The following is a 144,179-nucleotide window of genomic DNA, read 5'->3' as shown; positions in this document are numbered from 1 at the left end:
AATAATAAGAAGAAGCCGTCAATCGGTATGATAATTAACAAATTTCACGAAACCTCATAGTCCTTCGTGAATGCTCGTGTAACATCGGAGATTAGGACATTGTCTTGTCTCTTATAAAAGAGATTGCATAGTAGTAATCCTACTTCCTACTAATATTACAAACGCGAAAGTTTGTGTGTATGGATCTGGCTGATTTCCGTGAGGTATGAATGGATGTTTGTTACTCTTTCACGTAAAAATTACTGAACGGATTTGGATAAAATTTGGCACACAGATAGAATAAGTACTGGAATAACATAGGTAACTTTATATCGGGGGAAAACATAAAATATCTCGGGAAGGCGGGTGAAACCACAGGACGGAAGTAGTAAATAAAATAGTAAAAATAAATTTAAACAAATATTATTCATTTTATTAAAAACGAGTATATCCGCCATTCGTATTAATCACAGTTTGTAGTCGCTGTCGCATTGATCCAACAAGGCGAGAGCATATGTCGGTTCCCTGAAGCTCTCCCAGACTCTTCGGCAATGTTCTACGACAGCTGCTTTGGTTCTATCGTTATTATTTATCCACCGCTGCACCATCAAACACCATAGATTTTCGATAGGGTATATCCGCCGCTTTTGCAGGCCAAGGAATCACCACCACTTCCCGGTGCCGATGGAACCACTTATCACATGTCACGTCATTACATTAACCGTCACTTAAAATAACGGCCGAATAATATTACAAGCATTTTAATTCTAAGATTGCAAGATATTGCAAGAAAATATGTGACAATGACAGACTTTGCCAATTCAGTAGAAGATATCATATCTAATTTAAATCTTGTAATGACTAATTAGGCTATAAAAAAGTTTTTATGTTGATACGACTCTAGACGTAGTCCAAAGATGTTACACTATTTTGAACCAAGTTATCATACTATGTTAGTTTAATTTTATTTGCAGTTGTCTGTTTTGTGCTTTAGATTCAAAAGGTACTAAGAGTTTACAACTTGATAAAGGAATGAATTTGAAAACTGACGAAGGTTTTCTTACTCTGACTGTACATTGTATAGTCCTTTGAATTAAATTCAAATTACATTACATTAGGTTCTTTTTTCGTCATCTAATTTAAAAAGATTTAGGAAAATATAATTTTTATATTTTTCTGGAGCATTGTAATTTTTAGTCGATTTTAAAAAATGTTTTAAAAATACAATCCAAGTCCTTCTATTCTTTTGATAACGAGGTTTGGAGCGTATTCAATCATGCTGGCTGGTATCAGATTTTTGTCAGTCTGGCACATTTTCTTAGTTGGGTTTTGTGCAAACCCGGTTGGGTAGGTACCTCCTACTCATCAGATATTCTACCGTCTATCAGCAATGTGTAGTATTGTTGTGTTCCGGTTTAAAAGGTCACTGTAAATACGGGCACAAGGTATGTACATAATATCTTAGTTACCAAGGGGGCGCATTGGCGATATAAGACCACCAGCTATGCCATTTGTCTGTACGCCTGCCCAAATCATAAAGAGTTATCTCGCCAAGAGTTATCCAGTCTGCCCAACTGGGCTGGAAAATGGACTACACTATGGTAAGTTGTCTCCACAACTTTGACAGCATAAACATTGGCCCTGTAAGAAATATTAACAATCCCTTACAACGCATTGACGCTTCTAACAATGTCTATGAGAGATTGTGATCGAGATGATAGTGATTGGGCTTAAATTCTGACTGAGTTTCGTACTCCTCGAGCAATGTTGTTTTGGCTTATTGTAACCATAAAAAAAATCTAAGATATTTAGTATCATCGAAGCTTAGTTATTGATTATAATCATGCTGTGGTTATTATTCAAAAAATATCTCTTTACAAAAAAAAATATTGTATTTTTTAAATATTTAATTCACATTCAATCACAATCAAGATTGATCGGAGACTTAATTGATTTCACAAAACAAATATTATAATCGCTGACTTGGATTTGTCTTGCAAAACCATTTAATGTAAAGTTAGCAATTGGGTAATATGATCAGACCATATTGATTTCACCTTTTATACACTCGAAAACAATGTTAATATACTTCAGCAATAAATAAGATTTAAGGATAATTTAATTAGAATTTACGTGTCGGAAGTATTTGATTTGAACCACACATTTAGAGAAGAGAAGATACCACAAACCTGACCAAGCGTGGTCGAAGTTAGCGCTAACTAAACGCACTACTACTTTGTGAATTGGGTCAAAGATACAAAAATGTCAAATTGTGCTATTATATACTGTAAAAACTCATTTATGGTATTAAATCAATAGAGTTAAAACCTACCATCGATAAGTAATTTTGTTGTTAAAACAGCTACTATTCATTTTAAAATTCATTTATTATGATTTTCTAGTTTTTATGGTTTGGGCTACCTGATATAACATAACATAATCAGCCTGTAAATTTCCCACTGCTGGGCTAAGGCCTCCTCTCCCGTTGAGGAGAAGGTATGGAGCATATTCCACCACGCTGCTCTAATGCGGGTTGGTGGAATACACATGTGGCAGAATTTCGTTGAAATTAGACACATGCAGGTTTCCTCACGATGTTTTCCTTCACCGCCGAGCACGAGATGAATTATAAACAAATTAAGCACATGTAAATTCAGTGGTGCCTGCCTGGGTTTGAACCCGAAATCATCGGTTAACATGCACGCGTTCTAACCACTGGGCCATCTCGGCTCGGCTAGCTGAAGTTACATGCTTATTACCGCCCATATACATTGGCGCTGTAAGAAATTAACCATTCCTTAGTTGGCTAATTCATCACCGACCTTAGTAATGAAGATGTCATGTCCCTTGTGCCTGTAGTCACAATGGCTCTCTCACCTTTCAAACCGGTACATACCGTCGTCGTCGTCGTAGGTGTAAAAAAGATGACACGCTCCGTATCGCTGCGGTATCTACCCTACTCTAATTCTGTGGTTTGACCAATACAAAAATAAATATTTCTTGAGTCAGACTATATCGGAATTCATTTTTAGAAAATATTTACAAAACAGTATAATATAACTTCCTCAAGTCAAAAGTTAAATTATAATTATGTTAATACAGCCATTAATTAATAAAATATATATTTTAACATGTTCTCCTAAACTGTCTCCTATATAACTTTTTTGTTGCCTTTTCTGATTATCTTACGACCATTATACTTTCGGTTCTTCCAAGTAGCCTGGCTTCCGGTGTTCTCAATGCGAGAAGTGACGAGAACAATTATTATACTCTTTCGATATTGATTCGGGTTCTACTCGTATTTTCGGAGTACACGAGCATAGCCATTCGAAATATTTACCATTCAACTCGTCACGACTGCTGACGTCAACATACGCGAAGATAAAATTAGCCTGCCTTCTAACCCCATCCTAATAAATTCATTTTAACAAATTTTATTCATATTTTTTAAAGTTACAATGTACATTTATAAACAGCATATAAATACACACACGTATACATAAAACACACATATACGAACTCTCTACGTATTTCAAAACGCCATTCGATTTTCAAATATCATTACATTAACTTTCAAATACGGAGGAATGTTTTTAGCCCTGAAATTTATCGAATTTTCTGGAGGCTAAGTCTCTTCATATCTCTCAATTTGTCTAATTCTTAATTTAAAAACATCCTATCTCGGTCAATAGACGACTGCACTCAATGTTTATAAGATATATTTTAATATAGGAACGGACGAACGCACCAATCCCACGTCTCGGTGCGGAATTTCAGAATAAACTTGCTTTTCTGTTACGTTTTTTTCTTCAGATAGCAATAACACCGTGATTGGATTACGCGCATAAACATTTTTTTCGATACAAATATGGCATTCGTACGTGGCTCATGAAGAAATATCGAAGTATTACAGCATATGGAAGCCTCGGAAGGACAAGCGTGTGTCGAATTTAATTTTCCGATGATAATATCGAATCGAATATTTTTACTGGTAAATAGAACATTCGATTTATATTAAGTAAAGTAAAAGTAATAAAAAGCCTCAATTAACAGCTAGTTTATACAAATTAAGAAGAAAAATACTCTCTGAGTTTCATTCGTCAGTTCTCCTCGGGTCTGGGTTTTTCTTTTCCGAACCAGTGGTATTGTTGTGTGACAATGAGTAAGTATATCGATTCTGTATTGGGTAAAAGAATTTGATTTGATTAATAGAAAAATCATTCATCTAATCAACGATAAGGAACTTCTACAGAAGTGAAAAACTCAAGTTAAAAGAGTAGTTTTTAACATACCATTTGGGTTTTTACCCAAGGTATCATATCCAACATCATAGTCAATCAAAATCAAAATATTCTTTATTCAATTGGGCTCGCGAAAGCACCTTTGAATGGTTATTTTCCAGCGTTAATTAAATTCAAAACGAAACCCGGAAAGGAGATTCCACTGAGAAGAATCAGTAGTTAATCTTTTCACCGTTTTATTACAGAGTACGTCAGTAAACAATTACATTTTTATATGTTCTTTACTCAATACAAGAATAATGGTATAATCTTGTATTGAATAATATGCCTTATTGATCAATGTTTTTGAGACGACTTTAAAAATTTTTTAATACGTCATGTAATATATTCTTAAAATAATAAAATCAATACAGTATAATATATACAATCCTATTATAGAAACGAATACAGTGCAGACGGAAGGAAAAATTAACTTTGCGGAGTAGGTGTTACTAGTTTACCTTTCCTCTCCGTGTCTATACAATGATTGTCACCGTTTCCTTTAAAAAGGAGCCGAGGTGGCCCAGTGGTTAGAACGCGTGCATCTTAACCGATGATTTCGGGTTCAAACCCAGGCAGACACCACTGAATATTCATGTGCTTAATTTGTGTTTATAATTCATCTCGTGCTCGGCGGTGAAGGAAAACATCGTGAGGAAACCTGCATGTGTCTAATTTCAACGAAATTCTGCCACATGTGTATTCCACCAACCCGCATTGGAGCAGCGTGGTGGAATATGCTGCATACCTTCTCCTCAACGGGAGAGGAGGCCTTAGCCCAGCAGTGGGAAATTTACAGGCTGATTATGTTTATTATGTTATCCTTTAAAAAGTGAATATTATTGTGAATATACGTAATATAGTTGTAAGCATACTGTGAAGCAACTGTAAGTATACCGACTTTATTGAAAACATCCCGTTTCGAGCTCCCAGATTATAAACTGACCGGACAGCTCTTTTCGCAACATTTTCAATACTCGTAGCGTTACACCAAAGCAAAATGGCATAAGCTGTACTACTATGAAAGTAACCAAAGTATACTCATCGAGCAGAATCAATCAATTAGTTGTCTAACTTTTCTTAACGCCTATGTTGCGGAGCTGAGTTTTCCTGTCGTTAGTAGAAAACAAAACATCAAAACATACTCGAATAGTGTTAACTGTGTCGATAACATTGATGAATAAAACAAATCCAACAAAACTAAGCTATTGATAACATTAACAATGAGGTGATAAGGATCTTATCATTTCGTAAAAGAACCGTAGTTTTACCTACTTTCAAGCATCATCATTACATAATATAAAACAAAGTCGCTTCCCGCTGTATGTATGCTTTGATCTTTAAAATTACACAACCGATTTAGATACGGTTTTTTTTAATAAATAGATTGATTCGAGGCTAAGGTTTTTATGTATAAAACATGCACAATATAGTAGAGAAACACTGATTATTTTATAGGGTTCTAATGTGGTGTCGTAAATAAACAAAATTGTTTTTCGCTTACATTGCAGACGCTGGCTGAACCCTACGAGATAGATCAAAATAATTTACTGTAATGTATTGTACACCTTATAAAATTCTTCAAAAAATTACATGATGGTATATGTCTACCTCTTAGGGATAAACCACAATAAACAATTTTTATCCTTTACTTTTTACGATAAATAATGGCTTATTTTCGAAAATATTTTAACCAATACACCATTAATCCTTATCCAATTAAGTATCTTAAATACATTGTGCATTTAATATAGATTAATGTGGCCGTTTACAGCATTTAATGTAAATTAATGTTTTCGAAGATATTGCAGATTTAAAACGCAGGGACATAGCGGTTTGTATTGCCTAATGACTTAAAACCTGTGAACGTTGTACGACATTCTGTAGTATATTTAGTATCAGCATAGCACCCGTGCGAAACCGGGGCGAGTCGCTCGTATTTGATAACTAATAAAATACGCACTTCAAAATTAAAAATTAATACATTCAGCAAGTTCCAGTAGATCTTGTATGAAATAACATCATCTATTTAGTACCTACGTGTAGTAGTAGTATTTTTATTTTTAAAGTCGAGTGTGTTATTATATTATTTGGTCTAGGTATTATATTAGTTTAGTCCACGATCGAAAAATTCTTAGAAGCAGCCCGAAGCATGGAAGTTGGAATTTTGAAAGTCGTATTGGATTTGTCATCCCATCGGATTTTGAGGGTAAGGGATTAAAATTGCATCTGTGTGTATGTTCTGCGTATTTGGTTAGTCTCCCTTGAGATTGGCCGCCATAGCCGAAATCATTCAGGTATGACTTCCTTTTATGTGATGTAGCCGATACTACGATGTTTTTAGGAATGGCATTGGATTCCAAACTTCAGTGGAGTCCTCATTTATCGTCCCTGACAGGAAGATTCAACTCATTAGAAAAGTTAGACAACTAAATGATATTGATACCGCTCGTTTAGTATATTTTAATTATTTTCATAGTATTGTGTCATATGGCATATTACTTTGGGGTAACGTTATTTAACTTAACGTAATTTTACAAAAGAGAGCGGTCTGGTCTATTTATAATCTTTGAGCTAGAGACTCCCTTCAGGATGTTTTTTGTTGCGTCACACTTGATATTTAACATTGATTACTTTGATAGAATCAGTGATAATCATTGTATGTGCAGGAGACGTAAGAATAAGCTTTCGATTCCGCAAAGTCATAAATCCTTCTTGGGGCAAGATATCCGTTTCTATAATAAAATTGCGAAAATATTTTTAACATTTCCGATTTATAAATTCAAATCATTTGTAAAAATACATTCATAAAAAAGCATATTATTCAAAACAGTATTATATAGATGAAAGAAAGGCGTGGAGCTAATACTTGTTGACTTCTAGGCAGGATATACATATATAATTGTATTTGGCTAACTTTGTATTTTAAATATTGAAAAAGAATAACTACTGAGTTTGTTACTGGTTCTTCTCGGTAGAATCTACATTCCAAACCGGTGGTAGCTTAATACAGCACTTAATATAGTCTGTAAAATGACGATTCAAAAATGCTTGTAAAAGCCTACTTGATTAAAGTATTTTGATTTCGATTTTTTGATTTTTATTAATTACCATAACGTCAATATAATTTTATTATAAAAAATCAAACTTTATACAAGATTTACAGATAAAAAAGCGTGGATTTAGTATTTGTTGATTTCTAGGCAGGATGTATAAGATTAAAATGGTACTATTGAGTTTATTGATGCATCTTCTGGGTTGAGTCTACATTCCGAACAGATGGTACCTTTATAAATGTAAATGTAAATTCAACACAGTAACATGACGATTCCAAAGTGCCTTGATTTCGTAACTTTCGAATACAATAAGATCAAAAATATATCAACAGTATTATATTTTGTGTAATTATAAATTCAAATGTCATTTCAATGAATAATTACAAACAAACTTTTCGAATAATTCGAATAAAAAAAATTATACACATACTTAATTGGTTTTGCTATTAATTTGCAACATTTTGATCACATTGTAAAGTCGTTATTCCTGAACATTAACTGTATTGATTCGAAATGTGGCATTGTTAATTACTTTTCCAATGACAGTACATCGAAAATAATTACTCTGATTAATTATACATAAAAAATACTCATCGTAATCATAATGTATGTATTTTTTGACATATACATATATAATGTATTACAAACAAAAAAACTATTAATAAATAAGGTATATCATACTCTACCAGAATATTCACTTGATAAAAAAGGGTATCAATATCGGTCTATTCTGATGAATTTATTTTTATAAAATATTAAACTGACTTTAAAAACAAATTAATAGAAAAAAAAAACATTAAAACAAAAACTTAAAATATACTCTATGCCGTTGATCGTTGAAGAGTTCAATCGTCTGGAGTCAGTTCTGGTTTAATCTTGTTCATGTCATGTTAATCATGATAATGTATTATCGTAGGTAGGGTTTAATAATCACTACGAAAAACCAATTTGAATAAAAAAGAAAAAGTAAGAGTTGCGACCTTGAAACCAGACCTCATTCACGTATTTTCCTCTGATACAAGCGAACGCGATTTAAAAAGGTGAAATCTTTTCAAAAGTACAGAATCGCTCCTAGTTTAAAGTCTCAGCTCAGTGCACGTACAAAACGTAATCACGAACTCCACAAACACTATTGCGCTCAAACTGTAGAAAAACTACAGACACTTCATATTAACTCCGCGAAAGCGTTATTTAATTTTGTTCGCTACCTTTTAATTTAGAAACTTAATTTAATTTGTATACATTGTTTACGACTATTGTAGACCTCGAAATACCCATTTACTGTGTTTGTTATTTCCTAGTGAACCTAGTTGATGCTTTGTTCAGGTAGCGTATCGTGTTAGTTTTTTTTTTATAAAAGGCTAACTTTGTTTTGATTTCAAATCTATTTTTTAAATATCTTTCCTATTTTTTGATTTGATATGTCTTTCATTTTATTTTCCTTACTATTCTTTGCGTTTCATGCACGGTTAAAAAGTAATCGAAATAATTAACAAACCTTTGTAAATTGGTGGAAAATAATGACTACTGTATTTCTTGCGGGTTTTTCTTGGTAGAATCTACATTCCAAACATGAAATAGGAATTTCCAATTTAAAAGTGATTTTATGAGCCTACTCGAATAAAGAATATTTTAATCGACGTTCAATCAATCAAACTTAAAGTATTTTAAGCTTAAAATTAATTTAGAGGTCATGTATGCATAATTTCTGAGTTTGCATTTATTTTAATTACAATAAGAAACTAATAAACTAAGTAATTTATATTTATTTAATTAACTGAAAAGTTGGCAAAGAACGGAAATATTATTCCAACGGTACTATCTAATAAAATAGATCCAATTTTAGCTATTTCCATTGCGATAGAAGCGGTATGCTGTCGACCGGGACAGATTTATAGCTCTAACAAGCCCTGAACAAAAGGCGATACTCCCTACGTGTGGCATTTACGCCAGAACTGAACATTACTGCCACGGCTATAATAGTCATTTGTATATTAATGAAACCTTCATCATTCTCGACATTATCTTATTATGAATTTTCTCTATTAATAGACGTTGTAGTTTCACTATAATTTTGTTAGATTATCGATGGTAATCGTGACGCATTTATTAATAAATTAACAGACTAAATAAATATTTATCTTTATTTTTCTTGATCTAATAAAGAAATTAATTTTTGAATATACTTTAATGTAAATTTGCTGCATTTTTTTTTTGTTATAGGGGGCATGAGGCTCACCAGATGGAAAGTGATTACCACCGCCCATAGACATCTGCAACACAGGGGGACATGCAGGTGCGTTGCCGGCCTTTAAGGAATGAGTACGCTCTTTTCTAGAAGGTTCCCAAGTCGTATCGTTTCGGAAAAACCGCCGGCGAAAGTTGGTTCCACAGGCAGAAGATGTCTTAAAAATCGCGCTGTTGTGGATTTTCAGAGATCTAGGTGGTGCGGGTGATTTTTGGAATTTTGAGGAGATGTCCGAAGGTGAAATTCAGCAGCCAGGATTAATCCAAATACAACTATTAGATTCAGATCTGGTAAATATGTTCTTAGAACCAACTACAATAACAGATTCCACAGCTACTTGTATAGACAACATAAAGGCAACTTATATTCCACCAAATAAAATTATTATTAATAAATTAAGTTCAGATCATTGTGGACAACTAGCTTTATTTAACTTTGACATTTAAAGAAATAAGCAAGTCTGATAAGATGATGTTTGTTCCGACGACTAATCGTATTGAGAAACTTAGAATTTAGCTTAGCAATATATGGTCAATCTCGAACACCTATTTTACAATGAGAATCCCAATTATTAAATTAATTAGAAACAAGGTCAATGTGATATTCACTTCGAAAGCAGTTAATACATTACCTTTTTAAAATTCAATGATTTGTTGGCTATATAATATTAGACAATAAATGTACAAGATTTATAATAAAAAGACGTACATTCACAGCTCCAATTTTGCCAAGTATATTGGTAAATATTCAAAATTATTTACATAGGTGTGCTATTTGGCAAAATGATTAACTATTAAAAATAAATTAATAATGCACATGACAAAATAAAAATGACTTGGAAAATTATTAATTGTGAAAATGGTAGAGTCGGCAGTCGCAGCTCCGAATATACTCGACGTTGAATTTGAACGATAATAATAAACTCGTAAATAATGAACGGAGATTTTCCACAGTCTTTGAAAAAAAAATTAATATTCCAGTTTTGACAACTGTCAACTCATATTGACAACTGTCAAAACTGATACGCAATTTTCGTTCGTTCGTAGTTCGTATTGCACAAGAACTAACGTACGAAACAGTTTCTTACATATTTCTTATCCAGCGGTTGCCGAGTCATAGATCAAAGAAAATGTATGTAAATGAAAAATGCCATCGCATTATCTTGCAACAATATTTAATAATCGTCTCCAACGTGATATATTTCCTGACCCGATGTAATATAATAAAGTCGGTCCAATATTTGAATCTAGTAGTTCTTCAGATATCAACGAATATAGGCCAATTTCAATTCTACCTTCTCTAAAATCATGCGATTTTGTTTTTTCAAATCAATTATTAGCATACTTTAAGAGGTATAATATAAGGAAGAAATGGCTTATAAGCCATAAGACCGCCTTTTGCTTGGCCAATTTTCTTTTAAAGAAAATATATTTTGTATCTTTATGTATATTTGGTGTGCAATAAAGAGTTAAATAAATAAATAAATATAATCTGCTTCATAGAAAACAACATTAGAATATGTAATCCTATACATTAAAAAGATGATTAAAGTCTAAAGTTGAAAGGCAGGTTATAATGTATTTTAGGTAGGCAGACTAACTGTCAGTCCAGTGCCCATATTCATCATTCCTTATACCACTAATGTACCACATTTGAGCTAAGATGTTTTGTCTCTGTAGTTAGAGTCACTCTTCAAATCTGCATACAACAATATTAAATAAAGGACTGGTTGCTAAGCTGCAGACAAACTTACTCTAAGCCCTTTCACTAGGTAAAATGATTACTTCTTCTCTCAAATATCATTCTTTAAATTATAAAATCAGAATTATATTCCAGATCTCTACTTAATAATATTATTTATCAATCGCCTGCAAGTAAGTTCGCTCTTAAATATTTCATATATTTATCTCAAAAGCAATAAATAGTTTTATGCGCCAAGTTTCGGAGATCGCAATATTTCTTCACGGACGACGTGTTAATTCAACCGGCAATAGGAAATATTGGGTTCAAATATAATAATACGGTTTCATTTGATATTGCATTAGTTTTTATGTATTAGGGACAAGTTATGTTCGTAAGTTCTACATTAAACATCCAAAATGTGAAATCATTTAACGATTTTGTTCACTTCGAGTATGATTCTTGTTGCTTTCGTTTTATATGTATACAATATATAATATATAATAGTTAAATCATTAGATATTAATAGTATCCATCCATTCATCCGGCAACAAATCGGTTCATCATTTATACGATTACCTGTTACCAATTTTATACTCTAAGCCGTTGATATGTTTATATAAAGCGATTTAAAATATGCCTATGAAAACATTATTATAAAAATATTAATTTTCCATTATTAATATAGTAGTTGCAATAAATTTTATAATCTATCTTCAATAATAAAATATTATAAAGAACGATTTTTTTTTTTTTTTCACGTTATATCGTACTTACAAATTTAAATTGTGATGTCTATCGAGTTGAAGTTAGAGATAAAATATTCGCTCCGAACTATAACTTATACCAGATATACGAAAACTTTGTATTGAGGTAGTTTTCTAGATCTCAAATATGTGTACAGAAAATTCCGACATAGTATACATTGACTTGTATATAAATCACAGTGACATCAACCAAAGTTTAAGTTTAAAAGTTTCGTCTATCCAACGTTTATTGCTCATCACGATGTCAAATGCCATAGAATTGGCAACGGTAAAACTTCCCAGTATTTATTTGTAAGTTTAAACAAATTTCTATTCATTAGTTAAAATATATTTATTTTATTTTATTGCTGGAAAGGAGTATCTGCTGAGATTCTTTCTGGTTTCGTATTGGTTAAAATTACATTCCAAGCGGTGATGGTTTTATATGGTATTTTTTAATGATCTTTTACGAAGTCTACTCGACTTAATTAAATTTTGATATTCAATTAAACAACTAGCGGAACAAACGTGATTAAACTTACTATACTTGGAAGAAACCTTTAATTGGTCTATAGAGATTTTTACTTCAAGAAATCCACATTACGTCCTATCAATTTTCAAGTTCAACTTTTAAAAGGGTTATCTTAATTACGCCGAGACAAATTCGATATGGTACTTTAGGGTTATAGGTTTAGACGTGGTCTAGACACAAGTGTCTCGCTGGATAATTTAAAGTAAAGTAACAGGCCGCTACTGGATACAGCCCTCCTTGGACAAGATGACCTAGTTACGACGTGAGTCTCTTAACATTATATATATATATTATTATGTATGTCGAATTCTGCTGAGTTGCATATCGTCTTAGTTTATAAATTTTTCTGCCATGACTTCCTTAAGTGCCGAGTACGAATTATGAACACAGATTAAGCACATCTATATTCAGTGGTGCTTGACTGAGCTTGAGCTGCAGTCTTTGTTCAATTCATTCAAAAAACTGAGTATTACGTAATTTTGTTTTTACTTAAACCTTCTTCTAAACGCGCCGCATCTTCTGGTATACGATTCATTAATATTTATAATTAATAAAAAAAATACTAAGATATATTTTTAATGAAGCATTACAAAAAAATCGTATCCTTCTTTATTAGCCCAGATTAAAAAATTATATTAAATATATACATTTTATGATATGTCTTTGAATAATTATAATATTCCTATATCATTTCTTAGTAATATAAGATTACTTACTAGACTTAACTAAATATAAATGGGAAGTTGCGTACAATTTAATACCCTGAAACATTTATTCATAATTTCGCATGAACACCGCTCTCAAAGCCTGTTTCATTTTACATTTTCGGAATAGAAATGAATTGTCTACAAAAGTTAGAATTTCAGTTAGTCGGTATTCAATCACATTCCTGAACAAACTAAGATAGCTGAATGAATGGTTACAATCCAATGAATAGAATGGGCAACTGTGGGTCTTTCATTAAATCATTTTTAACAAGTTTTCATTTACGAAAAGGGATTTAAGATTACAACTGCGGATTCGGATTTCAATTAAATATACATCAATTCTAACTAAAATATGGTAGGTTTTCCTATAAAACGTTGCGAATATATTCCTCTTGCTTTTATTTTGATTTTAGAAAAATCCCATACGTTTTATCAACGAGTTCGTAAAACAGTGAGTTTTGTTTTAAATTCGACCACTTGTAACTTGGCTTCGGTATTTTAACGTGAGATATTTAGCTTTAAATTCAATAAAAAAATGCCAGTAAATCAATAATACCAAATCTGATATATTTGTTAGCAACGTAATCCTTTTATAAACTATCTGCTGTCCAAACTAGCTCCACACGAAATAAGTTACGTTTTTGCCGGCTAACCTGCTCGCTTCGCTGAGCGTAAAATATTACATGATAATTATCAAGTAAATTTTACTGGTTTTAGTTTCCAGATCTCATAGACAAAAACTTCCATAGTGGTCTTTAATAAAATAAATGATACTTAGTTAAAAAAATAATTTGCATATATAACGTATGTAGGTTGAGGCGTACCTATGAGATTAACGTCTTTTCATCACTACGGGATATACTTAAATTCTAAAAGTGTAATATACATATTAAATAAAACTATGATAGAGCTTTGTGCAAGTCCGTCTGGAAAGGTACCACTCACCAATCAGATATTATACCACTAAACAGTAATACTTAGTATCGTTTTGTCAAGGGAGGTAACATTGCATTGTAAGGAATGAATAATATTTTTCAAAGTAACCAATGTCTAGGTGGTAGCCGCTTACCATCAAATGCCTCAATTAACCGTCAGTCTACGTATATTATAAAAAAAAAACAATAATGGATACTTTGCCCCAAAATCTTTCAATTAAGAACGGACAACAATTACTGTATTTGCATCAAAATATGTCTTAATTCAGTTTGTTATATATTTCGTTCGACGTAATTTCGTTGTATAGTATAAAAGTATGAACGTACGAAAACAATACTGATTGCTATTTAATTTTATTATTCATTTATAAAATATTATTTTATTTCTTTATTTATATACAGCGAACGTATCGTTTAAAATATTTTCCATAACCTAATTAAGTTGGAATATATTTTAATATAATAATTCTTAGTAAATTCTGAAAATAACTGAGAAATGTAAACATATTTTTAGATTACATACATTAGCAGTCTGTAAATTTCCCACTGCTGAGCTAAGGCCTCCTCTCACTTTGAGGAGAAGGTTTGAAGCATATTCCACCACGGTTCTGCAATGCGGGTTGGTGGAATACATATGTGGCAGAATATCGTTGAAATTAGAAACATGCAGGTTTCCTTACGATGTTTTCCTTCACCGCCGAACACGAGATGAATTATAAACACAAAATAATCAAATGAAAATTCAGTGGTGCTTGCCTGGATTTTAACCCGCAATCATCGGTTAAGATGCACGCGTTCTAACCACTGGGCCATCTCGCCTCATTAGAGTTAATTATTTTAATTAAAGTAATATAAGTATGTTTTTTTGAACCTACGCTGTCGTCGTACTTAATTAACCTTCAAACCGTAACACAACAAACAAAATATTGCTACTTAAAATGTTTATCACTAGTCAATATAAGAATATTTTAAAATATGAAAGAAAATTCAAGTATTTTAAAAAGCGTTCCGTTTCATAGTTATTTTTTGTGTGGTTTATTTGTCTGAGTATGCTGCGATGCACAGAGATCGTAAATTCTAGTTAAGGCGACGTTCTTGTCACATCGTTTCTTTTAAACTACGAAATGTTACTTAAATGACTTCGCTTCAGCGACGTTTGTTTGAATATAAAACAAAGCGGTATTTTTATATATAAAATAGTATGGTATTATATTAAAGTAAGCTGTTATGAGCAGTTACAATTTGTCAGGTAAATATGAAGGTTACAATTTTGGTATAAATATTATATTGAAAACCTTTTTACTTTTTAAAATATTCAAGTAACTCAGTACTTAACGTGGTTGTAAAACTTTGTGTTAGCTCGTCTGGGTAAATACTATTGACGTGAGTAAATAGTACTTACTTTATAATATATATTCTACCTCGAAGTAGGAATACTTTGTATTGTTGTATTCCGGTTGTTGTTTTAGTGTAACTACAGGAATACAATAATGACAATGTCTATGAGTGGTGATCCACTCGCCATTAGGTGGACTGCCACCCAACTATTTAATAAAAAAACTATCTTAAGAATTAATCAACTTTCATTCTCTTGCAGTCTTTGTAAATTGAAATATATATTAGTGTAAATGTTGATAGTTAAATTCGTCTCACGTATTTAGTTGTAAATAAATTTATTTTAATCCTTAGTACGTGCGGTATTTACCTATAATTAGCTTATCATTCTTTTTCAGTTGTTTGTAGGTTTGAAACTGTTATAGATTTCTACAAATGCTATAATTTGTTGAGCCTAATAAATGAAAAAAAAATATCAGTAAGTAACACGCTGAAAAAGTAACATCTAGCTAAGGCGTCCATTCTACTCAAGGAATCTTAGAGGTGTTGCATACTATTGAAACATACTATTGCTTGTGCAACCTAATACGTTGCTTGACACTTAATATTATGGCTGATTTTGATTGGATGACGCTGAGCATGGCATAAATTAAAACACAAATAACATACATGAATATTCAATGATGCTGTACATAAAACAGTAATCATCTTACAGTTGACAATCTAAAAATATCTAATTTGTTAAGGCAATACTATAATGTTTATCTGTAAAAAGATACTGCGGTGAGTTTCGCCATAAAACATGAGCGAGATGCGTCAAAACATGACATGCGACATTGAATTTCATAGGATACACTTATCGAATTGGTGTATCACCGTTAGTAGAGTGTCCACATTTCACGAGTCAATTCATACAGAATCGCACTACTGTATTTGATGAATTCACACACATAGGCATGCATTTCGGTTGACCTCATACTGTGTGTATTAACGCACACATGTCCATTAAGTATATGTGTGCATTTTCATAATTATATTAACATATACGATTCATAGCCTCACTTCGTAACATGCCATCTAACAGATAGGTAATCAAATTAAGGAAGACGGATTATAATTATGCAAGATCCTCGCGTTAACATTGTTTACGCTTACATATATAAAACAAATCTTTAAGGCAAGGAAGGATGGGGATACCCTCGTATTATTACTACTGGAGTTCATTGAACTAACTGACTCATTGTTCTAGTGTCTAGTTCATAAAGGTGCAGCTCCCAAATACCTGAAGTAATTCCACTGTCGGGTCGGGTAAAGCAATTAAGTTTATCTATCACGAATTTTTCAGGAGCAGCCCGAAGCTGTCTGCTGTGCCTTGGAAAGCCCAGCGTCTGAACATTTTCTAGTCGTAACAGACTGACAGCCAGTAATTACCGTCATGGCAATATGCTGATGAAGTAGTAATTTTAGTGGATGAAGAAAATAAAGATAACTACTTGTGGGAGATAATAATTTTTAATCAAGTTCCGATCTTATAATACGGTTGTGCTATTGACTCAAAAGGACAAGTTGCTATAAAAAAGGCTCGACAGATGTCAACAGATCAGAAGTGGTTCAGTGTTGAACACGGCACAATCGGTGCTCTGAACTGTTTTTTGGTGATTATACCAGGTGAGCGTATCTTTGTACTTATTCTGTAATTAAACTCAATCATTCTATATATTATATCGAATTCAATGTAGTTAGTGTTTAAGAATAAGTATAATTTATTGTTATCGTTTTAAATATACATTGTTTACTTATAAATTAGTTTTACTATTTATTTTGTCACCCCTTCTCCGACATACTTACCACCAAGTGGCCTAAGTCCTGTCCTCCCTCTCCTCAACAATCCCCCCTACCTTAAACAAATTATATAGGTAACGGAATTAACTTTAGTTACCTATTTGCTTATTTTTTGGCAAGAACAACTTCAATGAAAATGTTTCAACAGCGTGTCTCAGTGGTCAAAAGTCTGCGTGTTTATCAATTTTAGATTTCTGTATTGACTTCACCAAATAAGTTCCCCAATGTTACATCCAAATGTATTTTTTATTTAAATCTCATCTCGTAAAGAATAATATCGCAAAAAACCTGCGTTTATCGCATGGCATTCAGAATCCAAGATATTCGATATTAGTTTTTTCTTATATTGTAACTAAAAAAAAAAAAGTTAAGACATTTTTTTAAACTTTTCCATTATTATGAAACAATAATATTGATATAGATAATTAAAGTATAAACGTGTCATTAAAAAAAACAACCAGACAAATTATTCTTTTTATATTACCCAAAATTGGTCAAGAAAGTTTTGCTACGAGACGGAAAGGATAAGGCATCCTCTATAATCTATATTTTATCATCGGTGGTGCGACCATATGACACTATGCAGAATCTGGGTCTTAGGCTTAGGTTGAAGACAGATTCTTTACTTACGACGTGATATCCCACAAATATATATTCAACCGTTTTGTTTCAAAAGCACTCATTAATAACTTCCTAATCCCGTTCATAGCGAGTGTGCCATTAGTCACAGCCCCGATGGTGATTTGTCTTGTGATGTTGAGAACATGAGACACAATTTCACAACCAATGAAATACATTGCAGTAATTACATGGAAAATTACTATTTAATTAAGAAAAATATATCGTCTCATATCTGGCTTTTACTATTAAAATTAATGAAGATTTACAAATGTCCCACTGTTGGGCTAAGGCTTACTCTCCTCTTTGAGGAGATGGTTTGTAGGTTGATTTTTGTCTCCAATTGATTAATAGATTGGTGGATACACATGTAGACACAAGCAGGTTTGCTCACGATTTTCCTTCAACGCCGAGCACGAGATGTCTTTAACTGTAACTTTTGTCAGTTAACAGGTTATATATATAACCTACAAACCATCTCCTATAATAATAATAATTATATATATAAATATAATTATTTATTTACATATATCATAGTAAAATTATAAATACTGTTATATTATAATGTAACGGTCTAACCTAACCTAGCCGAAATATCATAAATTCTCGAAATTTTTGACGTTTTAATTTGAGTTAAATCACCGTTCACAATATTTCAGCAGTTTACAATTTCGCGAGATAGATTAAAATCTAACGGTATTTACAATTCTATGGTGATATATATAATACCTGTTGTTATATATACACGACATTGAAGAGGTGTGAGATGATCCTGAGCATGCGTACAATAGATTTTACAGAGCACACTTACGAAAAAAAAAAAAATTATTAATATAAACAAAAAGAACGTAAATAGGAAAATATAATAACAATCAAGAAAATTTTACAAAAACATTGAATGATTTACAATTCAAACCGATATTTCAATTGTAAATAATTTAATATTTGTCATTACATTGTCTAGAATTTGTGAGAGTTCAAGATAAATGGCAAGAGTCTGTCACGAAGGATAATTCTGTTCAAGTGCGGTTTAATGTTCATAACGAGTATAGAATTAGTTGCAAAAACTTGGAAGATCCTAGACGGATCTGGAAATAAAATCAAACTAAACTTTATTCAAGTAGGCTTTTACAAGCACTTTTGAATCGTCATTTAACAAACTATATTAAGTAAAGCTACCACCGCTTCGAAATGTAGATTCTACCGAGAATAACCGGCAAGAAAGTCAGTAGTTACTCTTTTTCAACTTCTAAAAAACAGTCATGTTAGTTAAATACAATTATATATGTATGTTATATATCCTGCCTGGAAGTCAACAAGCATTAACTCTACGCTTTTTTATCATCTATATAATCTTGTATCGAATAATATGCCTTCTTTACCAATGTATTTTTTACAAATGATTTGAATTTATGAAACGGCAAAGTTAAAAATGTCTGCGGAATTTTATTATAAAAACGAATACCTTGCCCCAACAATGAAACTTGGCGTTATAAGCTTATCCTTACTTCTTGTGCACATACAATGATTACCATAAAGACATATTAACTAGTGATCGTGGGCAATATCTAGAGAAGCTGAGCTGCAGTGAGCTTGCAAGTGCTTAATTTATGCTTAGAATTACATGCACATTAACAAGATGGTAGAGCTTTGTGCATTTTCGAGTAGATACTACCCACTTATAATACATTCTACCACCAAACGGTAATACATAGTGCAGTTGTGTTTCAGCTTAAGGTTGATCACCAGTTTAATTACAGGCACAGGAGACTTAAAAGCTTAACACCGTAACGAAGGGTTAATATTTCTTACAGCGCCAATGCTCATTAACGGTGTAATAAAATATTAATCATTCCTTACATCACACCAATGCGCCCCCTTGGGAACTAAGACGATATGACTCTTGTGCCTGTTACACTGGCTCACTCACACTTCACACTGGAACACAACTATACTAATAATTGGTGTATGGTTGTAGAATATCTGATGCGTGAGTGGTACCTACCCAGACGGGCTTGCACAAAGCCCCACAGGAAATAATCATACGTTGTGTCACAAAGTTACATTTCAATAAGTTATTAAAATTTATAGTAAAAATAATATCAGATTGGACTGTCGGACGTAAAAGTATGTACGTCTTCCGCGAAGTCCTTCTTTGTATACAAGTTCATACGACTTCAATTTCCAATACGCTTTGCATTCGCTCTGACTATCAATAAAGCGAATTTTGCAAGAGAGCCGTTTGATTTCAGAAAACAATTTCTTAAATTCTTGTCTCGTAGATAGTATCGTGGTATGCTTGTATATGTTTTGCTTTCTGTATAAATATTATTTATGTTTATGCAGAACATATAACAAAAATGTATTCAATCTACTGGTTTTACAATAAGAACCGATGTTCTATGAGAAACATCCTTATTCTTCCTTTTCTTACTCGAAGGCGTAAATACAACAAATCAAAGCAGACGAAATTGAATGTGTTTTCCCAGTGAATCTATGTTCGCTCGAATACTTTTATTTGCATACTTTTTCATCTATACTAATACCATAAATAGATAACATTTGTTTGTTTGTATGTAGGAGATAATCTAATTAAATAAAAGTTCACCGGTAAAAAGCAAAATCAAAATATACTTTTTTCAAGTAGGCTCTTACGAGGACATTTGATTCGTAGTTTTATATTATAGTTTAGAATGTAGATTCTACTGAGAAGAATCCGCAAGAAGCAGCATATAATGCTATAGGTATAGAGTATCAATTATATTCATATTCATATACTATATAGATATATGTATGTATATATGATTTATTTTTAAATATCTATAATCTGCTTTATATTCTATTTATTAGTATTTTTTGTATTTATGTATTTGCTATATTTATTGAGTTGTACTCGTTATTATTTCATAATGTAAGTTTTTACTGCACCACCATATTGCCGTCTTCCATACACATTATCCTTCTAACCCAAAGGTTGTCTGGAAGAAATGGCTTATAAGCCATAAGACCGCCTTTTGCTTGGCCAATTTTCTTTTAAAACTTTTTCTTTTAAAGAAAATATATTTTGTATCTTTATGTATATTTGGTGTGCAATAAAGAGTTAAATAAATAAATAAATATATTTATAGCGTATCTACCAGCCGAGCCATCACTGATCGAAACAAACCGGAAAAAAATACCTCATAAACCAGAATATATCTAGAAGATATTACTGATCCCAAATTATGTACAACCAAATAATCTTTCCATCCGAATTCGGTGGGCCGTTGACTGGTTCACGCTATGGAATATGAAGCCTGGTGGTTTGACTAGTTTCAGTGACACGTTTGTTTTTTTGTTACTTGTAGTATTGTAGGCTTTTCATTTCATACAATAAAGCTGATCAAACAAAGGCATAAATGTCGCACAGATACAATAACATGCAAAAGTGCTTCTGCCACTCTCGTAATCCTTTTGGACAGCAAATCTAACGCGATAAGAAAAAGTGCAGGCGTGACATCAACGGATTTACTTGCTTTCCGAAGCACGGGATTGTTAACAATAATTACCAGACTGTGCTACTGAGAAATTTGTGACATAGACTTGGAGTTCGAACCCAGGGCCTCGGGTTCTGCGGCCTTATTACGAGCTAGGCTCACGCTATATATTTTCTCGTCAGTATGTTCAGTAAAGTTTTTACTACCATTTAAGCGCTTCAGCATTTCTTCCTTGACACTGACAATATATTCTAAATGACACAAACTATTTCAAAATAATTGGTATGTTAAATAAATAGAGTTAAATTGAACGCAGCTTAAAATATGTAAATACGGAAATCCCTACTATAATGTAGTCGAGAACAACACTAAATCAGCTCCTAAAAGGATCTGTGGATTTACTATTTGACAATACAAAGACCTCTAGACAAGAGAAATAATGCGTTGGTCTCGAGTGATCCAATGACTTATAGCGATGTCGCCTGAATATCTAGACTTTGTTGACTTTGCTTAAAATAATCATTATAAGTTCAATTTTAACTTTAATTCGCATATTAATTTTATTGATTCATTAATGGATATGACGGTCTGTCAGTGAAAAGAGTGTCTTGTTACTGGCACTCTAGCGGAACATTGTGTCTGTGGTAGCGAAACGGCCATTTTGTTTAAGGATATCGCGTTGTCACCTGCGCGCTACGTCAATAGCACTTCGATATTAGTATTTATTTATTAAAGGATTGATTAGATATGGTAGTTTAAGTGAATGTAGTTCTGTTAAATAACTATTCAATTCAAAAATAGTCAATTGTAAAATTTAAGCAAATCGTTAAAGAGTGTTTGTGTGCTAAAGAATATTACAACAACACTAATTACTTTTTAATTGATTGCACATCTTGGGAATGAGATGATCGCCTCAAGGCTGTTTTCAACAAATATATATTTATTGTTATACTATGAAAACATTAGTTGTGAAAAATTACATTTAAAAATAAATGTCAAACCGGTGGTAGATTTTTGACTATCAATAAGCAAGTGTAGCACTTCTATAATTAATAAAGATATTTGACTTTGACTTTGAGAATTCAAAACTGCTTGTAAAATTCTACTTGAATAAAGTATACTTTGATGTTTGTTAATAACTATTACTGGAACATTGTAATACTCTGTTTTGTTTTTTTGTTTTCTTTAATAATTGCCACATCTACAATAACCGTGATAGAAACTACAATGAGGCCCCCATATTAGTAAGTTAGCGAGTAGACTCTGACCTGCGGCATTCGCGGTCAATAACATTGTATGTTAACTGATGTGCATACGATGTGGCTGGTATATTATAGTTACTATCACATAATTTCTTACGGAATTTTACTTTGGGGTAATGGAGCCGATATAAATACGATCTTTGTTCTGCAGAAAAGGGCTATTCGCACAATTTATATCTTGGACCCTAAAGACCCTTCACTAGGAAGTAAATTTAAGGAAAAAAGTATTGACTGTCGCTTCTCAATACATACTTTATAATGTTACGTATGCTCGTAAAAAAATAATGAATTTTATAGATATTTTGATGTGCACACTATTTTTACAAGGTACAAACAAAAGTGGTATTAATGTTACCAGACTACACAGGGTTGGTAATTCTTTTGTTGAGCAATGTATACTTTTATAACACTTTCATAACAGGATCCCAGAAAATATTCTATTGTATCATACAACATTAACGAATTCATGGATGACAAATTGGGAATGAACCGATCCGCTCGAGGCCGTTTAAGAAAAAATATATATTTTAAATACGATATATAGGTATGTTAAAAAAAAATATCCCACTGGGTTTCACAAAATTGTTTTATCGACTAAATGTAAATTTCATCATATACATTACAACTTACTTTACTGTAATTAGTTTTCAGAATTTATGTAATTCGATTAAGCGTTTTTATTTTTATTATTTAAATGTTATTAAAAGTAGAAAAGTAAACTTAAATAGATAACAACTGGAACATTCTTGAAAATCGTTGGTTTAATCCCAGAGTGGTTCACCGAGGTTTTATGCACTCGATTAACATAAAGTTAAAGTTAAATTAAAAAAGTATTCGTAAATGTCCCACTCCTAGTCTAAGACCACCCTTTGATGAGAAGTTTTGGAGTTAATTCTACCACATCCCTCTGATGTCGGTTTTTGGATAGACACAGGCAATTTTCTTCACGACGCTTTTCTTCGCCGCCAACACGAAATCAATTAGAAACCCAGGTCCATGGAAATTCAGTAATGTTTACACGGGGTTGAGTCTACAATCATCGGTTAAGAATACGCGTTTTCACCAATGGCCATCAGCTCGACTTTATTACAATTAACAAGTATTATTATCCATTATTTTCATTCAAATCTATAATCTGAGCAGGCGGTAGCCTTACATTACAATTAATCTTGTAAAATGATAATTCAAAAATGGTTGTAAGAGCCTACTTGAATCAAGTCCATTTTTATTTTACATAAGCTTTGAAGAACTCGTCGAGCTGAGTAATATTAACAAGTTGTAACAAGTACTTAAATTGCTCGATAAAAAATAATCGCAAACAAAATCCCATCTTTTACCTCGGACCCTAAGCACTTAGAGAGGCCATAAAACTGCGCAGCTGTTACAGATTTATATCCCACCAGACCACCATTCACCTTGTTTATGTGATACTACATGTTTCTTGCGGCTTCACCTGTTCTGGCTCTACCTTTAGTCCCAATATTCTTATTTATAGTCACACTTCATCTCGGAAGTTTAGTTTTTAATATAAGTCAAGTGACAGATTATGAAACAACCTTGAGAATAAAACGATCACCACCTGGATGTTGCACTATGTTATTGGCGAAATGCATATTAACGGGGATATCTGAAGTTTAGTGATAGTTCAATGTTATTTCAATGCAAATTAAAGATCATTATCTATTAACCACTACTAACTATCTATAAACTATCTATAAACCAAACTCCAAGCAATTATTACCTACTTGCTGTCTGTATTACATGTACAAATAGCATGAAAATTACCATCGGATAAAACAAATGGGAACAGCTAATAGGATCTTTATGTAGGGTCGTCTGAGTTTCCCTCTCATTAGTGATTCTACTATGATAAATATTCCAAAGTGTTTAAGTGCACAGTGGTTGATATATCACCAACATATCCATTAAGTTATATATATACTAAAATGTTAAATTGTTGTACTAATATTCGACCTTGAAAAAATATTCTCATAGCACATGAACGTATGTATTAATCCACGTAGATTGGAATTATTATCAAGTAGTGGTTAATTAGTTTCTAAATTGAATTAACGCATTTCATATTCGAATCTGAGACTAAACAGACCAATGGAAGAATAAAGACGAGGAGAAATTACAGCAACGTATTCACCAAAAGTAAAATACTCCTTAAATTTTGTAATTCGAATCAGTCTTATTTGAGACATCGAAAGATGAAAGAACTCATAAAATAGAATCGCGTGAAGCTTGCGGTGCGATCAGTGATTTGCGAAAGGCTGGCAGGATAGCGGTGCAGAAAATACTTGGCAATATGTCGTGTTGCATTATTATATTTGGATATTTGCCCGGGTCCTTGAGCGTGAAGCTGTAAGTTTAACGATAATCATGATTATCGAAAAGAATGATTGCTCAGTATATCATTGTACGTATCTGTAAAACAAAAATATTAGGACGAAATCAAATTATCGAATAAATTTGACAAACGTAATCTGCACCAGAAATAAAAAGTTACACTTAATTATTGAATGTCAAAAAATCTACACTCAGTTCAATTAACTTTATCTTGTGTCGTAGTATTCTTGCGTGTAAGGTTCTTTATAACGATGAGATCGATCGAGGTTTGTTATTTATATTAATTACTACCGATTGAAGCAATTTGCTCACCGATCGTAAGCAATTTATTCGCCCCGGTTTATTTGGCTTGAGAGTAAATGTGAGAGATATTAAGTCGGGTATTAAAAGACGAACCGTATTGGGGCGTTATTATTATAAACGTGCTGATATAGTAACTTTTGGTTGACCAACATTCGAACAAAGTTGATTTAGTACTGTGGTAGTACTATGGTGAATGTGATTCTATATAGCTCAAATTTTCTGGGTATAAATATGAAAGCAGACTAATCGTCTGGAAAAGATCAAACATCAGAAATCATAATGACCTCTTTCTATAACTTATAGAATTATTTTTTTGTCGAGAGAATCGGATTTGGGTAAGATATTGAAATTCTTGGTCACATTTATGCACGTGGTCATGATTTTTGCAATTGCTTTAATTTCAATTTTGATTTGTGTAATATTATATTAAATCCACAACATGAATACATGAATGTAAATGGACATGGCATTTAAAATTAGTAATTTTTTAAATAACAATAAATTTAAAGCAAGGGCCTGTTCAAGGTCAACACTGTGATACAGATGATCTTTTGATTGACCTTTCCTCATATCATCATCATTGTTATAATTTCTGTAGATAACGTCTATAAATGATCTGCACTCTAAAAAACATGCAACTATTAAATTTTTCTATCGAATTTTTGACCTTGTAACAATCTGAAATATTCTACTGCTGATTAAAGATTTATCTTCGTTTGAGAAGAAGGTTTGAATATCATTCTTATCTGCCATTCTAGTGCGTAGATACTAGACATACTAAAAATCCACTGAGAGATGAATACATAAAATTTTGTATAGCAAAATTATTTTATTCCAAATTTCTGTTCACCAAAATATCTATTAAAAATCCAACAGGTAAGGTACGTTTCGTCTCTTCGGGGGCGTCAACCGTCTCGCCCCGATATTATGAACGTAGCCTACGTATTGACGAATGCTATCCAGGAAGCTGTTAGAACGGTGTCGTTTAGTATAATATCTTGGCTGTTAATTATAAGGCTAAACTAGACCAATAAACACGATATTTTCCTTCACCGTCTAGCAAGAGATACATTTTAAACATAAATCGAGCAAAGTTCGTCCATTTTTCGCTTTTAACCACTGAGCCATCTCAGCTCCTTATGTATACTTTACTCTGTAAAATAATATATACAGAATCCTTAATAAACACGTCGAGAGCCGAAACAATTTATCTTGCCGCAAGCACAAGGCAATCTAACCTGCGCCACACCGGGCTCATTACGGATGCCGTCTGTCACAAGGAGACATTTATGCGAGAATACCGAACTTATGGTTTCATTTTATATAAAACGTGTTTACACGCCTGAGTTCATTCGTTTCGACTGTGGATACAGTCTGTATGTACAGTTATTCTATACGTCTTCTGTCAAAATATATCATAAACCTAACGTTGGTTTTAAAACTCATTTAATACAATGGTTTCGTTTTTTTTTTTTTTATTAATTATATTTATATAAAACATAAACGAAGTACAAACAAAGGTACAAACCTATTCGAGTCAACCTGTATATAAAATGAATTTAAATATAGTTGTTAAGAGATATATGCAAATATATACATGATAATCGCACCAAATTAAGTGTAATTGATCGGTTGACAACCTCTTAGCTTTAAATCATATTCTATACCGAAGCATATAGAGAACTAGTTGACACTTTCGGCTTTGCTCGCGTTTTAGTGTTTGGTCGTCAGATTTTGGTATAATATAATAAAAACTATATATATAAACCTATGTCCTTCCATCCTTGGGCTTCAATCTTCCTTCAGGACAAATTTCATCAAATTCAGTTCAATGTTTAAACCGTCAAAGAGCAACATAGATAAGTTAGTATATAAATTAAATGAAAAATGTTATCACAGATAACGATACGAGGTATAAGATCTAGCTTAATATAGTCACATAGAAACTCATCATCCTCCTGCCCTTATTCCAATTTTACATGGGGTCGGCGCAGCATGTCTTCTTCTTCCATACTTCTCTGTCGGACTTCATCTCACAAGTAACATTCTTTCTGACCATATCGTCTTTCACACAATTCATCCATCGTTTCTTTGGTCGTCCCCTACCTCTATATCCATTCTCAAAACCTTTCTCACAACATGGTCCTCATTCCTCCGCATAACATGCCCATACCAAGACAGCCGGTTTCCAGATAGCTTCTCGGTTACCGGTGCCACTTTCAAACTTCCTCTTATGTACTCATTCCTTACTCTATCCATTCGCGTAACACCACACATTCCTCTCAACATTCTCATCTCCGCCACATGCAATTGTCTTTCAGTCATCCCTTTTGTAGTCCAACACTGATCCATATAGAACAGCAGGTCTGATCATGGTCTTATAGATCTTCCCCTTAAGTTTAATTCATCTTAAAGAAAACATCTTGTGGAATGAAATTCTACCACATGTGTAAAATAATCAATCAACAAACCAACCAATCCACATTGGAGCAGCTTGGTGGAATTATCTCCAAGCCCTCTCAAAAGGAAAAGAGACCTTAGCCCAATAATGGAAAATTTACAGCCTGTTACTTACATAAAATATAAGTTTTATCATAAGTTTTATTTAATTATCCAAGACATACAATCAGTGATCGGGACGTATTGTAATCACATTATTAATCCTTATCAAAAACATTAACATAATTTTAATCAAGCGTAATTTGAAGCAGTAGTTTCTGCTATATTGTTGTGATTTCATTACCATATTATTATATTAATCCACATTATGCCATATTGTTGTATTGGATTTGTGTAAGCCCGTCGGGTTGGATTAAATATTAGTTATATCACACCACGAGTGGTACTCCGTGATTGCAACCTTGTTGGGTACCACCTCTCATTGTTATAAATAATCTAACTACCGGTTGGGACTTAATCCGGGTGAAATAAGAATTATTATTTACTTTCCGATAACAGCGCCACCTACCAGTAGAATCTTAACTATTCAGAGACCCAAATACACACAACCAACCAACAGACCAACCGCTGGGCTAAATTGGCCCCGACCCATTGGGTCAAAAGGAAATGCTAAGGCTACCGGGGATGATCAGCCCGGGCAAGGAGGGCAACCTAGAGGCCCGTACCTCGCTTGACCAAATGGGCCAAGCAGGAAGACCACTCACACACACACAGAAAAATAATCTAAATTAAACACGATTACAATTACATTCAAAAACCGTTTAGAAGCAGTTCTGTTACATACACAAGTACAGAAGGTTATAATACATAACTAGCGACCTGCCCCGGCTTCGCACGGGTGCAATGCTGATACTAAATATACTACAGAATGTCACAACATTCACAGTTTTCAGTCGTTAGACAATACAAACCGCTAAGGCTCTGCATTTTGAATATGTAATGTCTTCGAAAATATTCATTTAAATTATAATATGCTGTAAACGGATCATATTGATCTATAATAAACGCACAATGTGTTTAAGGTACATAATTGGATAAGGATTAATGCTGTATTACTTAAAATCGCTTCGTAAATAAGTCATTATTTCTCGTAAAAAGTAAAGGATAAAAAATAGTTATTGTGGGTTATCCCTGAGAGATAGACATATACCATTGGGAACTTTTTTGAAGACCTTTTAAAGGTGTACAATACTGTGGTACATTATTTTGATCTATGTCATAGGGTTGAGCCAGCATTTGCAATGTAAGCGCAAACAATGTGTTTATTTACGACATATCTCATCTCAATCAACCTCTAACATTATCTCTATTTCTCTACTATATTGTGCATGTATTGTACATATAAACATTCCTCTTGAATCAATATATATATTAAAAAAAACCGCATCAAAATCCGTTGTGTAATTTTAAAGATCTAAGCATACATAGGGACAGACAGTGGTGAGGGACTTTGTTTTATACTATGTAATGATAATTTAAAAATTACCCAACACGGCTGGTCACCGCGGGGGAGAAGAAAGAAATAGATTCTTATCTTGACCACAACCCTTCAACACAATGACAAGACGCTTTAAATGAACAAGAAAAATTAAATTGATCTCCTCACTAGGAGACAAATGGCAATCAAAGGCGGAAAATAGAAAACAATGGACAAAGTTGGAGGAGGCCTTCACCCGCAGGGGGTTTCTCATCTCATAAATATAACAAAAATAAGAAAATTATAATAATAAAAAAAATAATGTTAATTAAAAATATATGTATATGTATATATATTACTGTAATTGAAAATGATAATAAAGATTAACAAGAGAATTAATAGTTATTATCAAGATTAAATATTGCTTATTTGTCCTGAGTCGATCTCATAGTTTCAATAAACTTTGTCACGTCAAATCCAACTATTGTCAAAAGCTATGTTCTGAGATATATTGCATAACTGTATATTAGGTTACAAATTACTAACGATAAATCATTTCCATTCAATTTAATGTGACAAGGTTCTATATTACTATACTAATATTATAAATTGCGAAAGTAATGATGTCTCTCTGTTTGTTGCTCTTTCACGACCAAATCTCTTAACTGAATTTGATGAAACGTGGTACGAAGCCAGCTTGATCTCCAAGTAAGGACATCTTTTTACACCTAACATCGGACGACCAACCCCTGAAACACGGGCGAAGCTACGGGCGACAACCAGGCTTCTATAAAAAAAAAAATAAGATTATGTAATATGGCTTTTATTCCTTCCTACCTTTTTTGGATGGTCGTCAGTGGTTAGTACCCGAGAAACAAAACTGAAGATTTTAGGCTTAATCCCAAGCAAGCAATAACGTAAGGAGATGAAGGAAAACATCGTGAGGAAATCTTCATGGGTCGTATAACATTCTACTAAGCCTCAATTTCTTACCATACTATAGATAACCTTAATTACATTACATTTACATTAACAGCCTGTAAATTTCCCACTGCTGGACTAAGGCATCCTCTCCCTTTGAAGAGAAGGTCTTGGAGCATATTCCACCACGCTGCTCCAATGCGGGTTGGTGGAATACACATTTGACAGAATTTAGTTGAAATTAGACACATGCAGGTTTCCTCCCGATGTTTTCCTTCACCGCCGAGCACGAGATGAATTATAAACACAAAATAAGCACATGAAAATTCAGTGGTGCCTGCCTGGGTTTGAAGCCGAAATCATCGGTTAAGATGCACGCGTTCTAACCACTGGGTCATCTCGGCTCCCTTAATTAAGATTTTAAAATCAAACGTGAAGTTTATTCAAACTATGTTAAAAAATAATAATGTCGTTACAAAACACGTAACTGTATTCAAATAAAATAGCTGCGTTAGTCACACTATCGTGGAAGAAATTAGTTGCTTGAAAGAAAACAATTTACAGTCATAGTGAAGGTTCCACACGAATGTTTGAGTAACGGCATCGTTCGTCATAAACGTAGCTGTAAAGGTTGGCGCGAATGAGGCGCTTTCGCGTAATTTTAGAGATTTTTTTTAAATTAAGAACTCAAATAATCAAATATAATATTAAAAGTAACTATTCAAGTCATCGCGCCTGGAAGAAAGCTAAGAGTAGCAACATTTTCCCGTCTCATCGCTTGATCTCTGTTAGAAAAAATTACCAGTCCTGCCAGCAGTGGAGGCAATAAGTGAGCGTGTGACATGTATTATTTATGTAAGAATATACTAACGTGAGGCTACACGAGCAATAATATGAGTGGCTGTTGTAATAAAATAACCGTCCTAGAGAAGATATATACTCGAAACACGATTGCAACTCTTGGATTACAAAGCAAAAATTGCCTTGTTTTAGTTGATCAGGTTTTTTTTTGTTCGACTATTCTATAGTACTGACACCCAATTTTCGGTAAATAACTTTACGCGTCATTATATCGAAATTATATTCTGTGCAGTTACGGTTGTCTCAATTGGGAGGGCAGTATAGATAATAATAAAAAAATACTTAATTAGAGAAGAGTATTATAATACTTCATGGATCAAAATTTTTCAATATTCAATTATTGAAATTTTCCACAGCATCTATCACTTCCTAATGGAGGGATTTCCCGAGAATAACCGGCGAACAGGAAGAACTAAGTAAATCCTAAATCAATTGATTGGAATACATTTAAAAAAAAATGTAACTAAGATTACTCAGTTGTTCGAACTATACATACATCTAAACCAAACTCAAAAAATTACCACCAAATTTTCATGGGCTTAATTTGTGTTTTTAATTCATCTCGTGATCGACGGTGAAGGAAATTATCGATACCTTTTGAATTAACTCCAAATCGTCATCAAAGGAAGAGAAGGCCTTAGTCCAGCTATGGGACATGTATTACTTCACTTTTACTTTAACAAAAAAATCTTTATATCCAAGAAGACTTAAAAAAGATTTACTACAACAACAACAATTTACTAGGACAAATAACTAACGGAATCGCAGAAAATATTTATCTATCACAATCACAGCTAGGAATTAGAAATACCATTGTTATTTAATTGTTAAGTCTTCTTAATAAAGTGCTCTCTTGTTCCACACACGAAGTCACCCGTTTCTTTTAACGGGCAATTTTTATTTTTATATCTCTCTCAACGAAATTAAATTACTAGAGTGGAGCGCTGCCATCTCGTAATATTATTGTTATTGCCAACTCGAATTCAATAAAAAGACGTGACAAGTATCAAATGGATATAAGATACAGTTAGGAAGGATATACCTACTTCGTGGGAACATATTTTTATTTGTCTTAAATAAAAAATATCTGAAGCGAGCGATATTACGCTTATTAAATTTCATCAACCCGTTATGAAGAATATTAAGTGATATTAAATGATAATAAATTTTAACTATGGTCTTGCAGCGATTACCGCACAGATCTAATAGCTAGCTATAAAGCCGCAGGTTCTGAGGATTCTACGGATCAAACCTAAGGTCGGAATGTAAAAAAAAAATGGGATGTACCGAAAAATTCTAAGTAACGTCCCAGAGTCAAGAATTGGCAGTATGTGCCTCGGAAAGTACGTAAAGCCTTTATTTATATGTGAGTGAATTAATATTGATCAGATGGACATCAACTGCCTTGTTGATCTAGTAACTGGTGTATTCGGCTGCAGCTACCAAGGTCCTGGATTCGGCTCGGATTATTAGATGAAGGATCTAATTTCATTTCATCAATTTTAATAATGAAATGTAAATTTATTTTCTTGCGTGAGATCCAAAAATGATTTAAGTTTGGTGTTATTTATTTTATTTCATTACGGATTGATAAATGGGTCACCTGATGATAAGTGGTCACTGCTACACATAACATGTACTGTAAGAAAAAAAAATAGTTCTCATATCAAAAATGCGCCACCAACCGTGAAAGCGAAGTTATTATAACCCTTGTGCCTATTTTGTTAGCTATACTTGTCTCCACCGTTCAGAACGAAACAAAACAACACAAAGTATTGCTGTGTGGCATTAGAATATATGATTTGTTAGTCGCACAAAGCCCAACCACCAAATAAAGAAAAGTCATAAATAAAAAAGCATTTAAGTACAAGGTTGAATTTTTCTCACGTTGCAACGTACGTAATAATCTCGGTGTACACAGTTCTTCCTCTCGTTGAGTTGAGACTAGTTGTTTTGCTCTTTTCCCTTGTTAAAAAACATGTGTTCTGTCTGTATTAGTATTGTATGTATATTTTTATTTGAAGTAAATATTATATTTGTTATTTTTCGTTATTATAATCAACAAAAAATAACAAGAGCACAATAAAGTCATAATTATGCGGTTCCTACATTACCGATTTATGATAAAATACGTGTCATATGACGGTTCGATAACTTCCATCTTAATTTAAGATATTTTTTTTTATTGTTTTATAAATATATTAGTATTAAAGTACAGATGAATTATTTATATTCAGGCCTTTATTATATACAAATAAAATGAAAAAAATCTACTATACAAATCATGACCGCATGGTATATCATGAATGCTAGTAGAACAAAAATTTTAACCAGTCCTCCTTTATCCTGCTCGCAGAACAAAGGCATAATTTGGACTAAGAGACTAATATTTGTAACGTTTATTCGCTTTGTTTATTCCTCTGCAGATCTGGCTCTTAATGTTGTTTCCTTAATATGAGACGGGACTATTGCATTAATATATATAGCATTGCACGATATGGTCCGTCCTCATTCCCAGTGAACCAGTGTCAATCAGATCACTTGCCGTCACCACAACTAAATCCACAGGGCTCAATGAACATGCAACAAAGGCATGAACGTCAATGGTATCACAAGTCTTTTTTATATTATCATAAACTCCCTGGACTAAAAACCTTTCTTGTGCAAGTCGAAAGAGTCCACCCCCTTCTTACACAGGTATCTGTATAAGTCAAAAATGCCGCAATTTTCCCGATTGAAGACGTATTGTTATGCGAAAATATTACTTTAGAGTAATATTTCCTAAACTAAACTAAACTCATAAGAATTATATTTAAAAACCGAAAGTTCGTAACGAGGCGATGATTGATAACCACTAGGATATTATTAAATTAAGAAGTGGAGATAAAGAATTTGATTTTGATATTTGATTTATGGAATGATCAATCAATCAATCTCTCAATCTTTTATTAAATACTAAAAGTAGATTTACAATGAGCGAATGAAGACTCACTACTACCAATTTAGTATAACAAAAAATTTGTAAAGGTTCTGGGTATTTTCTTCTTATTATAGTTATGTACTTCGTCTCTTATATTTAAGGTGCTGAAAATAGTTTTTGCAACATTAATGCTACTTTTCGATATTTCAATTAGTGGCTAGCATCTGCAGCCGAATGCTCAGGCTGAGGTGTCGACTTCAAATACCGAAACAAATTTATGTAACTACACTTTTGTATGAATTAATTTCCAGTAAGTGTTTACCATAGCAAACAATAAAACACCAATTATTTTAATTTTAGAAAACATGAATAAAAAAAACACATAATTTTTTTTTTTTTTTTGGTTTGGCTTTTATTTGTGCCAAGAGGGCATAGATTATTTCGCCAATATCACGTAAAACACTTAATCACAAACATACCAAAACTTCTATAGTGGTTAATATCGATGATTTTTGTCGTACTCATAATACATATTTATTTAATTTCGCTGACAAGAAACTATTTAAAAAAATAAAAATAATAATTGCAGAAAATCTATTTTCAACCTGCACCAATCTTTTAACAGAATACGTAGGAATTGAATACCTTGAAATAGGCTAAAATATATCTTTCACATTCATCGAAGAGGAATCGTATAGAGGCAGGTATGTCTTTCATTAGTTTTATGTACATGAAAAGCACTTTTGATCAAAAACTTTGGAGTACGCGCATCATCCATCACTCTTTCATTTAAAAAATATCGGCAAAAGTTCCGCTTCGTATTGAAAGTAAAGCAGTATAGCAGCGAAGTTTTTAGACGAGTTCAAACGACGAAATTTAAAATAACATCCGAAATTCAGATTAAAATGCCTGAATTTCATGTGAAAATGTATGTTTCAAAAAGTAAAAGCTACCCGGAAAACATTTCAATTTTGTAGCGTATTCTTCTTTGGTATAAAATATAGGTTCCAATTTCACGACCAACCGCAATATCTAAGCAAGTTTGTTGATATTAATAAAATAAATAAGACATTTTTAACATCATCGTTTCATAGATAGATTCAAGTGATTTGTAAAAAAAACATTGGAAAAGAAGGCATATTATTCGAAACAAGATTATATAGATAATAAAAGACCGTGGAGTTAATGCTTGTTGATTTCCAGGCAGGAGACATAACATCATAATATATAATTGTATTTAACTAACATGACTGTATTTTTAGATGTTGAAAAAGAGTAACTCCTGAGTTTCTTGCCGGTTCTTCTCGGTAGAATCTACATTCCGAACCGGTGGTAGCTTTACTTTAAATAGTTTGTTAAATGACGATTTAAAAGTGCTTGTAAAAGCCTATTTGAATAAATTATATTTTGATTTGATTTGATAGATTTTGAATTAAAATAATTTTATTTCAATGTAGCTGATGCGAATCTTCAGAAAATTCGAACTACATCTGTACAAGAATTTAAGTTGGACTATCGATACGTCGATACCAATGATGAACACAAAAATAAAAGTGTAAGTACAATATAAGTAAGTATTCATCAGACGCTTCATTTATAAATTAATTAAATAAAACTTTATTGCAAGATTTTTTTTTATATATAATAGTAGTACAGTTCTGATTTCTGTACTAGTGGACCGTACGTAAGAAGGCAGTTCCTTCCCAATACAAAATATGTTTATAAGGTGTTATAATCAGTTCTTATGGCTAATTTTCTTACATTAAATTAATGCAAATCGTGATTTCTTGAGTTTGTGTGTTGCTTATAATTAACAGTAAACTTTTTCTTAATTCCTGTCTTGACATTAAAGTGAATTTATATATAACATAAATATCACGAAGAGTCTCACCCAAATATTGCCATGATGATTATTATTTCTGTTATAAGTTTATTAAATGTTGATGTAAATATAAGGAATTAATTTCAGGAGGGTACGATTTATTTGTACGCCTGTTGCATTTGATGATGAATTAATTCTTCGGATAATTAAGGACTCCTTGAGTCAGTTTAATTAACATTATTTATTTATTCCCTTTCGTTTCATGATCACAACTCAACAAGATTGTATGCTCGGTTTATTATAAATTGAAAAGTATGTCCAGCGACAATTTGCTTCAAGATCGATAACAATAAATAAACATTAAGTCCAAGTCTTTAACCTCGATCGAAGTAACTAGGATAAGTAAAACGAGGAAATTGTCACGCCTTCGAAAACTTCTCGAATGTCGAGAAATTTTTAATCAAATCGACATTACAAATCAAATATTCTTACATTCATAATGGCAATCGCATAACCAACAACTTGTTATGAAGCTTTGGGTATATCGTTCTAAATGTAATTAGGAGCCGTCAACCCGAAGCGTCACTCGACCACTTAACATGACAAGGGTCACTTACAGTGTGATTACATTAGCCGATGACAGAAATGAAGGCTTTTCCATGTCCTTTATTACTTCATTAGGCTAACCATCCACCTGACACACAATAGCTTCCGTGCTATGCCAGCACTTTACGATTTTAACAGACAGTGAAACTATCAGAGCGTGTTAAATATTTTCAAGCGTTGAGCAAATCGAACATGGAACAGCTATGCCAGTGTGGCCAGATATAGCTTACCCATATGTTTTCTTCTTCTTCTTCGTGAGCTTTATTACTGAAGGTCGTGCTTGTCCTGAAATGCTTTCACCGATGTGTCGGCTAGCTTAATTCATACCACTCTGTCCTCGGTTAGTCTCAGGCAGTCGGAATTAGTAGTTTTTTGTTTATGTGATAGGTTGGCGGACGAGGAAATGGGCCACCTGATGGTAAGTGGTCACCACCGCCCAGTAATTCAGTTTTAGTTATTGTGAATTATAGCATTGTGTGTTATAGCATTGCAAAATATGAAATAACTTTTTAAAATTAAAAAAATGGGCTGTACTCAAAGTGAAATTTCACCTCAAAATGAAACCCCTCGAAAAGGTTGTACTGATATTTTGTGGGTGGTAAATTATGTTATTTTCTGGATATTGATGATAATAATAGCCTCAATATCATTTGTGTATGGAAATCCACAAAGATTAATAAATGGCTATGATTCATTTGGTAATACTCGTGGTGTCAAAACTAACAAAAAGCTAATTGATTACCCATTAGCTGGTATTAGTACTGCTAATAAGAAATATCTTTTTTTCTTAAATATAAAAGATATTCGAAAATCTCTTAAGATATGTGTGAAACAATGCCCAAATAAGTCACCGCCGCCCATAGACAATAGCGTTGAAAGAAATATTTACCATTGCTTACATCGCCAATGCGTCACTAACCTTGGGAACTTAGATGTTATGTCCCTTGTGCCTGTAGTTACACTGGCTCACTCAACCTTCAAACCGAATTACAACAATACTGGGTATTGCTGTATGGCGGTAGAATATCTGATGAGTGGGTGGTACCTACCCAGATGGTCTTGCAGAAAGCTCTACCACCTAGTAGTATTGAGTACCGTTATATTTTGAATCTGGTCGGACCAACGGGCAGGTAATCGACCGCGTGATCTTTTGCCATCGTTTTTCCCTACTACAACCAATTTATCCAGACTGTCTGGTTATCTCCGGGCAATATGACCAAAATATCTTAGAACTCGTTGGTAGCATATGTTCTTTACACACGTGTAAAACCGCAGTCATAACAACACTGAATAAAGCGGCTTTCAGATATGTCAATAACTACTGCTGTTGTAAGCCACGAATCACGTTTTAATTCTATTTTAAAGTTATATTTAAAGGCTACAATTTTTGATACTTTTGCCGAGTAAATAACGTTATTCGCATTTATTCAAAATCTTATACAGATTCTTTAACCATATTATAGTATAGCATGTCCAGTCAAACATAAGCTTTTAGGGTATTTTACGATGAACGTGCAATATCCGCGACTTTGTTTGCATAATCGTGAGGTATGTGACGACTCTCAACTAAAGAAACGCGTTAAAACAAATCCTATGCACGTATCTTCTAAGAGATAGACCACCACGTTTGCAAATTTGGAATTAACGAACATGTTTACAATACGATCTACAAAACATATTCATAATAATAATTTGAATTACGACAGTAAAAATTTACGTCTCGATTACTTGATACGAAGTCATTTTAGATAATAATGCTTATACCTAACAACCTAAAAATATACAACCTTGTTATAGAACCACTAGATGTGGCATATATATTTTGTATAGGTTGACTACCGATTCGCTTAATAAATAATTTATCACCGAAATAGAACTATTGATTGGATTCTAATTAGTTTGCGACCACTGGACTAGGTCTGATTCCGGTTTAATCTATACTAATATTGTATATGCGAAAGTAATCATGTTTGTCTATTTGTTGCTCATTCACGGCCAAAAGACAACCGAATTTGATGAGATTTAGTTCGGAGCAAGAACTCCAAGGAAGGACTATACTTTTTATAACTAAAACCCGACGATCAACCCCTCAAACGCAAGCGAAGCTGCGAGTGACACCTATTACGATATAAAAGAGAACGTTTAATCGATTCCAAAATAATCAGTTATAATTAAATTAAATATTAAACCTCCGAGGTCCTGGGTTCGATTCCCGGCCGAGTCGATGTAGAAAAGTTTCATTAGTTTTCTATGTTGTCTTGGATCTGGGTGTTTGCGGTACCGTCGTTACTTCTGATTTCCATAACACAAGTCCTTTAGCTACTTACATTGGGATCAGAGTAATGTATGTGATGTTGTCCAATTTTTATAAATCTCTAAGTGTGTCATAGATGTGAAATTAACATTTCTGTAACACTTTCAGTTAGATCGTTGTCTGAATATTAAATTTTTTGTAATGTATGGTTGTTATGGAAGTTGACCGCTCAGTAACGCTCTACGAAATGTTCTCGCTTGTATAATATGAATACAAACGCCTTGGGTAATTTGTAAACGCGCAATATTTGCATCTCTAGTTTGAGCCATCGCTCGCAGATCTTCACCATTGTTACAGACTATATCCGTGCAGCCATTCGTGAATAATTTCATATCGACCAAACTTAGATTGCCCCGTATTCTACTTAAATTTGATCTAAATTTGATTTAAGTGCTTGTGCAACAAATATTAATATTAAGATTGTAATGTATTATACGTCTGTTTATCGTAAATAACTAAAAAAAATGTCCACATTGGAAAAAGATAATTTCGATAATAAATAAATATTTAAACGTCTTTGCATGTCTTTAAGAATGAAAATAAATTCAGTATTATTAGATTTGTAAAATGTTCAATTCAATAAAAGTTTAAAACTATGGAATTCGTTCGGACTGCACGCGCTTTTTAGTCTTTACATTTCAAAGACATTGTAAGTCGAGGTATCTCGCTGAGCCTTTAGAACATCAACTCTAAGAAATCTCGAGGATCGTCTTTTTTCAGTGTCTGTCAGTATTTAGCTCTAATAAAGTGACATTACATATTTCTTGGGATTTTTATCCAAGTTTAAAAATGTAGCAGGGCTTAAATATTCGTATTAATACTTTTCTGGTATACATTTAACGATAAAAAAGTTTACGATATCGTTACCTGCAAACCGTCTTGAAAAGGAGAAAACGGTCATGGTTTTTTGTAATTCAGGCATACATCATTCACTTGATTTTTGAATTCAATTTTAAATTTTGTGGTGGAAGAAAATGTAATGAGTAGCTAGTACAAACTCAGATCTGCACAATAGACAACTACTGGTTATTAAAATATTCTAAAACATATCAATAATTAAAAATACAACCAGAATCATAATATTTGTGAAAAAATGTTAAGTACATCCAGGGATAATTAAAATTGTTTAATTGTAGAATAGGTATTTTACGTATTTATATAAAAGCATGTTTAACTTTTACGTTTATAAATAGCATAATTTAAAGTCAACACCCAATCCTCCTTTCATTATAATAAAACTTTAACAACAAACAAAGTTACCTACTATGTTTAGCGTAAGCAAAACTACGTTAAATATTCATTAGTTTAGTATAGTTTGAAACACGCTGAGATAAATACGAGGCGTTATATGTGCAAATTATGTTATTACGTTTAATATATACAGATAGTCAAGAAACAAGAGTATTTAATATTCAAGAAGTTTATAAAAAAAGTTTATTCGAGTAACGATTACCGATAATTGGTTTCCTATATAAAGCGACCTACGCTCGGGTGAATGAGTTTATCGTGACCTGAGAAGGTAATAAAATATTTTGTAGTGATTCCTTAGACTAAAGACTTTTTACAGTTAGAATAAATGAGTACTAAAGAAAAAACCGCTGATCGCTAACCTTAAGGCCAGTCAGATGGACCAATGTCCAAGAGACGGTGGCGCGACCTGACTGAATACGGAAGTCGAAGAACAGAGAGTTTGGGCGCATCTTGAAATATGTCTATATCCAGTAGTGAAAATTATTGCTTGACGACTAAAGCCTTTAATGCCATGCAGTAAAGTATAAATTCATGAATTGCCTTTTTTATACAGTCTCTACCTTCGAGTGATGTGAAATAGTTATTGATATAAGTAAACAGATGCTCCCATATAGAATCATGTAGCTGATATTATTGATAAATATTAAATATCTAATAAGTAGTATAGCCCAGTGGTTAGAACGCGTGCATCTTAACCGATTATTGTGGATTCAAACCCATGCAAGCACCACTGAATTTTCATATGCTTAATTTGTGATTATAATTCATCTTCAGCGGTGAAGCAAAACATCGCGAGGAAACCTGCATGTGTCTAATTTCAACGAAATTCTACCATGTGAGTCCACCAACCCGCATTAGAACAGAGTGGTGGAATATGTTCCAAACCTTATCCTCAAAAGGAGAGGAGGCCTTAGCCCAGCAGTGGGAAATTTACAGGCTGTTAATGTAATCTTGTGTTTTTGAATATCCAATACCAATTTTCAAACACCGCAAAGTCAATAAATTCTTCCACGGTCAAAGTATTTAAATTTGGAACGAAGTTCTGTTACGCAACTCACAGTAGAGTGTACTGGCAGAAATCGTCACGTAAGAGAAAGCTTTATGGAATCGTTATAAATACCTCTAGACTCTTCTTTTATCTTTTGGGCGGGTTTGTTGTATTCACGCGAGTCGTGTAATATTATTATAAAATGAAATATATATATTAAATATCAATAGTTATTAATTCATTCCACTTTGTCTGATATTTAATACATACATAGTGTGCTACGACACTTACATTTGCAAAGAAAAACATTATTAAGCATGAAAAACAATTAAATTTTTTACCTTAGAAACGACCTTAATTTTCCGTATAAGGAAATTTTGTCCGTCGACCTTTTCATTGAATACTCGTCTCGAACAGTCTTATCTGGGTTTTATTATAGCAAGTTCAATGAACCGACAAAGGCCTTCTATGATCTGCTTAAAGGATTGCCAGACATCCATCAATGCGAGTATAATGTATAAAGGAAAGTCCGACGAGATATTTCGTCGGCTTGATAACAGTAATTTCTAATCTCATTACTTATAAGGGACGATAATAATTATAATCACTGATAAAAAAATTACCATAAAATGCAGCGCGTCCCGGATAAGGTTTAAGTATATAATATATGGCGAATGATTACTGGTTATTATTCTGGCTGGCGGTTATTCTTTCATCGGTTCTTCTCAGGTCAAGGCATTTTCTTTTCCAAACCTGTGGTAGAGTTTGATTCGACAATCAATTAGTGAAATTCTTCTATATCTAATAAAGAAATTAGATTAGATTTTGTTAATTTTGCAGACAACGTCTGTCAACAGTTTTGCTTATCATATATATAAAAAGTTAAGATGACGAATGGCTTAGAACATTTTAATTCTAACCGAATATTGCGGGTTCAAACATAGGCACTCATTATTGAATTTTCATTTGATCTTGATTTTCATCTGGTCCGTGAAGAAAACTTTTATTGGTGGGATAAAAATCTCATCCTTATAAATCCATCAAACTGCTTTAGCATGCTGGAATAAGCTCGAAACCTAAAGGAGAGAAGATCTTTGCCCAGGCGTGGGCAAATAAAGGCTGTTACATTAAGTTTCAAGATTCGGTATCTGTGAATGCTCTAAAAACACTTTTAACTATGACTTTCAAAATGCGGCTGCAAAGGATTAGCGACGAGATAAGACTTCGAGGCTGAAGTGAGGAGAAAATTAAATTCAACCAAATAACCCCAGAGACTTGATCTTAATTTGAATTATGTTCCAGATACCAAAATCATACTAACATAGTAGTCGTTGGCTATAAAACGTTTTTAAATATTGTAGATTTGGTTAAAGTTCTGACGTAGGGATAGCTGATTGTTTATATGTGAAAAGAACAAATACGTCACTGGGTCCTAGACGTAAAGTATCCAATTGAAAAATAATAAACTACAGATATATAATATATTTTAGTTTTAAAATAATGTATAGCAAAGTATACTATGAGAGATCGTTGATTGAGATCGTTAGCAGAAATATCCTTGACATATAGGACAGTATCGTGCTCTTTGCCGTACATACGAGACGGTCTCACCATTAAAGCGAACCAATAAATATTTCACATAAATTATGATTAAGCGAAACTCGAATTTGTTCAAAGCTTTACTCAAAAAGTCAGTGCGTGTACACCTTACACAATCAAAGTAAATAAATATAGCAAATTGATACTACTCGGGATATAGCTTACCAGTATCAAAACACGAACAAGTAAAACATATCACTTCAAAATAAATTAAAAGAAAATTGAACAAACTACAATTGGCTAACATCGAACAGCGCGGTGTCTAAGCAAACTCAAAAGCGGCTTCGCTCGGATGACATAAGTGTATATATTTTTATATCATAATAGATACAACTCTTGACACCAGCCAATCCAAGTGTTTTTTTCGATATCAGCAATTGACACATTTCATCCAATTTACTCAAAACCGTAATAAGTACGTACACTTAAACCTTTCATGAAACGAAAAAACGACACGAAAATTAGTTTCGTAGTTTTTAAGTTCATCACGTTCAGAAATACAGACGCGGCAGAAGGACTTTGTTCTCAATACGTAGTCATAATTAAATTAAAGAAAATGAACGAAATTTAATTAAAATTACAATATTTCTAGACTCAAAAAATACTGCATATATGTATTTAAAATATATATATGAGACGTATTCCATTGAAACATTTCACACGTATTCATTCCCATTCAAATAATTCCGTGTCAACGAAACTTGGCGACAATTAAAATCGGATAAAAAACTAGACTATCTGGGTTAAGCATTGTTCCTCATTCCATACATCCGACCCGAATGAGAATGATAAAACTTTTGTAATTGCTACATACAATTTATTAAACATTTGTTTAATTATATACATCTAGGGACTTTCTAGGAAAATATTCTTCAATCAAACACTCAATCAAATACACTTTTAAGCACGTAAGAGTCGTCATTTAACAATTCAAACAACATGTAGAGCTGTCATATATGGAGAAATGTATATTATCTTTTATGAAACCGGCAAGAAATTAGTTTTTTTCATTAATCGTAGAATATTATAATCATATCCAAATAAATGTATGTCACCGCATAATTATAAATACCGTTAGATTATAATCTATTTCGTAAAATTGTAAACTTACTGCTTACAATTGTAAGTTGAATTCAACGCATTACTTTTCGGTAGTTTATAATCTACCGAAGCTAATTAAAGTTAAATTATATAGACTCTAACCTAACCTAACCGAAACATTATAAACTATCGAAATTTTTGACGTTTTATTTCGAGTTAAATCACCGTTCATAATATTTCGGCAGTTTACAATCTCGCAAGATAGATTACAATCAAACGATATTTACAATTCTACGGTGATATATATATTCTGTACGTAAATTATGAATAATCATCAATATAATATAGTATTTTTCCGTAAACGAGTTAAAGTAGAGATAGACTTAGAGATGGTTTTTCTAATAGGTACATCATAGTATCACGTAACAGAAAGTGATTCTGATCTCTCACCGAGAGCCTGATGCCTTATAAAATAGAGCAGCGTTCACGACTTAAGTAAAATTAAAATTAAAATAAAATAAATTAATTAATGAAGACGAAGGAACGATAATATAGCCGACGAACAATTTTAAAATCTGTCTCTAGTCATCTACCAACTTGAACTCGTATAAGACGATGGATTTAATCTGATTTAACGTATATGACATTTACTTAAATGCTGAAAAAAAATACTCGCTTTTTCGACTACTGTAATAATTTATTTCTCTTAAAAGTTACTGAGAAACGTATAGCGTGATATAAACACTTCAATAGCTCCTTTTTAATAACGTTGCGAAATTTGTATCTAAAGTAAAACTTAATTTGAAGTTGGTGTTCAAATTGTATTTGCAAATGTCTTGAATTTACATATAAATTATTTAAAATATCCATTGAAATAGTTTAAAACCAAGTTTATTTGAACGCCCGCGTCGGAGGTCCCATTGCACAATATCTTAAAGCGATAAATTTTAAGGAAATGTGGATAATTCCGTTCTCGTAAGGTATTTAGACGTAACGATTCTTCAGTAAAAAAATATTTCATGATATAAAAATAGTACAAACTTTAAAACATATTTTTATTCGAATACTGGCCGTGCTCGTGGATTTATCCGCATTTATTTCATTTTGTAACTATAACAGACTTATTGTCACTGAAATAAAATAAAATGTTATTACTGGATAAGCGGTTAAACAGATTCAAATTTTATCTATTACAAACAAATATTTATTCATTTATTTTTGTGTTTGGTTATTATATACGGCTCGGTCCGGATGGTCCACGCTAAAATACTTTTTATTGTTATAACAAAACATTCCTCCTCATAATAGTAAGTAGTTGTTTTAAATAATTCTTAAATACCGTTTAAAATCCTTCTGCCATAATTAGTTTAACTTCAATTACATTGGATTTTCATAAAAAACTAGTTATATTTTTTGTGATTTCGAGATTAATCAGTTTGACGACCTCCATGGTCGAGTGTGTACACCGGTTTTCATGGGTACGCCACTCCGAGGTCCCGGGTGTGATTCCCGGCCGAATCGATGTAGAAAAAGTTCATCAGTTTTCTATGTTATTTTGGGTCTGGGTGTTTGTGGTACCGTCGTTACTTCTGATTTTCCATAAGAAGTGCTGAAGCTACTTACATTGGGATCAGAGTAATGTATGTGATGTTGTCCAATATTTATTTATATTTAATCTGTGAGTGGTATTTCGCTTTTATATATATATATACATAGATTTACTACAGCAATGTCAAATATCGTAATTTTTTCTATCATTTAGAAGCAATATAATGAATCGATTAAATAGTGTCTGTTCATATTTGTTGGGGCTTTGTGCAAGCCGGTCTTGGTACCAACCACTCATCTCATATTAAATCTCCAAATGTCAATACTTGGTATTGCTTTGTTCCGATTCAAAGGGCGAGTGAGCCAGTTTAATTATGTGTATATCTTAGTTCCCAAGGTTAATATCAAATTGGCAATGTATGTAAGGATAGTTAATATTCCTTACAGCGCCAATGTCTATGGGCGGTGGTGACCACTTAACATCTCCCTTGCACGTCAGATTACCACTATTATAAAAAATGATAGTGGAAGGGACGAAATATTTTACTACTTAACAGCTGGTCTTACTGTCTACTCTTCTTTTATCAGTTTTAAAATATTTAGTGTTTGATGGAATAATTATTTTGTATGTCTCATTTCACTTTATTATACACGAGAGAAGGGGTGGTTGACCTGAGTGGATTTCCTCACCATCAGATATGATGTGTGGGTGAAATGTGGATAAATAATAACAATTCCGTAATCACTTAAATGATTTACTTATTCACAATATTAACGTCGTAAGACAGTCTGTAGACGTGTTGTCTGTACGGCGGCCAGCACTGAAGTGTAGTGTCGCCGACTCGCACCGTCCCATCTAGACTCCGTCGAAGCGTTTTGTAATACTGACAACGTTGCTGCTCGTCAAATCAACTCCCGTATTGTTGACATCTCCGATATACATACGTATTACTTAATCATTATAAATGCGCGTAACATTTATTCTTGACGACATATCGATCACAGTGGTCGTGTCGTAAGATTAAGATAGAACCAATTGGTAAACCGCATGGGAGCCATACGCTCGTTGTTTGTGGAAAATATGATGCGATTACAATAAATTTTTGTGGTACATTGGAATACACAATTCCTGTATCGCAATGGATTTGACATTCGTATAAGAAAACAAATTAATTTCGAAATTTATTATAAGAGAGTGGTGATCGTGTATATTTATATAACGTATATGATACCAAATTCACATTACACATTAACAGTCTGTAAATTTCCCACTGCTGGGCTAAGGCTTCCTCTTCCTTCGAGGAGAAGGTTTGGAGCATATTCCACCAAACTAGACACAAATTAGACACATGCAGGTTTCCTCATGATGTTTTCCTTCACCGCCGAGCACGAGATGAATTATAAACACAAATTAAGCACATGAAAATTCAGTGGGTTTGAACCCGCAATCATCGGTTAAGATTCACGCGTTCTTACCACTGGGTCATCTCAGCTCTCATACCAAATTTAATTAAAATATGTTCTTGATTCTTCAATATAGTTTAAAACAGACGTTAAAATGTAACAGTTTACGAATGTTATGTACTCGTCTATGATAATGATAATGATGATTTCGTTCTGACCGATTTTGACTATGGTGGTAAATCTCAAGGGAGACTAGATACTACGCAGGACATATTATAGTGCACAAGTGTGTGCACAAACACAGGTGCACTATCTATTCCTTCACTCTCATAATCCGATTAGAAAGAAAATCATACACGATTGGAAAGAGTTCAGGCGCAGGACTAACGGTTTTACGTGTTTTCTGAGGCACAGGAAGCACGTAAAATCACACAAGGTACCACCTTAACCACCTTAAGTCTGGAACTCTAAATGTATGCAACTCTCCCAACTTCCACTTCAAGGTTATTACTGAGAATTCTTAGTAAAACCCAGTAACTTTTTACCGGCTCAATGGTGTTTGAAGCCAGGATCTCGGGTTCCGCAGTTTATATCAAGCCTATATCTAGCCACTAGAACAATGAGGCGATCATATGGCAGTTATGTATGTTCTCTCTATCAGCTGAAAGACATTGCTAACAGAAATAAGCTTACCTTTGTGACATTTTTCTTTTCATGTTAAATGTTCGAAAACAATAAAAAAAAGTATCCCAACTCCAGTACGCATTAGCTCAGTGTAGTGTCGTAACCGTTTAAAATAAAATTCATGATGTATATGGTTTGAGGTTTCGCTTATATTATAATATTAGGAATCAGAAATAGAGGAGAAGTTCGAGAAAATTTTCGATTAATATTTATCAGTAAGCAACAACTAATATAAATCCCTTTGTAAATTATATCCACTTAAATGTACATTGGCTTATGCTTCAATGGCCAAACATATTCCAGAAAATAGACGATAAAACAAAAACTAAAAAAATTACTAATCATTTAAAACCAGAAAAATAATAATACTTAAATCATTTCAAATATTTCTTTTATACTTTTGTATGAATATTTTCCCCATAAGCATTTATAGCTAGTAATTCGCTTATAATTCACACCATAGCCATAAAGAAGCTTGGCAAGTCGCATCGCATCAAAGAATTTAAGATAATAGGGATGTTAAGAAAGACCGTTTAAGTCAAGTTCAGCTAAATGCTCTTGTTGAATTACTCGAATGTAACTTTTGGTTAATTTAATTGTTCCATTTATCTCGAAGTGTTCTTTTTGATCTACAAACTTCCATTCAGTGTTTCAAAGCCCGAGATATGGTTGATCCCTTCAATAAAATCCTCTTAAAGCCGTGACAAGCGAAATTCTGCAGTAGATAAACGTTTCCAAATATACGATGGAATATATTTAAGAGAAGAACCTTTTATTCGTGAATATGTAAAATAAAACACATGCATATATTTCATCAGTATTATTTTCTAAATGCATTAAATAACTAAGAGTTCTTTCGTTACAAATTGGTCAAATTTTTAAATATTATTCATTCCTTCATCACGTTGCATTTATATTTAAGGCTTATTGATTTAAATAAAAGCAACCTCTTATGACTAATGCTAAATTAATTTTAAAGCTTTATTGAATAGCATCATCTACTTGTATCTGATACATATTTCGATTTAACAAACAATACACAAATAAAAAAAATAAGTTTAATATTCCTTACTAAATGCATTATGTTAAAATTTATTCTTTGCATTAATAATTAATTATAATCTAAATTACATTTACATGTAAATCTCATCTAATAATTAATTCTCAATCTAAACAATATTACTTCAATTGAACTTTACGTACAGTTCCTGTACTGGTCTCCGTATCATTGGATGAACCAGAATTTGAATGTTCTAATTTGCTAGAATCAGATTTACTTTTAAAGCTACTACCGCTACTGCCTTTTGTAGCTCTATTTAAAATCGACGGAGGCTTTATTGTTTTTCTTGGTTTCACTTTCACTGCTTTTTCTGGAGGACTGTTTATACTTTCACTTCTGTTCTTTAACTTGTTCAAACTGAAATTGGCCTTTATTTGTGCTGTTTGTTCCAAGCTGCTTACATCAGGTAAAAGTAAATCTGAAATGCATACATAGTTTTCTTTACTTTTTGGATCGATATGTACTGTGTTTATTTTAACTGGTACAATTTCCACTTTCTTTTCAAATATTGTTTCAGGGCCTTTTGAATCTAAAACATCCATATCTGTTGGTGATTCCACTCCACCAACTAATTCCTGAATTAATCTATCTTCAGCGAGATTATCAAGGAATTCATCATCGACTTCATCATTTATATCATCATCAGAATATAATGAAGAAAAAGAAGTAACAGATCCCGAAGCGTGAGAATGGAAATCATCAGGTAACCTAACCCTTGGTCCGTTTGAAGGAATTTCAATTTGACTAGGTGAAGGTTTGATGAAAATTGTTGGTTCTGGAGTACACGGTGTATCACTAGATGCAATAATCACCTTAGGATATTCTCGGTGACTACCAGATTTATCACTCCTACTAACAGACTCAATAGATTTATTGTATGACTTTTTATCAGTTACAGGGGACAAATTATCTATATTCTCGTAATTTCTATTTGAAATATCAGATTCAGAAATCTTTTTCATGTTTGAAACGTCAAAAGAAGAAAGTTGCTTGGAATTTTTGTATGCGAGACGTCGTTCCAAAGTTGTTGTTCGCGGTGGAGGTTGTGGTGGAACTTTTGATCTATCTTGTTGATTATCAATACTACCACCTCCAACGTACCCACGAAACGTTTGAAAAGCGGTTGGTTGTAGAGACAATCTTTTATGTGCATTTGGCAAATCTGGAAGCACTTTTGGGTAATTTCTCCTTTTAATAGTCATTAAAGCCTCTTCCGCGGAAAGTGGCTCAGCTTTCATTTTGTCGTCTCTCGAAGTTACATTAACTTCATTTCGGAAAGTAACTGGAGGAAGTATTTCAATAATTTCCGCTTCGCGTCGTAATTTTTCTTTTAAAACCTCATAGTTAACATCTGTCACTGGGTCAGAAGTAGAATGCTTATGTGATATTTTAATTGCGTTATTTTGATTCAGGGCCAATATTACCTCATTAGTGTAAGTTTTAGTAACTTCATTTTTACCTACGGCGATATTAATACTTTCAGATATAATTGCACCATCAGTTTTTGACCTCTGTAATTTATTTTCCGTACTAGAATGTTTTGATTCATCAAAAGATTTCGAAAGTTCTATTGGTTCTTGATTTAAAATAGAATTAGTTCGAGCTGCAGGTGTAGCATCGATAGCAACGGAAACCTTTCTAGACTTAATACTGTCCGTTCCTTTGCTTCTAAGAGAATCACTTGATTTATTTGTTCGTTTACCTAAAGTTGATTGCTTATTACTAATTAGAGATGAATGTGAATCTAAAGCCGATGTTGACGTTGTTTTTTCTGATGTTTTGTTTTTTCCACTATAGTTTTTTCCCAAAAGATTGTTCGGACTTAATGATTCATTGATTTTTAAAGTTGCTTTTGTTATTTTTCTCGAATCAGAAAGTAATTCTTCAGACCTTGTGTAAGGCTTAGTATTTATAAATGACTTGTCATTTAATTCAGAGTTAGATTTTCTCAGTATACTTGGGGAACATCTATGCATAACTCCATTTGCAATCCAGTCCCTAACTTTAGTGTGAGCATCGAGAGTACTAGTAGATAAATGCCTTCGTAGCTGAAAACGTTCTCTAAAACCACCAGAATCGTCAGATTTTGGAGTTTTACAAACTTCTTTCTTTTTCACTTTCTTGCTATTGCTTCTAATTTTGGTTATACTCATCGATTTGATCACACTGCAGCCATTTTTAAAGGTTTGTAATGCACTTTTATCGTCCTTTGAACTTTTTTGCCCTATGACATCCACTTCACCGACTTCAGCGCGAGGTTGATTAGAAACTTCGAATGATCTTTCTCTAATTTGTGATTTTCGCTTTTTATAATAAAATACACCGCATATACCAACATTGATAGCCAGAAATAATATTCCAAGGGAAACAACAAGAGTGATCGTAGCGCTGGATGTTTTAACAGGTATTTCGGTTATTGGTTTTACAGTAGTGTGTACAGTTTTTTCCATTAAGCCGGACGGTATGGGTCGTGATGGCGTTTTTATTAATTGTATTTCTCGGTATATCGATTCAGTATCCGGTTTTGATACAGGTGGTGAATATGGCCGTAATTTACCATAAGCTGTTGGAGAACTGTAGTGAGGTGGGTTATATACTTGAGGAGTCCAAATTTTTCGAATGGGATCTGCAAATTAATTTAAAAATATTGATAGAAAATGAAGTACGCGTTTCCTGTGAAGTGGTTCACATAAAATATTTATGAAATGAGACAAATTTTACCTGTTATTCTATGGCTAGGTTTTGGTCTGTGTGTTGATGGTGTAGGAGTAAACTCGAAAAGAGGATCAACAATGAACCTCTTCATTTTATTTGGTAACGTTTCAATCCAAAAGCTCGTATAGTTAGATCTATACAAACTATTTATAGAGGGCGGCAAGTCTGAAAATATCAAACACACAAACAATGCTTATTATATATTTTTTGAATATTTAATAATAATTTATTTTGAACAAATAAATAAAAAAATACCTATTCTTAAATACGGTTGATGAGCAATATTGTACTCCGGCCATTCCACGTTGTATTGGTTCCACAGCTTCTTATCGAGTGTGAAATATTCGCTCACACTTTGTGTATTTGGTGATCTGAAATATCGATGGATGAAATATTAATAAACATGAGTTTGAATAAGCAATCTTCAATTAAGATTCTAATTTTGAAATCACTCGAATGTAAACAACATATAACTAGTAATTTAAATAAAAGCTATTGCTTTTTCATGGAATAAAGGACGGAGATAATAAAAATAGATGTTATTTTCAATTACATTTATTTTATCTTAAAATTGCTAAGGAAAGATCGTATTTATGTGATAAAACTGCCGTCTCATTTATTCCTAAATATAATTAATTTAAAGGAAATCAGAATTATATTTAATTAAATTTCCTCTAGAATTCACATTTAATGTCCAGCAATTTGTTCAAGATAATATAATCTACTTTCAATGTGATGTTGATGCGAGCCAAAATTTGTAGGAAATGGGTTCATTATTAGCAATATTACTATTTTATGTAGTAAATTCGTTTTATACTTCTCTCCTAGAATTTAAATCTGCTGCTTAAAATTTATTGGATTAACTATTTTTACTATATAAAAATATTCAACGTATTTATTAATAAAGTACATGGATTACAATACTTTTCTTGGTAGTAGGGCTTTCTGCAAGTCCGGTTCTGGTAGGTATGACCAAATCACATGTTCTAACAGCAACACTTAGTATTGTTGGATTTCTGTTTGAAAGGTGACTAAGCCAATGTTATAACATGCATAAGGGATATAATATTTTAGTTCCCAAGGTTTGTGGTGTATTGGCAATATATGGAATGGCAAATATTCCTGCTTGCACCAAAGTCTATGGGCGGTGTTAACTATTAACCATCATATTTTGTCCGTCCATATACCTATTACTTAAAAAAAAAAATGTCCTTCTGATCGATTTCGGTCAGAGCACCCATCCTTGAGAGTTCAGACACAGGACCAAGGGTTTACATTTCAAGCCAAGGAAGTGTAAACTATCCTAGCTTCTAAATTTCACGCTGTCGCTGAATATTCCTTGACAAATAACTTCCCGAGATTTGAACCTATGAGTTCGTAGTTTGCAATCTTATAAGCTCTAAGGCAAATAGTTGTTTATAGCACTGTAGAGTATAACCTACCCATTTTTCACAAAATTTGTCCATAGTCTCATTATCACCTCGCTGAGAAGTTTCTCCTGTTGAGTGTATTCAGAATGAAAATGTGTATTGGCACCGCCTAGAGGAATACCCAGAACGTATGGGATTTCTTCTCCATGAACACTTTTGTTTAGCTGTAATGATTTACGAAAAATTATAAAATCTAAAAAACCCTCAATAGTTACAACGTAATAAATTAATAAGAATATTTCATTTCATGAATAAGCAAAGTTTAAAATATGTGCGGAATTTAATATAATAAAATTCCGCACATATTTTAAATATAATAATTAAAATAGTTGTGACGATTGCGACTAAAACGAATTTCATGTCTCTTGTAATTACATTGGTTCAAGTATGCTTCAAAACTATAGTCGAAGTATTGATGTTTAGCGATAGAATAACTGATAGCCCAGCATCCACTTTAATTTAGCCTTCTTACCTAAAATAAAGAATACATACTTTCCTACGTACTCGTACGATTACGTTACGTATATGTTTTGTGGTGCTGTGTCGTTTAATTTCGTCTTCGACGAAAAGTACTTGAAAGTCAGTCCCATTTTGCTTCAGATTTTTTGGGATGAAGCATTGTATGTAAAATTTAGTTTTATTTTTATTGAAATTGATAAAATTCTTTAAGCTTAAATATATCACGTAAAATTAAATCTATGATGTAAAATTAATGGTCTACAACTTGAAATATTGGACCTGATTAATCATTCAGCCAAAGCCGTTTTTGAAACGTAACCAGAGACCAATTGGCTTTAAAAGCGACATATATTTAACATTTCTTAACTTATTATAATAAATTGATGAAATATAGATGTATTTATAGGGCGAGACTCTTAAAAAATGCTGTTTTCTTTTTTCGAAGGTCAAATTAATCATGATAGAAAGAGAAAAATATGTATTTATAGATAAGGCCGACAATGTATTATATCTTACCGGTGCGTAATCCGTGCTAACAGAATTGTGGCCAAAGACGTAAAAATAAGATTGTCTATTGGCTTTCGATTGGTAGTTAGCGAAACTGATCATAGGTGCCAAGGTCCGAGCATCACTGAATAGATTTAGAATTACATCACGGTTTGTCTCAACACTCCAACGTTGAGGATCCAATTTTGATGGAGAGTATCTGAAAAAAATTAAATAGATTAACTTGACCAAATTTTCCTTTTTTTTTTAAATATGTAAATAAAACATTATTGTGTAACCTTTTTAAAATATATTATTATCAATGCAGTCCTGACACCTACAGTCGTAAACCTTGTACCAGAAGTAATTAAAAAATGTCCTAAATTAATGTGTGACTGTGTCAAATATTAATTGACAGTTAATTTACAGCTCAGCTAAGTCCTTCAGAGGAAACGCTTGGAGACAATTAACCTATACTGCTTTATTGCAATTTATTGGCTACGCATGCTATAATATCATCTGACAAATACGATTTTGGATTTAATGTATTTACAATTTTAATAGATTACAAGTAATTTCAAATCATTGCAACGAAGGCCGGACATTAGCTAGTAAAAATATTTGAAAAATGGTTGCTGATCTCCATATAGAACGAATAAAAGTACTTATTTGGGTCCATATCATTTAAATTCATGGGGTCGTAACATTCAGTATCACATAATATTGACCTATATAACAGTTTTATGAGAGGGAACGTGCTAGAGTCTTAGATACGACCATCATATTTAGTAGTTTGTAGTTTTTACTTAGTAACATGTAAATTCCGGCAGCTGAAATAAAGCTATCTTTCCTTATAAGGTGAAGGTTTGTAGCGTTGTTTATTTGCAACGATTATAGGTGAAAACTCATATAAAATTTTCATTTGCAAGCAGGAAACATTTATTATGGACATGAAATTTGAGCGATACTAGTCCTAGTTTTAAACTGTATTAGAAATACTCCTCCCGATGGTAAGTAGTTACCATTGCCAAAGACAAAGGCACGACAAGCAATTCTAGCAATCTACATCTTCTATGCACTAACAACCTTAGGAACTAAGGTGGTATGTAGTGATATTGGCTCACTCATCCTTCAAACAGGGTGGCAAAAAGTTAAAGCATTGCTGTGTTGCAGTGGAATATGTGATAGGTGTAATATGGCTTGCGCAAAGCCCTACCACCAATAGCATAGGTCATTGACATCATTGGTGTTATAATGTTTTGGCAAATTGTCATATCAATACATCATTAAAATAATTGGCTAAGAATTTAATTTAAATCTAAACATTATTTAAAATATGGACAACTTATAAGTTTTCGTTCATAAAACTTGCAGTTTTATTATTTAAGGATAGAGCAAATATGTTTTTAAACTGGTTTTTTTTTTAATATAACTGCATTTTCTGTGATAACTCTTCAAGTATATTTAATTTCCATATCAAAATATAGGCAAAAGTATCGATTATTCTTTTCTCTCGTGGTGAAGTCGTTTTGTCGTTTACCATTTCGTCAACATATTAATGAAATTTAGATATTCGGTTAATTAATGGTTAAGGTTATTGTAACTCTTAAAATATTATGTTAATCTTAAGCGGGATTCAATAAAAAATTAAAATTATAAATACGGAATAATCTATAATAATATTTCAGCATATGCAAAAGTAACTTTTTCTTTAAAGGATTTACGGCTAAATTACTGAACCAATTTTCATTAAATTTTCTAGAAAGCAAGCTTGAACATCAAGGACTGAAAAAAGAATATTTTTTTTCACCCTCCAAAATTACAAAGTTGAAGATGTATTCGGAGGCCCAGGGGGATATCAACCTGTGGGCATTTCTGGATGCGCTGAATGCCTTCAACAGTCTTCCCTTCGAATCGAAACGTCCGGGGGGATAACGATCAGAGAGACATTACGATACCATGGGTTGCCGATCTATCTCAGGAGGCTTTTGAGACATAACCTGGACCGGAAGGTCCTCCAGGCCCTACTAGACTAGGTCGGTTCTTGTCCAAATACTGTGGAACATCCAGTACGTTTGGCTTCTTCGAGAGTCCACGTCCTTCCCGGGATGGGGGTGTTATGATAAGCAGATACCCTCATTACGGTAACGAGATGTAGCTTCCGAAGGCTACATTTCGGAGCTCATAAATGCCACTTCCACCCTGGGTCACCTCTATCCATCATGGGAAGGCCGCTTTTTCTTATACAGAGACCGTAGAGAGACACAATGATCAGAGCGATGTGAAGCTACCGTACGGCGTCATGAACGTGCCAATACTTTTCGCGAGCAAAATTTTATTAAGCAAATATTGTTATTAATCTAAAACAATAATGATTCTAATTACTGACATTGTCAAAATTGGCAAACTTAATAAACCAAGATAGCTTATCTTTAACAAGCTTAAACCTTCGACAACTAGTCTTAGATATATTTATTGCAAATATTGTAGACTAAGGTAAGGTTCCTGTGTACTTAAGCTCTCACACCAGCAAGGCACATTGATACAGTGCAACAGGTTTCGTGTGATTAATATTCAACTTTATATACTGTATATTACGGTGCAAAATTGCGAAACGGATTATCTTTCTCTTAACGCCCTGACAAATTTAAGTCATACGTCAGTGGAGATTGCTCTCGTAGGTATTTTCGCTGTCGTGCCTTGAAAGCACATTAAGCCGTCAGATCTTGTTGTATGATACAAGCGAATGGTGGCTAGCGTTCGTTTTAAGCGCGTTAAAAGAAATTACTTAAATACTCAAAAACTATTAAAAGAACATTTATTTTTGAAAGCTTGATTAAAACACTTTCCTAAGATATTAAGTTATAGTGTTGTTGGATTGCATTGGGTTTAAGATCTCTTATATATCTTCTGATTTTTTTTTGACTTATAATACCGTTAATAACTAAAATACAAATTAAAAAAATGTAAATCAATAGACATCTGATTTTATCGAGTCATCGTGCGCTTCGCATTGTTATCTACCAAACTTAGGCCTTAACTAATAACGTTTATATATACAATACTTTTTAAAAGTCAAAAGGTCAACATTATGATACAAGTTCACACTTTGGTGCGGCCAAATTAGCATAGTACATCGTCTTTATAATACAATTGCAAAATTCTTAATTTAATAAATTATAATAGTAGGTACTAAAATAAAATCAATTTCCTAAAAAACATACTGTTTTAAAACCTCCTTCAGAGTTACATCTTCCGCTCCTTCAAAAACTATTTTGGCAAACTTTGTAATGAATTCATCTCTTTGATTCTCCAAAATACCATGATCGAGCTCTATCACACCAAAATCATGATAGCTCTCAAGTTCCGTGACGCCACTTAACAGTTGGTATCTGGAAAATAATATAAAATCATTGATACACTATAAATCTTAGGTATCGTGTCCGCTCACTGCTTGTGATAAGTTACTCTTAATACTAATGAAACTATTTAGTTAATTAGCACTTGCCAAATAGGAGTACAACAAACTGATGGTAGTCAAACTTTCAGTATCATAGTATAAAACAAAGTCGCTTACCGCTATATTTCCCTGTGTATGCTTAGATGTTTAAAATTTCACAGTGGATTTTGATGCGGTTTTTTTTTAAATAGATAGATTGATTCAAGAGGAAGGTTTATATATATAATACATGCACAATATAGTAGTAAATAAAGACATTTTTTGCGCTTACATTGTAAACACTGGCTGAACCCTACAAGATGAATCAAAATAATGTACTACAGTAAAATACATTGTGCATTTAATAAAGATCAATATAGCCCTTTACAGCATGTAATTGTAATGAATATTTTCGAAGATATTACAGATTTAAAACGAAGGGACATACCGGTAGTATATATTAGTATCAACATTGCACCCATGCGAAACCGGATTGGGTCGCTAGTTTTGTATAAATCTAAAATATTCCAAACTGTTCTGGCATAACAGTTGCCGAGTGAGAGTCATAAATAACTTACTTGCTCAGTAGATTTGGAAACGCTTCCATTGTTTTTGATGGTTCACTTGGAATAAATGAACCGGCTACCACTGGCCCTAACGCTGTTTCGAATTCGCGAGCTAGTATTTGTACTTTCTTTATTTCTGATAGTCTGTGAACAAAAAATGGTAATTATTGACTTAACAAATCAATTATTATCTCTTAATGAAGTTTATACAAAAAAAATGCAATAATTTTAATAAAAAATCCAGCAAGACTTCGTTATTGGTTAAAAGAACATTCTTCATAAAATAGTCCAATTTTTTTGTTTTCGAATTATTGTAAAGGAAATATTAGAATTGTAGAGGACTTACGGTTTGTTTTGTAAACATGCCATCATATTCTTGGAATTTAAATTACAACCCAAACTCTGAGCGACTTGCAATGTGTACTGAGTGGGATCCTTTGTCATCGCTGAATCAGATAACGCAGATCCTGACATAAGTATCGCTCGATGGAATAATCCTGTAACAAACATTTTGTAAAGGTACATTAACGTAGCTATTGACAAATTAGCCACAGTAATTTTGGATGCTTTGTTAAATGAATAAATATAACTTAAATAAATTTACTTTGTGTGAGGGCTATTTGCTAGACTATCAGCGTAAGTAAGGTAGCCACACGATAGTATGTGTTTATTAATTTCCGGAAAATCCACAAATCCACCACAAAAATAAGAAATCTACATCCTTCAGTTGTCCTCTTTTAGCAAATCAATAAAACTTACTAGAATTACAGGTCTGGATTACTGGTTTGATTCACACTAAGTTATCTATTCTAATTACCTATAATAATAACTTCCTGTGCTAATGCATAAACACATAATGTATTATTTTATATTCTATTGTATTCCTACTACGATTATATACTTCAAACACAACCTACAATTTTAAGATGCATTTTGTAATATTTCATATTTAATTATTAATTAAGTTTTTTAAATGAAATTTCATTTGTATTCTTGTGTTAACCAGAATAAACCGAAATTTTACTAAGTTAAATGGTATCTTTTGGCTAATGGAGTAATAACATTTTTGTTAAAGAGAAACTTAATCTAATCAAACAAAACAATCTTCATTAAAACATCTCACAAAACTTAGACGAACAGATTGTTAACAATGACCAACAATGAACTGGCTCACTTTGTGGACGACACAAAATCCTACCCAGATTAATTATTCTCATTTCAATGGGTCAGATGTTTTGCTCAATTTCCCGTTTTTGTTAATGAAGCATCATTACTCAAAACATTGTTTTCGTTCGTTAGCAGTTTTCTTTATGATGAAAGAAAATATTAAAATGATTCAGAGAATCGCAGAACGGCTTCTATGACTTTAATTAGGGACGAAATTTTTAAACCTACGAAAAGAACAAAACTGGACCTGCTAATGGAAATGGTGGAAGAAGTACATTATTTAATGAGATTTTTTTTTGTCCTCAGAAAAAAATATATTTTCGTATTTTATCATTCTTGTTCAGTAACGTTACATTTTTTGGTGCCTACGAAATTTGCAAGATAGGAATTAACAATGGAAATGTAGAAGCCAATTGATTTAAGTTGAGATATTTTATCAGACATTTACCTAGGTACAAACTAGAACAATGCTACATAAACATTTTCAATCACACCTTCTGAATACGTACCTTCCTTTCCCGTTACGAGCAATAATTGTACCATTCTCCATTCCAAGTCTCTTATATATGAGAATACGTATGGAATATTTTAATTCACAGGAGAATTTATAAATTATTGGTGTATATGTAGATGGAAAGATATGTTATCTGGTAGTATGCATGTCATATAATATATATTATTTACAATATTAGTTGATTGCTGTTCTACTTATTTACTTTCTAGATCTTCTCAGTAAATTCTATATTCCGTATCGGTCGTAGCTTTATAATCAATCTAACTCCAAAATCACGATGTAAAATTACTCATAAAAGCATACTTGAATCGGAAATATTTTTATTTTGTTTGCTCTTCTATTCTACAATTTCAAGTCGTGTAATAAGATTCTAAAGTAAAATGTCTTACCGTTTGATATAGGAGATAGCATAAGAAAGTTTACACACGCGGCTCCCGTTCCATGTCCCATCAGAGTCACAGAATTTGGGTCACCGTTTAAATCTTCTATGTTATCTTTTATCCATTGTAACGCTGCTAGTTGGTCTAGAAGGCCGTTGTTGCCGTAGACATGCTCAGTGATACTCGGCTTCATGAAACCTATAAATTTATTCAAATGTAATTTGACAAAATTTGAGACTTGTTTGAAACAAGGTAACGGCTGAAATGTGTAGTATGTGAAAGTCGCAGGCTTACTTCTGACCCTGTTTATATAAACTCGATCACGACTTTTCTAGATATCTCCATAGACAAAATTATTAGACTACTGAAATATTTAGCTAACAGTGTACTATAAAGTAATGCCTTGATATATTAAAAAGTTGCAGACACAATTCATGATTTTAAAAGCTTGTTTATAATATAAGTTATGAGTATAAAATAACATGAACAACTTACCTAAGATTCCCAATCTAAAATTAACGGTGATGACCATGACGTTGCCATAGGAAGACAAAATCCTGCCATCGTATGAGTTGCCTGAGCTCCACTCAAACGAGTCACCGTGTATGAACACCAGTACTGGAAATTTCTTGGACTTATGTTCTAGAAAACAAACATGAAGAAGGTAATTAAAAGTGGAAATAGCGGTGTCTGTTAAAGTAATTAATTTATTATATCGATTATATGATACGTTTTTAAGTCGAGGCTATAATTTAAATAAAACCATAAAGATCTAAATGATTTAAATACGGCTATTTAGCTAATGCTCAAATCATGTTCACAATTCTGATTTTCTGAGCGAAAAATTAAGCCTGTGTTATCTATCTAAGTGTGGGCAATAAGAGGGGTTTTTTTATATTTTAAAACAAGTTGCTACGAGTAGTTCTGCGTAAAGTGTTCCTGCACCTTTATTGTATTAAAATAGACAGATAATTATATATATTAGTTCGTGTATTACGTTACGTAACATTTGTTATTGCTTGTTTTTGAACATATCAAGTAATTTTTAGTTTAAGTGTGTAAAGTGAAATATCACTTCTAAGCATTTGTCGAATATAATTTCTGCCTGTAAAAACAATTCGTTTATTCGTTTAACTGATAAAGTAAAGTACGATTATCTGATACGATGAGCTTTCGACGTTAACGCGACTTTCTTATTCTATCGATATCAAACTTTTCCATCAGATCAAAATGGCTTCTACTTTAAAGGTCAAGGACTAATATAAAGTATTTGCGGAATGTATATTTTATGAGTTAGGTAGACCAAATTATGTCGATTTGGAGGTTTAAGTACCACTTTCAAAGCTTGTCCTGAAACTACGCCAAAACTTGTTAAGTTATTCCTAAATGTTTTAGCTAATCTAAATAATATATTATGATCAGTTGTAAAATGTGCTTCAAAATATAATAGGATTATTTATAAGTACAACAAGTAAGGGTGGATTTCCCTTTAGAGTAATTGGGCCGGGCGTAGCTACTCCTAAAACTTGGTTAAAGGGCAATTTATTTAGTAGTTACACAATTTTTAGGACACACAAATAAGTCATCGTTTAAAACTCTAAAACGTGTTCAATGCACATCTCAAAAAGAAACCTATTTTATTTCTTCACAATATTAAATGTATAGGAAGAAGAGGACCACATCAAGCATAAGCCTAGGGCACCCAAGGTATGAAATCTGTTCCAGGCGATGATACTATGACTTGTATTGTAAAGAAGAAAATATTTTGCTGTAGCGTAATCTTTCGAATTGTGACAAACTTGAACAAAAACAATATTTTTTTATTTACGAATAATATAATGAAACCTCACAGTTACGCCATCTGTGTTCGATTTAACGAATTAAAATTTACAAGAATTGTTCTAAACCATTTGTTATTTAAAAATGTGTATTTATGTCATTAAAATTATACTTTGATATTATTTGAAATAACATTAATTTAATTTATTTGTTAATGTCAGACCAACGCCATCTTTGTTATGTCGGTAGAACTACGTATAGCGCTCAAAATATAGAACTAGAATGCAGTATGATCTAAGTATTTCTTTGTTACTTTTATAGATGGCGTTATAAAATAATAATATATTTTATTATTATTAAATAAAATAAATACAGGAATAATTTTTAATTACGACTACGATAAAACAATTATCATTTGTCATTTATTTTAACTATATTCCCTTGCTCTTAGTTTAAATATAATAAAACCTCTTACAAAATGTACAAATTATGTGCTTAGCTTAAATTATTTTAAAATTGTAATCTTAAAATTCAAACTTTGACTACAATTTAAAATCGCTGTTTCAATACCTGTACTTCTAGTGTTTTTTGGCAAAAATTAAATCAACGTTAAATAAATGAGTAATTTACTAAAATTTGTACTTACTAATGTAATTATAATTATTTTCGATCAGTTTGCTAGTATCTAAGTCAATTGTATCAAATACAATCAAAGTATACATTTTAGAAAAATAATAGTTGTAGAAGTGCTTGGTCGATTGTTGTCGGTAATTTCAATTAAATCTCGTAGGTACAACTATGATCCTAATGTATTTATAAGAGCCTAGTTGAATAAAAGATTTTTGGTATTTAATTCAACAAAAAATCTCTCAAATAATCTCAATCTTTAACCTAAAGACAGCATTTGGTATATTAACAAAGTTTGAGGACTACTTATAGTAGCTTGAATTATATACAATAGAATGATGTATGACCACTGTCCATAAAAATTTACATTGTTTACTAAAAATCATACATATAGTTTAAACGGTAGCCATTAAAGATAAAATCAAAGACGTTAGAGTCTACATAAGATAAAATATACTTAGTACCAAGTCTTGTTAGTTTAGTCAATACGTTACATAAAGACAATACAACCTTCATCTGTACCATTATATCCTGAAAATATTTTAGAGTTGTCAATTATGAGTGCATTTAAATTTAAATAAGGCATAATATTACTTAATAGAAAATTATACAGATAATAAAAACGTCATCCAACAAGCACAGTCCTATGTAAAACATGAAACTTGATGATTATTGACAGATTTATTTTATATTTTTATATGTTTCCTATATAAAAATGAGTATAGTAAAAGTAAATAAAACAAAGAGCTGGAACCGAAGTATATAGTACTAGCTACCCATTCCGACTTCACGTGGGTATAATTAGGGTATGTATACAATTCTTAAATTAAAAAAAAAATATATAAAAAAAATCAGCTTACAACAAAATATAGTTTCGATAGTTTAAAATATTTCGGTTAGATCAGGTTAGAGTTTATAATTTAAATGAAATTCACTTCGGTTTATATGATGATAAAAATAATACGTTTATTTGTAAGCAGTATGTTACTGTTCACAAGCTTTCGATAGTGTACATCTTGCGGAATAAGTATATTATAATCGAACGGCATAACATATAACATATATATACATAACGGTCATAATTTTACAGTAGTATATTTAATTCTAGATAAAATGACGATTTCAAAGTACTAATAAAATCGTATATTTTATTTTATTACTGATCAAATTTTTATTCTATCGCTGTATTATTTTGGCGATAGTTCGCTGGTGAAATTTTATTTAATGATTTGTCTTAACATTAAAATCAATATGTACACGTCGCAATAGTATTTCGAAATGGAATTATAGCTATGTTCTAGTAGTAATAGTAGTTCATGTATGTATGGATACCTGCCAAAGATGTCACAACGTGTGATACATTGACCTTACACGTATTGTGTGATGAATGCATACTATTTTCTTTATATTTTATCTTTGCGCACAAACATATCCCTATATAAACATACACAATCTACTTCTATTTGCGGTGAAATGATCATTTTTCAATTTCCGAAGGAGAGAGAGCGAGAGGGTGCTATTCCGTAAGATGAAACTCGAAACTCGACATGTGACATTGATTACAATGATTATAAAATTGTAGAGAACACGTATCAAAATGGCGTATCACGTTAAGTTGGTTGTCTATATTTCACGAGTGAGATAAAATCTTATGAAATCGCACTGCAGAGTCGTATTAACGAATTTTAAACAATACTCTAACCTTATTGGTCGTATATTGCGTCATCAACTGCTATTGACCAATGAAATTAACTAATTTGAAGTTGTAAACTTGGACGTAAGTATAGTTGATTAATTTGTCTGTGTAATGATATAAACTACATATTATTTGTAAACTGAGACTTTCTTTGACAATATAGTTTTTTTTTAATATACAAGTATGGCACAAGTCCTATACGTTTTTGCCGTTGATTTAGGAATCAATATCAAAATCAAAATTGCCATGTATATGATACCCAATATATATAAGTTTAATTTAAACTTTACAGCTGAAGCCGTTTGAGAAACAACTGATTCAATAAATTTTCTTCTCCTTATATAGTTTGGCAAATAATGATAATATGTTAAACTACCGTCTTAAGTTTAAGTACATTAACGATTTCCTAAAAAATAATCTAAATTTGAATTTCGGTAAAAGACTTTGAAAATAGAATACCGTCACCCTTAGCATACGATTCGTGACGATTTACAAAATTTATTTCGTCTCGACCATTCGTTTTATATTTCCATATATTCAAGAAGTCTTTAAAATTTACATAATAAAACAATATAAAATACACTTTACTTTAAGGCGATAAAGTTTTATCTAGCAATTTAGCCGAATGCGCTAAAAATGTTTGCATTGCTAAGCTTAAGTGGAAATATCTGCAAATAATGTCAGTAGCACTTTTTGTAAGCGTCTGCTCTCGTACTTGACTTGATGCAGTTGGTACTTATGTATTTGATAATTTGGTCGTTTTATCTAAAAGGCACTTACAAGGTTATAATATGACGTGACATATACATCTCCAAAACTAAACCTAGCTAAGGCTCACGTCAACGACCTATAACATTATATTCTGAACTCTAAAGCAGCTTTTAGCACTTACTTACATATTTTTTGTATTGATGGGATGAATGAGCTAGTTCATGTTAAATACATATATTGAAAGAAATTGACATTTTAAGAAATATTTAACATCCCTTACATAGACTGTACCATCAACCTTGGGAACTCAGATGTTATGTCCGTCGTGTATGTAGTTACCCTTTACACGGGAACACAACGATAGCGGTAGAATATCTGATGAGTGGGTGGTACCTACCCAAATGAGCTAGCACAATGCCCTACCACCAAGTAACTAGCCACTAGACTAACGAGGTAGTCAATATAATTCTAAATTAAGCACATTATCAAAATTCACCAAATCGAAAATCAGTGATCGACGATGGATTGTAACCGTAACTTATACATTAGCAGCCTGTAAATTTCTCACTGCTCGGCTAAGGCCTCCTCTCTCTTTGAGGAGAAGGTTTGGGGCATATTCCACCACGCTGCAAACGCTGGAATACACATGTGGCAGAATTTCGTTGAAATTAGACACATGCAGGTTTCCTCACGATGTTGTCCTTCACCCCCAAGTATGAGATGAATTATAAACACAAATTAAGCACATGAAAAGTCAGTGGTGCTTGCCTGGGTTTGAACCCGAAATCATCGGTTAAGATGCACGCGTTCTAACCACTGGACCATCTCGACTCTTCCGGCTCTGTAACTTATAATGACTATCAATTGTTTTTTTGTTATGCAATAGTTTAACGAGCAGGATGTTCATCTTTTGAAAAGTGATAACCACCACTCATGAACATCTGCAACACCAGGATGTTTTCTGGTGTGTTGCCGGTCGCTGATATTATAATACAGGGTGACTTAAAGATGGGTGCAAAGCTTTAAGGAGAAGCTAGTATAGGCAATTCAAAACTATTTAGGCCAAGGTTGTCATAGACAAAGTCTGCCTATTTTTTTTCTAGCAAGATTTGAAGTTTTTTTTTAAAATAGCTAGCTTAATATAAAAAAAAGTAGTCAAAGTTTGATTTTATTTCACTTAATTAATGTTCAACCAATCTTCGGAAAGCAATTATCAAGCATGTACGTCATAAGAAAAAAAAATACAGTCATTTTAAGTGCGTGAAATCTATCAAACAAAATTCTATTGAGTTGATTTCACATTAATTAATAAAAAATCATTACTTTTTTTTTAAAGAATCGTATAAAATCGATATATTCATGTGACCTGGTTAAAAATAAATATATCGCATATATTACAAAACAAATAAATCGCAATTCCCAGCCCTCCTCGATGAAATTAGTTTTCCATTTAGTTTGTTCAAACAAGTACAACTGAAAAATGCAATAATCTCGCTGCGTTTGCAAAATCACATTACATAGAGATCGTTATCATACAAATTCAAATAAATCCTATAAATGTTATAATTATTCGTTACACGCATGTTATTACAATCGCTTACGATTCGCACAAACGTAATATTTCAATGTCGCTTGGTTGTTGAATATATGAGCAGGGCGCAGTCCCCTCGCAGTCACATGCCAGGGGTAGGAGCTTGGAAAATTTCACTTCATTATAAAATCAAATGAAATTTTAGTTGAGTTATATTTTTTTTACATATCGTCGCATGTAGAAAGTAAGTTTATGCAGCCAAGCAAATACCATGAACTGTAAGGATTGCCAGTTTTTCTGTCTAAGGGTGCTCCCATAATGGCAGCGATTTTAGATTCGATTTTAAACACTCGCCTATAGTCGAGTGTGTTGTTTATACACTGTAATACTCGCTTCTCTCTCACAGATGTAATGTTACAAATTGTAACATTACAGGTTGCGAACTGCAATGCTCAGTTCTTCGCACGCACTTTTATGTAATGCTCGAATCTGAACTGTTATAATACAGGATGATTCTTCCAGCGGGGGTGCGTAAAAGTGACGAGAAAAATATATTAAAAAAAAAAAAAATTAACAGCCCGTAAATGTCCCACCGTGGGACGGAACCCTCCTTTCATTTTGATAAGGCGCTTATTTCACTATATTGCTCTAAAGCGGAACAACTTTGCAAGCACAAGTCTTTGTTGTAAGGAGTTCGGTTAGAAGTTAACCTCCTTTCTACAATAAATAAAAGTAAGTGATAACCTTCATCAATAATCGAAATTTATTGTTTAAGAAATATAACCCGCACCGTACGTCTACGAACTACGTCATCATAAATCTTACCTTGGGATATACTGGTAAGACAACAGTAAGCATTACAGTACAGCAGTGCGATTCTGTAAAAACTCACTTCGTATCTCACTCATGAAATGTCGACTACCAATTTACGGTGTTACGCCATTTTGATACGTGTAAATATACATATCAATAGCCAATGTCGCATATCACATCTAGACATTTCTAGTTCGTTTTCTGCGGTACGAAACTCGCCGTTTCTTATTACGGAATAGATATTCACCTTTGAACTGGAACGAAAAAGTACAAATTATTGTCCTTAATCAGTAGAATAACTAATGAAACACCTACTAACAACTGTACTTAAAGCTAAGCGGACTCCCATAAATCTCTACTTATTACAAAAACTAAGATAAAATATCGACTGTGATAGGCTTCAAGCTTGTAGTTAATAAAGATAACTTCCATCAAAAAAAATCATTGTTTGTTTGAGATTATTGGATTCACACGAACGGACACTTCGCAAAATGTGTTATTGCTTTGGTAGTTTTATTGAATGTAATAGCTCTTCAAATAATTCTAACCCACCGGTCTGTATACTTCAGCGTCTCTACTATGTTTAATTATATTCAGAAACCTAATATTGACATAATTCATTCCAAAACCCATTAAGCACATATCACAGTCTTCACTGCATTTGTTTATACTCAATATAGTATAGAATATGACAGAAAATCTACTATAATATTTATTTCATATAATACGGAATCACCTAGAAGATGGTTTTGTAGTTCTCACAGGATATAAACTAGGTCAACCTGTAAAGCAATAGAGGAGTCACGTTAGTTGTCGTCTTGAAATTCGATCCAAGTCCTCTTCGTATTGTTAAGAATCAGATTTGGTGAACTAATATGATTTATAGTTCTATTATGAGGTCCTAGTGAACTCCAAAACATTTCTGTGCCAGCTTTGAAGTTTTAAGTGTGGAAAAATGAGGATTTGTTTTTTAGGTGTAACGATACGCAGAAATTAAAATATTCGTTTAACTATATTTATAGGATAAATGACGTACTAGTCTAGACGGTCTTGTACAGATTATTTAATTATTCCGTGACAGCATGTGTTTTGTGAGTCAGAGTTTGGGTGTTCGAAACATATCCTGGCGGTTACTCACTCGGGCTAGCATTTGTTTGATCATATTATTGTTTTCTAATTTGACAAACAGAAGTAACTTTATTTTTATAATTAATAGAGAACGTTACAGTATTAACATGCAACAAGCAAAACATTTATCTATAAACGTTTTTTACTCGAAAATTTCGTATAGAAACTTTGAACTTGACGGTACTCCCATTGCGTCAAAAGGTAAACTCAATAATCTAACGTTAAATTGAAAATGTATTCGATGATGAGTAAATTGGTTTTTTGATGGTAAATCACCCTTACAGACTCTTACTTAATAAAGTATAGTTTATTCGTTACTATTTCTTCAACGGAGATCCAAGTTGTTATGTTATAAACCCAAAGGACAATATACCCAAAGGACGTTAGACCAGTATATTCTTCTTCCAAGCAGTAATACTCAATATTTTTGTCTTCCAGTTTGAAGGATGACCATATGTAAATACAGGCATAATGGACATAACTTCTCAGTTCTCAAAGTTAGTGACGCTGGTAAGAAATGGTTAAAATTTCCAACAGCACCAATCTATAGGAGCATTAGTGACCACTCACCATCAGGTGGCCCATATGCCCGTCCGGACATATGGGCCTATCCTAGAGTTATATTTAAAAAAAAACAGATACTAAGTGAGTAGTAACAACCCAGGCGGGCCTGTATAAAGCCCTACCCTTTACAATTTTGTATCCCCGTTTCAAATCAAACATTGGTAAATTTACTCATAACTATATGAATACAGAAACATTGACAAATAACTGAAATCAATGATGTTGTCTATCAACAATTGTCTAATACCTTAGACAATAACCGCACAGAACATATTGTTTGGACGTAACTTTTAATCGTTGGGGAAATTTCGCTTAATTTCGCATAAACAAAAGCGCTGAACAAAGAAATAGGTGAACAATGGAGCAGTACCGGTTTCAAGCATTGTATAGCGTTCAACTGGCTGCCTATTTTAAATTCAACGAGAATGAGTGCACGCTATAAATTTTTCTAACAGCTTTAATATTAAAATGTAAGGGAATAATTTCTTAAAAACATTTATGTGCGATTCAGTGTTTCGCGTCGTTATCATGAATCTTGAATCACATGAGAAACAATGGGCTCATGATCGTTTCCTGTTATTTTATTGTCTTGTAATTTCTGAAGCAATGCAATCTTTTAATTTGACATAAAGTTGACTGAGAATGCCTTCGGGCATTAAGTTCGTCTTTTGTTTCAAGTCAATATTTTAAAATAAATAAATATATATTTTTTCAAGTGCTTGTTTTCATTAGAACTAATATTCATTTGTTAAGATTTTTTAAAAGTGAATGCAGAAAGAATTATTTATATTATATGCCTCAAGCTACTGCGATATTTGGCAACATCATCTTGAGTTCGGCGCTTAAAATTTATAACAAACTACTAAAGTCTGTAGCCGAAAGAAAATACTTGTTTCAACTTTTGAAATTATAATTAAAGAATCCTTACTTAACATCGATACTGTATTCATATCATACTGGAATTTTGTGATAAGTATTTCGTCCCTACCAAAACAGGAAACTACAATCTGTAATAAACAAATGAATTGGATTTAATTTATTATTATTTATATTAAGATTGTAACTTTATGCGTTTCTCTGTTCAAAGTTTCTGAGGCATTTTTTTAAATAACAACAATTAAATTAACAATATCATGATCATTATTTAAATGTCCGTTTTGTTAAATTTTGCGTGTGTATCCTCTAACGTCTTGTTATTTTATTTTATTTTCATGAGGTTTAAATGAAGAAGACCATGTTTGAGCGTATATTTCGTAAGAATTTATGCTTTTAAGGATTTCAAACTTTTCAACTATAAAAGAAAATAATTAAAATTTCCTTCAACTAAATATTGTAACATTAATTTATAATTTTACGCGCTCAATCCTTCGAGTTGTTTTAATTACGTTAGAATATTTAATGTGAATAGTTATATTGTTTTATAATAAAATTACGCTTAAGCCCTACATCTAGGCATGTTATAGAAGATTGAAATCAACAAATACATTATTACTTAACGAATCAAGTGTAAATTGGTATACAACAAACGCCAATTTTAGTAAATTCTTCTCATAATATCATGTCTAGCGTTTTTATTTTGAAACCACTTCTTATTACGTACGAAATAGAACCTTACTTATTGATATTTAAAGTGCAATTTACAACCGGTTCCGCTTTAAAAAGTAAAAAGGAATCCTGGTTCTAAACCCATGGAATACGTATCTAATGCTAGCTACTGGATGATTTCGTTTTTTACTATAATAGTATGTAGATAAATAATGACTAACTCTTCTTTAATGTGATGGTTGATGTACAGTGGGAATATTTACTTGGTGGTAGTTATGCGGGTAGGTATTTCGTGTTGGTACCACAAACTCATCAAATATTATACCTCCAAACAGCAATACTTATCATCATAATATCATATTATAATGAAACTTATTTTTATTAGTAAATTTCCTACTGCTGGGCTAAAGGCCTCCTCTCCCTTTGAGGAGAAAGTTTGGAGCATATTCCACCACGCTGCTTCAATGCGGGTTGGTGGTATACACATGTGGCAGAATTTCGTTGAAATTAGACACATGCAGGTTTTCTTACGATGTTTTCCTTCACCGCAGAGCACGAGATGAATTATAAACTCAAATTAAGCACCTGAAAATTAAGTGGTGCTTGCCTGGGTTTGAACCCGAAATCATCGGTTAAGATGTACGCGTTCTAACCACTGGGCCATCTCGGTTCTCCAATGAAACTTATACTTCGTCATAAATCTTTATAAAAATATGACTATATTTTTTAGAATATATCGAGTGTATATAATAAGCCACCCGATAATTAGTGGTCACCACCTACCCCCATTGACAGTGTAGCCGTAAGATTTTTTGAAACTTTTTCTTACATTGCCAATGCGCCACCAACAATGGAAACTAAAATGTTACGTCCCTTGTTACACATTCTGAAAACATTTTAAAATGTGTTAGAATGACATCGATCCATTCAAACGTTTCCCAACAATAAACTGACGCTAGAATCGGTTGAACCCATTTCATTTATATTAATAGAACTTCCGTCCACGGTGTCTCCAAATTCTTAACTGTACTAAAAATAAAATCAAGATACTAATATTACGTTTTCAACTAGTTTTATTAAGTTTTTGGCGACGAAGATTTCTACTTAAATATAATTTTATCTATTTTAAACTGGAATTGATTGTTATTTAGTTTGTTCGTTTCAATTATTCTTTTATAGGTATATAAAATTCTTCTGTACGTGTATATCTCTGAACTTTTCCTAAATGGATGACCTGATTTAGATTTTGTTTGTTTGAATGAGGTGGTACATTTGAGGTGCAATCGGATTTCAGAACGGACGAACGAGCAGCTAGTTTTACGAAGAAATCATTACGATTCTTGATGCTAATTGAAATAAAATAAACTATGTTATACTATATTTAGTATTTAAGGCGCTTCAAATGAGATTCTAACAGTATTATATAATTATATTACATAATTATTTTATCCTTTTTCTATCGATTTATATAATATGTATATTTCAATACTTAGGATCGTTGTGTTCCAGTTTGAAGGGTGCGTGAATCACTGTAACTACAGGCACAAGGGACATAACATCCTAGTTCCCAATGTTGGAGGCGCATTCGCGATGTAAGAAATGGTTAATATTTCACATAGCACCAACGTCCATGAGCAATGTCGACTGCTTACTATTCCATAGTGGCGATGGTCCATTAATCCGACATTCAACATATACTAGCAATCAAAAATTAAATTCAAACATGAAGGATAGATAATCTTTCAAAATGTTATTTAACTTCATCAAGCGTTAATGGCTCGTTCTCCGAAGTTACATTGCCTGTTAAACGTCTCAAATAGAATGAATAACTTTGTTAATAACATTATTTTTGTCAAGTCAAAGTGAAAGCTCGTAAATGCCTGAACAACCGGTAACCCTTCTCTCGTATTGTGGTGAAGGATTGAAATCTTAAGCAATTACATCTGAGTCTGATAAGACAGATATATTTCTTTGATGAAAGGTTCCCGAAAATTTACGAATTGTTTTTTTATTTAAATTGAAATCTAAATTTTTTATTCTTGACATTTAATTCCCGTGCCAGGTAGTGTCAGGTATAAACATTGTTTAACGGGTGTACAGTTAAACACGTATTCTTCTCTTTCTGATATCATTTATATGATATTTGGTATCAAATCAAATCAAATCAAAAATCTTTATTCAATATAGAAGTGTTTACACTTGCTTATTGATTGTCAAAAATCTACCACCGGTTCGGAATTTAGCACCTCGGACCTGAGAAGAACCGGCGAAAGAAACTCAGCGGGATATATTTTTTTTTTTTTTTCCATTTTGTAAAAGAAGACACTACATTGCTTAACTTATCTCTTCCTGAGCGGCATTACTGTTATAGTCGCCAGATAATATAAGGCAGGAGATCCCGAGGCCCTTGATGCTGCGTTTGAACTCTTATCGGTTGTATCAGATTTGCCATCCTATTGGATTATGAGAGTAAGGAAAAAGAGTGCAACGTTGTTAACGCACATCCTTGTGCATTAATATATAATATGTCCAGCGTAGTTAGATCTCTTGGGATTATCAACCGTGACATAAATTGGTTAGGAGGAAGTCTCCCAAAACAATATGTATTTGTATAATTTGTAATGTATCCCTTAATTTCTCAGAAAATCCTTTTTTTAAATATCGTCTTATTTATAGATAGAGTATAAAATTTAAGAGCGGCTACAAATTCAAGGATTCTCCCAGAATATGATCTGGGTCGCAGACACATTTGACTTGCATTTGGGTGATTTTAATAATTTTCTGCACCAATATTGAGCTACCCATAAAATTATATTTTATTTAATGTGTTAAAATCGTTCATCAATGATTGAGCCTCTTTTAACTATTATTTTGGTACATTGCTAATTTATGACACACTTGTAGAAATGAAGGATTTTATAACGATAAAATAGTTATGTGTTTCACTGGAGAAAAAGAGTAACAATTAAATTCTTGGACAGTTCTTTATACCTTATTTGCAAGCCAGTTATTACTCATAAAAATAAAACAATGTGTTTACAACTAATAATATAACTATCTACACCAAAATCTGCATTAAGCAATCGTTGATTAATCATTTATTCTATCACACTCATTTCATAAATCAACCTAAAAAATCGCAGCTAAATCAAACGAAATGACTCATCTAATTGCTGCACAGGAATTCAAAAATCATTAAAATTTCTCTCATTACCAAAACATCGAATGAAATGTTAGTAAAGGCACCGAAATTCAGCCGAAAACGTCGATCAACGTCAATACTATTTCGCTTTACTAAAATTCTTGAAATAGTTCTAAGTGTAAATGAAACGAAATAAAGCTTTCGTTGACCTTATTCTGGGAATGTGCATATCCGAGGTTTTATTACTTTGCCATTTTAAATTCTAACGAAAAGCAGTAAGTACACTTTGTGTATTTACAGTATACGTTTCAATGTTGCATTTTATAGTAAAGTTTTATGTTGATAAAAATTGATTATGTAACACACATTTTCGATGAGGTAATTATTTTTCAAATAATGTTGTCTGAGTTAAGAATTACAATATATAATATATTATCTTTTTTGATTTTCTTTCTTCTTTCTTATGGGTACGTTACAGTAAATCTTTTGATCGTTATGGTATGATTTTAAGAAAACAAGTTTATACTCAGATATACATATTTACATACAAAAAAAAAAACAAGATCAGGTTATTTTAAAGTCTACTATTATAGAATATTCTAGAATCAACTCAAATATTATATATATATATATATTAAAGACAAAAAGTCCTTACCTCTGTAAGGCACGTAGATATTTAAATACAAGCAGTCCTCCGACTCTTGAGCGAGGAAAGGCTTCAGTCTGTTCAGGTAGTGCTGTCTACCCAAGGACGGTGGGTTACCCTTCTTGATAACGGGCAGAGATTGAGGACAGACTGGTGCGAAGCGTGTTGCCATCTTAACACCAGACCAGGGAGGAGCACTGACTGAAAGAAATTACTGTTTTAGAATTTTTTATTTTAAACAAAAATGCCATCCCGTCACGGGACGCTCGGTTGATGTGCATGATAGAACCTAATAGTTATCGAACTAATTTATTATTAAAGCAAGCCATATATAAGTATGCCGTAAGATAAATTCAAACAAAGAGTTTCACTTTTAAATAAACGTATTTTTCTGTGTTTGTAGCACACAACAGACACAGCAGTACACGAGAAAAAGTAAACGTATAAAATAAAGTATATACAAAAACAAAGGAATAGAGAATGACAGTGGAGGAGCATGACGACTTGGTGAGCGTCTCACTGAGGTTTCAAAGTATAATAAAAAATATTTATATTATTTCGTTAAAATTATGTTTTTCATATTTTAGTATACATGAATAATTATCTCTGATCAATTTATTGATGCATATCCACTCTTTTTCAAACGATTTTAGGATGCCGTGGCTAATGGGGACACCCTTTCACTTCTCGTTTAAATATAAGATAAAATAATTATTACGATTATTTCATTAGAATATTAATTATTTATATAAAAAATTTAAATTATTTATATAAAAAAGAAGGGTTAGTACCCAGGTGGACTTGCAGAATAACCCCTATGAACAAGTAGACTTTACTTTTACAGAAACCATCTTGTAAATAAATGCAAAGATATGTTAAAGCATAGTTTTGTCTACACATTTCAGTTTAATTTAAAACACTAAAAGCAAACTTTGTCCAATATTTCACACAATCAGATTCTCCCAACTTAAAAATTGTCATTTAAAAATGAAAAACAAAATCATCAAGACCACAGTAAGTAATTACGCTAATTAATCTCTTGAACATAAATGTTCAATTAGTAAGGATTCATTTACAATTTCCCAATTGAATACGTTATCGAGCACCAGACGTCAGACTTCGGAACTCAACTTTCAATGACCAGTGGTCAGCGCTTCAGTAAACATCTTGTTCTCTTCTCGACTTTCTTTATTAAAATGTAAAATAGCACTTTAAATATCTCATAATATTCGATGTGTGTGATCTGAAATTGAACTGCGCTTCGAATTGGTTTAAGGCAACTAACTTTGCACTAACTGAATTAAAATATTTAATAGTTTACTAGTCACCTTAAGTCCATCTAAAACTTCCCAATATACTTCATAAATACAAAGGAGAACATAACAGTCGGTCAGTTTTAGGAGGAGGAGATATACGAAAACACACATGTAGGTATTTTATACCTATATAAAGGTATGGTCATTTTACTATGAATGTCCCTTTTTTGTTCAAAAATTATCCCATTCAAGGTCTATCACAATCATTGCTCTGTAACCTAATTTTAATCAGTATTATATTATATATAGTGTAGTATACTAGTTGTCGATCGCGGCTTCGCGGCATAAAAAGTATCCTTAGTCCTTCCTTGGACTTCAAGCTTCATGACAAATCTCATCAAATTCAGTTCATTGGTACGGCCGTGAGAGACGTACAGTTAGACAGAGTTACTTTCGCATTCCTCGTGTTAAATTAGATTACTATTTGTTGATGAACATCTATTTTCACGCCTTGGTAAGACCGACTTATATCTTCAATTATATTTTTTTTATAAAATATTTAATTAAGTTTAATTTTTTTTTTGTAAACGGTATAAAATGAATAATACCTACAGAATATTTTTTGCTAAGTAATATTTCGTTTTCTTTGCAACCTTGCGAAGCTGTCTATTTCGCGAATATATAATCCAGTGAGTGTATTGTTTATTAATGTATCCTATAATAGTATTTTAAGAAAAAACCTGTAAAGGTTTTACAATAAAATAATACTCAAAAAATGTTTTCAGATAATTGATTAAATTTCAATAATGATAATTAAATTATATTTGTATTGAATTTAAATAAATTTTGAAAAAAATATATTTTCGTAGTATAGGCGAACGAGCAAATAGGATACCAGTTGTTGAAGGTCATCACTGCCCATAGACATTGCCACCTTATGAAATATTTATCATTTAAATTACATGACTTACATCGCCAATACGCCACCAACCTTTAAAACTGATATGTCTTGTCTCTTATTCCTGTAGAAACACCAGCTCTCAAACTGGAACACAACTATACTAAGCAACTTTTGGTGGTACCCAGGGCTGGTACAAAGTCAAAGGTTTGATGATAGACCAAGTAAAAGAAATACATAGGCAACTTTATAATTTTATGCCCTGTACGGAAATCATCGAATAATAATGCGAACAAAGACAGGCATGACTCCCATATTATAAAAAAAAAACATCATAATCAATTAAAAGAAAAAAAAACAAATAACAACTTTTTGTAACTTTTTAGTACTGTGGTAATACTGGTACGATAAATATAAACTAAAAGTATGAAAACAATTCTCCTAAGGGTATAATCACGCTGAATCATAAACGAGTATTCAAAATAGTAATATAAATGAAAATTTTCACAACTAATGAAAGAAACAATATTATTAGAATTTCAAAAATGAATATGAAATTTTAGCATAATATTCTGCTGCTCCTAAGGATATTGAAACTGTTAATATCTGAATACCGCCGTCGTTGGAAAATGTAAATTTTAAAAAAATAGTTTTTTTTTCGTTTCGAGTATTATTTTTTATCTGTATTTGTTATACATATCAAGTAACAAACCGTTGTTACCTTATGCTGGACAAAGGCTTTATCTTAGACTATGAAACAAATGATTCGTTGAATTTGTGCATTTCTTCCGATTCTGAAACACTTCTCACTGAATTAATCTGAATTGTAATTATTGGCAGAGGATGACGCAATAGGAGACCAATGAGCGTTCAGTAATATTTCAGATTAGTAAATTTGATTTTGATCAGCGTTTCGTTTCTACGGATTTTACCTATATATATTATAATACATTGGTAAGGTTGTTGAGAAGAAGAGAGGTGCTGTATAATTTTTAAACATATATTTAGTTTATATTATATATCAATAGATGTCGTGGTTCATTTTATTCATGTTTCTGAATCACGCTATCCTTTGTCAAAGGAAATTATATAAGACTAGGAATACAAGTTAATAAACTGTCTTTGTCTTGGGAACGAGTGGTGTTTTTATTCAGGTGCACTTGAACAAGACACAGCTAAAAGTAATACTTTGAAAGAAGAAGAAAGATGATGATGGGGACAATGACGATACCGTCCTGATCGATTTGGCCTCGGTGGACTCGAGGGAGAATAGAACGGGCAAGTGATATACTTGCAAGTGTGTGCGCAAACACAGGTACACTCTCATAATCCGATGGAACGGAAAGTCTCATGCGAGTGGAAAGAGTTCAGGCGAAGTTCAGCAACGGTTTTAAAGGCTTTTCGAATGTAAACACCGATAGTTTTCTATGGACCGGGTTTATGCTTACAATATAATTTTCAACAAAAGTCAATTAATTTTTCGTAATTAATACCTATTAAAAGTAAAATAAGTACAATGTAAACAAAACAAAGTATGTTTCATTCATCATTATCGTTCAGGAGCGATCTTTGCCAGATTTTTGACATTCCCTTAGTTTATGGATATAAGTTTTTAATAGTCAAAATAAAATGTGTTTGCATGTAATGGATATAATACGATTTAATATTCTCTAGTAAAATCTCACCTGGTGGCATAAATCGTAAATGTCCAACTGGAGCCGCGGCATATGGGATACCTAGGAACATTTCCACTGGCTGTAAATCATACTGTTTCCCAGGTTTTACTATCAACCCCCTTAAGGCACCCTGCCTCAAGTGATATTCTCTTGTCAACCGTTTCTCATCCTTCGGGAAGTTTCGAATATCCTCGTAAACTTTCGCAGCACCCTCGTCTGCCATCGGCAGCAAGAGAGAGATAGCAATGTAAATAAACAAATTGTGACTTATAAACGAAGTGGCGTGCTCAGCGGCCATCTTGTTTATAGCCACCGTTTTGCTCTCATTGCAGCGCGTGCTTAAAATAATTTTAGGTTTATAGTTTGTTTGGTTCTTTGGTTTTATTGCTGTGACTCACTTTTGAACTCGTGTCTCTAACATTAATCGTCGCTGTAATTACCCAAGTCAAAGTCTGGTATCGAAGTAGTCAATTTGTTTTATAGTTGATGCTTCGACGATATTGCCTCCATTGTTTGTATTCCATTATTTATATATGTTATATTAATTATCACGTTAAATTATTCACAATTAAAAAAGAAAATCTTTTCACTTTTTTTAAACAAACATTGAGTTTTTCATTTGAATTTTTTTTTACGTCGTTTTCATCGAGGCACCCTTTTTCATGTTTCAAATATTTGTTAATCTCTCGCTCCGTAGCGAACTTTATCTAAAATTCAATTTCAAAAACAATCGCGTCCACAACACAATCACATATCGTCACGCACTGAAGCAAAACAGCAAAAAAATCACGCTCCGATTTCAATTAGATCAACCCTCAAACGGTTTGCCGCTCATCCAATTAAATCGACGATATTTTTTTTCGATTGTGAAAATTCACATTTCACGATCAATACCGCAGTGCGCTCGCGCACTACTGGATCAGATCCAAACTGTCCCTGCTCGACTCGTATACCGAAATACGACGGAATGCGCGTCAGAGGGGCGAACATTTCTGGGATAAATTTCTAAACTTGAATTCCTCTATCCACATCAACGTTTAATTGTAAATTACTTCAGTTAGGCCCGCTTCGTTCAACTGACGAGCCATTTGGGGGACCATTATCATGTTTACGCAGACGCTTGGTTTGTGCAGTACCACAAATTAACATGGAACCATTTTAGAGTTACGCCTAATTAATTTATCTAATAGTAGCCACTAAGGGAATCTTTATAATACGAATGATAACTTTACGTTTATGAAAAGTATAACTAGAATTAACTAAGTACAAATACAAATTTATTAATATTTTTTTTAAGAATACTATATATTTTTACTTTGTGTGCAACTTTAAAAGCAATGTATGTTATAATAATCCCATCAACATAAATGTTAAAATGAGAGCCAAGTCCAATATTATGATATATACCTTGGTTATTGACTTCAACGACAAAAGAAGTGAGATCTAAATGGGTGCCAAGTTCAATGGTCCTTCCTGAAATTTATTTACAACTACATAAAATATAATTTATTCTTATAACTTAGGATAATATATTGTTGCCTAAGGTTTGGTAAGGTAAGGTCACAAATTGTAGTTTGTGTTTATAATAACAAATTATAACTCGGAACATCTAAGGAGAATGGAGGACACCTCGGTATTGCTTAGTTAGTATTAACGTACACTAAGAGCTGCGATGGTCCAGTCACTAGAAAACATGAATCTTAACCAGATATTGCGAGTTCATATCCAGACAAGTACCATTGATTTTTTGCGTGCTTAATTTGTGTTTATAATTCATTTGTAACAGACTTAAAACTTGCGAAGGCTATAATATAATTCGTATATGTTCTCATATAGTCTAGTGTTACGAGACTAGCCCTAGCCTCCATACGGTGCTACGTCATAGGATATTATAATTAATTATATCATTAATAATATCGTATATTATAAATATATACAATTATTATTGTAATTAATTGATCAATAATTTGTACAACTTTAGTTAATATTATTTTATGGGATAACATTTAATACTGGCATGTAGCACTATTTCTTATTTTAAAAATGACTGAGCTGTCATAAGGAAAACAATTGGAGGATTGTGGGGGATTGTAAAAGATATATAAAGAGATTGGAGCAACATTGTAAAAAACATAATTTTATTGCCATCCCGAACTACTGAAATTACACTAGCCAAGTCAGATTGTTTTGATACGTTTGTAAATAAATATATAAAATAAATGATATGACATTATGTGTTTAACGTTACATTATAAAGAAGAAATCTATAAACGTATAATATTTGTGCGTTTGTATCTTATTAATTAGTGTTGTTAACAAAATATTTAACGACACAAGAAATACGTCTACTGATCTTAAGATAAATTTTATATTTATAATCTCATTTATAGCCGCAAAGTTAACTCCCATCATTACAGCGAAGTATTTTCAGCCTCGCTACCACGTGCCAGCGGTAAACATCCGGAGCGCTAGGAAGAGATTATCACTTGGTTTTATTGCAGACTTGTATTCTTTATTGCTTAATCGTAAATTTTAATACAGTTATCTAATTTATGTGATGGAATGATTGCGTCTAGATCATTATCATTGAATATGAATATACTTAGCAGTCTATGTATCGTCATGTTTCCTTATAAAGAGTTAGTCAACGAGTGTTCTTATGAAGACGACCCTTTCCGATTTGGCATAATGACTGGCACTGTATTGACGATTTAAGACCGCGCGCATAACTATACCCATGCCAAAGCGTAGCGCAGAAGATTTTAAACGTGCTATCAAGTAGCGTCATTGAAGTAGTAATTCTTAAGTATCTCAAATAGGTCAAATGCGCAAAATTAATGTACAGGAGCTTTTGCACTAGTTCGTGTTGCAGTTATGCCTTATCAATGCGTAATATATTCGCGCAATTTATCGAGCGTTTTCGGTCCATAGATTGCACCACGTATATCTGCGCGAGTATACGCTGTGCTTTGCCAAGTGTAACAGTCCTAAAAAAACCAACCTCCAAACCAATTAATATTAATTTTTTTTCGATTAATTTTTATTTTTATAATGAACGTAGTCCTTTGTTACGTTAAGACATTATTATATATAGAAGTTCTTATAGCGTATAACTATATTGAGTTGTCAAGTAGCTTATTAAATAATCACATTATATAATATTATCTGCAGTTGATCACGTTCATATTATAATAAAGAATACGCATCAACACATCAATTACTCTGATCGGAATTCTAAAATTTCCAAACCCAAAGGTCGTCTTAAATAATATACTATTATTTTTATATAGCATAGATAGGCGGACGCGCAAATTATGTTATATTCCTTATGCCCGTAGTTACACTGGCTCACTCATCCTTCAAACTGGAACGTATTAACACAACGACTTGAATCTAAGGTTTTGAAGTTTTCGATTTCTTAGGAACATATGTTGTTCGTACCTTAAATTATTTTCTCGTGACGTTGAAAAGTTTTATGACTGCAGTATATAATATTGTACCAGCTAAATGCCGAGGAAAAATTTACTGAACCGTTTTAACAGACCGTCACGGTAATAAAGTCTTAACTAAAGCACCTACGTGTAGGACCCGTGACTTTGCTTGTCTAGATTTTAAATGAATTGATAGTATACAAACTGAAGTTACATTAAATAATAACTTTCAGTTCAATCTTGAAACAACACTTACTTATTGAGTTCAAGCTTAAACGACTTTTGATTCAGAATAAGGAATTTCTGGACCAGTGAAAAAAAAGGTTTTTTTTTTTGTCTAATTATAATTAAATTTTTTAATCAACATAGTAAATGAAAATGTATTCATAATGGACACACAGTACATCATTCTGCTAACGTCACATAGAAGTCATTAATCTTACCTAAATATATTCCATTGACACTCGACCTTAGTACCGTTTCATTATATACGAAGATTACTAAGAATTCAGAACTTGGTTACACAACATATCTGTTCACTGACAAGCCGTCACTGTTAACCTCTTGAGGTGACATTAGATTAATAAACTCTATTAAAATATAACAGAGTTCACTTCCTAGTGTTACTGGGTTGGTTTATTTAGGTCAGTGGTTCTAAATATTGATTTCAGCTAAGAACTAAATTAAGAATATTTCGTCGCTTAAAATAATATTAGGTAAAATATTGATAACGGAATTATAAATAGTTTCTTTGTTTGTTTAAGATATGTAAGTTGAATGAATTAAATACAAAATGTGTATGGAAGAGGTGACATTTAAGATAAAATTGTAAGATAGAGTAAAACATTTAAAAAAATGCATATGTAGTTTCGGGGTTGATATTTTTTGGCTACATGTCCAAGCGTGCATATAACGTTGACAGTCAAAAGTGGAAAATACTTACGTAATATTCTTGAAATGACCTTGAAATATTAAGGAATATTATATAGGTTATGGAAATGAAAAAGCATTTGATCAGTGTAATATATAAAACTCGTCAAAACAAACTGGCTCAGTCCCTAAACCGGAACACAACTACACTACGTAGTACTGTTTGGCAGAAGAGAAAGTGATGAGATGGTACCTACCTAGACAGGCATGCTCAAAGAGAATTGGTTTTATTACAATCCAATATCAAAGAACATTTATAACCATCTGGTTGAAACCTAAGCAAATGAATCACGAATACATTCAAACAATTTCACCACATAGACCAAAGTCAACTAAATAAATATGGAATCTCAAAAGGAAACGCAAGTCGCAAGACAACGTACTAAAATAAACCGTCGTAGTGACGAGCAAAAAGGTTAGTCGCAGCTGCTGTGTTCCAGAGATATCGATTGCAAAAAGCACAGACAAACAGACGCTATAGAGCTGTGTGCTCAGTGAGCTTCGGGTTACGGATTTGTTTTCAATAAATATAACAGATACTGAAAACGATTTCGAATTTAAAGAAGAATGCAATAAATATTATTTTTTTAACGTCATTTTGGACAATTGTTTTTACTTTATTGTAAAAGTTAACTTCTTATACACATAGTAGAAAATATTTGGTTTATTTTTAATTAATTAAATTACTTTCTCTTGTGAATATATAGATATTTATTTCGTTAAAAATATATCTAAACACAAAATTCATAAGCAGTGTTTGGTTAACAATATTAAGATTTTAAACTAAGATGGTTATTTTAACAGTATTCAGTCTCGTGAACAAGACATTCGTAGATAATGTCGAAATATCGAGCTCCACCAAATAAAAATAAAAAACATGGTAAATATCCCGTTTTAAATACTGTTAGTAATAAAAATAGCCATGTTAATTTTAAATCTTATGGTTATTTTTATTACTACAAGTATTTAAAAATATATCTACGAATGTCTTGTTTACGATAACAAAATATTCGTACACAACGTCGAAATATCGAGCTCCACTAAATAAAAATTAAATACATGGTAAATATCCCGTTTTAAATACTTGTAGTAACAATATTAAGAACTCGAAGATTTCATATTGATAAAGATTTAAGCTTGAGCATTACACGTAAATAACTAACAATAAGAAATTTAACTCACATAGGAAATACAATAATACTATTACAAACCGAAACTTACTTTACTTGGTGGTAGGGCTTTGTGCAAGCCCATCTGGGTAGGTACCACCCACTCATCAAATATTCTACCACTAAACAGCAGTACTGAGTGTATTGTTGTATTCCGGTTTGAAGGGTGAGTGAGCCAGTGTAATTAAACAGGCACTAGGGACATAACATCTTAGCTCCCAAGGTTGGTGGCGCATTGGTTATGTAAGGAATGGTTAATATATCTTACGGCGCCATTGTCTATGGGAGGTGGTGACTACTTACCATCATGTGGCCCACTTGCTCGTCCGCCTACCGATATCATAAAAAAAAAACAATTTTGTTGAGTTGCGTTGAGATGATTAATAAAAAAAAATATCAAACGTGGGTCATTATTAATAATAATAACATAACCCTTACGATCCCTTAGCTATTAAATATTTTCTTTCGGTCGCATCTGATGCGTCGTGGGTGTTCTCATCGCGAGGATTACCGAGAACTTGATCTTTGTAGACGTTAAATATATTATGATAATCGGATGCGATATGATGACTGAGGTTGATTTCTGTGAATCGTTATATCTTTTGGATTTGAAGAGATATTCTTTAATGATCAAGTTCATATGGTATTGATTTAACTGTATTTATTAAAAGTATAAAAAAATAATAAGACAGAAAACTAATCACAGCTATATCATATTTTAAAAGCGAAGTTAAAGACGTTAAAAAATCGACTACCCTGACCGAATGAATGTATGAATTTATAGCTAGTGTTCTTTGGGATGATGTAAGGATTCTAACATTTGGTAAAAAGTTAGGCATAGACGTTAAGGCATTTGAAAATAACGGGGTAATAAAGTCCACTGACTTTATTAGATACATACATGGACCCTGAAAACATTACAGGTCATTTTTGGGCAGTCGTGTAAAAATACTGCTATTAATTTTTGTTTTGCCGTTTTCCATTTAGTGCGTTGTGATGTGAAACAAACGAAAAATTGTTGATAATCAATACAATTTATTGTTGTATATTACGTTAATAGATGATTTTGATGTGAAATAATCTTATGATGTGATTGTTCTAAATTGATCCACAGGGACAATGGATAAAACGTGTGCAGCCTAAATTTTTTCACGTGCGAAATTATCTTAATAATTCATTACATGCCCGACGGTCCAGGTCATTTATTATAATCGTGAGGTTATCTGCCTTGAAAGAAATTCTGTCCCATCTACTGTAAATACGCTGTGAATCTTAGTGGTCGAATACTCCAAATTGTAAGGGCTTGTATATATGTTACAAATTAAACTATAGTAATATATAACCATACAAAATATGTATAATACTAAACTTAATATGAAAAGTATCAATGAAACAATAGTTTCATTAGTATCAGAAAAACACGAACTACGGATTTTTGAATGGTTTTATATAATTTTAACATATTGTTGTTATAATGAAAATTTGTTTTACGAAAAACTGATCAATAATACCGATGACGTATTTAAGTCCTTTATTAATAATTTTCGTGATTTATATTTCTCTATTTACATTTTTATATTACTATTTATTTTACAAACATTTTAGACATAAACACTAGTCAAAAAGAAATAGAGCAATAAAAAAAAACAAAGGAAAAAGTGTATACACTTTTATATTTATTACAAAAATAAATATTTACAGTGGGTGTAGAAATACCCCTACAAGGAAGATCAGACGGACGGTGGTCAGACCGATAGGTGGCGGACTATCATAGTCAAGTCTAGAATCAACGCTTGCTGCGTCTTAGCCACGAAACCACAGTCACCTCAAATTGACAGCGAATCTGACTGGGACTAAGTTACTATTATTACTTATTTATTAATCGTTAAATATTTGCAGTAAAATTATGGTACTAGATAATGTACGGTTAGGTAATAAGTTTTAAAATTAACCGTTAATGTTGATAGAGGTGTTAAATGATCGGCTATTTGATGACACTTGCAAAACTTACAGTGTTTGAATATTTCTTGAGAAAAGCGTTGGACACGAAGTGACATCTACTAGAATACAAAAATAATTATTTTTGTATATATAATTTATGTAAATGCCTCACCGTTGAGCAAATGCTCTTGACTAAAAATTTTTGTCAGCGTATTCCAAGGGATGTTTGAAGAATAAGAGTGTGGTAGATTTGCACAAAAGAAACATGTGTTTCTTATGACTCTTTTCTCAGTGAAAACTCAGTGTTGCTCAGATCAGTGGGAAGAAAGAAACAAAACTTCCATATGAAATCACATTTTCTAAAAGTATAATTTTGGCCTTTTAGTATTTTTTAATCCCCACTAGAAATATCATAACCATAAACACGACAGATAAAATAAAACGTGCTAAAAAAAAAGTAAGCCAAATGTGGTTAATCGTCGAAAAAACATAAGCAGATGGTGTTATCTGCGACTCGGTAGCATTCTAATGAGATCATGGAAAGAAACTCGCAGAATACAACCGTAAATCTTTACGTGACATCATCTGGACGTGTTGAATTTATAACAGGAGGTGCGGTTAAGGACCTCTGTACAATAGCGTTTGAAAAACATAATAATTATGTTTAGACGAATTTAAAAAATTCATAAAACTTGACCAGATTTTATAGCTTTGTTCTGTAAGTAGCGTGAAGTCTTTGTTGTCATATAATTTTAATGTGTGTTCGTAATTAATCAGATTAAACTCAGTCTCGGATGCATTCTGTCTCAAGTTTAACCACCAAACCGGTTTATTGCAGGGTGATGTAGTAAGATTTATTCCTTCAATGTAACAGAAGATTGTGCCCAAGAAAGGAGCAGTTTGATTGTTTAATCAATAATAAAACAAAAAAATGACAGATACGAACTTAATCTATCTTTTTTTACTTAAAAGTTTAACAAGTACTATACTAGTCGATAGTACATTAAAAGTTAGTTATATAAAGGTTAGGATTGTTTTGATTATTTTCCAATGCAACTGATTGAATAGTCGATCTGTTCGCTCAAAGAGGCATTCCAGATTAAATTATCAACGTGCATTAACAAATATAATCTATTTTGTAATTTATAATTTTTTTTTTTGTCTTATCATCTCACACATTTAAACATATTGATATTAGACATCTAACCACGAATGTCACTTATATTAATGCATGTTGATTATTTATGGTATCTATTTCAAACAACATATATATTAGGAGAACAAAATGGCCAAGATTAGGCTTCACATAGAACTTAACAGTGTAAAAACAAAGCGCTCTCAAAGAACATAACATAATCAGCCTGTAAATTTCCCACTGCTGGGCTAAGGCCTCCTCTCCCGTTGAGGAGAAGGTATGGAGCATATTCCACCACGCTGCTCCAATGCGGGTTGGTGGAATACACATGTGGCAGAATTTCGTTGAAAGAATAGTTTGGAAAAAATATTACCTCGAATATACATCATCTAAGAAAATGCTTGTCGTCACTCTCTTAAATAATACAATGCGAGTATACGACGTGTAGGAGCACCTAAAATGATGAATGCTCGCTTGACTGCGGAAAGATTCAAAGCCGAAGAAACATTTGGTATTCAAATGGCATTACGTAAAAATGATAAAGGATGCCCTCGACGAGGTGGTAAAAAGATATTAAGACGCCATTAACGATCGCACGACGATAAAACAAGGAGCGAATTTCAAATGTCCCGTTATAGTTAAAGTTATATTTTTTTTTTTCCGAAAATTTATTTAAATTAATTGCTTTTTTATTGCCGCGACGAAATCGCTATTATGTCTGTTTGTCACCGAACATTATCTCGTTGCGAATCTTTTATTTATTTCGTGTCGTTTATTTTCACTTGTATAAATGAGATGTTGCTGCTTTCCGGAAATTTTGTTCGGTCATTAAATTCTGTAATAGTCTGTTACGATGACAGCAAGGAAATGGTACTCTTTGCAAACATAAATCGGATCATTATAACGTACTTTCTTGTTATAGGAGTAACTGTAATTATAATAACAAAATTAATTTAAGTAGACAAAAATGAAATGAGCCGTAATCATTCATAACATTGGCATTATTAAATTTTCTGCTTTCACAGACGTTATTTATCGAGAAATGCTTGTTATTTTTATGGATGACTACGGAATGATAAAGGAGCGGATGGATCGAGATCACGATGCCGAACCGCGAGCTGTGGTTCTACCGCTCGTTGCTCGATATTGGCGCTAGATAAAGTATACGAGCGCGCTGTCAACTCTGCCAAATCGTCACTGCTATCAATATCAAAACTCACAACGACACTGACACTTCGAAAAGACGCAAGAGAAGCCAAATAATGAATAAATCTATATATATAAAATATTACATTTTTTGACATGAAATGTGTACTATTATATTCAACGTGTTTCAAAGAAGGGTTTTAGTTATATATTATCAGACAATATAATTCAACGTATAACGTTACTACAGAAACGCGTGGTAAGCTCTACTAGTTTTAAGATCGGTCTGTTGAAAATTGTAGATTTTACGTTGACGACCAGAGACATCTGAAACTATATCTGTTTGAGAAATGATTTGAGATTTTACACGGTATAGAAGTTGAAGTATTTTTATTTGATTCAGCGACGGCAAATATGATAGTATAAAAATCTTCTTCGTGTAAAACTATATGTTGCACCAATTTCCAGGGATATTGATCATTCATCTCAAATAGACATACAAAAATCGATGTTTATATATCAAAGAGAATAAGGACTTTATTAATAAAAAAATGTTAATATTTGATTTTTGTCATTTAGTAGGTACGTAATGAGGCAAAAATTGAGCAAGTTCATAATGATCAGTTTGAAATAAATAAGATCAATTACCAAAATTCACAAAAACCCACCCACAATATAATTTTGACATGGTTAAGTTAATGGAATACTTTAATAGAATATCTAAAATTAAATTAAAAATTTTGAACAATAATTTTTTAACTACTTTACAATCATTATTTTAATTGAAATTGAAATTATTTATATAAAGACAAGCTTAAGCGTTAAAAATTAACGACAGCTTTTCTTGCTTAATTAACTATTACGAAAACTCTACATTTTTTCTCGTTAAATGAGTTGGAAATCTGATGGCCCATTTCAAATTTATCGACACCAGTTAAAGAGTCATTCAATTCAATCGAATCAGTTTTATTTTTAAAGTCTATTATATTATAGGTAACCAATCCAACATCCCAAAAATTATTACAAAAGTAGATGTTTTTGGCAGTTTCGTTGATCATATTTAAATAACGAACTTACACTAAAACGAAATAAAATAAACCAAATACTACAGACAGATAGGTTAATAGATGGAGAAGTATATTGTCTTTTATTATCTAAACGTAAATGTTTTAAGGACTTGATTTGAGTTGATAACGTTAAACCATAAAACGGGATTAAAATCACTGATTGGTCCCAGAACAAGGTCTGAATTTACCTGATTTCCAGATTTTTACGCGTGCCGCACGCAAAATGGCTTCTGTCCCATTAGGGGTAAACAGTTCGCGTATAAAATTAAATAGCTACCAGACATAAAGGATGAATTACATGGTTTAAATCATAGGGATAAGCGTCTTTTGAATACTATAAATAATTGATATTTGTTCCATCTACTTTGGATAATAATGTTGCTAGTTATTGTTAGATATAGTTTTAAAACTACGTCGATTTTTATTTTTAATTACATTTTTAACAACTGAAATTGTTTACAAATCTACTAGCTTATATACTCTAGTAGATATCTGGACACGCGGCAGCGTATCAAGCCAAGTTAAGGAGAAGGAACTGACCTCTTAATAGTTAGGGTCTCAATTATTTTGTCAGTGAAGTTGACAACAACGGGTATTCTTAATATTGAATTTGGCTTCCATTTTCATAAATGTGCTTTGGATGGGATTATATTTCCTTAGTTCATCTATATTTATACTATATTTTACTATAAATTATCTTACAAGCAATATTTAATAAAATGAATAATTACAAACGCGGACTTATCCCAATAATAATTCTTCAATCAAGGTAACTTATGAGATAAAAAGTCTTGTATAAGATAATAAAAAAATTCAAATCATCTACGATAACATAAGTAACATGACAATCGTAGCCAACGGTTCTAAATGAAGGAACCAAGTAAAGCAATTAATTTTTCAATTAGTTTAAAATTTTCCTATTTGTCAAAAAAAAATATGTATCTCAAAAAATCCTCAAACATTTGTAATTTATACACAATATTTCATAGTAAACTACGTTATGGAGTGGAGTGGAGCTCGTCGCCAGATGTAAGACATATTTCTTTAATCTGAGCCGGTTTATCGAGTTTGTTAGTCCAATATATATGTACAATATATTTATTTCATTAATTTTTTAAAGAATATCTGGAGAATGGAAGATTCGGCGCCAAAACGTTGTGACTTAGACCGCACAATTGCAATGTCGAATCTTCATTAAGAGAAGTTGTTTACTGAGGATCGTGGATACGAAGCTGTGACGAGCGAACGCAGATTTAAATTCGATGCCCAGTTAATTTTTGTTAAACGTTACACAAAGCGCTTTTAATTCGAGTTGATATGCAATGAGAGAATTAATGTTTCACTAAATGAAGTCGATAATCCAAGATGGCGCACTGAGTTTCATGTTCTTAATTTTTGTTTATAATTTATCCCATAACCAATCCGCATTGGAGTAGCGTGATAGAATAAACTCCAAACCTTCTTCTTAAGACGATAGTAGACCATATTCTAGCAGTCGGACACTTATATTCTGTTACTTTACTTTTGCTTTAAATAAGGTTGGATAATAAATCCTATTTTCTATTTTAAAAGCTATAACATTCAGTCATTTTATTTTTGTTGTGTTTATTAACATTAACATTCAACTTTATTTTAAAAGTTTACTTGATAGTAAAGTCAAAAATTTTAATGCTCTGTGAATAGTAAAATTACTACATAGTAAAATTAATATTCAATCGAATTCAAAATGTATATGTACTTGGTAGTATATTGTACCGTTGTAGTTACCCCCCACTTATCAAATATCCTACCGCCAAACAGCAGTACTCAGTATTGTTGTGTTCCGGTTTGAAGGGCGAGAGAACCTGTGTAACTACAGGCACAAAAAACATAGGCTCAAACCACAACAAAGCAGTATTAAGAGTTGCTGTCTCTCGGTAGCTTATATGATGAGTGACTAATACCATTCAGGTGTTTTTGTACAAAGTCTTAACGTCAAGTCAATATTCTAAATTTCAGAGGCGTTATGGGGATTAGTGTCAATAATTTATAAAACAAAATTATAAATTATACTTCAAAATTTTGACTTTAAAATGACCTCGATGTTTATTGCTAGCGTTTTTTTACGTCTTCGTGTAAAATAAAAGAGAAACTTTACCGAACGGAAACTTTCGAAAACCTAAGCTCATAATACCATAGTAAGCCAATTAACGAACAAACTTTTACATCCGAAATCTATTACGATAAAACAAAAGCGGAAAATCAAAGCAATAAAGAACTCTATGGATAAATTAAGTCAGCTGACAGATAAGCAAACACTCAGACGGAACTTGTTTCAAAGCCTTATCGGGCAGTTTCGAACGTTATCGGCCAATTCTCTCTAACAAATCCCTTTCCTAAGTTCGGAAGAAACAAAGTTAGTGAGAATTGCTTTGGGAGTTCTATAATCGAGAAGTTCACGAATTAAGACTGATTTTATTGCTGCGGTTTTAGATAGTAGGAAATCAAATGTAAAGTCAGGTATCGAATAACAATTATTCTTCGATGTTAAGTGAAATAAATAAAGGCCTTTAGTTAACTTGCAATGTTTGAAATGTCTAAGGAGTTTAAATTATACGAATTGGTTTAATATTGGTGACATTACATTTTCATGAGAACATAACCTAATTCTACACCTAGGGTTGGCTCCAGCTGAAGAGACTTCTCAACGTCCAAGAGCTATTATAATTATTTGACCTAGGACTAAATCGTAAATCGTTAAAGTATGTAAACCGAATTAAGAAGATATTGATTATTGTATGCTTAAATAAATATGATTCGTTCAATTATTTATAAAACCTCTGTTACGTATGGTCAATTACGCCTCGTGATTGAATATCACTCCCGTTGAGGTAAATTAATTACTGGAGCTTTGTTCTGGTCATTTTATCAGTTACGTTTATTTTGACTTTAATTTATTGCATAGTTTTAATACACATTAACACATATGTTTTCACGCAGCTGTGCTGGAAATATCAATTTGTTAATTGGAGTTACATGTTGAACAATTTTCAAACTAGCAACCGACCAATCAGATAAGCTAACACGAAAACACCCAAACGCTCTATTTCAACTATGATGACGTGATCAAAAGTCTATAAAAATAGTAATTTTGTAGATATTTTTCTCAAGTTTCGTTTAAGTTTGGCAGTTATTGTATATTGACAAATAATAATGATAATAATAATAAAGGTTTATTTAATTCCACATACCACAATTTGTTTAATAAACTAGTGTAAATAAAGATTAATTTTTAGCTATACTACTAAGATTATTTATAAACTAAATTATTTATAACTAAAAACTAATTAACATATGTTGTCGTGTTTTACATGGACCCCTTTCGGGTAAAAGCCTCCTCCAAGGACTTCCATCGTTCTTTTTGTCTAGCCAAGGTTATCCAATTTTCTCCTGCTACCTTAATCAGTTCATCGGTCCATCTAGCGCCTGGGCGGCCTCTAGCCCTACGACCCCTAGGACCTTGCCATTTCACCACTCTGATGGTCCATCTATCGTCATCGTAACGGGCTATGTGTCCCGCCCATCTCCATTTCATTTCTAGCGAGAAATTTAGCGCGTCGGTTAATTTGGTTTTATCGCGAATATGCTTATTTTAATCTTGTCCCTTAATTTTATACCCAATAAGCTTCTTTCCATTCTTCTTTGTGTAGTTTGTATTTTGTTTCTGGTTTTTAGGTCAAAAGTCCAAGTTTGAGAACCGTAGGTAAGACATAAAGAGCCGAGATGGCCCAGTGGTTAGAACGCGTGCATCTTAACCGATGATTTCGGGTTCAAACCCAGGCAGGCACCACTGAATTTACATGTGCTTAATTTGTTTATAATTCATCTCGTGCTCGGCGGTGAAGGAAAACATCGTGAGGAAACCTGCATGTGTCTAATTTCAACGAAATTCTGCCACATGTGTATTCCACCAACCCGCATTGGAGCAGCGTGGTGGAATATGCTCCATACCTTCTCCTCAACGGGAGAGGAGGCCTTAGCCCAGCAGTGGGAAATTTACAGGCTGATTATGTTATGTTTTATTATGTAGGTAAGACATGGTAAAATCGCAGAATCCATAACTATTTTCTTTATTGACGGTGTGAGTTGTTGCGATTTGAGTATTTCTTTGTGTGACCAGTACTTGTTCCATGTAATAAACAAAATATTGACAAAACCTATGATTATTATAATTGATAAAAAAATTATCCAAAAAATATTGCTGCAATAACATTTGATATTTTTTTCAAACGTTCGTAGACCCTTTGAATTGAATTGAAACAATATTCAATATATCTGGGAAATAATAAATACCTCTGTATATGTCACTGGCACAAAGGCTGTGTTGACGAGGGTCCAAATTAGAGGTACCGTTCTATATTAGTAAGGAATAAACGGGTTGGGCGTCGGTGAATTTGACAGGTAAAAATTGTTTAAAATTGAATTGCTTAAAAATATTCAGTGTAATTTTTAAAAGGACTTCGTTATTTTACGTATTAAAAATATTATGTTTCGAAAACTTAGAAGAAATTTGAACTTATAGGATATTGATCTGTCTGTAAGCCCTTCCTTTTCTCCTTTTCCTAAAGATAATATAATAAGATATAGACGTTGCTCACGCTCTGAGCCATTTTAGGTTGATATGTATTTATATATTATTATGTTATAAGAGCCTAGATGGTTCAGTTGTTAGAACGCGTACATCTTAACCGATGATTGCGGGTACAAATTCAGGGCAAGGACCACTGAATTTTCATGTGCTTAATTTGTGTTTATAATTCATCTCGTGCTCTACGGCGGCAGGAAAAAATTGTGGAGAAATCTACATGTGTCTAATTTCAATGAAATACTGCCACATGTGTATCCATACACTGCGGGTTGGTGGATACCAACCTGCATTTAAGCAGGGTGGTGGAATATGCTCCAAACCTTTTCCTCCAAGAGAGAGGAGGCCTTAGCCCAGAAGTAGGAAATTTATAGGCTGTAACTGTGTTATATACCGAGGAGTAAACCACAATCGCAACTAGTACATTTTAGAATTTAGAACCTTCAATGATGATCAATTTAATTTCACTTAGTTTCTTCCACTTGTGTTTATTTTCAAACCGGTTGTAAATTTTTGATAATCAATAAGCGAGTGCAACGTTTCTGTATTGAATAAGGATTGTGACTTCAAATGTGTTTAACTAAGTGAACTCGACTCCGTAATTGTAAAATGAACCAGAATAACCCGTATTGGTATTGCGTTTTCTAAATATACGAGAAAAAATCCTTCAATTCCTACCAATTTTGGATCCATATTCAATAAAACATCACAATTAAGTTTGGTTTCCTAATATATTTTACCTCAGTCAAGAATGATCAATCATAAGAAAATTTATTGTAACAAGTATTTCGGATATCGGGCGTTTAATCAGAACATGAGATAATGACGTTCCGAATACAAGCTATAAGTGTTGAATCAAAAGCCAACTAGAGTGAAATCCTCTAGTGACATATTTGCTAGCAGACGTTTTACCCAAACACGACTAAGCCGGGATTACTCGGAGACAGGGTAAGCCGTATTGACGTAACTTTGCCGTAACCTGTGTAACTTTTTATGGTAAAAGCAAAACATTTTGCTTGCATTTTGATTGCAGGAAAAATAAGAATTTCTCTTAAGTCCTGTAATAAAGATATTATGAACTAATTCAAGTTTAAAAAAAAACAGCTATGTGTTTGAAATCACATTCACATTAAATCTCAATTGTGTCAAAATAATTCAAGGATGTTTTTTTCTCTAAGTCAATCACTGGGTGCAATCATATCTTTTTAAACGAAAGCCCTCGATGATATGACAGATTGACAATTATGTAGATGATGTGTGATTTATTTGGATGGTATCCGGTAGATTAAGAGTATCGATTTGACAGGACCAGCCGCATTTCCATCGGTGCCAACTCTATCTAGCATATATCACAGAACTACAAGTGCAGACGGTGATTCAAGGTCAGCGACGTTCTTTTGACGTGCTTGCTCTAATATTATACGAATTTTCTTTATATACACATTATATTTTATATAGTAATCTAGTAATAATGTTTCTTTTGTGTTAAGAAATATCTATCATTTGATTTCAATTACATTTAAGCAAAATCTTACTGGACATGTTTTGTTACTTAAAATATTATATAGAATATTAAATAGAATTACTATTATTTGAAATTGAAGATATTACGTACATACATTCTTATTTCAACTTTACGAAAATTCTCAAAAACATTTTAAGTGATAGTAAGAATAATTGAATTGGTTGGGTTGTTTTATTTTAAGAATCTGGTAAAAGTTTTATCTCAAAGGAACTGTTCGACCAGGAAGAAAGAACGGACGAAGGACAACACTGACAAGGGAACTCTGTTAATTAATTATTACAAGTGTTATTTTTAACCCTCTTCACTTTTATTTCTTTAAATGAATCTTTTGTAATAGGAGAAAAATTGTTTTTCATATTTGGGAAATGAGATGCTGACTTCTTGAGTAATTCTTTAACAATGTATATCGAAAGTGTTCTGATTGTTTAAAGTATATCGAAATTGTGATGAATTTGTTATTGAGCTCAAAATTAATTGGAATTTAAGGTTAGTCTAGTTGTTATCTTATAAAGCTGCAGCTCCCAATGTTGAAGTGACGATTTAAGGAAAGTACCAAAGATTTGCCAATCGAGTGAATAAATTCTGAGTGCCAGACCAGAGTTAACTGTGCTACTATTATATATTTCTGTGTCGTGCCGTAGCTTGCTTTCGTCAGATCTATCGATTGGATCGAATTATCTCACAAGACTATGATTGTAAAATAGAGTGTCCTGTGACTAAATTCTAGTTTTAAGGGCGTGGCTTATAAATTTGGTGAACAATATACTCGCTTATCTTCCTTAAACAAAAATATAGTTTTTTGTGTAGAACAATTTTAACTTGATTGATCAAGTTTCTTGAAAATGATCTCTAAGTTTTAAAAAGCATCAGTCGTATCTTGTACCATATCTATTACGTCGTTTTAACTTAGACTTATTTCTCAAGTTTTTTTAAAGAGGATTAGGATCATTAAAATACTTGCAGAAGTCCGGTGGTATGGTGCTAAGGCGCAAAGTGCGTTTTTCCTCTTGGATCAGCCGAGGGATTTCCGGAATTTGTAGAAAAAGTTTTAGGTAAAGGAAATGGTTGTATGAATTACGTTTTACTTTAATTATTACAAAAGACATTCAATATCCAGATCAGTTAAGTGTCTTTGCGGTCTTAGAAAATAAATAGGCACATATTATGAAGGACTGTATATCTGTGTATTTGTTAATGAATATTAAATTGTATAATTTAATATTGATAACTGCAAATGGAACACTCGTTTTATCTGACGAACATTGAATCAAATTTAAACTTAATATTAAGTTAATATTTTTAATAACGACAAAACATTTAATCGTCTAACAGATCAGCTCATTAGCTCGTTTACCTTGTAAATGTAACAAATATACACACATAATTACATATCACTTGGTATGTAAATTTGCTGGCGGTTTTTCTTCTAAATAATAAAATAAAAAGAAATGAAATAAGAATTACAAACAAAAGGTCGCGCGTTCATACCTATATAATGTTAATATTTTTTTATCTTATCGCGTAGATTAATGACGGTAGGAAAACATAGTGAAGTAAAAGAAATTGTAAAACAAACGTCTATCCGTCATCTCGTAATGGAACAACGCGGAGGATTAACAGGGGGGGAGCCTTTTGCTCATGCTTGCTCAGTAGTGTAACATTATCGGGCTGCATCATATAAACATTATAATAATTATTATATTAGTAGGGTACAATAAAGTAATAATACTCCGTTACGTACCTTAAAATACGGCTATCAAAACTGGAAAACGGTGGTTAGTATAATTTACCGTTCAACGAAATGTATATAAATTTAAATATTTTTATATAACAAGGTACAAGAGTCGACGGAGACCGTCATGGGCTAGAAGGAGACGGTGGAGCAGGAACGGGAAAGGGATAAATCCTGCTCGGTACCTGGAGCTTAAAAAATAAGTATAACCTTGGGGCCGTAGATGCCTGAGGTGGGGTTTCGCATGTCAAATAAAAAAAGCATAAGCGACACGTAAACCTTAACCGAAGATTGCGGATTCTTATTTGTGTATATAACTAATCTCGCACTTGGCAGTGAAGCAAAGCATCGTGAGGAAACCTGTGATGATAAACTGAGCATTAAAATCAAAACCTGTTCCCAAAGAAAAAAGAAGCCCTTGGCCAAGCAGTGGGATATTTTACGGCTGTTATTTAAAACAACGATAATAGTTTCATATAAATGCACTGAGCTTCAATAGAAGTGTAATTCATAAAACAAATGCCACGAGATGAAAGCGTAAACGTCTAAACAATATTTTCAACTCGAACTTTTCTAGATTGTCTCAATTTACTTTCAAGTGTCACGAGTAACACAACTTTACGTAACAAGGGAAGCGTTCGTGGAGTGACATCGCAGACTTCCAGTAAATAGGCTCGAGATAAGACTGCAGAGGAAATGTATTTTAAAGGGAGATTTAATATCGTCATAATTGCGATATTTTTAACGTAAATGAATTTATCAGTTATATATGTTTTTAATTATTCATAACATTTCTTACGATCTTGATGTTTGCTATTGGATAAGTATTGTATTTTCTATTTGTGGCTTCGCTCGCGTTGGCATGGGTGGGGTTTTTGGCGTCAGGTATTTAATCTAAAATGAAGTTCTTTCATACAGTCTTGTCCCTCTCCACAACCGCTCTCTACTTGTGTGTGATATACCAACATACATTAATTTCATTATTGTAACTCTATATTTCAATTATTTTATTGGACATTTATGTATTGTTTTTATAAACAATGTTTTTTTTTTTTATTAATATTTAGTTACTAAACTTAATTATATTGAAATTAATAATTGAGTTTGAATTCATAATTGCTGACACAATACATCGGTTTATCCACTTCGATGATTTTATTGTTTCAAACGACAGTTCTAAATTAGTTGGGCATATTATTTAATATGTGGTAATTACGCAATTAGTGGCGTTTATTTTAGTGTTAGCAGCCTAGTTTATCAAGCAGTGCGTGATTGATGAGAAATAGTATTAAAAATATGTTTTTTTCAATCTTGAATATTCGTTCAACTGAAACAGTGATCAATATAATGCAAAAATACATGTATTTCGTAAGAAAATACTCGGAACTCACCGCAAAACATAAGCCTGAAAATTAAAGTGAGATATGCGAAATCGCCTATAATAAATAATTAAGAAAATTGTAGCACATACGTATCGAAGTAAAATAGGGGCAAATAAAAAAATCAGTGAAATATAAAAAAGTGATCAATATTGACATCCGATTGATATATGAATAAGGCTGCATTAGTTAACTAAAATTATAAATTGTTATCAATTTTGTGGAAGGGCTTGGATGCAGGCCCGCCTGGATTGGTAGATACCATCCACTCATAATATATTCTAACAACAATCAGCAATACTTAGTATTCTTCGGGTTTGAAGGGTGAGACCAGTGAGACTAGATACAAAAGGCACGGGCAACTGTTGAGCCCGTGGATGTTGTAAATTAAATAAATAAAAAAAAAAAGATACAAATGCCATAACGTCTTAGTTTCCAAGATTGGTGACGCATCAGCGATTTAAGGAATGGTTGTAATTTCTTTCAACGCCAATGTCTATTCGTACTAATGGTATCTTATCATAATATTGGTGGCTCATATGGCCTACATATTGTTTCACAGAAAAGGGGATATGATCGCTTAAAGTAAATTGCTGTTATATAGTTCAAGACGTGACCTGTATAAGCATATAAATTATGATTATTTATAAAATATACAATAAAATCATCGTTGAGATTATCATTTTAATTAGTTCTTAAATATTTTGAGAGCAGTTCAAACATAAACTCGCTAAACACTCGAAAATAAACAAAATCGTTTAAATAAATGCTTCTAAACCATGTTTTGTAGGTCTTTGCATAATATGGCATAAATTAATTATTACCTGCGCGCTTTCATAATTTCTCGGTCGTGTTTATTTAGGACTTCCCACGGTTCCAAATTAAAAAAGGGATACTTGATGTAAAATCTCTTCTGTCATTAATTCAGACTTCCAAAAGGCTTATTGTGAACGTGTTTTTAACTATTGTGCTCTTAATATTAAGCTGCTTTTTATCATAAAAATAATAATGATGTCTTTTTGACCATTTTTTGCCATGTCATACAAAATGGCCCATTGCGGAAGAGAAAATTAACAGTTCAAGTTGGTACCTTTATAGACGCTCCTTCTATCCTCTCATACTAATTATCCAAAGGGATGTAAATCGATATGCACTTTCCGATGCACGAGACTACGGACAAAGCCAGTTTCCAAAGAAACTGCATCTAAATTAAAACTTTATGAAGTGTAACGTATTTCCTCTACCTTACTTCAATCTATGGGATTTCTTGAAAAGGAAGGGAAGTGTGTAACAGGAAGTCGGGGAAGCGCGCTCTATTTGATTTGACCAATGACCGCGTCGTGCTAGTTGTCTTGCTAGTTGTCTATTGGATAATACCAACTCGGTTTTAATCTATAATGTTAATGTCTTTTATTACCAAGGTGACATTGGTGCGACTATAGCAATGACTGAACTTTTACCTCATTGCTCATTTAATGTGTTCGTTGAACTAATTTTTTCGGTCGAAAAACAATAGCTTATTACCGTAAATCAGTTTTCAACTTGTGAAAACAAGTAAGATATCAAGTAAGTTCTCACAAAATAGCGCAGCTGATCGAAAATTTTTCGAAATTTAGTTTGCTAGAATTTCTTTAGAAATTGAATTTTCCTCAGAAATATGATGCCATTATTTCAATTCTACTAAAACACATTTCACGTTGAAATAATTCTACAAGCTAATGCAAAATACGAGCAGCGGGTGTTCTTTTTAATTTCTACTCTTCATTACGTCAGCTATTGACAAACTTATGAAAACATGCAGGTGTCCTCACATTTTTTTTCATTCAATGCACAGCACTTATGGTGAAATGTAAACTCTAATGACGGCACTTGAAGAATTCAGAAGTCGCATTCAAACACGAGACTCTTAGTTAAGTTGTTTAGGGTCTAGGTCTAGAAAATGCAAATCAAAATATACTTTATCCAAGTAGACTTTTTTATAAAATCGATAGGCGGACGGGCGAGTAGGCTATATGATGATTTCGATGATAGAATAAAGGCCACATGGGATGTTTTTATTTTACAAAATAAGGAATACTCACTATTGCGTCACAATATATTTACAACAATATTATGTATATTCACAGTAACATTGATCAATTTGATAAAATCTGTGATAATCATTGTATGTGCAGAAGAAGTAAGGTCTTCCGACTCCGCAAAGTCAATAAAACCTTCTTGGGACAAGGTATCCGTTTCTATAATAAAATTCCGCAAACATAAATTCAAATCATTTGTAAAAAATACGTTGGTAAAGAAGACATATTATTTAATACAAGATTATACAGATGATATAAAAGCGTGGAGTTAATACTTGTTGACTTCCAGGCAGGATATATTACATACAAGTATAATTGTATTTAACTAACATAACTGTATTTTGAAATTTTGATTAAGAGTAACTACTGAGTTTCTTGCCAGTTCTTCTCGGTTGAATCTACCGAGAAGAACTGGAAGCTAGGTGGTAGCTTCACTTAATATAGAGAGCTTTAAGATTTTTAAAATGATTGAAAGAAATGTTTCCAAATACAAGGCGTCAAATATTCTTTTGTTTCTCTACTTATTTTACTTTCATAGATACAAAGTGTCATTCGTATCTATCATTACTTGCGAGCATCAGATGGAATCTTTGTAGATTTTCATTCAAACCTTTATCTGATAAGCACGGTTTAATAGTACCGCTTAAGTGAAGGCGGATTTTGGGCAACCTTCGCGAGATTTGTCACTAACACAAGTATATCCATGCTGGAATTCTAAGTACCAGCAATCGACAGTCCGCAGATATGGGGCTTCATCATTGAACACAGATGCTCTTCAAAAAACTGAAGCCATGTCAGGCCTATTTTAAAGTTGTAGAAAATTATTGCACGAACATTTTCCTTAGAAAGATTCATTTTCGTACGTAACCTGACAGATTCCAATCGACGCTGTGACTAAACAATCCTAATACTCTCAACTGGTTTGAGATTCAAAATTTAAACACATTCGAATATAGAACCGTTCGAAATTCAAAATTGCCGAGAAATATGGAAATGAAAGAACTTAAAAGACATGCCCAGTAGAACGTCTACGAGTGTCAAAATAATATTTGAATTATGTGATGTGATTATTAATTTCATTCTAATGAATAATGTATGGTAATTGTTACAGGGTAAAAAAACAAATAGGTCGATAAATTGTTATTTTATCCAGTCCATCGAACATGCAAATATTGATCATTAGAGAAAATTAGCGCGCTAATCAATGCGTCAAACCGCATTAGAATTGCTCCAAACATGCCCTAATAAATGTTTATTCAATGGCCACGAACAGCGTTATTGCCGATGTGAACATTTGTCATAGGTTAATAATTAATGTACCAGAAATGTTTAATTTGAAAAGGATTTTCAAACGGATCTCGTGTTTATTAAATTAACGGCGTCGACCGCGTTTTGTACACACGTTGACTATGTCAAACTAAAAATATTGAAGTGTTATTTTTTATTTGAAATATTTTAGCAAATTTTGTATTTTATATTTCTACTTAAGTGTGAATTTCGTGAAAAATAATTAAATCATCTATTGGAACAATAGAAAATGACTGTCTAAGCAATCTTATACAAAAACCAAATTTTACACTTGTCTTAATCGGAGAATTTAAGCTCATAAAATGCAATCGTACAAGTTACCGTTGCGGCTTAAATATAATATAGTATATTGAAATAATTCATTTTTATTGTAAAAATATATTATATTCGCTATTCGATCATTGCAATGTACATCTTGCACCTTCTACTAATTCCAAGTAAACATCACGTGCTTCTTCAGAAGTACATTAGTTTTATAGGTTTCACGTGCTACTTTTATGCTACTAAGTAGCACTGAGATACACTGTACACTACTGGGTCATTATTGTGTTACTATAACATTTATATTCTACGTTTGATACTTTTTTTTTTTTTTATGTTGGAGGTGGCAAACGAGCAGGAGGCTCACCTGATGGAAAGTGACTACCACCGCCCATGGACATCTGCAACACCGGGGGGCTTGCAGGTGCGTTGCCGGCCTTTCAGGAAAGAGTACGCTCTTTTCTTGAAGGTTCCTAAGTCGTATCGGTTCGGAAAAACCGCCGGCGAAAGCTGGTTCCACAGAGTGGTTGTGCGAGGCAGAAAGTGTCTTAAAAATCGCGCTGTTGTGGATTTTCGGACATCTATATTCTCATCTCTTACTTAAATTATTTCCTTTCACAAAAATTATGACTGATGTAAATTGAATTATATCTACTAATACACATTGCCTGTACATTTGTCCGTGGTAACAACGCATTCGGATACATTTATAAATCACAAGCATCAGTCCAATCCATTGCCAATCCATTGCCAATATAATATAAATATTCATATTAATAAATAAAAAATGAATAAAATAAATGCAAGACTTTGAGTGTTTGCTATTTCGTCGAGAAGTTTCTGCGTAGTCTTTTTAAATTTTACTATCTTGGGTAATATAAAAATAGGCTGTTATTGTTTAACCTTCGAGCAAAAGTTCTAATAAGTTGTAAGAGAAAATATATAGTATATATTAATTTATTTATTTTATATAGGTAGTTGGACTGGCAAATAGACTACCTGGTGGTAAGTGGTCTCCACTACTGATATATATTGGTACTGCTATTAATATTAATCATTCCTCATATAACCAACGCCTCACCAACTAAATTCATATGTTCCTTGTGCCTGTAGTTACACAGGAACGCAACAATGACAAGTACTGCTTGATTGGCGATAGAATGTATGATGTCTATCTAGAAGGACTAACACAAAGCCTAGTATCGAGTCAAGTATTACACAGATCAGGCTTTGGTATTATTAATAAAAATTTAAATCGCGTGCGATAATTATTTCGCCCATTCGCAGTAGTGGTCAAAGCTAACGATGTCAACTTCAATCGATAATAGCGATTCCAGTCGTCGTACACCTCCTTCCGTAGTTTATTCCAATGGAAGTAGGAAAAATAATAAACAAACCTTAGATTTAAGTATTTAATGCGATTTGCTTATATCTCAGCCATATTGTGCACTACTAAGAGTTTTTGATTAATATATCTTAACTACTTATTTCCACTTTAATTTTACTTCCAAAATTACGATAACAGTTCCGTCGACGTTTCGAATTTTTTCGCAAATGCATATTGAATATCTTCGATTAATCAATGTCTCGACCAATGGTATCACGTCAACTTGCTGTCAAATGTTGTTTATTTGGCTTTTTTACTGATACGATTGAAGCAGAGTATACATATAAACATTTCGCTTCTTCTTATAACTCGCATCGTTTTTTTATAAACATAACGCTGCGGTCGCGGAGCCGAGATGGCCCAATGGTTGGAACGCGTGCATCTTAACCGATGATTTTGAGTTCAAATCCAGGCAAGCATCACTGATTTTTCATGTGCTTAATTTATGTTTATAATTCATTTCGTGCTCGGCGGTGAAGGAAAACATCGTGAGGAAACTTGCATGTGTCTAATTTCAACGAAATTCTGCCACACGTGTATTCCACCAACCCGCATTGGAGAACCGTGGTGGAATATGCGCCATACCTTCTCCTCAAAGGGAGGGGAGGCCTTAGCCCGGCAGTGGGAAATTTACAGGCTGTTAATGTAATGTAATATAACGCTGCGGTTACAAATTCGTATGAACAAATTACAGGCACACGTTGTGACAGCCTTACTTTTAAAATTATATACGTCGAGTTTCGGTTTTAACTATAAATAATTGTATGTCTATAATTACCTTTAACAAAGGGAGAGTAAGTGAAACAGGTATGAATTTGTCACGAAGGTATATCTTAAAATATTTATGATTAAGTTAGGTGGACGGGGAAATGAAAAACCTGATGGTATGGTCCTTGGTGTTGCAGATGCTCATAGGCGGTGGTAGTCATTTTCCATCAAGTAAGCCTCCTGCTCATTTGCCACCTACATCATAAATACAAGAAGAATTTGAATCATTCCTTGCATCTTTAATGCATGGGAACTAAGATGTTACATCTATTGTGCCTGTAGTTACACTGGATCATTCACCCTTCAAACCTGTTTAGCGATAGACTATCTAATAAGTGGTTGGTATATATTTTTCTACTGATATTAGTTATAATGAATTTGCAAAGATAAGCGCAAAAAAACAACAAAGCCTTTAATTTTTTCTATCATTTATTAAATATCTTAATGACCCATAACCAAAACCAAATCACCGTGATTAATTGGAGTTATTTAAGTTAGTTTACTCGAAGGAAGAAAACGAAATTAAAAGTAAATGTTTAAATGCCGTCACCGGTGCTTTAGGCGGTGCACAGGCGAAAGTTAAGACAAATATGTCTGATGACATGGCGATTCGTTTCTTTATACGTGCATAGAAATATATTTATTTATAAATATTTTGTGGAAGACCCTGGGAAAACATTTGGTAATGATTTTATTTTTAAAATAATAAAGAAGAATAAGGACCTGACTGGATGGAGAAGGCGGAGAACATTGGCGTTAACATATAATTTTAATATCCATATTTAGAATATTTTAGTCCTAATTTATTTTAGTAAGATAGACGATTGTGTTTGATACCTTAGCTCACACAAGATTGCAAAATATATTGATCAGTCTTTACGCCAAGCAATCGGCGCCTCCAAATACATGATTTAAGATATATTTCACTCGTTTTCAATCACACTGGCTCACTCACCTTTGAACTGAAAGACAGCAATAAATATATTGGTTTTTTATTGTTGCGTAATCACATGATTAGACGGTATCCATCCCGACTTCGCCTGCGATTATAGTTAGCCGCGGTCTTTATTCTTTTTCTATCTAAATTTTTCATTGGAATATTTTTCTTTAAGTTACAATTTAACCTATTAATGTACCGATAATGAATGCTTTTTAAAAAATGTTCAATATTCGTATTATCTATGGTGAAAGATCTGATTGGTTCGAATGATATCAAAGAATAATTTTATTACATTTTTTAAATTAAATATTAATTTTATTTGTCTGTCTTGTGAAATAGACCTTTTTTGAGTTAGAAGGCACGGCGATCTTAATAGCGTTTACTTTAAACACCAACCGTAATTAATTCAAGATAAAATCTCAGCCGTGCTGCAGTTTGTTGTATAGATATTCGAGAAGTAAGCAATTCTGTTATAATTTGCCGTGTTCAAATTACTTTTATCGTTCATTGCTGATATGCTTAGTAATTTATAGTTTATGATGATAACGAAACAGGAATTAGTTTCATAGTTTGGTAAAGTTGGCGTTATATGAGACACGAGTATTGACAAAATGCTTTCGATAAACACCTTTGTAATCTATTAAGTTAAAAGACAAGACAATACTTGGAACCTAGTTTCTGGGATTTTGGGTTTCAATTATTATAGATAAGGTTAGGTTAGGTTAGAGATGAATAACCTGCCTTAGGTACTCAAGGCACGTATAGCCATTGGGCTGCTTCGTTGGTCTTGTGGCTCGATGGAAGACATAAATCCCGAAATCCAGAGTTCAAACCTCATATCTGACCGATTTTATTGGTCGAAATATACCTTTAGTCCTGAAGTTGGAAGAGTATACACAACCGTGCCTTGGCATTTTAAGCCGCTGATCTTACGCCTGAACTCGTTCCGGTCGAGTCAGTGCCATCCCATCGAATTATGAGGAGTGTGGGATTAAATAAAATTAAATCAAAATCTTTTTTTTTCAAGTGGGCTCACAAAAGCATTTTTGAATATTCACGTTACAGTGTTGAATTAAATAATGAACAGAGTTTACATCTGACTGTTCAATATTATTTTGAAACAAAACGTTATTCTGATCAACAATCTTTGATATTTTCATTTATATTGCCCTTAATTCAACCGAATTCTTCATTTGATGGATAACTTTGTCTAGGCCTGATATGTATTTGATACTTACGACTTCATTTTCATAGATGTTGTGTAAAATTGTTACTGTGTTAGCTGTCAATTGAATTTTCTCTTTATAAAAATAAAATAGAATTCGTAAAATTATTTTAATCGACTTAGGATAATTAATTGTTCAATCATGGAATAACCGAACGAATGACTAACTAGCGTATTAATTTATCTGATTGTTAATCTTTGGATTTAAATTTCCTGTAACTTCACTGTAATCTTGTATGAGCGAGAAACACACGTATGGTGTAATGTGTGGTAGAAGAGGACAGCAAATGCTTTGATTGTCGTTTATTTGACATTTAAAATCGGTACATGTATTCACTCTTGTTTTTCTAGTCAATTCGTGTTAGTGGAGATTTTGTATTTTAGTTTTTGGTCTTATGTCAATGATTCAATAAAAATAGAATAAATAATATAATTTTAAAATAAAGTCCGTCATATATACAAAAATACTACACAAATTTATATATAAAAACATCTAAGAAATACAATAAAAAAAAAAATGTCAAGAAATGCAAAGAACTTAAAGTGATATAGAATTTTTTATGCTTTTATTTAGTGTGTGGTTGTGAATCACATCACATACGGCTTTGTTATATGAAAATTAAATTGTAAAGCTTGAAGCAGAAATGCTCCACGGATTGATATTGCGTATTACCTCTGTAACGTAATATAAGTAGCTCACCATAAAATTCCTATATGATAATATATTTTAGTGTAATTTTTTTTGGGTCTGTATGTAGCCGTGCTGTTGGCTCTACTGGCCTTTGCAGCGTCACCGGGCGTTGTAATTGTCGTTTAATGTTAATGTTAATATACTTTATTGTGCGTCAAAAAATAATAATGTTATATACAGAAATCTTAGGACTAAAGGGTTACTGAGGGAGGTGTTATACTTTAAATGAAGCTTTTTGCACTAATACTCCAAGATCCAAGTGTTTCAACAGCAAATGGGACATGAACATATTTTGGTTTAACAAACGAATATTTGGATCGTTTGTTCGCTTCAGTATATTCCGAAGCGCCCCGACTTTTAAAGAATATTTTGATAACGATTTTCTGTGATTTCATTTATTACCTACTTATTAAATCTTTGTCTGAATTATTTCCTGAAAATAGTTACTTCACTATTTATAATTTCCAGAATAAAAATGTAATAAAAGTGCAACAAAATATATTTTCTTATTCTATTACATACCAGTAGTATGTCAATAGCGCCCAAGAAAATTCCTCTTGATGATAAATCTTTCATAGAATGAAATGGACTTTTATTTTCTGACTCGTTTAAGTGTTTTGTATCTCTATGAAACATTTATCAACATTTATGCAGCGTATTTCAGTAAGTGATGTTATTATGTCGATTCCATATTAACGATTAAAATCTTTAATTATTTTTTTTTATTTTTACTTTATTCCAATATATAAGAACTAATGACATAAGAATAAATAAAAAAAATATATTAATAAAATGGTCTACAATAGCGGTCTGATCGCTCAAAACCAAAAACTGTGTGTGTGAGTCAATGTATGCATTTGTGTGTCAGATTAAGTAAGAAATAAATAAATAATAAGACGATTACAAACAAGGCTTACACTATGTATTGTATGTTTTAATCAATTCTGTAATAACAATAATTTAATTTAAGTTATTTTTGAATTGTGTTGATAACATTGGTATTAAATAAGAGGGTACTTTGACTTTTCTGTTCATTATTGTGAGTCACGTGATTTGTAGTGAGGCTTATTATATAAATGATGGAAGCTCCGTACAGAACACTTTTACTTTACACTTTACTCTTCCTGGAGCAGCAAGGTGTTAACGTTTAAGGTACGATATAATTTTGTGATATAGTATAATTGTTATTGCTTGTTAAATTATTGATGAATATATGAATTGTGTTTTTTTTTGCAATTATCAAGATACAAAGTTAGTGTTAGGGTAATTGGTGTTAATTTAAATATTAATTAATAATATATTACGATTACTACAGCTATTATACTGGTTAAATAAATATTTGTGTATCATATATAATCTTTTATTGTCTTAAAACCTTAAAATATAATGAAGTAATAAATAAATAGAAATTATCTTAAAATCCTGACATAATGTATTGAGTCTCTATAAAGAATCGAACACGTGCGTGTGCGTGCGTGTGTCTTGTCTTATCGGAGAACAGGAAAAAGAAAATAAAGGTACACCGACGGCGATGTCAACAAGTCTGGGAGCATTGGCCAATCCCCATTTCAAACCGAAACACATTTATACAAGACAGCCAAATAAGAGTGGTCTAACAGACATAAGTATGATAATATAATCGATCTCAATATTTCATAGTAGTATATCGTACATAATTTATAGTATGTATTACTTATATAGATCAATAGATATAAAATACCACTATATAGGTATTCCACCTAAGAGCAATACTTAGTATTATTGTATTTCAGTTTTAAGATGAATGCCACTGTAATTACAGCCAGTGCCAATGGCTATAAGCAGTGGTGACCACGTACAGTTAGACGACACAGTTAGCAGTATGCCTTCCTTTTTTAAATGAAATAAATCAAGTGTTTCTTATAAGTGATTGTTACCTGCTCATGCGTAATTCACATACTAGAATCAGTGAATCCTTATAAAATGACACTCTCTAAAACAAGCTCATATCTGTTGATGTGAGCGCTTATTGGAACCGTGATGTAGCTCAGCTCTCTAAAATATTTCTCTGGGGATTCAGAGGTTGATGTCACATCTTCAACTAAATTGCTCGATGCAAGCGAACAGAGACTTTTAAGAGTATCGAGATTTTTATTAGATATTTCGTTTTAACTTGTTCTAACTTAGTTATCGAAATTTGACCAAAATTATCATTGATTCTTGGAGGAAAAATGTATAAATGTTGCTTCGAACACTTTTGTTTTAATTTTTTATAGCTCGTATTTTTTAGTTTGCTTAATTTCTCAACAGACTTGCGATCAGAGTCTTCCCATCCGAGTTGTGGTATTTTATTTATAATTTGATTGATATTATTCTAATGTGCCTGGATTTTTTCATTGCCAAGCAGCATCTCAATCGAAATTTTTGAATTGCAAATGAATGACAGATTGCATTAAAATTTGCATTTTGCATTGAACTCTACCATGACGACTTGTTCATTGATACATAATTTGTTTTATAAATAATTTCCTACTTATTTCAATAAACGTTATGAAGTGCACGGGTAGATTGTTAATATGTCTCATCAACCTAAGCACCAATATTATAACAAATACTTTTAAAATTCCAATAGTATGCAAATAAAATGCAAGCATACAAGAAACGACTATTCGAAAATGCACCAGGCTTTTTGAATTATTTTAGCTACAAGCGGTATCTAGAAATAAGATTTTTTATTTAAGATCCATAAATATATTTTCAATAACCTACAGCATGAAAATTATAATTGAAGTATTTTGAACTTTGTCTGGGATCCTGTAATTGTAATTGTAAATGTCAATGCTCCAAACGTTATTTACCGATGTTATTCAGGTTTGTAAATTGGTTAAGATTTCATGATATACTCCTATCCATGTTGTGTTGGTAAATATATTTAAATAAGATAATTTTGTAGAAATTTCACACACAAGAAGAGATTGTTTTTTTTTAATAATCATTTAACATTTATGTGTGTTTGAAACTGACCTAAAATAATTTTTGGTTTTAAAAAGCTATAAACATACTTTTATCAGCATTAAAATGGAAAAATATAATAATCCAGCCAGCTGTATATTTATATAGCCGTAAGGGCTAAGGCCCTAGAAGCCATGATTATAATTTATTTAAAATATAAATGTAAAAGCGTGGGCCGTTTTTAAGGTTCCGCAGCCAAATAGCAAAAAACGGAACCCTTATGGATTTGTCATGTGTGTCTGTCCCTATGTCACAGCCACTTTTTTTCCGAAAGTATAAGAAATATACTGTTGGAACTTGGTAAGTAGATTTATTTTGTGAACCGCATTAAGATTTTCGCACAAAAATAGAAAAAAAACGATAAATTTTTGGAGTACCCCGTACCTACAACTGAAACTCACAAAAATTTTTTAATCAAATCCATACATTTGTAGTATCTATGGATAGATCTTCAAAACTGATATTCTGGTTTTTAGTATCATTTTTTTTCTAAACTGAATAGTTTGCGCGAGGGACACTTCCAAAGTGGTGAAATGTGTCCCCCCCCCATGTAACTTCTAAAATTAGAGAATGATAAAACTATATATCACAAGCCTATATGTGCCCGCATATATTTAGATCTAAATCCCATCATTTAGGTACCTAATTATAATGTTTACTTATCAATAAGTTAATTTAAAAAACAAACTACAAGAACTTTTATATTATGTTACTTGCTGCTACGGAACCCTTCATGGGCGAGGCCGACTCGTACTTGGTCGCTTTTTTATTTCCTTAATTGTAATTTGAATTTTAAACTTAATCATTTGTAACGATGTTTGTTAGCATTTTACTCGATTCTGTACAAATTAATTTCGTATCTCACTTGTGAAATCTTGGCAAACAACTTACGGTGATACGCCATTTTGATACGTGTAGCCTATACATACTTATTATGGTAAATGTCACGTATGACATTTCTCGCTCATGTTCTGAGGTGAATTTTTAGTTTCTTCTTACAGAATACCTCTAGATCGTGTTCTGTAGTAAATCTTGAAGTTTTCGCATCTAATCAGTTTATTCTTTGCTACTGGAGTAGCATTATTAAGGCGTGGTTACAATGTGATTATCTATTAATGTTCAGGAGAATGCAATTTTCAAAGTTAAAGACAGTCTTGAGATAATGTTATATTATGTAAAAGTACTATAATTTGCCCCCCGCTTCGCCCGCGAATGGTCGTAGGTTTTGAGTATAAAAAGTAAACCTATGTCCTTCCTTGGGTTTCAAACTTTCTTTATACCAAATTTCATCAAATTCGGTTCAGTAGTTTGGCCGTGAAAGCTTAATAAACATACAGACAGAGTTACTTTCGCATTTATAATATTAAATATGTCGGCGCAAATAATAAAACGACGCTGATTTGACTTTTTTTAGAGGCAAAGTGCATAGTTGGGTGGCAGATGGCGTGGCAGTTCGCACTAACGGAACGTCGGGGCCAGCGCCGAGTCGGGAAACAATTCTCGGTCGACAAACGTTTGTCTCGGTTACTCTAAACACTTATTATCTAGTTAAAGACTCGTGATTAAATTATTGTGAATATTGTTGTGATTATTGTGATTTATTATTGTGCTAATTATGAACCAAATTAAATTATAGACGATTATTGTGTTTGTGTTTCTACCTACCCTCATTAGTCGATAATATTACCATGCCCGATACGAAAGATAATTACAGTCGTATATATAGATTATTGTTATTGTTGTAAATTGTTTAATATAAAATGACTTGCACACACACGACTAACACCATCACCGTCGTATTTTTTAGTTTTAGTAATACATAATATATGTAATATTTTTTACTATTGCCAGCCCAGACCATCTACAGATACAAAAATCTCACGTTACCGGAGACACTTAGAGGTATTTCCTCTGGGACTATCCGTTCGATATGACATGATGCATTTAGGTATCCTGTTTCTTGCATTGGTTTCATATATATCGGAGCCGAGACTTCCCAGAGGGAGGCGAGATGGCCCAGTGGTTAGAATGCATGCATCTTAACCGGCGCTTATGGGTTCAATCCCAGGCAAGCACCACCGATTTTTTTATGTATTTAATTTGTGTTTATAATTCATCTTCTGCGCGGCGGTGAAAGGAAACATCGTCAGGAAACCTGCATGTGTCTAAATTCAGCGTATTTCTGTCAAATGTGTAACCACCAACCCCCTTTGGAGCAGTGTGATGGAACAAATTTAAAGGGAGAGGAGAGTTTAGCTCAGCAGTGGGAAATTTACCGTCTGTCTTACTTTAGTTTTCTTTATTTCATTTCTCTATTTCATAAGACTGTGTTACATATAAAATTTATTCTAAGCCCATCGTATCGTATCTCGTATTTAAACACTTAAATGATTAATGACTTATAGGTTCGGCCAACGACCAAATGAAATGGACTAGGGGACTTTTTTCTTGTATGGAGCTATGCTCTCGATAATGTATACAATGAAGGGAGATTACCTTTTTAATTCAGTATTGGTTTAAAGTTGTTTAAGTAAGAGTTTTAAGGACTCGAAAATACAGATTGTGCGTATTGTGAAGCTAAGCGATTCGGACTGATTTTAGGGATAAGGTTATGAAATACACTCTCCGAAACACGCTTAGAAAATAGACTAAGAGATAACTGTGCCTCTATATATTAAGCTTTGCTGTAAATTGTTGCCATTTAATCTTACAGATCTACAGTTCTTCTCGGTTCAATCGAGTGAAGAACTCAAAAAGAAATCTGATCAGCAGAACCACCCTGTTTAATGTATATCTGACCAGACCCTGTTTTAGGGAATTCACCAGTTAGAATAATCGGCGTCGTAAAATCTTCTAAATATATTTCACTGAGCTACAGATGTATTGCACTGATCCAAATGAGATAAAGGAATGTTGTTTAGGAATGATAATAAGAATTAGTAACTATACCAAATCGCTTAACATGGTTGGAAACGTTACATAACTAATTTGAAATGTTGAGAAACCAAAGTTCTCTCACGTGTTGAAACTTTCGGACTGCGAGATAATTTATAAGTACTATCTGTGCTAACCTCCGTACCATTTAATACTCCTAACTGATATCATAACGTAGCCTTTTATAAAGTAAGGAACTTGAAACATATTCTGGGACGAGCGGCTATCAGGCGGAACTCCTACTATTTTTATTTGTCGAACTCGAATCATTTTCAACTCATAAGCTATTTAGTTTCTTCATCAAAATGTTCTTCTTACATAAGCGACATTTCAATTGGAAATAACTAAGAAATTTTTCGAACATTTAATATATTAACTGTCAAATAATGCTTTGTTGATTTTTCAGTGTATTTTTTGCACTGTTGAGCAAAGCAATTTTATTTAAATACAAATAATATTCATATAAACGCAAATGAAATAATTGACACTTTAATAGGACTTGGTATTCAGTCGAGATCAACATTTCACATACGTATTTCACAGATAAATATTTCATGTTTTGAATTTTTATCCAATGCGTACATACATACCCACTTTCTTTTTTTTATTTCAATTGATTAAAGAAAGAGGAAATCAAACTTTATATTATATACGTATAATCCGATTTTAAATAAAGACTTCGTTTTTTATCGTCACTCGATGGCGTTGATTTAATTTGTTAAGTTTGTAAATCGCGATGACTGTATTTTAGTAAATTATATATATAATCATATATCAATTGGGTCCCCCATTTAAGCCCACCAATCAGTAGTACGTTGTTTAAAGATTGATTTTACAAGATGATTTTTAGTATTTTTAACGTAAGGAACATGAAGAAAACGTTTTCTAAATAAACACCTAAAATATTAATAGTATCAGTCTGTTGGTAAATTATTAACTTCTGCAATATTATGTTTATGCTACACATTTAACATTCTAGTTCCATTAGTAGTATCTGTACAACCTAAAGTTCACTGTTGTGAAAGCCTTCTCGGCTAAACTTCTTATCTAGTTTAGTGAGCGCGTGAGCTGAATTTTACCCCTCTCACACTTGCCAGGTGCACTTATTGCAGTTCCGTATATGGTTACTGGAAATGGAGTTTCGTGGGAAACGCTCTGGTTAGATTTTGTGAATAGCTTAGAAACTTTACTTAGTATAATAGATACTCCTTAACTTTAGATCACATTGACTGACTTAGCATGTTTGTTATTAAGTTAAACTATTTCGAGGGTAAAATTTCAAGGACAAATATGGGTGCATCGTTTTGAATAAAACGTGTCAGACGGAACAAAGTTTTACGCTTCTATCACTTAGGAAATTATTGCATTTGTTTTTACTAGCTTTTATAAAATTGAACTGATGTCTATGAATCTACATATGTAACGGAATTTTCCAACGTGATTTGCACCTTCAAGACTGATGAGTTTCGAAATTTTGTTAGGTACGTACTGTTGACATATGACAACACGATTTATTAATTTTGTCCTAGAATCTTGGCCAGTGTTGCCAGGCCAGAATAGTAAAAAAAAAGAAAGACTAAACCATATGCGATATGATTTCGCCCCTTGAACATTAATAAACTATGCCAGAAATTATCAAGCAAATCCGCAACAACTGTTCAAGGTTTCTAATTGAATGTTGGAGGTACGTGAACGTATAAGACATTTGGTCAGAAATAGATTAAAACCTACGTCTTCAGACGACATGTGCATGCACGACATTCGGGCATACGTGGGTATCATGCACAACGAGACAGCGTTGGCGTTGTAAGAAATATTAACCATTCCTTACATGACCAATGCGCCACCAACCTTGGGAACTAAGATGTCACGTCCCTTGTGCCTGTAGTTGTGCCTGTACACTGGCTCACTCGCCGTTCAAACCGGAACACAACAATACTGAGTACTGCTGTTTGGCGGTAGAATATCTGATGAGTGGGTGGTACCTACCCAGACGGGGTTGCACAAAGCCCTACCACCAAGTAAGCTACTAAATAATGAACAGTTCCAAGGCAGGTAATGTTTGAAACCGTCAATATGCCATCTATCTAAGATGATACATTAAATAAAAGTTATTGCTGTTTAGCGATACAGTTCTGTGGGTAACGAAATAGTAGAAACAGAACGTAAGTTACATGTTCATATTTAAAGTAACGATTATCAATAAACAAACATAAAGCCGCAATTATCGTTATCTTGTAGCTTGCCTTGTTTTTCTTGACTCAACCACGCGTCAATTCGCTACTAATTCTGTCCATCTGGCGTTAGTTCGGAACAAATATGATTAATGGTACTTCTTACTTCGACGTGGAGAATGTTTATCAGTATTTTCTTTATGTAGCTGTGACATTTCATATTTATTTATTTTTACCGACGTTGAATTCGTAATGGTTATTCGATCAAGATAAGAGCGTGTTAGATTTTTATAGAGAGAGTTAATACATTATGTCAGGATATTTTAAGAATAATTTATATTTCTTTATTATTTTATTACATTTTAAGGTTATAAGACAATAAAAGATTATATATGAAACACAAATATTTATTTAGCCATTATAATAGCTGTAGTAATCGTAATATTGTATCAATTAATAATTACAATAAAACCAATTACTTTAATCAAAATATACTTTATTCAAGTAGGCTTTTACAAGCACTTTTGAATCGTCATTTAACAAACTATTTAAAGTAAAGCTACCACCGGTTCGGAATGTAGATTCCACCGAGAAGAACCGGCAAGAAACTCAGTAGTTACTCTTTTTCAATATCCAAAAATACAGTCATTTTAGTTAAATACAATTATATTAACTTTGTATATATAATACTAACTTTGTATATTGATAATTGCAAAAACACAATTCATATATTCATCAATAATTTAACAAGCAATAACAATTATATTATATCACAAAATTATATCGTACCTTAAATGTTAGCAGCAGCTTGCTGGTCCAGGATCAAAGTAAAAAGTAAACGTAAAGTGTTCTGTACCGAGCTTCCATCACTTATATAAGCCTCACTACAAATCACGTGACTCACAATATTGAACAGAAAAGTCAAAGTACCCTCTTATTTAATATCAATGTTATCAACACAATTCAAAAATAACTAAGATTAAATTATTATTATTACAGAATTAATTAAAACATACTATTAATTAATTAATTAATACATAGTGTAAGCCTTGTTTGTAATTGTCTAATTATTTATTTATTTCTTACTTAATCTGACAAGCGCATAGTATAGATAAAACGTAGATTTTAGCTAAAGTAAATTTTCTTTTAATATTCATACATTTGAGTTATTCATTTTATATTGTAAATATTTATGAATTTTTCGCTGTATTGTGACAAAGAGCATGCTAATTTGAAGAATATGAGTATCATTCAAGTAATATTCGTATATGAAATTGCTTATGAAGAAGCACTGGCATCATTTAATCCGTTATATTTTAATGTTTCCGAGAATAAGGTTTGACACAGGGGTGTAGAAGAGGAATTTAGATGTTGAAAAAGAGTAACTACTGAGTTTCTACATTCCAAACCGGTGGTAGCTTTACTTAATGTAGTTTGTTTAATGACGATTCAAAAGCGCTTGTAAAAGCCTACTTGATTAAGTATATTTTGATGTTAATATTTTTGAGAATAGGACACTTACACTATAGCCTGAGCGTGTTATATTGGAGGATGCTACTTAAGAAAGTTTTTTGTCGAGCTATAATTAATATTATATCAGTCTTATTGTAAACAATACTCTGCATTTATAGCAATTTTTATTACTAGTTACCCGTACCTGCTCTCATTGATACAATTATTAATTCAAAAAATTATGTCTTATAAATATAATACATAGCCACTCATGAGAACATAGCTTTCTACCAGTGAAAAAAGTTGTAATTTGATCATTAGTACCGGAGATTACCTACCACAAACAAACAAACAAATTTTACGTCCTTATAATATTAGTATAGATTACAATAATTATGTCAAATTATTCTAATTATATGTATGGTCCGCCATCTTGTTTATTCATACTGGTTGGAAAAGAGTGTCAATGGGAGTTGAACGGCGCTCTAGTGAAGCGTCGCGTCGATGGTAGCGTGGCAGCCATCTTGAATTGACAGTTACATTCAAGATTTCCCGCGCACCACGTTTGCGACGAATCGCTAATTTCCAACATTATCTTTATTATTTTGTAATAGATTCAGTGATTGATGTGTGTTTTTGTAAATGATTTATTAACGAATCGATATTGATGACTATTGTGAATATATCTGTTTAATTTATTTGTTTAATTAAAAACTAACTAAATTTGTGGATCGTTCATATAGAATCGTTTGAATATACGTCTATTTATCTCGAATAATCCTGATATTGCCAATAAAATGTCTATATATATAATTAGTATCGTTCTCCGCCATTTCTCTTTCATTTTCTCTTCAAACTGAAACTTAGTAACGTCGGGTTTTAAAGACGCATTTTAAGTTTAAATTAAATGAATTCCACAAAGATGCGTTCATTTAGAATTCAAACCATGCTTAGTCGACTTCAAACGGAAAGAAGTTGTCAATTCGGCGTGACTTCTTTTTTGTTTTTATTTTTCGCCGATTGTAAATCAATGTTGATAATGAAGTCACCCCATTTAAATTTGTACAAAAAATATTGTAAAGTTAGATGACGATTGGAAATTTAGATTCGTAACTTGTTATCTGTAGTATACTGCTAGATAGCTTTAGCGAATGTAAATCTTTGTTAAATGAATAGATAAGACTTAAACGGTGAGTACAGCTTTCATGTAATAAACGTCATTATTTAATAACTGAACACTTCTATTTTAAAACAAAATCGAGTGCAGGTTATTGTGTGAAACGCCTTTTTTAAATTCAATATCGTTCATAACAATTCCCCTTTCCATGTTCCCATAATGCTACAGGCAACGATGTCGAAACGATCTGTATTCCCAGTCGTGTTTAACACCGCTCTGTTAATACAAATATTAGCTTACAAAATATTAAAATTCAACAGACAACATTCTGTTATTTGGTCAGCGTACCACTGTTTCCATATTGTATTATTTATAACCACGGATGACACTAAACATATACGAATACATAACACATTTTATTTCGACGATAAATATTACAGTCTATTTTAAGCTTTATGTTTAAATAAAACATAATTCTAAGGATGATCTATGGAGTAGATAGATCTTATTTAAAATTTATTGAAAACGAAACAATGAATCTCTGCATTATTAAAAAATTATACACAATGGATACAGAATGAAATCCTCCAAAACATTCTTGATGAAATTTTCTCCTTTTTTGAAATCTGAAATATCTTTTCGCTTATTTTTACATTCAACAATTATTTATTATAGCAATTAAAAAAAAGCAACAGTCCAAAAATACAACCACTGCTAAGCAAAAGCGACTCCTCTTTAGTTAATTAGGCTCCTTTGTGAGATAGACAGAGTATTGTGCAAGTCCGTCTAGGTAGGTACCGACCGTGAGGTCGATGGCGCTGTACGGTGCCCCGATCTGAGTAGACGTCCTCACCGCTGACAATCGGGCCCTGCTGCGGAAGCCGGAGAGGGTCATAGCGGTGAGAGGTATCAGAGGGTACGGTACGGTGTCGTGTACTACGGCTACACTTTTCGCGGGCGATCCGCCCTGGGAGCTCCAGGCGGAGGTGCTCTCGGAAGTGTACCGGTTCCGGGTTGAGGCGAGGAACTGCGGCGAACATCCAGGATCGGCGGAAGTCGGGCGGATCAGGGTTCTAGCCCAGCAAGCCCTGATCGTCGGATGGGAGGAGGACCTGGGGTCACCCTGGGACGCGTAAAGCATTTTTCCAGCGAGAAAAAAAAAGGTAGGTACCGACCAGTCACCATAAGTACATACATATATTCTACTGCCAAGCCGTACAAGGGTGCATTGGCGATATAAGGAATGGTTATATCTTACGGCACTAAACTCCATCGGCTCCTGGTAGTAAATGTTGACCACTGATCAGATGGCCCATTTGTACCACCTAATGCTAATAAAAAGGGAGAAGGTTAAGAGTTTAGTACGTTGTTACAGGTATACAGTCAAATACTTCATAATTGTTTCCTTCCTACGTTAAGTGCATGTATTTCAAATAAATAGATTAATTCAGTACATTAAAACTTTTCAGTACATTAAATCATTGGTGTTGGTCAGTGTCATCTTAGCTCTTAAAAGATACAGTAAAAAAAATTATAACGTTAATAGTATAACAAACATCATCATTTACTGCTATTGAATTCGAACAACTGAATCAGAAATTTCCTTTTAGAATTACTCTGAAGCCGGCAATTCAAGCAACATAAAGTGCATGTATGTGATTAACTATTGAATGGGTAACATACATTGACTTCCTTTACCTCACAAAGGACGATGGCTCAATTTCACACACTCCGGCCTTAACTGAAGCAGTCACGTATTTTGGAAGGCATGCGACAAAGCATTTTTCAAAGCTTAAACTCTGAAATAAAATTACATTCGGCCGAGTGTTGTAAGGCCTAGGTTTTTTTTCCCTGATGAAAATAACTTTATCGAAAAAAAGAACTTGATTTATAATTTGATTATATTTTAATTGGTATTTATAATTAAAATAATATTATAAATATAAATATGTTTAATATTATAACTTTTAATATATTTTACTACTTAACTTACTACTTGTAAATCTGATGTCGTTAGTCTATATGATGTCTGGACGAGCTTGCGAGATCGCTTCTTGGACATATGTAAATTTTGTTTTTATGAAAAGTAAAAATACTGTTTCCATATTTTTTTGTTTGTACTGTAAAGAATATTACAGTGTAGTATAGAGAGCCGAGATGGCCCAGTGGTTAGAACGCGCGCATGTTTGCGATGATTGCGGGTTCAATTTTCATGTGGTTAATTTGTGTTTATAATAATTCATCTCGTGCTCGGCGGTGAAGGAAAGCGTCGTGAGGAAATCTGCATGTGTCTAATTTCGATCAACGAAATTCTGCCACATGTGTATCCACCAACCCGCATTGGAGCTGCGTGGTTGAATACGCTCCAAACCTTCTCCTTCGTTATAGACCGAGTCAAAAAAAAAAAAAATATCCAGAATTTACGGTTTTATTTGCAGCTTAATATTTGAATTTCCCTTAATTGACATTCAATTTAAGGTGTTATAACAACTTTTTCTGAGTTGAGTTATTTCATAAAAAAACAAATACATAAAGTTTGATCAATGCGATACTTAAATTTTCCCATATTTCAGACAAAAACTAAAAGCGGGCAACACTGTAACGTCGGGCATGTTTTATTCGGTATACAAAGTTGCATCGTACATAAATTGCGTGTAATACACGTTTTTTATACGTTTTCCTACTCGGTCGAGTTACTTTAAATTCTGTGGGCAATTTCGTTTGTGTTTATAGCATGTTGATTATCATGTGAGATGCAAATTGTGGAATTAGTTTTACGCCGTTTATATTTTATGGCGTACCAGAAATGCAGTTGGAATCCCTTTGAGATTTGTATTATAGGATTATTTCGCTCCAAAATGTTCAGAACTCACGTAACCCGAGAATTTTTCTTTTTATTTAAATGTTATACAATGTTGGGACGAATGTAATCAAAATTTTTACTATTGTACGAAATTGTTTCATTGTTGTCTACTTCATGATTTATTTTTGATTAGTATTTTAGTCGGAGAGTTTAATCTGCTCTGATATAAATTTTTGATCATTGTTTTTATAATGTTACAATAATTGTTTCTTATCGGAATTGATATGGAACTTTTTTTTCCTGTAACATTTATCATATTGGATAATCTTAGAGAAATATATTATATTACGACATCATAGTCAGGCCGGGCGTATGTCATAAAAAATAATAAATAAAACACGAAAACTTTGCATAAAAGATTTGCAGATCTTAAATTTAACTTTAGACCTACTGAGGCATTAAGCGTTATTAAAAAAGATTATATTAAAAATGTTTAAGAAGATGTCCATTTCATTCAGTCAACAGTCGAAATGCGCCCATGTAAATATGAGGAACACATAGATTAATAATATGATTGATACTCAATATAGGTAGAGTGGTTGAGCAAAAGAGCCACCTTATGGTGAATAACAACTAATGTCCATTGATGCCGTAAGAAGTATTAACAATGATGTAAGAAATGTTAACAATGATGTAAGAAATGTTAACAATGATGTAAGAAATGTTAACAATGATGAAAGAAATGTTAACAATTATGTAAGAAATGTTAACAATGATGTAAGAAATATCAACCTCTGTGCCTGTGTTCACATGTTTCCAATATTTTATCTTTCCACTCTATATTTCCATATTTTTATTGCTAAAACTAAAGCTCTTCAATTACTGTCAAACAAATAATATCAACATACAAACAGATGAGATATTGTATTGTCTCAGCCTATTTAAATATAGATATTATTAATTTTATTTAGTTAAATATATACCCAGACATTGTTAATTAGAGCGATATAAAATATGTAAAGCGTTTAAGTTCAAAAGCAGACTGTAGTCTTGACATAGATAGAACCGGGTTACCCAAATCTCCAAACAAGTCCGTTCATTATTTAATGCTCCAAGTTTGTGAATTGTAATTTTTTAAAAGGTCTTGCTTTCTTTACGGAAAATAGAATTAATTTGTTAATCTTAATGTTTGTTAAAAATATATATACTGTTCTTAATAACCCACGATGTTAGTTTATCAAAATAGCTTTGATACCAAGGTAAGGGATATTTGTATTGTCAATAACTTATTTCGACGAATGTTCGAAGTACATGTTTTGTAATTATACTATGTTCAGACAATTCGAAAACGATTAAGCCGATTTAAACTGAATTCGGTCCTATTTTCTTTTTAAATTATCTTGTTATATAACTATAAATGCTGACCTGATAAAAATATACGTGTTTTGGCAAGATTTCTACAAATAAAACATATATAGAACTAGAATATAAAGTAGACCGTCAATAACATTTATTAGCACATAAAAGCGAATAGATTTCTAACTAATTAATCAATTCCTAAGCTACAAATTTTACTCTACTAAGGGCATGGCACTTGCCAAAAATAGACTTAACTATTTAGTTAACTTAAATTGCTATAATGTGTGTTTATAATTCAACTCATGCTTGGTGGTGAAGGAAAACATCGTGAGTAAACTGCATGTGTCTAATTTCAATGAAATTCTGCCAAATGTGTATTCCACCAACGCGCATTGGAGCAGCGTGATGGAATATGCTCCAAACCTTCTTATCAAAAGGAGAGGAGGCCTTAGACCAGCTATGGGAACTTTACAGGCTGTTAATGTTAATGTAAAAAAAATATTTTTAGTCCACATAACTAATCGCTTCTATATGACTAGATAGCAAGGATTTTAGTGATTTGATATTTAGTTTAATAAAAAATTTAGTACAACAATTTCATTCGTACCTCTTCATTGCAATCGATTTTCTGACTCCGACTTGTTGAATTCTAAAAACTATATCTCATAAGACGAATTAAAATATCTGACAAATAGAAATATACAATTGTTGTTCATACAAAGCAAAAATAGATTTCCCTATACTCTCGGTAAAATACACGGTAAATGGCTTGTACACAAAAGGCATGTACAGCGTAACTGGGCCGTGCCATGCCCTCGCAAATCATGAATTTTTCTTATTCCCAAGTCTATATATTATTATTGACGTGCCTGCAATCACTGCGGGGTATATATCGACGAGCGCACGTGAGGAGGAAGACTAGAAGCCGATAGTGTACGTACGGGTAAGAAATTCAAACGTGCGTGGTACAATTGTAATGTAACTGTAATGTAAATTTATATGTTTATTACATTTGTTACATTGTTTAAAGAAATACTTCAAAAGTGGAGTAACTCAGTGGAAACGTGAACAGCTTAATTTTAATCGGAGATTATAAGATGAGGACAACAACAGTTAGTGTTTTTTTGCAAGCCCCCCGGTGTTGCAGATGTCCATGGGCGGTGGTAGTTACTTTCCATCAGGTGAGCCTCCTGCTCGTTTGCCACCTGTAACATAAAAAAAAATCCCCTGTATTGTAGTTTTATACAAGATGTCCGAAGAAATTTTAAATTTGTTTACCAGGAAAACATTATCATTATTATAAATCATACAATAGTACATTTTTTTTTATATACAGGACCAGTATGTTGAAAATTCTACAAATTCAATTTCACTTAACGGTACGGTTTTTTAAACTTTTACAATAATTTTATTCGACGTAACGTTTTAATGACAAATATGTAAACGTATGTTTTCATTCTCTGATCGTGCTTAAATAATAAACAGCTATATTTGAATCGGCGTTTCTCAGAATCAGATGTTACATAATAATAATATAAATATTATTTTCAAATTACTTTGCTGAAGTCTTATGAGAAATATTTCACTATTGTTGGAATAAAACAAAAACTTTCCTCACGATCAATGGTTTATTTATCCTAGATTGTTTTACAATCAATACTGATACAAAATTAATTCTTTGCTCGATCCTTCCATTCTGACAATCAAAGTAAGAATGACAATTTATAGGCATTTATAGGCATTAAACGTTTACACGCCGCTCCTTCCACTGTAGCAACATCCGGTTTTGATCTATTTTAAAATACAAATTAGTTTAGTCAAAACCGGATAAATGATAATTAACGTAAAATGTAACAATTATTGAAATCGAATTATTTCTACTGATAATTTAATACATAAAAACAATAAAATATGATCACATTAAAATGAATATGCGAACACTATATTCAAATGAAAGATATTAAGGGCGCTTATTCATGAACTCGCGTTTAGAAAATGTAGTATCATCATAAACTGTAATATGTGATACCAATGACAATATCATTCCTCTCATTATTTTTTATTATTATAATAAAAGTATTTTTTTATATAAGTAATGAAATGACAATGACTCTCTCCTGATTATTTGAAGGAAAATTCATATTTCTGTGTGATAATCACAATCGTCAGCTGCGTTCTAGGGATTCTTATCTTCTTTCTATTCCTATTCATACTTCTGGTTTCGTTTCTAATTCTTAGTCCATTCAAGCTGTCCGATTACGGAACAAAGTACCCGAACATATTAGAAAAGCTACCTCTAAATTTACTTTCAAAACTCGACTACGTGAGCACGTATTATCAGAAAGCCCCGAGTTCTCATGACATCTATAATGCACTATTATTTATATGTTTTTACTATAGATATTAATGATCCTTATTTATTTTCTTACTAAATGTGTGTATATTTTTGTGTATTGTTAATTATTAATTAACTCCTCATGAATTTCGGTTTCACCTGAGATCAACTGACAGAGCCTTTAGGCATTAAATCCGCCTTTTGTTCCAGTAATGTGGTGGTGGTCAATAAAATCTTTAAATAAATAAATAAGAGAGATTTATGATACTACAGCCGCCACTACTTTGCAGTACGTTCAAAGATTTATCACGCGATATATGTGCTTGCAGTCATTGTTCCAAATATACTTACCAAAAGATTTTATTAAAGTTCTAATCTTACACCCAATGTATATTTTTACAAAATTCAAAGGATTTTTTATTTAGTGATATAGATAGGCAGCTGAGCAAATGGGTCACCTGATGATAGTCAAACACCACCTATAGATATTGACTCTAAAATTTCAACTACTCCTTAAATCCTCACTACATCATCAACCTTTGGAAATAAGATGTTATTTGTACCTGTCACTTAATATATTGTGATGAGTGGGTGGTACCCATATAGTGGGCTTACACATAATACTGACCATGACAAATGTAATTAGTAATTTTAATAACACGATAATAGACTACGAAGGAATCTTTCACACCTATTCGATAAAAATTTTTGCAATATCTGTACCCTTATATCTTAACCCTGTAATAGTCTTGCTAGTATTGGGCAGAACAGCGCTCCAAATGAGCGCGTCTTAATAAGGAATAAATCAACATGACTATAAATCTTCTTAACTGTTCTTAAAGAGGTGAGTGAACTTTGATTATCATTGATATACTAAAGGAAAACTACTGACTTTTTGACGGTTCTACTTAGTAGAATCAACATTCAACAACCAATAAACGTAGCTTGATACTAAAATTAACCTTGTAAAATGATGATTTAAAAGTGCTTGAAGGAGCCGACTCGAATAAAGAATATTATAATTTTGATTTCCGATTTTATTTTTATTCGAACGTTTCATAACAGGTGGTCTGATAAATTCCATTCATAATAATCTCACACGAGAGAAAATGCAATCTCAAGTGTAACTAAACAGTATCAAGAAAGGATCGAGAGGTGCCACTCGCTTTCAATCTCGAGGTGACGACACACGGCCTGTTCCAGTGAAAACCTAAAAAATTAGCAGACATTTTATTTAGAGAAATTTACATCTGATATGTTTGTTTAACATGATGGTAGGGCATTGTGTAAATCCGTTTGGTTAGGTACCACCCATTAATCCAATATTCTACTACGAAACAGCACAACTGAGAATTGTTGTATTTCAGTTTGAAGAGTGAGTGGTCCAGTGTTGTTACAGGCAATTTTTTTTTATGCTATACCTGACAAACGAGCAGGAGGCTTATCTGATGGAAAGTGACTACCACCGCCCATGGACATCTGCAACATCGGGGAGCTTGCAGGTGCGTTAGCGACCTTTAGGAAAGGAGTACGTTCTTTTCTTGAAGATTCTCAAGTCGTATCGGTTCGGAAAAACCGCCAACGAAAGCCGCATTGGAGCAGCGTGGTGGAATAAGCTCCAAACCTCTTCTCTCAGAGGGAGAGGCCTTAGCCTAGCAGTGGGAAATTTGCAAGCTGTTACTGTTACTGTAATGTTTCCTGCGCAATTTGGTGGTCTTCCTTGAGTATAGGCGACGTGACTGAAATCAGTCAGGACGATATCATCATCATAAGCATACATACATCATTACATAGCATTTGTAGACTATTATATCAATTGTATACATTCCAGTTCTTCGCATGAAAGCGCAAAGCAAATACTATTTAGCTCAGCCTTCTAGTTTGCCGTGTGTCGTTCACAGAGTCGATGTTTGCCAGCGGCTTTGAGCGTGGAAGCTTTCACATTGCCTTTCAACATTTTTCTCCGCCACCTCCCTCGATGCTACGTTATACGTACTCTTGTATAAATATGTATAAGCAAATGTATGACTCCCACCTTAACAAGGTAAATCGCGTAAGTACATTGCCATATACGATGTAATGTATGTATGTACGATGAAAGATTGCTTACATTATATTTGAGCAGTTTTAACCCAGCTTTGGCGCAGCTAAATCGAATAGCTCCCTGTTGTTTTCTTAACCTTGTTCCTGTTAATACTTCTTGATACGTATTATTTACTTGATTGCTATCGTGATATAACTATTACGCAGTTGCTATGTAAGTTGAGGAATATAGAGGTATGTATTCGTCCACTCTTGCTTACGCAGATAGAGTTAAAAAGGTACACAGGTGTGCATATTCCTAAACAGCAGACAAACAATACTCGAATATTCATAGACAGTACGAGAAAGACTTATTCCGGAAATTCATGGTTCAGAAGTGGGGTCGCGCACTCTGACCATACACGAGGCGTACGAATTAACGAGCCAAGCAGTAAATGCCGCTAACAGGTTTTGATATTAAATTAATTTATACCACATATATGTTCGTTTTGCTAATCTCACATAATATGATTATAACATTAATATTTTTTCGAACTATGAAAACAATAACTACTGTCTTTCTAGCTTAAAAATCACATCACATATCTTTTGTATGAAAATTTCACATAAATATTACTTCGGTAGCAGTTAGTAGCCATATAAGCCATAGTGCTCTATGTAAAGTGTCGTGTGCCGCAGATTTATCTTAAAGAGTCTGTATTGTTATTATTGATCAGGAGTTTTCTAGAGAATAAAAAGTTAAATTAACAGCCTGTAAGTATCCTATAGCTGGGCTAATGTCTCCCTTTCCTATATAAGTTATGGCGCCGATTCTGCCACGTTGATCCACTCCCAAGTGCGGATGTCTCCTTACGATGAGTTTTATTTTCTTTTGAGTAAGCAACTTCTGAGTCGTGTTTATACTGTTTGCTGTATCGTTGCTTTTTTTTTATTTGTTACTTGATATCTATACTGAGGGTCCATTGCCTTTATCACTTTTTTCAATGCTTGATTGATCTTTTGTTTATAATGTATGTCGTGTTCACAAAAGAAAACCTCAACAGAAAAACTGCAAAAAATTCTTACGAAATTATGTGTGTCACCAAAACGAAGCTAACCAGCCGTAGAATAGGCTCAAAAATTTATCTTTGAAGGGTCACAAGCATTTGCACTACGGGAAGTTTACGAGTGACAACTCGTAGTAGATAAGAGCCAGCTTATCTTTATACGTTCAAAGGCGTTTTTTCGTAATATAAGTCGAACCGAATCGAATTAAACCTACTTGATATTTCTAAATTTCAAATTATTTTACCAATTTCTTTAAAAATTTAAAAAAAAAATGTTTAAGTATATTTATTTTTAAGAAAAAGATTTCCTATAATAAAAATCGACTAAAAAATCTTAATCAAAGATAAAGGTTAGGATCGCTTTGAATGGATTTACTAAAACAAAAGACTTATTTCGTTTAGATTAACTAGCTCCTTGCTATACAAATTGTCTTACTTCATATTGCAGGAAAGCGATACTAAAATGAATGAAAAGAAAAAGAATTGTTCTTTTCTTAAGTTAAATGAGTTTCCTGATGAACATTTTCTAACACTCTTTGTTGAATTCGTTTGAATAATTTGATTAATTAATTATATTCATAAGTTTCTTTTTTTTTATTTTATTGAAAAGGTAAATATTTCTGGACATTACTAGCACAGCCCGTCAAAGTTTATTAAGACTTATAATCAGAAAGTATTGTTTTTATTTGTCACTGATGAGCGAATGGTGCCCGCTTAGAAAGGCCTCCATAAGGCTTACTAACGAAACTAAATATAAGTATATTGTTACTGAAAAGGATTATATTATATTTAAGTATTTGTGAACTTAAGGTTTTCTACACCTAAAGACCGCTTGCTAGCGCTCTATACCGAAACACAGCGAAAAATTTCTGGTTTACGGCAGAATAAAAGGTAGTACTAATCTAAATTCTTGCACCAATATAAGTATTTCTCTAAATAAATTTTGCGGCTGCTTTTGTTTTTTAGGTTAGGTGGAAAAGATTTTATTTATATTTAATACGAGTGGGATAGAAGTATAAATAATTAAAATTAGATAATTATCGTATGATTAATATTTAATACAATATTATTCAATAATTATTTGAATATTTATTGAATAATATTGTATTTGTTTTTTAACTTACCTAACTCAATCGGTGCCAAGGCAAAAAAAATTGATGACTAAGTAAAGTAAAATAAATAAAAACATAGTATTTCTTTTATCAAATAAATATATGTTTTAAATTTAATTTGATTAGTTTAAATTAAAATATTAAAAGGACCAGGCAGAATTATATTCCTTTCTGAATGCGCTGGTATTTACATCACGAGACGACGATGCGTTAGCCCAGTCTTGGTAGCGTTCCCATTTTCGGCGTGAAGCCATTTTGCAGTAACGACCAAACCAGGGCTGAGACTTGCCATCGATGGGGACTGCAGAATACGGAATGAACAGTTCCAAACCCTGAAGCACAGAAGGGGATAGACGATAACCTGGTAGCCATCCGGATGGGAAGTCAGCAGTAGGTCAAACAGGGAAGGTGTATGATCCTCCACGTCCGATATTCGCGTTGGCAAGGTGACCAGTTGTGTCAAATCATATGCTAAAGCGAAGTCGAGAACAGATCTACCCGCATGATCGGCAGTGCGCGATCCAAGCCATCCTAGGACTGTCACATACCGGACGAAACGCGGTAGCGTAGCTATCACTTTACGCCGATTTTAAGTGAGAGAATGGTACCTCCCCGGGCGTGCCGGCCTATTCGGCTGCAACCCGAAGGTATGCAGCGTGCCACTACCACTATCAAAACTCTCATAAATAGAAAAAAAACATACGAATCCAAAAGAGCCGAAATGGCCCAGTCGTTAGAACGCGTGCATCTTGATTCGACTTGACCGATGATTTCGGGTTCAAACCCAGGCAGGCACCACTGAATTTTCATGTGCTAAATTTGTGTTTATAATTTATCTCGTGCTCGGCGGTGAAGGAAAACATCGTAAGAAAACCTGCATGTGTCTAATTTCAAGGAAATTTTGCCACATGTGTGTTCCACCAACCCATTGGAACATTGGAGCAGCGTGATGGAATATGCTCCAAGCCTTCTCCTCAAAGGGAGAGGAGGCCTTAGCCCAGCAGTGGGAAATTTACAGGCTGTTAATGTAATGTATGTATGTAATACGAATCTAACGTAGAACGCTTTCCTTTTTCAAGTCTATTATAAACATGTCAGCTTGAGAAAAGTCTACGACTCAATTACGTCATAAAGTTACTCATAGATTTCGAGGTCGTTGTACGATGTTATTATTATCTTAAATTTAATATACACTTTGGCATCTGGAAACAAGTAAAGGTAAATGTTAGATATTTAGGAGCAAACCGGCGCTGTTCCAGGCCTCGAATATTTTATGTGCCTGAATAAATCATTGACGTTCCAGTTTTGTTTCCACAACACATAAGTAATTTTATTTGCAGATTATTTTTTTTATGTATAAGTGAAATGGGTATAATTTTTTTTTTAATTTTTTAGAAAAACCTTTTAAAGAACAAATTCTAAATTCAAATTTAAATATAATTTGGAAAGTCGATCACAGAACTTAATTCAGCGTCCCACGGGTGTAACAACGAAAGCTAATTAATGGTTATTCCACCTTTCATTGTCTATTCACCTAAAGAAACATTTTTGATGAAATTAGGCAAAATATTATTTCTTTATACCAATAGTTATATGAGTATTAGTGAATTATGACTTAAGGGTTTAAATTGTGTATACTTAAAAGAAAATCAAGTGCCTCGTTGGTTTAGTATCTCGAATTCAGGTCAGTGAAAAGTTTCAAAGTTCAGTTTTTTTCAATCAAAAAATCTCAGAAGCAGCCCGAAGTCTTGATTTTGGAATATTTATTCGTGTAATGCCTACATCTGCATGTCGGAGTGGCTGTCCTTGGATGTTCGTGGATTATGAAAGTGAGAGAGTCATGCCAATTTTTAAATTATAGTAAGTTCCATGCAGTTGGTTGATCTGCCTTAAGAAGGACGTCGTAACTGAAATCGTACAGGACATCATCATCAATGATTAAAATAAAATACAAATATTACTCGAATGTGACTTAGCATATCGTTGAGTAAGTGTTCATTTGCGGGCAGAACTCTGTACAAGCCCACCTGGGTAGGTTGAACAGTGATACTTAGTATTGTTTTGTTCCGGTTTGAAGGGTCAGTGAACCAGTACAACAACAGGTACATAACGTCTTAGATTACAAGGTTGAGAAATGGTTAATATTTTTATAGCATTAATATCTATGGGCAGTGGTATCATTTAAAACCAGGTGGCCCATTTAACTAATTTTAAGAAGAAAAAAAAAATGGCTCGTCAAGTATGCCCATGGACATCTGCAAAACCAGGAGGCTTGCAGGCGCATTGCCAGCTTTTGAGGAATGCTCTTTGCGTTGCCAGATTTTGAGGAATGGCTCTTTTCTTGATTCCCTACTCCTACCAAAACTAACGAAGGTTGTTTTTTAAAATGAGTTTTTAATAAGTATTTTTTTTGTAGCATGCTCGTATAAAATATTTGATGATATATTTGTCAAAATTAGTGCAATGGTTTAACTTAAGAGGTCTTTGAATTTTTGTCCATTAGAAGAAGACATTTTACTGAACAAGATTAAGCTGTCTCCTTATTCGTAGACAAAATACACTTTACGTCAAACAATTTTTCTTGAGAGTTGTTCTAAGAGAATAAGATTTATTTTATGTTTACTGCGCATTCGAAATCTTGTGAACATTAAATAGCTAGATCGTAGATCGTAATATTCGGGACATATTGCTTCAAATCTCATATTTTCAGATTGGCCAATATCTGCCGTTTATGACATGGGGAAAAGTTTTATATTGCTCAGAAACTTCTGGCGATATTTGATGAGATTTTTTTTAATTTTGCCAACGTATGTTGTTTTTAGTTTTCGGTCTTGGTAACTTGTATGTTATGATTTTGCTTTATACTTCGCGGTCAAATTAAAAGGTACCTAATTAAATTTATTAGAAATGACGATCCCGGCTTGTAATTTTTTTACTTGGTGTTATTTGCAAGCACGTCTGGGTTGAAGAACCCGCTTATTATATATTCTACCACCAGTACCACCACACCACACCAATAATTAGTCGTACTAAGTATTGTTGTAATCCAGTTTGAAGGAAGAATGAGGTTACTGAAATTTTTCAGCAGAATAACCCAATAACATTTTTGGCCCGACCTGGGGTATGAACCCAAGAATTCGGGTTCTCTGACCTTATACCTAGCCATTATACCAACTATGAAGTTACTATGAACCTATTTCAATCGAAGAAAAAAAAATAAACGAACCTTAGATTTACATATTCCATGCTTGCTCTGCAATGTTATGCACTACAGATAGTTTTCGAATTATACCTATATATTATTCTGTTTGTCATTCAATCACTGAATCTAATATTACGGATGTTTACGTGTTTCGAATTCTTTATTGGACTTTGAAGATTTGTTACAAAAAGTTGATCTAATATAAAAAGTCCTTCCTCGAGGAGAATTTACGTTCTACGAACAAAAGTTTTGATTGATTCAAATAGTTTCAGAATATATGCTTCGGAATTTTTGAGATACAAATAAAAGGAAGTCTATATTTCTTGACAATGAAATATTTAGTTGTTTAATAGCAAACATTGACGGTAATTAATAACACAAAAAAGTAACAGACTGTTATATGTTTAATAATGCCCCATTGCTTGGTTAAGGCCTCCTCTCAACTTTGAGGATAAGGTTTAGAGTGTATTATACATATTTGCCAAAATTTCATTGAAATTAGACACATGGAACACTGATTAGTCTAATTCACGACGTTATAACGGTAATGCCTGTATATGAGTGCTAGCGAAGCATAATTAGTTAAAAAGAGTTGCACAGACAAATTTTCAGTAAGCTGTGTAATTTATTTGTATTGTAGTTAATACAATAACATAAATATTACATAACAATAAACAATAACTAAAAACTGATTGGGGTCACCTGGATGAAAGGTTCAAAAATATTTTTTTGGCTGCTGAGTACTTTGTCTTTGTCGAGAAAAGGGGACACCCCGTGAGGGCTCACTGAGACAAATTTCCTAAAGTTGCAAGACCGCACCACGAATTAAAACGTTCGAACGACGGAGTCACGAACATTATTTTGTTTTATTATTTATTTTAGTAGGTTCATATAAAGACTTTTAAACATCATGATATTTTAATGTTCTTAAATGTATGATTATTATTTTATTGTAATGGTAAAACTGTTGTTTGTTGTAAAATATGTTGTTGGCTTTATTTAAAGTTTCCGACTAATTATTCGTAAGTGCTTCCTTGCCACAAGGTATTACTTAAAAGTAGATTAATTGTGAGAATTAGGGGCACCTCTGACCGCGGTCTTCAGTTATTCAGGCCTTGGACGATATACCAAAATAAATTATGTTGCATTTTGAGCCTTAGGTCCATATAAATAAGTTATTCAAATTCGTATATATGTTATCCATAACATTGTGAGTTAGTCCCGAAATTATTCACAGACAACCCTCTCGTAGGTAGATGTAAATTAAATTTTAATATTTTATCGCAAGCTGTTTTTGGAACATGATTTTTATTTATTTTTGTTTTACTTAGGGTGATGTTATTTTTGTTATACTAATTTTAAAAGTTAGTATTTCAAACAAATATTTAAAAAAAAAAAATCACTTCGAACCAATGACATTCTTGATAAAATTGATGATTTAAAGTACAATGAACCTTATGAAAAATTGGTATATAAAAGGTATATAATTATAATATTGATTTTATCCTTTACCGGTAAACATGTAATTTAATGTAATTTACGGTGTCTGGATTTAAATCGGTGACAATCGATTGAGATACAACGCTGGGCCATTTCGACACAGACCCTTATTCTTGACATATCGAAAGCTTTACGGAATATAAATTACGTCAAATATTTTTCATTGTTTGTACAGCATCATTGTGTTTTGGTACAATTTTTTCATATTTTCACTAAGGCTCGCTAACAATATTCAAATATTTGTGTTTGCTTCGTTACTGGCGATACGCACTGATCTGTCGCTAACACAAATATTCATAGTTCGTGTTACGATGAAATTTCGATGGTAATACGAATAATCTTAAAATCATAAATTGGAAGTTATTCTTGAGATGATTTAGATATACATACATCGTGTATATGTTCGTCCGGTAGTACGCACTTCTTCAATACTCAAAGTACATATATTAAAAATTAAATAAAAATAATATTTAAGTGAAGCCGAGATGGCCCAGTGGTTAGAACGCGTGCATCTTAACCGATGATTTCGGGTTCAAACCCAGGCAGGCACCACTGAATTTTCATGTGCTTAATTTGTGTTTATAATTCATCTCGTGCTCGGCGGTGAAGGAAAACATCGTGAGGAAACCTGCATGTGTCTAATTTCAACGAAATTCTGCCACATGTGTATTCCACCAACCCGCATTGGAGCAGCGTGGTGGAATATGCTCCATACCTTCTCATCAACGGGAGAGGAGGCCTTAGCCCAGCAGTGGGAAATTTACAGGCTGATTATGTGTTATGTTTTTATGTAATATTTAAGTGGATTACGGATGCCTTTAAGTTTCGAAGTCTATAAGAAGTCATCATATTTATTATGCCCTGGTAGTTTCATTAAAACTGATCGTTCTTAAAGTTATGGTTTATTTTTGCTTTTAAAAACTAATCGGATTCCGAACTTCTTCGGATAATGGATTTTATAAATTTTCTAGAAAGCAAATAACGATATAATTACAGGCAGAGAAGTCGGACTAAGCAATGAATATCTGACTAAGCTGACGTCATGGGTTGAAGGTAACCTCACAACCACGTGGCCCATTTGGTTCAGTATATTCAAATTATATACATTATAAAATGCCCCAAAAACATAATACGCTGATCACATATGATAAATTACTAAGCAATGATAACGGTTACTTTAGAATTCAATTTTTAGCTTCCCCCGTAGATTTCCCAAGGGCGTTCTACGTCATAATGTAATACAACACCACTTTATGAAGCAAACAAGAGCTATGAACCAGCAATTTATTATTGACGTGACAGATAATGGTTAGGTTAGCCGTATATGAATTTTCAAACAGATTTTGAAATATTTCTTTGAGAAAAACGTCATTAAGGTAAGATTATACATACTACATCATTAATCCTGAGGAGGATGGCTGTCGGGATGGCTTCGTGCTGTCGTAAGCATTAGCGAAGAGACCAGGGGAGAGTGGGGGTAACTGGGGTCATCGAGCCACGAGATGAGCACTACATGCGTGGATACGTTATGTCAACACGATCCCGCTGTCTCTTCGATCCATGCTGACGAATACCCTGAGTGGAAAGAAAATAATGCATTAATTTCCTTGCGATGTGGATGACTATAATATTACATCGTAGTTAAGTAAATCGAAAACAATAGCTGTGGTTTGTGTGAGGAATGAAATTTGCGAGAGGGAAATAACAGTGATTAGAGATTTAAATTAATTTAAGTGAATACTGAACACCGAATATAATATTAAAAATGACTAATGTTAGGCTACAATATTATATTGGCTAAGTCAACTCCACTCGGAAACCTGTGTTGAGTAACCACTGTGAGTGTGTAAGTAGATATTTCAGCAACAATATAACTAGTAAACTTAATTTATTTCAAGAAATGGATGGATTTATTACTTTCAAGATTCGCAGCTTTATCTGCTGTTTATGTTTTACGACAAACGGAGGGGATTATGTTATAAAATCTGTTGTTTATTTTGTATGCGTTTATCGTTCTGTTTAAAGCTTTGGATGAATGTGAAATATAACATAGTAAAATCTATGTATTCTCGGCTAATTTCCACTAAGGTTGGATTTCAAACCAAAAATCTACCTGTTAATACTTTTCATTGTTACAACACTGGGACAATTGAATATTTTTTAGTTTATTAAAAAATCTTGCATCAGGTTCATGTTTTGCGTCCAAAAATATGAAAATATTTCTACATAACATACATAAACAGCCTGTAAATTTCCCACTGCTGGGCTAAGGCCTCCTCTCCCTTTGAGGAGAAGGTATGGAGCATATTCCACCACGCTGCTCCAATGCGGGTTGGTGGAATACACATGTGGTAGAATTTCGTTGAAATTAGACACATGCAGGTTTCCTCACGATGTTTTCCTTCACCGCCGAGCACGAGATGAATTATAAACACAAATTAAGCACATGAAAATTCAGTGGTGCCTGCCTGGGTTTGAACCCGAAATCATCGGTTAAGATGCACACGTTCTAACCACTGGGCCATCTCGGCTCTAATCTTCATTAAAAACTTTATCTCTTCATTGTTTTTTGTTTTTCACTCATGTGCATTCAACCAGAGATCACGGCATCAACTGGCATGGAAGAATAACAACGTGAACATGCTAATGAGTATCATGTGTCAGAAAAATACCAATAGCTTTTTGACCTTGGGGATTTCAACTGGTACGGGAGATCGCAGGTATTATAACATTAATCATTAGCGAATGGGATCATTCAAAGCATAAATTTGTGGCACTTTAGAGGTTATGTTTGAAGCGCATGAGTTTTATGACAGACTCTCAGACACAGATAATAGAATGATTAATCATAAAATCTAATAGTAGCTCTTGATTGACGTTATGGATAATTTGTGTTAAAACACTTGAAAGAGAAGTTCAATAAAAAAAATAAACCGATCAAATACTATAGAACATTGATTCTAGAAGCTTAGAACTTCAATTATGTAAGGGCCCATTAATGTCCCACTGGGCGTTCCTCTTAAAGGATAAAGTTCGAAACCAACTTGCTGCTACAATGTTGGTTACATGTGTGGCATAATTTTGGTCAGCATAGTCTTCTCACGATTTCCTTCACCTCACTTGAGATGAGTTAGAAAAATAAACTAAGCAAATGAAAACTCAGTGGTGTTTGTCTCGACTAAAATATCTATTTTTGATTGAATTATACATATCTCCAGTGATAAGGAAGAATGGCTTAAGCGCCAAAATGCGATTTTTGGTTAATGATGTTTTTACTTAAATTTCATTTTCTAGATTAATATATCCACTGACTGTTTGGCTCATATGTATTTGTTTTTTTTATGAAATAGGTCTGCGGACCGGCAAATGGGTCACCTGATGTTAAGTGGTCACTACCGCCCATAGACATTGGCCCTGTTAGAAATATTAACCATCCCTTACTGCAACGACTTTGGGAACTAAGATGTTATGTCCCTTGTGCCTGTAGTTACACTGGATCACTCACCCTTCAAACCGGAACATAACAATACCTAGTATTGCTGCTTTGCGGCAGATTATCTGATGTGTAGGTGATACCTGAGACGGGTTTGCACAAAGCATATGTATTATAATGAAATATAATGTTTTCCAAATACAGATAAATTTACCATTACAATATTGCTGAATTAAGTAAAACATAAATTTAAGTATTAATTAATGAATAAATTATTTTATAATAATTATATTACCACAAAATTTCAGGCCGACTGAATATTGATTATTATAATTAGATAATTATAATGAGAAGATTTTAAGTTACTAAAATTAATGAGACATTGTAAAAATATTATATTCTAATTAAATTAACAATGTATTGAATTTTGAAGCCTTTGTGAAATTGAAACACAAAGGGTTTATGTCAATAGAACCTTTTGATAATATTCGTCAATTCTATTTTAGAATTTAATAGCATTTAGGTAACCTAATTAAAAAATACCAAAAGCAGCTTATGGATGAATAAATTCTGGTAAAACGTACAGGGGAATATATCTCTTATGGTCCTATATATAACGGATATATATCTTTGTTCGTATTACTACTAATAATAACTTTATATGTAGAGTATAGAGTTATTTGCCGAGATGGCCCATTGGTTACAAAGCGTGCATCTTAACGGATGATTGCGGGTTCAAACCCAAGCACCATTGAATTTTCATGTGCTTTATTTGTTTTTATATTCATATCGTGCTCGGCGATGAAGGAAAACAATGTGAGGAAATCCGCATGTGTATAATTTCAACGAAATTCTGCCACATGTGTATCAACCAACCCGCATTGGAGCAGCGTGGTAGAATATGCTCCAAACCTTAAAGTTAAACCGCTCTCCTGGAAGGGAGAGGAAGCCTTAAGCCAGCAGTGGGAAATTTACAGGGTGTTACTGTTGTTGTGTGAAGAGTTCTTTGCTCTACGTATTATACTTACTTGTAACCAGCTTTTAGTTAGTGTGCACATCTTGGAAATGGAAAGATCCTCTCTTCGCTTGGACTTCGTTTGATGGATTACTAAGTGTAATGCTTCTGTATTGAATAAATGATTTCGATTAGATATATTTAATACAAGCCTTAAACCTACAAATGTTAGAATATTTAATTATAAGGAATATATATAGTTTAACTTGTATATATTGTATAATAACTTATATGTATGTTATGAGATTAAATACATTAAGTTAATATAGTAGGAGAGGAAATTACCGCACCGGATGCTTTCGTAGCGAACGCAAAACTACCAAAACTCGGAATGTCAGAATTGTAGAAGTCGAAAAGGTCTGTTGAATAGTTTACAACTATGAAATTACACCAATATTTTATGAATAGCTGAGTTCAAATAATATTTAAATAAATGTGGTATTAGTTTTTTTATTTTTTTTTTATTTATTTTAATGTCTTAACAGCTAAGCAAAGGCTGAATGTCGATTTATAATATTTATGTAATGTACGTTAACAGTATATCTAGAAAAACTTTTAGATATTATTATTTGCAATGCCTAATTTGAATGACAATATGGCGTTTAACTTATAAAGCATACTTTATAATCACAAAGTAACATCGTTCTTTATATGATAATGTCATAATAAATTACAATTTAGGTAATATGATAATCTAATATGCCTTATGCTTGTTAGTCGTTACCAAAGGCCAAGTATCGCATAAAATTTCATTACAACTTGTCGCACGTGCTACAACTTAATAATTTTAATTAAGCGCCATCTTTATTGAATATTCTGATCAGATTATATCGTTTGTATAAACATGAAAATAATATTGTTTTATTGACTGTTTCTTAGAACTTGATGACGTACAAAATTTATTGGTGGTGACCACTTACCATCAGGGGGCTCATATGCTCGTCCGCCAATCAATGCCAAAAAAAAAAAATTTGATCACTGCTTTATATTAACTGTCTTTGATGTTGTGTGATAGAAGCACATGCAGACATTTTTAAGCAAAAAAAGTTTTTGGTAATAAGATTCATTGGATTAAAATAAAGAAAAAGTCCTTAAATATTTCACAGCTGGGCAAAAGTCTTCTCTCGATCTGAAAATTATTCGTCAATTTAATATATTGTGTTAACAAAGAATATTACTCCATGCAATATACGATAGATGGTAAACGATTCTAGAGAATATATTCATATTACCTTGCAAGATACATAATTGTATGTAATATGTATTTCAAATACGGAAAAATGCTGCTGAATTAATTATAACTAAACGGTTATTACTAATATTATAAATGCTCAAGTAACTCTGTCTGTATTGTATTGTTATTAAATTTTCAAATAAAATAATTCACGCGGAAATTAAAACGAATTAAAATATCATTTGACAATATTACTAGCTAAATTAACGATCAACGAGTTAGATTATTTGTCCTTTATCTCGGCGGACCGGCAACATAGTATAAACAATTTATACTATGGTCGTATGGTACGAAAACGCTTTTTTTTCTACTCACTTTATCAATCAAGATAATTTATATATTTTATATTTATATATATCAGTTTACTCCTAAGTCATGAAGATTTGATTTAGAACAAAATAAAACATTAAAATAACAGTAATTCGTCTTATTTCGAATGTGGAAGACCAACATAAAATACAAAGGAAATAATTAAGCTTCCAAAAGATCTCACGAGCTTAATAATAATTAAAACAACAGTATAGTTCGCTATGACCTGAGTATTATCCGAGGACACTAAAAAAGGATAAGGTTCATGAGTGCAAGAGCAATTTATAACGGCTTGACCAATGCTCAGACTCGGGGCTGACGTTTGACATTTAAATGGTTAATAATACCGATTAGCAAATGAGCGAAAAAATATTTTATTAATATAATATGATTTACTTTACAGTACGTCTGAATTACAATAGTAAAAATAAAAATAAATCTATGTAATTACAAAGATAGCTAGGTATAACAAAATATTGAAAATAAAATAATAATAAAATTACAAAATACAATCAAAATATTTAAAGTAAGTCATTTATAAATATTTTTTTATCAACGTAACAAAAACTATGTCAATAAAATATTGTATACAAATTACTAACAGATCAGAACGGTAACGTTTGACCTATTTTGACCGTAAGTTATCGAGCCGCTAGTATTTATGTAACAAAATCACCAATACTGTAACAGGTGCTATAAATTAATGAAATGTAAGAAATACGTCGTATGGCAAGTTAGTGAATGTATTTGATTGTTGTTTTTTGTGCTTGGTCTTACCACAATGTCATGTGACATTATTATTAGGGGTATAATTCAATGCGTTGACGTCATCGCCACATTGTATACCAGAAAGCCAAACGAACGGATTTAGCTATCAGAGCTACCTTTACCATAACAGGCACTTTATCTAAAAACACTAGTTCACTTACCTGCTTAACGGTAGAATAAATCATGAGATGGAGTACCATCTTAGACGAGCCTACATTAAGATTGACTACCGGTGTACCCTACAATCAAAACTAGAAAATACCAAAATCCTCCCAAGCAATACCATGAAAGTCATCTGTCTATAATAATATCATATATTCATAAAACAATTAAGCTTATACGAGTACTTTTGAATTTCAAATCTATGTAGTTCAAATTGTTGCTCGTAGTTAAACTTTTAATCACAAAACAGGATTGTTTAACACTTTATAGGTGTTGAATATTAAAATATGGATCAAATGTTTTAATAACAATATAATTTGATATTGGAAGTATATTTATACCAATACAATGATTGTGGTGCTTTATGTTAACAATACATAGAACATTACATATCAGACAGTGATTATTGTTTAATAATACTCCTTAATATTTTTTGTTACGAATTGGAAGACTGTTGAGGGAGACCGTAAACAGATATATATTCAATAGTAATATGCTGCGAAGTGCCGCTATATTTAGATTTATATTTGTAGATTTGCAATACTGGCACTTTCTCACAAAGGATAAGCTGCACTATCTAGAAAGAATGTTACCAGTATTATTGGCACTATATCCCAAAGAGAACTATTACAAGAAATCTTTGATCTTATCCATACTGTAGGTAGTCCCGATAAAACTGGATGAAATGTCATGTTTTGCTGAATATCCAATATATAGAGCTTTGTTATTTGGTGGAGTAATAGCCGGTTTTTATTTGTGTGTGTGTTTGTGTTTATATAGACCTGTCGGCCTGTACTGAGTACTGAAAATTTCAAACTAAGCTATAGAATGCTGAATTCTGTACCCCTATAGAGACATCAGATTAGAACTTTTCCTTCATTATGTTCAACCGTGTAATTTTACATTTAGATCGTGTCTAATAGCCAAATAGTTATATGAGATAGTTTGATAACAATTTCCATATAATATGTTATAGGAGGAACATTTCACAAACTTACAGTTCTGACTTGTTTAGGAAAGTTATTTGTGAAATCGACTGATACTTTTGACTTTGCCAGTTTGTGAAGGGCGTCAGTTTTTACGTCGGTGACCTTAGTACTTCTGCGGATCTCCTCATTTCTGATTCGAGCTCGCAGAGAAACTCCGAGCATAGACCTCTCCATTGCCCTTTGGGTGACCTTGAGCCTTCTTATGAGGCCCATTGTGAAGGACCACGTTTCAGAGCCGTAAGTCATCACTGGTAACACACACTGATCAAAGACTTTTATCTTGAGACACTGCGGTATATGGGACGAGAAGATTTTTCGTAGCTTCCCGAACGCTGCCCAGCCGAGTTGGATTCGACGGTTGACCTCTTTTTCGAAGTTGGACTTACCTAATTGGATCGTTTCGTACCAGGTATATGTATATAGTCATCGACAACTTCGAGTGTAAATTCACCGATTTTTATAGGAGTGGGCACAACATGGATGTTCGACATAATCTTCGTCTTATCCTTGTTCATTTTAAAACCCACTCGTTCGGAGGCTTTACCGAGGTCATCGAGCATTGTGGTTAGGTCTTCCATGGTTTCAGCCATGATTACTATATCGTCAGCAAACCGAAGGTGACTGATGTACTCGCCGTTGATGTTGATGCCAAATCCTTTCCAGTCCAGAAGCTTGAAAACATCTTCCAAAGCAGCGGTTAACAGTTTCGGAGAAATAACGTCTCCCTGTCTCACGGCTCGCTGCAGTTGGATAGGTTTCGAGTTCTAATCCTGTAGTCGGACTGACATAGTGGCATTTTCGTACAAGCATTTCAGCACTTCGATGTATTGATAGTCAATTTGGCACCTCTGGAGAGACTGTAGCACAGCCCAAGTCTCGATCGAATCGAAAGCTTTCTCATAGTCCATAAACGTTAAGCATAACGGCATATTATACTCTTCGGTCTTCTGTATAACCTGCCGCAGCGTATGTATGTGGTCTATGGTACTGAAGCCTTTACGGAATCCGGCTTGTTCGGGAGGCTGGAAGTCGTCTCAGCCTTAATTTCATCATTACCCGTCGCCTTGTTATTCTTAAGCTGTTTGAGAGCCATACTAATCTCGCACAGACTGGCGTCCGGGATATCTTCGGTATAGTGACGGGTTAATCTGGTTCTGGGGTCTTTCTCCAGATTTGTGACAGATTTTCGTGTCGACGTGTATAACTGTCCGTAGAACTTCTCAACCTCTCTCAAAAGCTGAGGCCTGGACGATACAACCCTGCCATCGTCGGTCTTCAGTTTCGTCAGCTGGCTTTGCCCGATAGACAGATCTCTTGCAAACACCTTAGAGCCCTTGTTCCGCTCTATAGCCTCTTTGATACGGTTTGTATTAAATTGGCGTAGGTCACGAGTCAGAGTCTTTGAGATCTGTCTATTTAGCTTTACTGAATCTATCATTGAGTTCATACACGTCAACGCAGTTTTCCAGGCATTCAAAGCGATTGTGGAGTTCCAACTGAAAGCTATCGGGGTTTTGGATGTTGATGGGTGCAGGACGGAGCATTGACTTCATCAGTCGGAACCTCTCGAGCTTGTAATTCTGAGTATAAGTTACGCTACCCTTGTAGACTCGGGGATTCTTAGCACCCCCTCCCCCGCCGTTACAATGGCCGCTACCGTAACCAGGAACAGCGGGGCCGCCGGGGACTAGGGGCCGATACCTTGGTGCAACAACTGTTGGGGGGTTTTGCCATAATCGCCACGCTTGGCATGCGGGTTGGCGATCGCAATATGATGTTACAGTACTCAGATGGATGCTCACAGCAGATTAGATCGCACCTTTAGTAATATAAGGAACCAAGTCAAAATTTGTGAAAACTGTGATTTTAAATGCTAAGGGCACAAAATGAGATGCGCCACCGGTTAGCGCTGACAGAGACAGAAAAAGAACAATAATAACTCGGTAACTATATTTGTGTCTCTCTCACACTCGCTGCGCCCGTTCCCCACTCTTGCTACTACAAGGTCGCAATCAGTAACGTGTCCATACTTGTCGAAGGCGGACTGTTCAAATGTTGTGCAATTCGTGTTTGTGCCCTTCTATGACGAAAAACCTGGTAAGTTTGGTTTTTGATATTTTGTATTATATAGAACAATTTGTATTTGCGCCGTTATATTATGCAAAATGTAATAAATTATTGGGTTTAATTCATAATAGATCACTATATTGTCTAAAAGTAAAGTTTATTTATGGAATCATGTCTTATTGGTTTGTTATAGTATTTAAATTATTTTATATTTGATGACGCAATTTGTGTTAGGCCCATATTTACATAAAAAAAATCATTTAAATTAACAGAAAAATAATTAAGTTTTAGTAAATTACAAATATTGAAGTCGGTGCTTACTGCGTAGATTGTTTGTATTATTTGTGATTTAAATTACGTAAGTTTTACTGTTGTATAGGTATCTATAGTCACTTTTTAAGTATTGTACTGAGAAGATACACTATTTAAGATTCAGTATTTTCAATTGAATGTGCTGTTAAATTAGTTAATTTTGCAGAAAAATGGAATCCCGAGCACAAAGAATAATGAACCTACTGAAACCACCACAACACCCTAGATTGGATTGTACCATTGAGGATGATCTATCTTTGACACCTGAAAATGTAAATTAACTATTAATAATAATTATATTTATTATGGTTTTTATTTTATTTAAATTTGTTTTTTTTTTTATTTTCCAAGTTATATTTATATATATTTAATTTTCAGATTGTTTCTAACGAAGAAAAAGAGAACATACCATTTGAATACACCAGTCCCGAAAAAAATACAACGGGTATTACCCAGCAACAAGAAATTGGGTTTGATGGTTGTTATGAGATCAAAAGAACATCACAGCATTGTGCTGCCCCTGTAGGAAGGGACGAAGTAATAGAAAATAGAAATACCATGACTGCTCTTCAGAAATCAATCACTTGCCGTCGTTCGTCTAGCTCAAGCTCTTCATCCAGCTCTAACAGCTCCAGCAGTTCGAGTTCTACTTCATCTAGTACAGACTCTTGTGACGATCATGACACAGCCCAACCTTTAATTGAAAACGTTAACCCGCAGCCAAGTACATCTAAAGCCAATGTTTCTTCGCCATCCATATTAACACCGATTTATGACGAGTTACTATCAATTAGACCCCGAACAGTAGTACATAATTACATAATTTCTCCAATACATTCGGAGGAAAGCGACGTAGACCTCAGTGACGACGATCCCACTTACAATCAAGTAACACACCTTCGTCAACGTTCATGGATCACAGCAACTAAAACTTCGATTGATATAAACAGTCTAACTACGACAGTTGATGATATTCCAACAAAACCAAGGAAACGTAAAGGAGATCCAACCAAATGGATGCAAAACACGCAAAAAATTAAACGAAACTTGGGTCAAAGCTACGTAGCTGTACAGTCGAAGAAATTGGTGCCAGCGCGTAACATGAAACCACCTTGTACCCAAAAGTGTAGGTTAAAATGTAGTGATCAAATCGATGATTCCAAGAGGTTGGAGATCTTTAAGACATTCTGGGCATTAGGGGATAGACAGTTGCAAAGAATGTATGTTTTGTCTAATAGTACAACCATTACACCTAAGTACAAGTATACCAATGCCGAGAACCCACGTAATCCAAACCATGCTTTTTATTTTTCCGTACACGATGAAAGACTCAGGGTATGCAAAACGTTTTTTATGAATACTCTAGATATTTCAAATAAAATGATTCGTAACGTACTTGAAGAGAGCAGAAAAACTGGGGGCTTCATAAACGATGACCAACGCGGCAAACACAATAATCATAAAACTGCAAGTGATGAGCTTATAAATGACATCATCAACTTTATCAACTCCATACCCCGCGTTGAGTCACATTACCTAAGAGCATCTACTTCTAGAGAGTACATCAGCAGTGGCAAAAGCATTGCAGAACTCTTTAGAGATTTCGAGGTTTTGCAAAAGGAAAAATCTCGCCCGGCCGGACTCTATCACATGTTTTATGACATATTTAA

General features: G+C 32.9%; 1 protein-coding gene and 1 pseudogene across 1 annotated transcript; both read right to left on the bottom strand.

Moving 5' to 3' along the window:
- Positions 1–47,994: 47,994 nt before the first annotated feature.
- Positions 47,995–78,007, bottom strand: LOC113392541 (uncharacterized). The gene is made up of 12 exons (XM_026629030.2): positions 77,425–78,007; positions 73,595–73,786; positions 59,899–60,045; positions 59,413–59,601; positions 57,689–57,839; positions 57,355–57,486; positions 56,562–56,729; positions 53,368–53,557; positions 52,405–52,556; positions 51,218–51,333; positions 50,969–51,127; positions 47,995–50,873 (listed from the first exon to the last, which is right to left on the bottom strand). Exons 1-12 carry the CDS (start codon positions 77,711–77,713, stop codon positions 48,367–48,369), a joined length of 4,392 nt encoding a protein of 1,463 aa, XP_026484815.2. The 5' UTR covers positions 77,714–78,007; the 3' UTR covers positions 47,995–48,366.
- Positions 78,008–91,580: 13,573 nt separating this feature from the next.
- On the bottom strand, positions 91,581–143,422 carry LOC113392732 (uncharacterized; annotated as a pseudogene).
- Between the last annotated feature and the right edge of the window lie 757 nt (positions 143,423–144,179).

Source organism: Vanessa tameamea, chromosome 5 (genome assembly GCF_037043105.1).
Source record: "Vanessa tameamea isolate UH-Manoa-2023 chromosome 5, ilVanTame1 primary haplotype, whole genome shotgun sequence".
Classification (NCBI taxonomy): domain Eukaryota; kingdom Metazoa; phylum Arthropoda; class Insecta; order Lepidoptera; family Nymphalidae; genus Vanessa; species Vanessa tameamea.
Note: the sequence above shows the minus strand (reverse complement) of the source record. Positions and strands in the feature narration are given on the sequence as shown.

Coding starts and splice junctions, on each gene's coding strand:
- LOC113392541 (XM_026629030.2), bottom strand. CDS start 77,713: ATGGCCGCTGAGCACGCCACTTCGTTTATAAGTCACAATTTGTTTATT. Junction 57,840..59,412: donor GCTATCTCCTATATCAAACG/GTAAGACATTTT, acceptor TGTTTGTTACAG/GATTATTCCATCGAGCGATA. Junction 51,334..52,404: donor ACAAATTTTGTGAAAAATGG/GTAGGTTATACT, acceptor TCGATATTTCAG/ATCACCAAATACACAAAGTG.